Source organism: Archocentrus centrarchus, chromosome 2 (genome assembly GCF_007364275.1).
Source record: "Archocentrus centrarchus isolate MPI-CPG fArcCen1 chromosome 2, fArcCen1, whole genome shotgun sequence".
NCBI classification, from domain to species: domain Eukaryota; kingdom Metazoa; phylum Chordata; class Actinopteri; order Cichliformes; family Cichlidae; genus Archocentrus; species Archocentrus centrarchus.
Genome location: NC_044347.1, coordinates 4,101,281 through 4,245,459, shown reverse-complemented (window position 1 = coordinate 4,245,459; position 144,179 = coordinate 4,101,281). Strand labels below are relative to the sequence as shown.

General features: G+C 44.8%; 3 protein-coding genes and 2 long non-coding RNA genes across 6 annotated transcripts; 1 reads left to right on the top strand and 4 right to left on the bottom strand.

Annotated features, from left to right (window-relative positions):
- Positions 1-23,788: 23,788 nt before the first annotated feature.
- Positions 23,789-56,705, bottom strand: LOC115798296 (NLR family CARD domain-containing protein 3-like). The gene is made up of 11 exons (XM_030755107.1): positions 56,474-56,705; positions 55,727-55,838; positions 55,561-55,622; positions 54,057-54,329; positions 52,580-52,658; positions 52,219-52,417; positions 50,258-52,058; positions 32,616-32,789; positions 26,713-26,886; positions 24,602-24,648; positions 23,789-24,426 (listed from the first exon to the last, which is right to left on the bottom strand). The coding sequence occupies exons 2-11, from the start codon at positions 55,793-55,795 to the stop codon at positions 23,849-23,851; spliced, it is 3,456 nt and encodes a 1,151-aa protein (XP_030610967.1). The 5' UTR covers positions 55,796-55,838; positions 56,474-56,705; the 3' UTR covers positions 23,789-23,848.
- A 9,213-nt stretch (positions 56,706-65,918) lies between these two features.
- On the top strand, positions 65,919-67,617 carry LOC115799360 (uncharacterized). 2 transcript variants are annotated; one of them, XR_004021560.1, is made up of 5 exons: positions 65,919-66,019; positions 66,370-66,516; positions 66,800-66,928; positions 67,033-67,151; positions 67,333-67,617. It is a non-coding gene; the product is annotated as an uncharacterized LOC115799360 (long non-coding RNA). The 2 variants fall into 2 exon arrangements; XR_004021559.1 differs by having other exon boundaries at positions 66,800-67,151.
- Positions 67,618-84,472: 16,855 nt separating this feature from the next.
- On the bottom strand, positions 84,473-89,403 carry LOC115798287 (uncharacterized). The gene is made up of 4 exons (XM_030755095.1): positions 89,058-89,403; positions 85,385-85,486; positions 84,667-84,758; positions 84,473-84,571 (listed from the first exon to the last, which is right to left on the bottom strand). The coding sequence occupies exons 1-4, from the start codon at positions 89,401-89,403 to the stop codon at positions 84,473-84,475; spliced, it is 639 nt and encodes a 212-aa protein (XP_030610955.1).
- A 19,413-nt stretch (positions 89,404-108,816) lies between these two features.
- LOC115799326 (uncharacterized) lies at positions 108,817-125,335 on the bottom strand. The gene is made up of 4 exons (XM_030756432.1): positions 124,990-125,335; positions 111,104-111,199; positions 109,923-110,014; positions 108,817-109,827 (listed from the first exon to the last, which is right to left on the bottom strand). The coding sequence occupies exons 1-4, from the start codon at positions 125,333-125,335 to the stop codon at positions 109,732-109,734; spliced, it is 630 nt and encodes a 209-aa protein (XP_030612292.1). The 3' UTR covers positions 108,817-109,731.
- A 2,474-nt stretch (positions 125,336-127,809) lies between these two features.
- LOC115799352 (uncharacterized) lies at positions 127,810-129,680 on the bottom strand. The gene is made up of 4 exons (XR_004021557.1): positions 129,424-129,680; positions 129,090-129,179; positions 128,755-128,859; positions 127,810-128,114 (listed from the first exon to the last, which is right to left on the bottom strand). It is a non-coding gene; the product is annotated as an uncharacterized LOC115799352 (long non-coding RNA).
- Between the last annotated feature and the right edge of the window lie 14,499 nt (positions 129,681-144,179).

Here is a 144,179-nt window from a genome sequence, read left to right as displayed (position 1 = left end):
AATGTTTCCATTCATGCTTCCCAGATTGCTCCAGATTCCCTGAATCTCCTCATGAACACAGATGATGAATCCACTGATTCTTTGGCATTTTTCCTCTTCAGTGATTGAACTCGTTGCTCTTGCAGTCACTCAGAACCTCCCTGTCATTAAACAGCTGCTCTGAGCTGCTGTTTCTTCTTTTTAAATACTGAATCCTGTCGCTCATGAACCTCATTAGATTTGACAGTTTTTGTTGCACCATCCTAACACTGTTCATTTTTGTTGCAGCCACAAATTCAAAACGAGTTTTTTAATGACCAAATTTCTCACTTTGAATATTTGAAATGTTGTTTTTGAACGAGTTTCAGTTCAATTTGAGCTTTTAATGTAAATCACTGCAACAAAACTGCTAAACACACAAATTGATATTAAATCTTGAAATTGAATCTTATCCTGGGATTTGTGCAGCTTCTGATCTCAGTTTTAGCTCCTCCCCCTTTAAGACCAGCTGTGGGCAGTACTCTGTGCTTCCAGCTGTACTGTCTGTATGTGGGCGTGCTGCACTGAATACTGAACTTTCAGCTCAAAATAATTATTTTACATAGTTTTATTTCATTAATGTAAACTTTCACCTTCAATATGAATATGTGGGATTCATGGATGAGAAATCAATTAAAAAAGCAGAATCAGTCTCATTTTAAAAGTAATCATCTCCACAGAAAGAACCACTAAAGAACCATTTCAAATTACTGCAGTTTAAATGTTGCGGCCTCCGACGCGCATCGCTCGGATCCGCTATGGCGGGGGTAGTTCAATCTTCGGACGCGTGAATTAAGTTTTGCATCGTATTTATTTACACTTGACAAATGCTTTACAATCGTAGCCAAGATCACAGTCAAAAAAGCTGTGTCCTACCACCCCACCAGCTGATTGAAATCTCCCCACACCTGATCCCAGCGCACCTCAAATCAGCTCGCAAAAGGCGGAGCCGTGACAGTCTCTTCTCTTGCCACCATGACATAACAAAATAAACAGGTTCTAACAATACATATTACAACAAATATTTATCAAAGCATAATACAGAAATGGCTCCAACATTCCGGCCCCTAATTGTACCTGACAATTACCACAAAGTTGATGGAGCCCTGAAATGCATAATCAAACCATAGCAATAATCGGTTCTGATTCTTCCTCACATGTCCATAGCTGTGCCAACAAAAAGGCTTCTTTCATCTAAAGTGCAAATAAAAAGGTAATCAGTTAGTCAGTCAGAGTCAAATTAAGTCAGGCCTCCAGTAGCAGGCATAGTTTCGTGATCGGCCTTTCCAATATGTTGGTCTGTGTTCGGATTTTCACTCGTCTGACATGGCCTCTGCTGTCGGCAGTTGTTTCTGTCACTCTTCCCATAGGCCAAGAGTTGCGCGGTGCTGTTTCATCGACAATCAGGACAATGTCACCAGGCTTCAGATTCCTCCTTGCAACATTCCATTTCTGCCTTTCTTGCATCAGTGGAAGATATTCTTTGACCCATCGTTTCCAGAATATATCAGCAAGATACTGCACCTGTCGCCATCTTCGTCTGGAATAACAGTCATTTTTATCAAATACCCCTGGTGGCAGCAGGGGTTTTCCTTTCAGGAGCAGCAGATGGTTCGGGGTGAGGGCCTCTGGATCATGAGCATCAACAGGAACTGAGGTCAGTGGTCTGCTATTAAGGATGCTCTCTACCTCACACAGTACAGTCTGCAGGCTTTCATCGTCCAGTATCTGCATTCTGGTAACAGAGTATAAGACTTTCTTGACGGTTCGGATAAGTCTTTCCCATGCGCCACCATGGTGCGAGCCGAAGGGAGGATAGAAGGACCATTTTATTCCCCTTGTAGACAGGTCTTGCTGGATCTTGTTCTGATTCAGGAGAACGAGTTCTTCTTTTAATTCCGGCTCTGCCCCAACAAAGTTTGTGCCATTGTCCGAGAAGATTTCTTTGCACTGTCCCCTTCTGCACATAAATCTTCGTAGAGCCGAGATACAGGAGTTAGTGTCTAAAGTATAGGCCAGCTCTAAGTGCACTGCTCTGGTGACAAGGCAGGTAAAAAAGACTCCATACCTCTTGAGCATAATCCGACCTCTTTTTACCTTAATTGGGCCAAAATAATCAACCCCAACGTAGGTGAATGGAGGGTTATCAGGCAACGTACGAAAATAAGGCAGAGCGGACATCTTTTGTTCACTAGGGGGAGTATGCCAACGCCTACAGAATATACAGTCTTTTATGGTTTTTCTGGCTGCAGAATTGGCCTTGGGAATCCAGTATCTTTGGCGGAGCTGGGACAGCATTTGATTTCTACCAGCATGGCCTGCTGAAGTGTGGATGTGACGGAGGAGCAGTTTAGTTAGATGGTTCTCCTTGGGAAGAATGGCTGGATGTTTAAGTTCTTCAGGTATGGCCATTCTATTGAGCCTTCCACCTACCCGCAATACACCATCACAAAGGAAGGGTCAAGCTTATACAGCATGCTGCTTCTTTTCACTGATTTCTTTCTCATTTGCAGAGCAGAGATTTCATCAGGGTAATGTTGCCTCTGGACAAACAAGAGAAGAGCCTCTTCCGCGCGCATCAGATCTTCTGCCGAGAGGTGCTGGTAAGTCTCTACCTTAGTCTGAGACTGTTGGCAAGAGTGCGCAACAGCATTTCTTTTCTTACTCATATACCTGAGCAGATCTCTGAATTGCAGAAGTCTTGCTGTGGCTCTTTTAAGATGATTCCATGAGGAAAAGTGTTCAATAAATTTCATAATCGGATGACATTCTTGTATTGCTGTTATGCCAAAGACTGCCACAGCCCTCTTGACTTCTGGATCATTTTCAGAAAGAACAGTCGTTATCTCTAAGTCTTTTGGCCAAGTTTCTTGTGGTTGCTTCAGAAAAGTAGGGCCATGTAGCCACCTTTCCGATTTCAAGAACTTCTCTGCTGTCAGGCCCCACGAGGCATCGTCTGCTGGGTTGAGGGCAGTACTTACATATCGCCACTGGAACTTGTCTGACAAGTCTCTAATAATGGACACCCTGTTCGCCACATATGTCTGAAAGCGGCACTTGTCATTGAAGATATATTTTAGGACAGAGGTGCTGTCAGTCCAGTAGAGTGGTGGCCGAAGAGAGTACTCCAGTTCCTTTTCCAACATTCTGTTGATGCGCACAGCCAGTACCGCTGCTGCCAATTCAAGTCTAGGGATAGTAACATGTTTTAATGGTGCTACCCTCCCTTTGCCTATTACAACGGCAACATGAATGAGACCTCGGATGTTGGTGAGTCTCAGGTAACTCACAGTGCCATAGCCCACTTCACTTGCATCACAGAAATGGTGAAGCTGTGCATCGTAGATCTCTCCAAAGTCCTCTGGGTAGTAACACCTGCTGATGTTCAGAGTCGTCAATTGCTCCAGACCACGCAACCACAACTCCCATCTCATGGCTATGGTGGGTGAAATCTCTGAGTCCCATCCATAACCTCCTCTGCAGAGTTCTTGCATTATTCTCTTTGCTGGAAGGATAGCAGGTGCCAGAAATCCAAGAGGATCATAAACGGAGTTGGCAACCGAGAGTATGCCTCTCCGAGTGTAAGGCCGTGGTTTTGGAGAGACGTTGAAGCAGAATGTGTCAGATTTTGTATTCCACTGAATCCCAAGAGCACGTTCCAGTGACAGTTCACTCTTGTCCAGGTCGACATCTGCAATCTCATTCATGGATCTATCTTCCTTTGGGATTGAGGCTAACACACCTGATCTGTTGCTCACCCATTTCGTTAATCTGAAGCCTCCCGTAGCACATGCCACCCAGAGTTCTCTAACCACACGTATGGCCTGGTTTTCTGAGGCAACTGATTTCAGACAGTCATCGACATAAAAGTTCTTTCTGATTGTGCTTACCACATCTGCAGCCACCTTGCCTTCATTGTCTACAGCAGTTCTTTTCAATGCGTAGTTGGCACAGCTTGGTGAAGAGACAGCTCCAAAGAAATGCACTACCATTCTGTAGACTGCGAGGGGTTGGTCGACATCACCATCAGGCCACCATAGGAAACGCAAGAAATCCACATCATCTTTATGGACTCGAACTTGATGGAACATGCTTTCAACATCTGCCATCATGGCCACTGGTTCCTGTCTGAATCGGAAGATGACGCCCAGGAGTGAATTGGTGAGATCAGGTCCCTGTAGCAATTGCTGGTTCAATGAGGTGCCCTGGAAAGATGCAGCACAGTCAAACACGACACGGATCTTTATCTTTTTCTTATGGTAGACTCCGTGGTGTGGTATATACCAAACCCTACAGATGCAGCCACCTAATGTTGCCGCATCCAGCCAGACGTCGGCCAGCTGAAGTCCAGCTCCCAGCTGGCCGACGTCCGGCTGTCGTCGGGCTGGAACACACCCCTTTCCCTCAATTGTAGACTGTCACCAAAAGGTGGCGCCTTCTTAACAAAAACGTTGAGTTCTGTGATTCAAAAAAGTTTTGGTGAAGTATCAAGTTTTGAAAACCTAAAATAGATGCCTAAAATTTTTGTCAGTATGACCTTTCACACATTTCCATTGCGAATCACCAAAAGATTCCTTTGTTTTACTTCATCTTTTAACTAAATAAGTAAATAAATACAGTAGGTTAAAAAAGAAGCGGTGCTGCGCTGAGCCAACCCGGTCTCACGGCAGTTCGTGCAGTAGTCACGAAATTTAATCTATTGATTCGTGCTCATGAACAAGAATTCCCTCTTTTTTCGTGTTACTCGGCACGACTTCTATTCTGCCTGAAAGGCAGTGGGATAAAGTTCGTGCCTCTGAGCACGGCTTCTAAGCTGCAGTATAGTTTTTTTGTTTTTTTTTTTGCCCCTGTCCCCCCTTTTTCCCCCCTTTTCTTTTGAACTGGAAGCTCAGAAGCTGAATTATGCCTTTAATTGCAATCCTTAACCGCCACTTTTCCTTTTGACATGAATTTCTCCTTGTTTCATTTAATGTGGGGTGCTGCTTATGGTTGTAACGATGACATTTGTGGGGCTTTTTAGGTCTAAATTTATATTTACGTGTTTATGGTTAGTGCTATATTCGGTGTCCAATTTTTTCTGTGAGTTCCGTGGTCTGAAGCCGTTTTTCCTCTGTGTTAAATCCATGAACTAATGATGAATAAATAAATGAACTACAGTACCCATCACCCCATCGGCCGTAACCATGGTCACGCGTATTCCCGTTGCTGTCCAGGTAAATTGCATTAGTTCACCCGCTTCGGATGTTATCAGGTAATTACTGACTTTATTAGCGGTTTTCAGGCCTGTAGATATGGGCCAGCAAGGGCCGTCTGCACCTCGTAGTCAGTCGAGAAGGTAGTTATCGTTCTAACGGAGGATCACTGACAGAGAAGGACTACAGACGAAGGACTACAGAAGCCATGCTCGCTGACTTCCGGCGGATGCTGCAGTGTTCAGGTAAGAGGATTTCAATGGACAGCGTTTATATAGTGATATTATTATGGCAGTGAGTTCAATAAGCACTTGAAATTAGATTAATGTGGTGTAAGATAGCGCTGATATCCCAACTCTGAGATGCATTTGTAGAGATTATTGCGGGTTTTGCCGTCTTTGAGACGCTAGCTTAAAGTTTCTGTGCCAATGTTAGCGGATATCGTAGGAAAGCGTTCACTATTTAAACAATGTTATGACAGAAATATGAGCTTCTGGACTTACTAGTTAAGTAAAATGATTATTTTCAGCCACAGATTCCAAATAAATATCCTGATAAGCTTCAGTGCATCCATATTCAATATCTGTGAGTACAGTGCTTCATTTAATCTGCACTGAACTGACCCAGGGTTATCACAATGTAAAATAAAATGATACTGGTCTAAACACAGTTGCTGGATCAGGTGACCCTGAAGCCTCTCTTAGTTATGCTGCTATAGGCCTAGACTGCTGGGGAGGTTCCCGTGATTTCTTTATATTCACTGTAAACAAACCTTATATTAGCAAGTTTCTTATATTCACTATTTAAACAAAGAGCAGTCTGTTTATACTTCAGACTGCTGGCTTACTTGTGGTTCCTATGATACTTAAGAGTAGAATGGGATGCAGAGCCTTCAGCTCTTCTGTGGAAAGAGCCTTGAGGTGACTGTTGTGATTTGGCGCTATACACATAAAACTGAAAGTCTGGCTGCCTTTAATCCTCTGTGACAAACCTGAGGATCCATGAAACCTGCCAGCACCTGAGAATGAGCTGAAACTTACAGTGAAACTTGCAGTGTATTACAGTGTATTACTTACAGTGTATTAGCTTCCAGACTCTGGGAATCCTGTCAGTGAGCAGGGACTCATTCACTGTCCTCAGCTTTAAACAAACCCAGTCTCCATCTCAGGTTTTGACTCAGCCTGCTTTGGAGTCACTAATCTAGAAGCATCAGGCTACTTACTTTCAACACCATAATTTTGTTACTGATTCATTAATATGTTTTACATTGTTGTTTATCAGTGGAGGGAGCAGATTTGAGAACAGCAATAAGAACCACTAAATCTTTTTTTTTTTTTGTGGAAGAGGAGGTTCATCTTTAATACTTCAGGCTATATCAGCTACCAGTTTGTAAACCTGTTTAGTGCTGCAGCAACAATCAAACATTACCGCTTCATACATCATTGTAGTTTGTGTCTTTGCTCTTTCAGAACTGAATTGGAAATCCAAAGGTGCTGGAAAGCTTCTTCTCCAACCCTCAAAGCCAAACTTCACCCATGAGAGCTGACAGCATGCAATCATTTTGAGAAGTGACACTCTCATAAATAAAGGTGAGCAATGATACTTAATGTGTACTTTTTGATTATCATGTTTAAAGGTTTGTCATTGCTCACAGTGGCCTTGTATTCATTAGGCATTTCCAGAATAGTATCCAGCAGTTTCTTGTGAGCTGAGCTGAATCATTTTTCTTTTAATACATGTTTAACATTCACTTGAGTATTACTTGTTATACATAACTGTGGCTCTGAAACAAAGGCTCTCCTGAAGGAGAAGAAGAGAACCTTTAGATCAGGAAATAAGGAGGAGCTGAGAGCTGTGCAGAAGGATCTCAGAAGGAAAATCAGGGATGGAAAAAACACCTACAGAAAGAAGATGGAGGACCAGCTACTGCAGAGCAACACCAGTGGAGTTTGGAGAAGCTTGAACTCAAGTTCAGGCCACAAACCAAGCCCTAAGGTTGTAGGAGACTGTTGTAGGAGGTTGGAGGAGTGGGTGAACAACTTGGACCACTAGAACAACCAGCATTTTCACACTACTCCTTTTTCTACCAAGCACCTCCAAATGGCAGTTTACATCTCATTAGGCCACCTTTTGTTATGTACACGGGGCCAGTAGATCGGAATGTGTGTGGGATGGGTGTGGGGGAGGGGATGGGTTACCAATGATGACCCAGGGTCGCCAGGTGTATAAAAAGCCAGGTCACAACACATATTTCACCTTTAATAAGAACATATTTGTAATTGTGATCTCAGATTTGGAAGAGATGTTTTGTGTTCTCCGTGCTTCAGGTTCACAGCAGATGGAAGGAAACTCAAACAGCCACTAATGTAGCCGTTGTGCTGACTGTAGACTGAGGGATCTCTTCAAATTGTTGTATTCCTCCTCTTCCTCGTCACCCACTGCTTCAGATCTTGCTGTCACCATCAGACTGCAGCAGTTATGTTATTTAGCCATGAAACATGTCGTCACCCTCCCTTGATTATATAACCTTGTTCAGCCTGTTTAGGAATGCACTGAGATCAATAACCTAATTTCCAACGCAGATCTGGAGAAACAGCAAAACCCAACGGGACCCTACACAGCCACAGATGCTGCTCCAGAGCTAGAAGTTCTAAACCATAAACACCAACCTGGGAAACTTGCTAAGTGTGACAGGTCCAACATAACCCCAGATACAGCCCAGCCACAGGGTGAACCAAATCTTTCAGATAATGACAACAGAGAACCAAACGCACCTCCCTCCTAAACTCACCAGCCTGCACCAACCTGACATTTCTCCTCCCTGAGTTAAATAGATGAATGGAAGTTAAGTGGTTACAAACATAAAAACCACAGGTCCACAGACAGGAGCAGTGAGCTGAAATCAACACAAAGCTACCTGAGAGGCTGTATTGAACTACTATATATAATTTAATCATTTGTCCTGACTGGTTTCACCTCAGATGTTCTTTCTCCTTTTGGTAGATTTCTCCCACCTCTGTTTTGATGCCAAGAAGAAGAAGAAGAAGAAGAAGAAGAAGAAGAAGAAGAAGAAGAAGAAGAAGCTGCTTCAGAGAAGTGTGCTTCATGGTCTCAGTACACAGGCTGCCAGTCACACTCACACAGCAACATGTGTTTTCACTGCCACAATCAAAACATTGAACAAAATCTATGTATTGTTGTTTGGAAATGTGTCACATTACTACATGCTAAGGTGTGTTATTAAAGAAAAAAATGAGTTCTATTTTTCTGGTTTGATGATATCCCAAGCTTTTGTTTCAAAACATTTATTTTCCACTGGACAAAATATTTACTGTTACACATTTATTTCTCATAGGGATTTTTTTTTCTTTCCATATTTCAGTCTCTGGTTCTTGAGAGTCATGGCTCTGTCTGGTCTCTGACAGAGATTCTTAAAAATATTATTGGAAAGTACCTATTAATTTTACTTTCAAACAGCTTTATGTGAATGTTATCTTTTCATTTATAATTTTTAATATATTGATCACAGTGTAGTGTACAGTAGAGGCATCCAAAAATGATGAGACTGGGCTGCTTGTCTGTGATTTGGAAGGTTTGTGTCTGTCTGTGACTCTGCAGAGGTTAAAGCTGTGATCCAGTCTCAGTCTCTGACTGAAGGTTGCTGAGACTCTGATTAGATACACAATGTAAAGTTCATAATTCTCTAAACAAATAAAATTGTAATGACAAACATGAACATCTGTACTTATTTCAGAGACACGAATGTTTACAAACATAATATTTATTTTAAGGATTGTACTTCATAAAGCGCACTGATGTTAGAGTGTGTGTTCATATTTAAATCATTTTGTAGGCTGAAATTGTAACGGTGGACCTGAGATGGTCCAGAGAAAGTAAACACATGTTAATTGGAGTAATATCAACAACAGACTGAGACAGACAGCTGTGAAATGCGCACACAATGACGTCACGTCATTCACTGCTAGCTACATCGTATCATTCATGATCATCTATGTAAACAATGTTTAAAGAAGCCGCCACAGCTCTGCAGCTGTAACTGTTTCAAATCATATATTTTTGCTCGTTTGAACTCTGAGGATGTTTTTAAAACGGTCTTAAAAGGCTGTTTCTATGGCGGTTGTCATGGACGCCTCAGTAGCTTCTTAGGCTAACCTGGCGCGTCCGGTTCCTGCTGCTAGCTGTCTGCCGCAGGAAGGCTGCGTCCCATTTCAAGGAGCCGCCGCTCCGCCGTAACTGTGGCTCAAACACCACTTTATCCTTTAAGAAAAGGCCTTTTATAGCCACTGATGACACACACACACTAATGCACGTCACTGTCACAGTGTGACTTCACGAAAACCTCTAAAGTATTGTTTATAAAATGGAAATTGAACCGGGCATTGATCTGATGATGGAGACTGGGGGCTCTGCAGCTGACGTTTCACAATCCTGATTGACTCGCTGTACATTCATATAATTAATCAGAGCAGAGTTTAGACTGCACAGTGCGCTGCGCTCACTGTTACTGTGTCAGCTGCTGCCTTCATATATGTTACTGCTGAGGTTTGATGAAGCAGGTGGAGGAGAGTCAAAGAATGCTTTGTTAGATTCAGCAAAGGTAATATGGATGACATTTAGTCTGAATTACTAACCCTAACCCTAGCTCAGCATACAATAACGACTGCCGGTATTATTAGTTTGAGAAGGAGTCATTTTGGTCGCAGTTTTGATTATAAAATAAAAGCGAAAATATAAACAAACAAAAAGCTTAACATTGTGAAGACTTGGAAGAACAATGTGACACTGATGAGAGGATTAGGCTTCCCAGGTCATTCCCAGGCCAAACCAGCTGGTGATCAGAATTATTTTATTTATTTTTTTACCCAGTGTCGCTGGCGGTGCAGCGCTCACAGCCTGTCCGAGGTCACGGGCTGAACTTCAAGCCCAGCCCGTCCCTCCAGACAATACTCACCGCTCCACTATAATGACCGCTTTACTCTCATCTTTCTATTGTTTTTAATGGACAGTTCCGCTTACAATTACAGTTCAATGATGTGAGGATCCTTGGTACAGTATACAGCGGACTGTAAATGAATGCGCTTCCACTATTACTGCTCCTCCTGGTGGATAAACAAGACATTACCACCATTTTCCCCAAATGCTGCTTAGGGGCGTTCCCACCAGTGGCCGGAATTCCTACGTCATTAGCGGGGGATCACGTTTAGGCCGAGGTTCGGCCACGAATCGGCCAAGGTCGCGTCACGGATCGGCCGGCCATTTTCGGTGGCTGCATCTGTACCATCATTTCTAGTCAGTTCGTCATCTGGAACCTTCTCAGCATAGCCTTTCTCAAGCATGGCATTCATAAATGTTGTATAGTCTGAACGAAAAGCCGCATTCCTTTTAAGCTTCCTTTGTAATGACATAGCTCTTAGCTCTGCAACAGCCATGTTGTTTGGCATGGTCAAGTTTTCTTCACAAAAAGGCAAATGCATAAAATAATGGTCATCTTTCTTCTCAGCTGAATCGTCTGCAATCTTTAAGAATTTCTTGTCCTCAAAAGACAGCTCAGCCTCCTCCTCATAAGTTCTCTCTTGGAAGTCCATGTTGTACTGATGCACCGACAGTTCCTCCAACTTTGTCACAGAGGTTCTGTGTGCAAGGACACATGGTCGGCCATGTTCATCAGTGTGGAAGCCTCCATTCAATGGACCATTGATGACCCATCCCAAACGAGTCTTGACAGCATAAGGCCCATCCCCTTGGCTGTGAATGATCCTCCATGGCTCCAGTGCTTTTGGGGCGTTGACACCAATAAGCAGACCAACATCTGCTTTAATAGTGGGAAGTTCAATGTCTTTCAGGTAAGGCCACTTTTGCACATCTTAGTCTGTAACAATATTTCTGTGATTAACAGGGATACTAACCTGTGTGAAAACTTCAGGTAAACACAGGAACTCTGATCCATCGATGCTGCTCACTTCTAATCCATTAACACAGTAGGTTTTCACTGCTCTCTCTTGCCCTATGGTTTGAAGCCGGATTTCTATTCGTCTGCTGTCAACATGAAGATCCTCCATTAGCTTCTCTGTGCAAAAACAAGCAGTGCTTCCTGAATCAAGAAAAGCGTAAGTATATATGACTTTGTCACCTTTAATGGATTTAACCTTCACAGGTACCACAGAAAGTTTACATTCGGATGTGCCGGCCCCAGTATGCTTCGAAGACATAGAAATAGCAATAGGGCTGCTGCTGACGGCAGTATGTACATCGGATTGCCCCCCCTGGCCATTTTTCCTGCGCTGCTGTGCAGAAGACTGTAGAACTAATGCCTCCTGCTGATGAATGTGCAGAATTGTAGGGTGCTTTTTCTGACATGCCAGACAAGACAGACATTTTTTACATGCCTTACTCATGTGACCTTTAAGAAGGCATGCATAGCACAAACCATTTTCTTTTAAGAACTGAACCTTTTCTGTATGTTGCTTAGATGCCATCTGGTAGCAGGATTCCATGATGTGATCTCCTTTGCAGAAAAGGCAGGGCTTCATGAAGGCCACCCTTGCGAAGTTACTTGGCTCATTTTCTGCATGTTTCTCCAGTGCTCTTACCTTCTCATCACTCTGTTGAGCAGGGGCTCTCATAGGAATGACCGTAGTTGCAAAGCCTTTCCTTTCCACAGATCGCCGTGGCTGGTCAGTCAGTTTTATGGTTTTGGTAGAGGACGATTGGATTGAACCAAACACAGGATCCAACAAGATCTTTGCATGTCTCTCAATAAATTCTACAACATTACGAAATTTTGCTCTTTGCTGTGTGTTTTCATATATGTCACATGCTCTGACCCGCCATCGTTCCTGTAACTTATATGGAAGTTTCGACAGGATGAGTTTTAAGTTAGATGGGGTGTCGAGCTCAATCATATCTGGAAGATCTCTGGCAACATTAAGACAACTTCTTAAATACATAGCATAGCTGTGGAGTTCTCTTCCATTATCTGCTTTTATGACATTCCAGCCCAAAGCTCTATTCATGTAGGCAGTTGTGAGACGATATGGATCACCAAAGTGAGAGCTAAGAAGACGTTTAGCCTCTACATATCCACAGTCTGCATCCATATGTAGACAGCTTCGAACGAGTTCCCTAGCTTCTCCCACAGTATATTGTTCGAGAAAGTAAAGTCTGTCTAGATTACTATCAGTCTTTTTTTCTATACAGTGTTCAAAGGCCTGTATAAAGGGACGATAGCTCAAGAGGTCGCCATTGAAAACAGGTACGTCTCTTGTAGGGAGAGAAGCTTGCTTTTGTTGCTGTAGAATTAAGTCAGCAATATCATTTTGTGCTTGTGGAGTTGGTGATGTAGGCAGTGAGCCTAGGTGGTGAATAGGTCGATCTGTCCTATGATCTCTCATTGCAGGCTGCTCAACATCAGAAGTTGCAGCTGATGCGGGTATTTGGAGACTAGGTCTCATAGTAGGCTGTTGAATATTAATAGAGGGTCTTTGTATAACTGTTTTTGTTTGTTGTTTAGGTCCGTCAGCCATAATTCTCTGGAGAGGGGTTTTAGGAATAGCACCAAGACGTGTGTAATCAACAGGAGATTCCTCAGCATAATGTTCAAGATAATCGTTCATCTTGTCACCTGTCTGTAACATAAGATCGTCAGTTGATTGAAATTGAGCATTTGAATCATAAGCTTCCAACACTTTTAATTTTGCCTCGGCTGTGGAAATTCTAGTTTGAATTTCTATCATCTCCATTCTCTTTTCAAGCTTTGCTTTCTCCATTTCCAGCTCATGTTTTTGTTGCAGACCTGCGGCCTTGGCTGCAAGGGCTGCTTTCTCTGCTTCAGCTTGTGCACGTAATGAGGAAATAGAAGAGGCCTTAGACCTCCTAGATCCAGCTGTAGACACGCTATCACCTGGGTTGATATCTAATTGTGGATCATTCTCCTTAGGTTTAATTTGTTCATCTTCTACATATTCAAGGGATATTAGTTTATCAGTTCCAGGATCGGACTGTGATTTAGGTGCTTCTGATTTTGCTTTTATCCATTTTTCCACTGTATCAACATAGTTTTCAAATTCATTCATTTTAGGTTTATACCATTCACTATGATCTTTCCCCTTTTGTTCTTCTATCATATTAAGTTGAGTAGACATGTGCGCTTCTGCAAATTCATTCATTGTGGTGGCCACATATATGCACATTTCACACCAGAATGCCCCAAGCTCTTATTGTGAAGAGAGAGACAGGAATAGATCTGGAAAAGGCGGGAGAGAGAGGCCTGGGATAAAAGGGCTTGACTCCTCCTTTTGGGGGAGATATATTTGGAGTTCTAGTTGTGTGTGTTTTACCGAATAAAGCTGAGACTACATACCTGCTCGTGTCTCCTTCCACCGACTCCTACATTGGTGACCCCGACTAAAGAACATGTCTGCTGACGACAGCTCAACGGCCGCGGCCGCTGTTTCCTCACCAGCCGCCGCCGTTTCTCCCGCTATTTTTGCGGCCACGGTCAAGCTCCCGGAGTTCTGGCAGCACGATCCAGAGCCTTGGTTCCAGCATGTGGAGGCCCAGTTTCACCTCCGCGGGATCACCTCAGACGACACCAAGTATTACCATGTCGTCGCGGCGCTGGACTCTGCTTCTACCCGCCGGCTGATGGGACTGCTCCGGGACCCGCCGCCTGCTAACAAGTATGGAGCGCTGAAGGAGAATCTGCTGCGGATTTATCAGCTTTCAGACGAAGAGCGGGCTGATCGCCTGTTATCCCTGAATGGCTTGGGAGATGGTAAACCCTCCGAGCTGATGGAGCACATGCTGGCTCTGCTCGGCCCGGGCGACGCTTCGTTTCTCTTTACGCATCTGTTCCTGCGCCAGCTCCCCCCTCCCGTGCGCACCGCGCTAGCCAGCTCCGCTCTGATACGGGCCAAGGATTACCGCGGGCTAGCTGAAGAGGCGGACAAGATTTTGCTGGCATCCAGGCATTCCGGTGTGCATGCACTTTTACCGAGTGCGGCTCTACAAGGGGCGGAGACGAGAGAAGCTGGTGCTGTGGCCGCCGTTGCAGAGCGCCGGAGGAAGGAGAGCGTGCTCTGCTTCTATCATCGCCGGTTCGGAGTGAAGGCGAAGCGCTGCATTCCGCCGTGTACCTTCCAGCACCAGGGAAACAAGAGGGCCGGTGCTCACTAGCAGCTGTGTGCGCTGGCAGCTCGGACAAGCTGCTCTTCATTGAGGACACTGCTTCGGGACGCCGTCTGCTTGTGGACTCGGGTGCTCAGCGTAGCATCATGCCGGCTTCAGCTGCGGACGCCTTGGGACAATGTCACGGACCCCTGCTGGACGCGGCGAACGGTACCCCCATTCGCACATATGGAATGAGGTTGGTGACTGTGTGTTTCAAGGGACGTCAGTTTAACTGGGACTTTGTGATAGTGTCTGTGTCAGTACCTATACTCGGCGCTGATTTCTTGTGTGCTTTCAGGTTGTTGGTCGATGTAGCTAATAGGTGCTTGATAGATGCTGTGTCTTTTGATACCTACCCCTGTACACTTGGTAGTCCTGGCCCCCTGCCCCTCGCTAACATGCTTGCCACAGGTGATGAGTACCAGCGTTTGCTTGCCGAGTTTCCCACCCTCACGGTTCCCACCTTCTCTGCAGCCGTAGCTAAACATGGTGTGGAGCATTACATTACCACTGTGGGTCCGCCGGTTTTTGCGCGTGCACGCCGTCTCGATGCCGCGAAGTTAGCGATAGCCAGGGAGGAGTTTGCAAACATGGAGCGCCTTGGTATTGTGCGCCGCTCAAACAGCCCGTGGGCGTCCCCGTTGCACATGGTCCCTAAAGCTGACGGTGGGTGGCGCCCTTGTGGGGATTTTAGGCGCCTTAATAATGCGACGACTAATGACAGGTACCCGGTTCCCCACATTCAAGATTTTTCGGTTCATCTTGCGGGGGCAACTATTTTTTCAAAGGTGGATTTGGTGAGGGGATACCATCAGGTTCCTGTCCATCCGCGTGATGTGCCCAAGACCGCGGTTATCACTCCTTTTGGCCTTTTCGAGTTTTTGCGAATGCCCTTCGGTCTGAAGGGCGCGGCACAGACGTTTCAGCGCCTCATGGACTCCGTTTTGCGTGGTATGCCATTTTTGTTCGTCTATCTGGATGACATACTGGTTGCCAGCCCTTCCGCCGCGGAGCATTCAGTGCACCTCCGCCAGTTGTTTGAGCGTCTCAGTGAGCACGGTTTGATTGTGAATCCAGCTAAATGCCAGTTCGGTCTGCCGGCCATAGAGTTTTTGGGACACCTCGTTTCGCCCCAAGGGGCGTTTCCCCTGCCCGCTAAGGTGGAGGCAGTTTCTGCTTTTCCGCGCCCTTCCTCAGTGAAGCCCCTGCAGGAGTTTTTGGGGATGGTGAACTTTTATAACCGTTTCATCCCCCGGGCTGCTCACCTCATGCACCCTCTGTACAGTGCACTTCAGGGCAAGAAGGGCAACCAAGAGATAGAGTGGACACCTGAGCGGGTGCAGGCATTTGACAGTGCCAAAGCTGCTCTTGCCAACGCTGCCCTGCTGGCCCACCCGTCTCCCGAGGCGCCTGTTGCCCTTACTACCGATGCCTCCGATTTTGCAGTCGGGGCCGTGTGCGAACAATGGGTGGGCGGTGCTTGGCAGCCCCTCGCCTTTTTTAGCAGGAAGCTTCGGGATGCGGAGAGAAAGTACAGTACGTTTGAAAGGGAGCTCCTTGCCCTTTTTCTCGCGACGCGTCATTTCCGGTTCCTGCTTGAGGGCCGTGACTTTACCGCTTTTGTAGACCACAAACCTCTCACATTTGCCATGGCAAAGGTTTCAGAACCATGGACTGCACGGCAGCAACGGCAGCTTTCTGCTATTTCAGAGTTTACCACTGACATTCAGCACGTCGCCGGCAAGTGTAATCGGGTGGCTGACTGTCTGTCCAGGGCGCAGGTTAGTTCTGTGCATTTGGGAGTGGACTACTCTGCCATGGCTGCCGACCAACTTACGGATACGGAGATTCAGGCTTTTAAGAGGGCCGAGTCCAGTTTTCGTTTGGAAGATGTCTCATTTCAGGATAGTGGCGTAACCCTACTTTGCGACGTCTCATTGGGCAGGCCTCGCCCCTTGGTTCCTGCTTGCTGGCGTCGGCGGGTTTTTGAGGCAGTTCATTCTCTTTCGCACCCAGGAGTTAAAGCCTCAGTTAAGTTGGTAGGGGCCAAGTTTGTGTGGCCCGGCCTCCGGAAAGAGGTCAGGGCGTGGGCTTCCTCATGTGTTGCTTGTAAGCGCCAAAGTGCAACGACACACCAAATCCCCTCTGGAGCACTTTCCCATACCCCAGAGAAGGTTCGAACATGTCCATGTAGACCTGGTAGGTCCATTTCCCCCTTCCCGGGGTTTCACCCATCTCCTGACAATGGTGGACAGGACGACTCGGTGGCCTGAAGCAGTTCCTTTGGCGTCAACCACCTCAGCAGATGTTGCTCGTGCGTTCGTCTCCTCCTGGGTATCTCGGTTTGGCGTACAGCTTGACTTGACATCTGACAGGGGTCCTCAGTTCACGTCTGAGCTGTGGACTGCTGTGGCGGAGAACCTTGGCGTCAGACTCCATCGCACTACCGCGTACCACCCGCAGGCCAATGGCCTTTGCGAGAGGTTCCACCGTACCATGAAGGCTGCCTTACGGGCTGCGCTGGTGGACAGCAGCTGGGTTGACCGCCTTCCTTGGGTCCTGCTGGGCCTGCGTGCGACACCTAAGGAGGACCTGCAGTCTTCTTCAGCCGAGCTGGTCCTGGGCCAGCCTTTGAGGGTTCCAGGGGAATTCCTTCCTGGTGCATCTGCTTCGGGGGCCGACAAAAGGAGCGGGCCGGTTTTCCCGGGGAATGATAGGTTTTTGGCCCCAGTAGCGGCGCATCACTGCCTTCCACAGTCATATGTGCCAAAGGACCTGATGTCTGCCAAGTACGTTTTTATCCGCCATGACGCGCACCGTTCTCCACTTCGACCTCCTTATGATGGTCCATTCCGTGTGCTAGAGGTGGGACCTAAGGATTTTTTGGTTGAGCTGGGAGGTCGTCAGGAGCGGGTTTCGGTGGATCGCCTTAAGCCTGCTCACATGTTTCCGGATGGTCCTATTGAGTTGGCCCAACCTCCGCGCCACGGTCGTCCTCCCGTTTCTATGCCTCACTCGGAGGACCTGCCCCCAGCTGCTGTTTTTTCCCCTGCCAGGGGGCAGTCTCGCCGTGGTCGGGGCTATGCCCCTCCCTCGTTTTCACCACCTGTGGTCGCCAAGCACAGCCGTAGCGGCCGCCTTGTTAAACCCCCTAGGAGATACTCTTGAGGTGGTATTTTATTTTTGCTATGTTGTGTTGAAAATGGTTGCTGTTTTTATTATTGTATTGTTTGCCATTCTGTGTGTTCAGGGGGGGCCTGTGTGGTGGCCACATATATGCACATTTCACACCAGAATGCCCCAAGCTCTTATTGTGAAGAGAGAGACGGGAATAGATCTGGAAAAGGCGGGAGAGAGAGGCCTGGGATAAAAGGGCTTGACTCCTCCTTTTGGGGGAGATATATTTGGAGTTCTAGTTGTGTGTGTTTTACCGAATAAAGCTGAGACTACATACCTGCTCGTGTCTCCTTCCACCGACTCCTACATCATAGCATTTTTTAAAGAACCAACACTCTCCTTTATTTTCTCCACACTTGAACAGCAATCAAAAAGAACCCGTGTTTCATTCATCCGCCTCGTACAAACAGCCAGCTTTCCTTTCCGTGTTGCCTTTAAAGCCCCAAGATCGTTATCCATTATTTCAGTCGTTGTTAATCGTGGAAGCTTGGGTGTATACTTTAATCATCAAACACTTGTTTATTCACTATCATCACCACAGTCTATTTCCAAGTCCATTTATGCTCGCTCATCATAATGTGTGGTTCGTACTTTTACCGAAGGAGCGAATGTTTCCGTAACATCAGGAAATAACGTCAGGAAATAAACATCTACTCACGGACCAGAACGCTGTAGGATGCATCTATAATCCATTCAGTGAGGTGCGTATATTGACGATCCGTGGCTGGCCCCATTCATACTGGTTTCCTGGAATTAATTCCAATCCCTCAGATCCAGCTCGTATTCCCGTCGATGCAGGAGTACATGGAGAAGCTTTTTTAACTAATCTTGCAGCCTCCGACGCGCATCGCTCGGATCCGCTATGGCGGGGGTAGTTCAATCTTCGGACGCGTGAATTAAGTTTTGCATCGTATTTATTTACACTTGACAAATGCTTTACAATCGTAGCCAAGATCACGGTCAAAAAAGCTGTGTCCTACCACCCCACCAGCTGATTGAAATCTCCCCACACCTGATCCCAGCGCACCTCAAATCAGCTCGCAAAAGGCGGAGCCGTGACAGTCTCTTCTCTTGCCACCATGACATAACAAAATAAACAGGTTCTAACAATACATATGACAACAAATATTTATCAAAGCATAATACAGAAATGGCTCCAACATTAAATGAGTTTTAATCATTCTGGGAGCTGAAATTTATTCTTGTTTCATGAGGCAGTCGTCCACACAGCAGGGGGCGCTGCTGACCCACTGATGGTCCTGTTAAGATTTCTGTGTTTAAGTTTGCATCCAAACATATTTTACTCAGCAAACAGCTTCATTCATGAGCTGATGTTCTGCTCTGTCACATGATCTAGTTTGGATTTCATGCTGTGGAGACGTGCTGGTGTTAGCAGAAGAGCAGAGAGAGCACAGAGGTTCAGACAGAGTGACAGACTCACAGATTCCCACTAACACAGCGTTCAGGACCAGAGAGCTGAAGACCACACCATCACTCTGCAGCACATTCCTGCTGGATTGTTGGTCTGTGTTGGAGTGACATGTGGAAACAAAAGAGACAGATTAACAGAGAAGCTAAAATAATCTGAGATTACAGCTGAGACTTCTTGAGCTGATTAGTTGAAGTTTGTGAAGTTTAGACCATTTTTATTAAACTGGTTCCTCTGAGGACTCACAGTGTGTGTGATTGTTGGACTGTTTCTCACAGGTACACAACTTATGGTAAGAAGCTGTCTTGATTTTCTGTGTCTCTCAGATGCTGATCAAATGAACAAAATGCACCTTGTTGGAAGAACACAGAGAGCTCAGCCCAGAGAGAGGCAACCAGATTAAACATGAACCAATCAGAGGCTGTTGGAGGAAGCAAACATCTTTCTAAGCCAACCTTTTCAGGATTAGGGTTAGGTTATATTTTAGCCACCTGTTATTAGAAACTACATGATGATGTGTTCCAGATGCAGTCTCAGACCTGCATGTTCATCTTTCACTTCTTCTGTTTTCAGCTTTTCTTTTTGGCCATGATTATTGGAAATCAGCTGGATATTAACTGAACTATCACATTATCCCTCAGCAGGTCACCAGAGGAAGGTAACAAGTTGCAGTAAACTCATTGGTGCTCTGAGTCTGTGACAGTGAGGAGGAAGCAGTGTCTGTGGGCTTTTGTAATGTTGCAGGAAAATGTTTGGTGGAGTCTTTGGTTTCCAGCAAAGCCCCAAAGCAGAAGCTGCCATTAACCACGAGGCCACTGCCACACAACTCAGAGCAGAGCCCACTGAGACCATCCACACCACAGCCAGGGAGCTGTTTAAGATTCACTCCTCCAACACCAACACAGCTAACTCACTAACTAACTAACTAACCAACCAACTAACTAACTAACCGACTAACTAACTCACTAACTAACTAACTAACTAACTAACTAACTAACTAACTAACTCAGTAACTAACTAACTAACTAACTCAGTACCTAACTAACTAACCGACTAACTGACTAACTAACTAACCAACTAACTAACTAACTCACTCACTAACTAACTAACTAACTAACTAACTAACTAACTAACCGACTGACTAACTAACTAACTGACTAACTAACTCAGTGTATGTATAAAGAATGTATTAATAATGGCTTCTACAATGAAGCAGGGTATCATCTCTCTTATCCGCAAACCTGACAAGGACCCATTAATAATTGAGAATTGGCGCCCTATAACTCTTTTAATAATTGATTATAGGAGTCTAGCTTTAACATACGCTAACAGACTAAAGACAGGCCTAGATACCATAATTGCTGAAACCCAGACAGGCTTTATGAAAAATCGTCATATTAGCAATAACATTAGATTTATTCTAGATTTAATTGATTATGCCAGTGAGATAAACTCTGATGCACTTATCTTATTTCTGGACTTTTATAAAGCCTTTGACACAATTGAGCATAAATGGAGCCTATCCCAGCTGTCATAGGGCGAGAGGCAGGGTACACCCTGAAAAGATCGCCAGCCTGTCGCAGGGCCAACACAGAGAGACAAACAACCTTTCACGCTCTCATTCACACCTATGGGCAATTTAGAGTAGCTAATTAACCAATAACATTAGATAAAGCAGCAACAGGGAATTTTATAGAATTAAAGCAACAGGCAAGTGCACACAGTGCAAAATTACATAAGGATTGAAAGATATAATATCATAAGAGGTGGACTAGAAAAAACATTATGAACAGAACAATTTAACTCCAAGGAATATTTACACAGCCAAACAAGTATGAAATTTATAGACTGTAAACATAACAGAGGTTAAAAAACCCCAAAAACATTAGATTAATGATTTCCTGAAATTGAAACAAATATACTAAATATGATACAGCTCAGACTTACTTTACACTCTTTATTTATGAAAAAATGTAGAGCAGTGCACTGAAGGGAAGAAATTCCTTATTTTTGTATTATTTTATTGTATTGTTCGACTTGAAAAACCGAATAAGTACGAAACTGTTTACAGTATTTGTTGTGGTGTGTTCATTTTGTTGTATTGTGGTTTGTCAGCCCTCTACCTCAGGAGATGTTAAGTTGTGTTGAGTGATATCTGTTTAAGAAAAAACAGGATTGCACTGAAAGGAAGAAAATTCCTTATTTTTTATTGTTTTTCCTAAGAATAATTCTATTTGAAAAGAAACAAAGAAAGAAGGAACTAGAAAAGATGTCTAGTGAGGGGAGAATTTTTATTTTATTTTTGTATTGTGGTTTCTCCTTTTCTACCTCAAAGATTTATTTTCCTAATGTTAAGGCAAACTTTGTTTTGTTACTGTTCCATTGTTCCTAAACAAAAATGTTGATTTTGATAGTAAACTATTTTGTTGTCACGTACAGCGTTTGGCGAAATTCTATCCTAGGTCTTTTGGAGCCTTTGGATCGATGAAGCTTAAATATGAAAAAGTATCGGTATCGGTATCGAGATCGGCGATACTGGGCCTGCATTTACTTGGTATCGGATCGATACCAAAATTCCCAGTATCGCCCACCTCTAGTCTCTTTGTGGTCAGCATCAGAAATATGAAACATATTGACCCTTTTAGCCGTTTGAATGTTGCAGAAGTCGTCACGAGCTCGCAGCACCTCAGCCGGACTCCTGCTGACTGCTCTAAAATCTGCAGCTTTGAATCCCTTTGAGAAGCTTTACAGGGGCAGAGCTGAAGGAGAAAGACTCAAACATGAAGAAAGAGAAACTCACAGCACAGTTATTGAATGATGGAGACATTTGTTTCTGAGCTTGGTGGAGGAGGGCTCTCTGAATGTGGCTCTTCTTCATATTAGTATTTGGATGCAGCAGTGAGACAGCAGAGTGAGCAATAAGACAGACGTGCAGCCACACAAAGTTACTATTTGATTCATTCAGGCAAAGACGGAAGCTCACCTCTGCACCGTGTGTGCTCACATGATACAGGAGCTCACTGTGACATCATCACAGGTGAAACAGGAAGTGGGCCCCCTCGTGCACAGTAACAGGTTGTGATTTGTAGCTGTGTGACCTTAAATGTGATTTGTAATGGATGCTGTTTGGTTTTTCTAACAGAGCTCGATGACTGCAGCTGATCTGACGTCTCCTCTCTGAAAGCTGCAGCACAGCTGAAGCAAAACAGCCAATCAGAGAAGAAGCCACAGGTAACAGGAAGCTTTCACGTCTCTGAGTTCTTCCAAATGATTTGTGCAGCTCAAATATCCTGTGTTCCTAACATCCATCCAGCTGAAGTGACAAACAGGAAAACGAAGCTCATTTTATCCACAGTTTGACTTGAACTTAGTTTGTAAACCAACTATAGAGTTTTAGTTAGTTCCACTTTTTTCCTTTGCTCATTTTGATTGATTTCAGTGAAGCAAAATGTTTTGGACTCTTTGTTAGTTGCTTGGTTTTGGTTCACTAGAATAACCTGCAGAGAGCTCCAACAGTCAGAGTGGCCTCATCTCTGTTCACTCCAATGGAGCTTTGTGTGTGAAATATCAGCTAAATCTAATCTAGAAATAATTGTGTGTGTGAGCTCAGGAGGATTGAGCCTGAAGACTCTGCAGTGAGACAGCACCCTGACCCTGAGACTCCCCCTGACAGCTTCAAGCTTCTGATTTGGAAGAAAGCCAACATGACGCTTCCCAGTGCTCTGACCTTTGGAAGGAAAAGAAAAGGTCAAAGGTGGAGCCTGAATAGGATTCATTTGCATATTTGCTGCTGTTTGAATCCATAGCTGAGACTGTTGTTTGTAAATGAAGCCAAACATTTGTCTCCTCCTGGTGTCGCTGGGATAACTGTACATGTACTCTGATCTGTGAGTGAGTGCAGCACAGCACACAGCAGCAGAGACTGGATACAAGGAGAAGAGCACAAAGGACACACAAACACTGGGAGACACGCTGTTCATTTGATGAGTTTATTAGAGATTTCCATCATGGAGTCATTGTGGGAACGAACTGCAGGGAAAAGAGCAAAGATCCAGAAATCCCATCCAGAGTTTCTCTGTGACAAACACAAACATGTTAAAGACACAAATATACATTAATAGTCTTTAGTGACTGTTCATCCACATCAGTGTTTGTGTTGAAGACATCAGTGTTGGTCTCAGTGTGGTTAACAGCAGTCAGCAGTCCAATTAGAAAAAGCTCATTTCAAACACTTCATGCAGTTCATCTTCTCACCAGCAGAGGGCCACAAATCACCATCAATGAAGACTTCAAGGAGATGTTAGTGACATCAGAGCTGCACATCAACATCTGATCAATATGGAAGTTCATGTTTCTGTCATTGGATCAGTTCAAAAGCACAAAGCATGCAAATGTGCTCTTATTGTGAAAAGGTGCTCCTGCTGAGAGCTTCCTTCCTGTCCTGCTTCCAAAAATGAGTCCAACAGTAAGAGCATGTGGAGGGGTTGGAAAAATGGCATTAAGAAAGAGAAATCAAAGATTTGGATGGATTTGAATGAGCTCAGACTTGTTGAAAATGCAGAGGAGCTGGTTGTGAAGTGAGCGTCAGAGAAACACAACATCCTGATATTCATTGTGAAGCTTTGAGTGGAAAAAGACAGAAAAACAACATGTGGATCCTGGAATAATGGCAGCTTCCATCTTTAAAGGACTGAAGAGGAAGAAGTTTACAAGGAATCATTGAGAACAGTTTCAAACATCAACTGATTGAATCCATGAATGTGAAAACGTGTTTGTGAGTGAAAGAGACAGACATGTACAGACTGAACTATCTGTTCAACAGTCAGAGCTCTTTACACTCAGCTCAGCACAGAGAGGCTGAGGAACCAAAAAACAAGATACTAAACCCAAACCCAGGATAAAGAGGTTCAGTGAATGTGGTGTTGAAGGTGTGGAGTTGGATCAGAGTGTCAGAGGAGACTCTGTAGAAGGACAGAGTGCCAGCAGGACAGTCCACATACACTGCTACTCTGTTAGAGCCAGAGGAGGAGGAGGAGGAGGAGGAGGAGGAGGAGGAGGAGGAGGAGGAGGAGATGGATGTTACTTTCTTATTGTGAATGACAGACTGAGGACGACCATCATAGCAGCTCAGACTCCAGGACTGATCATTGCCTCCAAACCCACAGTCTTTACTGTCTCCTTTCCTTCTGATTCTTCTGTAACTCACTGATATATAAACGTGTCCAGTCCACTCGACCTCCCAGTAACAGCGACCAGTCAGACCATCTCTACACAGCAGCTGAGGATACCAACCATCAAACCTGTCTGGATGATCAGGATATGACTGAACCTCCTTCATCACATATGTCACCTTCCTGTTGTTGTCAGACAGTTGTAGCTTTGTGTTCACGGTGTTTGTGTCGATTGTGAGTTGACAGGAATCTGATGGAGAGAACAAACACAATCCAGCTGCAGTTATTGATCCATCATCTGTTCATTGATTGACACTTTGATGATGACTCCTGACATCAGAGATGTGAATGAGTGATGTGACAGTTTGAAGATGGTTGAATGTGTGCTGCTTTGTTTTCATCAATCACATTAAAAACACACTTACACTTCCTCAGACCTGGGCTCAGCCATCGCACTCCAGCAGGCTCCGCCCTGAAAGGAGGAGGGGGGTCAGAGGTTATTTCCTGTCTTCCTCTGAGTGTCTGCGTCTCTGTTTTCTACATGTTTTTGTTCTGGCTCGGCCGCACGGCTAATTTCCCTTTAGGGCAGATGAAAGTGAAACTGCGAGCACCACGAGGGATGACCGCATCATTGAACTGTTCTCAGATCAGCATCAAAACCCTGCAGCTGCAGGTCTGACCCGGCTACAGGCAGAGGCGGTGATGGCCAGTGGGAGCCTGTTTGAACACTTTGGACTTCATTCTTTGAAGCTTTCAGTCTGGATGTTGTGTGATGAGAAAGAAAGCATTCAAATGCAGCACTGGGCTCATCAAACTTCTTCTCCATCATTAAGTAGAGGAAAAGAAGTGACAGAGTCACAGCTGTGCTTCAGAGGCACACACACACTTGAAGATGTCTGACCTTTGAATATGACAAGTATAGGAAAATGATCCACGGATCAAGGAGATCAGATCCTGTGGATTAGTCTGCAGCACCATCAGATTGTTTTCCTGTTTTTGTCTCAAAGTGTCCTTTATACAGTCAGAAAGGCACAAAAGTCAAGAGGATTTAACCCAACAGCTGAAATGATGTTAGAACAGAGGATGTCCATGTGTTGGGCTCTTTGTCTTTCAGCAGTGCTTCACAGGATCTTCCAGTTACACATTGTTTTCACACTGGAACAACATTTGAATCTTCATTTGAACATCAATTCAAAATGACTCATTGAAGGGAATTTGCAGCTTTTGTCTTCCAGCTGAGAACTTAGAAGATCTGCAAACTGCACAAGGTTGTTAAAAGACTTGAAGCTGGAAATGAGCTCAAAATGGAAAACTGGCTCTGAAATCTGAGACTACATCACGCAGAATAATCACACCAAGAAGAACAACTTCCTGTGTGGAGCTCAGGGGCGGAGCTCAGAGGTGGGGCTCAGGGGCGGAGCTCAGGTATGTGGATCAAATGCATCCTATCAAATATAGGAAAGAACTTTAAGAACGGCTTTGTTATCCAGGGAAACTCCAAAAGCTTTTAAGCTCCGCCCCCAATGTTTCAGAGCCTATCAGCGGCCCTGGTCAGAAGCTTCCAGAAACAGGTAAGGGTACCAGAGCGGGCCTATCCAGGCTGTGGGTCAGGACCCCTCCCACCGTTCCTTCACAGTCCCAAGTGTGTAATCCTTAATCCAAGAACAAGCGACAGCAGCAACAGCATCCAGGAAGAATTCCAAAAACCCACCAATCCTGACACGGACACACCGTCCAATCAGCTCGTCTCTCACCGACCAAACGCTCTCTCAGCGTCTGCACCTGTGCTTTGCTCCCACCTGTCTCTGGTTTGCAGGTAGCTCCCAGTGGATATCCTGTCCTCTTTTCCTGTGCCTGCTTTGGATTTCTCTTTGATGGACTTTGTGTTTCCTCATTTTGGACTTTTGCATTTGGCCCAATAAACGCTCCTTTTTCTCACTTCCTTCCTGCCTCTGGATCTCCTCTCTAAATGCACTGATTTATTGCATTGTTGTCTCTTCCATTATTTTATAGTGTGTGTTGGCTTTTCAAAGTACACTGTGACCTTTGTCTCTGAAAGAAATGCAGAAATGCATTTGTGCAGGGCTGCTGCCTTTAAATGAAAACATCTCCCTGTAGCTGTCAGCTTCTACCACAGCTCTGATTAGAAAACTGTGATCAGTTTGTTCTTCTTTGGATCAAGCTAGGCTAACAGTTTCCTGCTTCCAGTGTTTGTAGGAAGCTCGGATCAATATGTCCTCGGCCTCTCTGTGCACACATTCATCTGATCTGAATCAGGCTCAGAGGGAAAAATGAGTTTTCCCAAAATCCTGCACTGTTAAATATCCTGAGATATCTACAACTTGTTCCTGGAGAAGTTCTCCTTGGAGACCCCCTACATTAATATCCCTTATTGTTCACTTCCAAGAGTGTTTTTGTTGTGAGCAAAGGAAAAATGTTCCTGCATGTCACATGTGCATGAAACAAACAGGAAGTGAGTGAAGGACACAGGAAATGCTTCCAGCTCTTCCTCCTCTATCAGACATCCTCTCCATACCTGAGAGTGTCCAGTCTCCAGCGTGGGTCCTTCAGTGCGGCCGACAGCAGCTTCATTCCTGAGTCTCCTGGATGATTGTAGCTCAGGTCCAGCTCTCTCAGATGGGAGGGGTTGGAGCTCAGAGCTGAGGCCAGAGAAGTACAGCCTTCCTCTGTGATCAGACAGCCTGACAGACTGCAGACACACAAAACAACAATCCATCTGTGAGCAATCATTTCCTGTTTGTCACATACAATAACATCTATCCATTTCCATGCATTCAATTTAATGTAGCTTTATTTATAAGTGACAATTGTCAACAGACAACAGCATCATCTCAGGTTGTGTAACAGTGTAAGGTAACAGAATCAGAATCAGAATCAGAATCAGAAGGTTTTTATTGCCATATGGGTGAACAGGTTCACAGCATTAGGAAATTGCTGCGGTACTTCGTGCTTACAGAAAAAAAAACAAAAAAAAAAAACAAAAAAACCAAAAAAAACAAATAAGTATAAAAACTATAAGACAATATACAAGTATACAAATTGCAAATATACAGAGATATTAGAGCTTACAAAATATACAGTGCAGAGACTAATTAAAAGATAAAAGAATGTAAACTATATGCCACTAATATGTACATCAGTGCAATCAGACAGGTGCATAGACATAGGGTCATCAGTGTTTGTGGAGGGTGGTGGTAACAGTCTTAGGGTTATTGTTCATGAGTCCAACAGCAGAGGGGAAGAAACTGTTCTTATGGCGGGAGGTTCTGGTCCGTATGGACCGTAGCCTCCTGCCTGAGGGGAGAGGGTCAAAAAGTCTGTGCCCAGGGTGAGAGTGGTCGGCTGTGATCCGACCTGCACGCCCCAGTGTCCTGGAGGAGTACAGGTCCTGGAGAGATGGGAGGTTACAGCCAATCACCTTCTCAGCAGAGTGCACAACGCGCTGTAGTCTCTGTTTGTCCCTAGTGGTGGCTCCAGCGTACCACACAGTGATGGAGGAGGTGAGGATGGACTCAATGATGGCAGTATAGAACTGCACCATGGTCCTTGCTGGCAAGTTGAATTTCTTCAACTGCCGCAGGAAGTACATCCTCTGCTGGGCCTTTTTGACGACAGAGGTGATGGTGGGCTCCCACTTGAGGTCCTGGGTGATGGTAGTTCCCAGGAAGCGAAAAGAGTCCACTGTGGTGATGGGGGTGTCAGTCAGGATGATAGAGGGTAGAGGGGCTGTGTGCTTCCTAAAGTCCACTATAATCTCCACTGTCTTCTGGGCATTCAGTACCAGGTTATTGTGGCTGCACCAGGACACCAGACGTTTGACCTCCATCCTGTAGGCCGACTCGTCCCCGTCTGAGATGAGTCCGATGAGAGTCATGTCGTCTGCAAACTTAATAAGCTTGACAGACTGGTGGTCAGAGGTGCAGCAGTTGGTATACAGGGAGAAGAGCAGAGGAGAGAGGACACAGCCCTGAGGAGTGCCAGTGCTGATGGTCCGGGAGTCCGAGACATTCTTCCCCAGCCTCACGTGCTGCTTCCTGTTCATCAGGAAGTCAATGATCCACCTGCAGATGGGATCTGGCACGTTCATCTGGGACAGCTTGTCTTGGAGGAGATCAGGGATGATGGTGTTGAAGGCAGAGCTGAAGTCCACAAACAGGATCCTGGCGTAGGTTCCCTGGGAGTCCAGATGCTGTAGGATGAAGTGCAGAGTCAGGTTGATGGCGTCGTCCACAGACCTGTTGGCTCTGTAGGCAAACTGCAGGGGGTCCAGAAGGGGGGCTGTGAGGGACTTGAGGTGGGACAGCACCAGACGCTCAAATGACTTCATGACCACAGAAGTCAGTGCCACAGGTCTGTAGTCATTTAGTCCAGTGATCCTTGGCTTCTTGGGGACAGGAACAATGGTAGCGGTTTTAAAGCAGACAGGCACGTGGCAAGCCTCCAGTGAGGAGTTGAAGATGTTTGTGAACAATGGGGCAAGCTCGTTAGCACAGTGTCTCAGTGTGGCAGGTGAGACACCATCTGGACCTGGAGCTTTGCGAGCTTTGACACTCCTGAACTGCTTTAGCACCTGGTCCTCCTGAATACAAAAGACTGTGGGGGTGGGGGATGAGGGGGACTCTGGGGTGGGAGTCCTTGATGATGTGGGCTTCTCTGAGGTGTGGGGAGTGGGGGAGGTTGGGGGGTGAATATTTGTGTTGGCTGTATTGTAGTTGGGACTGGTGGAGGTGTGAAGGCTGCTGAACTGACCATCAAAACGACAATAGAACTCGTTCAGTCTATTTGCAGTTTGTAGGTCGTCTGTGGAGTGGGGGGTTTTAGGCTTGTAGTTGGTAATCTGCCTAAAACCTTTCCATACAGAGGCCGCGTCGTTCTCTGAGATCTGCTGCTGTATATTCTCAGAGTGATGTGATCTAGCAGTGGCCACTTCCTTGCTAAACCTGTACTTGGCCTCTTTGTAGCAGTCTTTGTCCCCACTTTTAAAAGCCTCCCTCTTCTCTATCCACAGCTGCTTCAGTTTGGGAGTAAACCAGGGTTTGTCACTGTTATAACTCACCCTGGTGCGTGATGGCACAATGCTGTCCTCGCAGAAGTGGATATACGAGGTTACAGTGTCCGTGTAGTCATCCAGACTGTCACAGGCAGCCCTCATTGAGTCCCAGTCTGTAGTTTCGAAGCATGTGCGGAGCTCCTCCACAGCCTCACGGGTCCACTGCTTTGTTGTCCTCACCACAGGTTTTGAGAGCTTCAGCCTCTGTCTGTACGCGGGGATCAGGTGGATCATGTCGTGGTCAGAGAGGCCGAGTGCAGCGCGGGGCACTGCGTGATAAGCCCCGCTTATCGTGCTGTAGCAGTGGTCTAGTGTCTTCTCCTCTCTGGTCGGACATGTGATATATTGTTTGTATTTGGGAAGTTCCTGTCTCAGGCTGGCTTTATTAAAGTCCCCAAGTACGATGATAAGAGAGTCCGGGTATGTCCGCTCCATGCACAGAATCTGCTCTGTGAGCGCGCACTGGGCCTCGTGCACGTCCGCGTCCGGCGGGATGTAAACAGCAGCCAGTATGAATGAAGCGAACTCCCGCGGAGAGTAGAATGGTTTACAGTGAATGAAAAGATATTCCAGTGAGGGAGAGCAGTGCTTAGCAATCACTGTCACATCCGTACACCAGCCACAGTTTATGTAGAAGCAGACTCCTCCACCTGTAGCCTTGCCGGAAAGCGCAGCTTGCCGGTCTGCGCGGAGGAGATGAAATCCCTCCAACTGGAGCGCGCAGTCCGGTATCTCCTCACACAGCCATGACTCCGTAAAGCATAACACACAGGATTTGGAAAAGTCTCTATTCATGCTCCTCATCAGTGTCAGTTCGTCCATTTTGTTCCTAAGTGAACGCACGTTGGAGAGGAAAATCCCAGGTAAGGCTGTGCGTAATCCACGTCTCCTTAGCCTCACAAGCACGCCAGCGCGCTTCCCTCTCTTTCGGCGTCTCACTTTCTGGGCCAGAGTGTGTAATAAATCCGCCGCAGATGCGACAAAAACAGGAAATAAATCCGAAGGTGTTGTGGACCTAATGTTGAAAAGCTCTTCTCTGGTGTAAGAATACCCAGAAGAGTGTCCAGACACAGAAATAACGCACAAAAACAAACAAAACAGAGCGCACCGAAGTACCAGGGCATCCATTCGCGGCGCCATCTTGGTGAAATAACAGCCTCCAATCTTAGAGAGAAAGCCCCAACCATCAGACAATCCACTGTGAGCAGCACTTGGTGATGGTGGGAAGGAAGAACTCCCTCTGACAGAAAGATGCTTCCAATGAAACCAGGCTCCAGGAGGAGCTCGGACCATGACTGGTTTCAGTGTGAGGGCAAAGAGAAGAGAGCAGAGATGAGCTCAGAGAGACAAGAACCAAACACAAACTAAGGAGAGAGAAGAGCAAAGTTAAGGAGCTGCAGTAGTGGCAGATCAAAGCATCAGGAGGGAAAAGAGGGGAGTGCAGAAGAAATGCATCATGGGAAGTCCAGCAGCAGCCTGAGCCTATAGCAGCAGAACTAAGGGAGGGTTCAGGGTCACCTGATCCAGCTCCAACTAGAAGCTTGATCCAACTAGAAGCTTGATCCAAAAGGAAAGTTTGAAGCTGATCTTAAAGCAGAGAGGGGGTCTGTCTCCTGGACTCAAACTGGGAGCTGCTTCCACAGCAAGTTCAACATTTGGAAAAAGCTTTGAAAAAGTGTTTGTGCTGCACAAGAACATCTGGCCTTGGTATCCTGTCATGTCCTGGAGTGTTGAGGAGGAGAGGAGCCAAATCCAGATGCAGAACCAGACTGACTGAACCTTTGATTAGTTTGATGGTTTAAAGTATCAAAAATATTTTGACGGGGAAGGGGTCCTTCCGGTACCGGACAATCACTAGCTCGCTAGCAGTATGTCCGGGAGCTGAAGTAGAGAAAAATATAACAGCTGAATTTCTCAGCACAGCGAGCACAACACACGAACAAGGCAGAGAGCAGTGGAGGCGGAAAAACATGTCAGCAATGATCCATTCAGTGTCACAGTGTCACAGTCACAGTGACAGAGAACTTTTTAGAATCTGACGGATTTTTTCTAACTCCTGATCCCCCACTCCATTCCAGTAGGTGGCAGTAATGAAGCTCTAAGCTGGTTTGGTCAACCGCAGCCCCACAAGAAGAAGAAGACGATGGAGAACTGTAATGCAACTAATGTGAGCGAAACACTATTTAATGGATTGGATTGCATTTTTTTTATTTCTTTCCGATATCGATCTAGTAATTAAGATCAGGATCAGACTGACACAGATACCACATATCGGATCGGTGCATCCCTATCATAAACCCAAACAAGTTATTTGGATGTTTTCTTCCTATCAGTATGAAAGGAAATTGGTTATGTTGTCAAGCCAAAACAGACCTAAATCTCTAAACGTAAATGAACTAATTTTCCTTTAACAAAAAAGTTGACTATAAATAGTCTTTAGATAGGTATTCAGACTCTAATAATCCATCCAAGGCTAAATAAAGGGTCACTTAATAAATAAAAGGTCTCCATGAAAATTAGCTATTTGTGCAATAATATAAATCAGATATTAAACCATCATCAGTGGAACGATCGGAATCCTGACCTGAGAGTTTCCACCATACAATATGGACTCTGCACTGCAGCAGACAGAAGCTTCAGTCCTGAATCCCGCAGGTTGTTGTTGCTCAGGTCAAGCTCTCTCAGACTAGAGGACTGGGAGCTGAGAACTGAGGACAGAGCTTCACAGCTTCTCTCTGAGAGGTTACAGCCACTCAGTCTGAAAAATAGATCACCAATAAAACAAACACTTCTGTTAAAGTGAGACCAGGGTGCAGTGAGGAGATAGTAGATTTAGCAATATTTAATCCTGTTTTTTTTTTTTCCAGAATCCTTGATCTCTTACTAAAATGCAACAAAAGGATGCATTTAACCTTCAATGGGTCCATTGTTTAATTGATTCATTTTGAAAAACAAACTATTATTTGATCTGACCTCAAAGTATTCAATTTACAGGTGAGACTCTGCAGTCTAGCAGACAGAAGCTTCAGTCCTGAATCCCACAGATTGTTGTTGCTCAGGTCCAGCTCTCTCAGATTAGAGGACTGGGAGCTGAGAACTGAGGACAGAGCTTCACAGCTTCTCTCTGAGAGGTTACAGCCACTCAGTCTGAAAAATAGAAGATCACCAATAAAACAAACACTTCTGTTAAAGTGAGACCAGGGTGCAGTGAGGAGATAGTAGATTTAGCAATATTTAATCCTGTTTTTTTTTTTTTTCTTCCCCAGAATCCTTGGTCTCTTACTAAACTACAACTTAAGGATCCATTTAACCTTCAATGGGTCAAATCAATAATTTATTTTAAAAAACAAAATATCATTTGATCTGACCTCAAAATATTCAGTTTATAAGTGAGACTCTGCAGTCCAGCAGACAGAATCTTCAGTCCGGAATCCTGCAGGTTGTTGATACTCAGGTCCAGCTCTCTCAGACTAGAGGACTTGGAGCTGAGGACTGAGGACAGAGCTTCACAGCTTTTTTCTGGGAGGTTACAGATACTCAGTCTGAAAATTAAAACATTAACAATCATACAAACACTGTTGTTAGAGTGTAACCAACACCAATTAGCAATAATTAACCTGTATTAATCTGCATTTTAAAGAATCTTTAATTGTCTTGTGTTGAACTATTAAGACTTGTTAAGATTTGTTTGGATTAAAAACATGGTTAAGAAGCTTTGCCGGTGTGTGGACCCTCTTCTTTTCTCTCTAGAAATAGGGGTGGGACTTTAACGCGTTAATTTCGATTAATTAATTACGGGGAAAATAACAAATTAAAAATTTTAACTAATTTTAATCGCACTTTGCACCGTGGAATGATTTTCAGTGCACGACTTCCAGGCATACAGATTATATTGACGTACAATGTTCAAATTGAGGGGCCGCATCCTTCGATGGACCCGGCCCCAACCCTTTCGCAGCCCACGAAGACCGCAAGTGAGCGGCTAGCCTTCATATCAGCGTCCTGCCCTCACCTCGGCGTAGCTCATGTCGCCTAGCAAACGTGAGTGCGAAGCACAGCTGTGGAAAAGCAGCTGGTTAAACGGAGAACGAACTTTTGCTCCTTTTTGTGGTTTAATTTGAAATCTAATTCAAAATATGCTATTAAAACAAGCATAACAACATCAAGGAATACAGCTGAGTGAATGATTAATTTCCAACTATATTAAGTGAGACATTAATGTTGAATAAAACTATCCAGTTATGATGCTTAACTTTAATTTCAGGAGTTTGCTTATCACAGGAGCGTTTCCACCCTTCGTTGGTCTGTGTAGTAGACTGGTGGGAAAATAAACAACATTTTGAAGTTTAAGCTTATGTAAATTAATTCATTCATCAACCAAACTTAAATTAATATTTCTCATGTTAAATATTTAAATGTGTTTAAAATGCGATTAATTTCGATTAATTAATTACAAAGTTCCTAATTAACTCGATTAATTTTTTTAATTGAGTCCCACCCCTAGTTAGAAATAATGAAAATAATTTGTTATTTCTTAGTATTAATATGGTTGAGTTTTAGCTGCTAAAACTTTTCCTTTGGTTAATTTTGTCAGTTTATAACAAACAGAATATCTATTGGTCTGACCTGAGAGTGTTCAGTTTGCAGTGTGGACTCTCCACTGCAGCAGACAGCTTCTTCACTCCTGACCCCTGCAGGCTGTTGGTACTCAGGTCCAGCTCTCTCAGACTACAGGACTGGGAGCTGAGAACTGACAGCAGTTCTTCACAGCCCTCCTCTGAGAGGTTACAGCTGCTCAGTCTGAAAAATGATATTTGTGATCAGCTGAAAATCAGTTTATATGTTGGACCTCAACAAAAACCACAACAAAAAAACAAGTGTGTGTCCACTACAATTCATGAGAAACAACTTAAAAGTTAAGGCTGGAAAAATAAAGCATTTTAAATTTGCTCAGTACAAACACAATTATACCAACATGTTTAAATGGAAAACAGTGAAGAGCTGATAGATTTAGTGACACTAGTTCAGTCCCTGCAGGCACAGGCCTGTTTTAATATCTTTGATTATTGTTGCTTAATGCAGTTCACAGTAATCTTTATGTATCACATACTGGACCCTGGTGTAGTCTCTCATTTTATCCTCTTAACTAAAACAAACTGCTTTAGCTCCTTCCCCTTTAAGGCCACCCTCCGTAAAAGTCTACTTTCTTCTGATTGGCTAGTTTCATGAAGCCTGCTGAAGAGCAGCAGTCATTGTGAGCTCCACCTTCTGATTTAGGAATCCTGAAAAACTGTAAAGCTACCAAAAAACCTGATTTCTGTCTCATGATTGGGAATCAAATCTTCTCAGATCCATCTGTACATTTTAGAGCCTGATTCTGGAATATGACAGTGGAAACAGGAACATCCACAGCAACAAAGATTACAGCAGGACGTCTCTGTTTGGGAAGTATTCCCCTCATTACCTGCTTAATGTGAGGAACACTGGACTTAAACACTAGCTGCATAAAACAGTGTTCCTGTTAAAGGTGTCTGTGAAGGAGATGAGCTGAAATGCCGACTCAGGAAATCCCAAAGATAAAGCTGGGAGTCAAACGTAATTCTGTGGGAACTCTGGTTATGGCAGCCTTACAGTCAGACATGCTTTCTGACAACTAACAGGAACCTTAGTGGAGCCAGTTTGTCCTCCATGCTGGATGCAATTAGAGCAGCCATAGCAGAGATTACAGAGGAAATAAGGGACTGCACTGAAGGTGGGATACAAGCCAGAGCTTGGATTAGCAACATCAGAAGAAGATGTAGTTACAGTCTGCTGACTGAAGTGTTTGCATTAGAAACAAGAACTAAACTCCTGGACTTGGAGGTTGTTTCTGTGAACAACCTGAGGTCAGTAAAGCTGCCAGAGGGCCTGAAGGATCAGACCTTTGTTCTTATTTTGGTCAAATGGATGCTGGAGGTGCTGAATTATTCTGGACAGAGGGCACCAGTTCAGGTCAAGAGAGACAATAATTAGGGATGCGTCGATCCGATATTCAGTATCAGTATTGGTCCGATACTGGCCTAAATTACTGGATCGGATATCGGAAAGAAATTTAAAAAATGTAATCCGATACATTAAATAACGTTTCGCTCACATTAGCTGCATTACAGGGCTCGGTCGTCTTCTTCTTCTTGTGGGTTTGCGGTTGACCAAACCAGCTTAGAGCTGCATTACCACCACCTACTGGAATGGAGTGGGGGATCAGGAGTTAGAAAACAACCCCCTCAGATCCTCCGTCGCTGTGACGGATTCCCTTGGACACTGAGTGGATCATCGCTGACATGTTTTTCCACCTCCACCGCTCTCTGCCTTGTTTGCGTGTTGTGCTCTGTGTGCTGAGAATCAGCTGTTATTTTTTTCTCTACTTCAGCTCCCGGACATACTGCTAGCGAGCGCACCTATTAGCACTAGTGACCATCTGGTACCGGAAGAACCTGTTATGGGGTAAACTGTGCCACCCTGTGGTGGCTTGGGGGTATTTTGGAAAAGACGTACCTAAGAAAGTACAGCCCCGTTGTTGTATGGGTTTTTGCCGTGTTGCAGCGTTCATTAAAACAGCTATGCCAATGCTCACTTTCTGGTTCTCTGTGCTTAGCATTACACACGCAACATGGTGTCAGAAGTGAAATAGTTAGAGGACTACTCAATATCACAAGTTTTTTTTCTTTGCATTTTTCCTGGACCGAGTCTGTCTCACCAAGCTTAAATAAAGGCTACAGCTAACGCGAGGATGGCTGCGGGTGCAAATGCGATTCCACTGCCGGCTGAGATGAAACTCTCCGGAGACATTGCGGCTAACTGGGATACGTTTAAGGAGGACTTCGAGGATTACTTGCTAGCGACCGGATTGAACAGGAAGCCAGCAGACGTACAAGCAGCAACACTGAGACGAGTAATGGGCAGCGAGTGCAGGCACATCTATAAGCACAATCTGCACCTAACTGCGGAACAAGAGAATGATGTGACAGCCATTCTGACAGCCTTGGGAAGGTATTTCAAGCCAGCAAAAAAATGTTATATTTGAGGGTTTTGTCTTTGGAAGCCTGAAGCAAGAGGATGGAGAATTGATAGACACATTTGTGACTAGGATGAGAGAGAGGGCTTCTACCTGTGAATACGGTGAGCTAAAAGAGGAGCTCATAAGGGACAGACTAGTTCTTGGAATCATAGATGAGGGCACACGCCGCCGACTTTTAAGTGAGAAAGACCTTACCCTTGCCTCAGCTATTGATATGTGCCGGGCTGCGGAGCTCACAGATGCACGTATGAAAGCGCTAACCCATAAATCGGATGACTCGATTAATGCGGCGGACACCAGGCAGCCTGTGCGCAACATGCACGGGCTCAACAAATCATGGGGGAAAGCGAGTGGAAGCAACTGTAAATATTGCGGACACCAGCACAAGCCAGGGAGGGACGCATGCCCTGCAGCTGGAAAGACCTGCCGCCACTGTGGAACACCTAATCACTTCGCAAGCGTGTGCCTGAGGAAAAGGGCCGGACAGCCTCACTTAAATGTTGTGGACACAGCTGGAGACACAGCACAGGACAATGAAGCAGAAGCATACTTATATATGACCACAGCAGCTTCAACAGACATACAGCAAGGAAAGAAGTGGTTTGTGAATCTGAAAGTGAACAGTGTAAAGCAAAAGTGCCAGTTGGACTCTGGAGCTACATGCAATGTTATGAGCCTCAAAGACAAGATGAGAGTGGCGCCAAAAGGGAAATTGGTCCCGAGCCACACCAGGCTGAAACTTTACTCAGGTGAGGTCATGACATCACCCGGACTGTTCAGGACACATTGCACAATAAAGGGATACACATACCCGTTAGACTTTGAGGTCGTAGAGACCAACCAATACCCATTGTTGTCTGGTTCAACATGTGAACGCCTTGGCCTAATGCACTTCACTATACCTGAGGAGCTTCACAAGGTGGAATGCATTGTGCCAGGATCACTCACTAAGCAGCAGCTCATTGGCAGATACAAGGAAGTTTTCACCTCACCCATCGAGTCACTGCCCGGTGAGGTCCATTTTGACTTAAATGAGTCCATCACACCGGTGCAGTGCCCGCCACGCAATGTCCCAATAGCTCTCAAAACAGCTGTGAAAGCAGAATTGGACAGACACGAGAGGGAGGGCCACCTGACCTCAGTGACAGAGCCTACTGATTGGATTAGTAATATGGTGATCATTAAGAAACCTGATAAGATTTGTATCTGTATTGACCCAAAGCCACCGAACAAAGCACTGAAGAGATCTCATTATATCATGCCCACTCTAGACGATGTCCTCTACAAGCTGCCCAAAGCCCGCATATTCTCGTTAGTGGACGCACGTGATGCCTTCCTCCAATGTAAGCTCGACAGTGAAAGCAGCTTTCTCACCACATTCTGGACTCCATGGGGCTGCAAACGGTGGCTTAAACTCCCTTTTGGTGTTTCAGTGGCCCCGGAAGTCTATCAGAGGAAACAACATGAGCTACTGGCAGCCCTGGATGGGGTGGAGCCGATTGCTGATGACATCTTGGTTGTTGGCTGTGGCAACTCAGATGAAGAGGCCATCAGGGATCACGACATGAAACTCCTTGCACTCATGGAGCGGTGCAAGGAAGTCCGCCTCAGGCTTATGTAACCGGTGGCTTCTACAGCTCTCTGCGTTGTGTGCATCAATGATCAGATCAGGCCACCGACGTGATTTGGAGGCGATCTCCTTTTATTTCTGACCAAATAGTAAACAAAACATCACAGTCTGGTTGGTGACGATCGCTTTAACCCCTTAACTGGCAAGGGCCCGGTGACGGGCCGTTTGTAGTCCCTTTTATATGGCAGGCTAGACCCTCCCATTTTTATTGACACGTCATTCGGCCAATCATGTAACTGGCTGCACCAAATCACCTGACAAAGCTACGTGACGCCCTCTGAGTATTATTGGCTCTGGGAAACCCATTTCTTAACATGATTGGCCGAATGAGGTGTCAGTCAAAATGGGCGGGTCTAGCCTGCCATATAAATGCACTTCATTCGGCCCGCGGACCAGACGCAGCCGATTAATAGGCTATGAAATGGGTTGTTCAGAGCCAATAGTGACCAGAAGGCGTTATGTAGTTTTTGTCAGGTGATTTTTTTGCTGCCAGTTAAGGGGTTAAGCCCCGCTCCCGCCGAATGCCACAGGAAGAAGGGGGAGAGTGAGCGCGAGACTGCTCCTTATAAAGGAGTTGTCCCAGAAAACTAAACGTAGGGGTACAGAAAACAATAACAAAAGAAAGGTTCCGCACACCAACCGGAGCTACACAAACACGTCAGGTAAATTCAATAAAATAATCTTTGTGAAATTCTACATAAATAAATATGAACATAACTGGCAGAGACAACTGTAAACTATAAACACTATTAACAAAGAACTGGCATTGTTACATTCACCCCCCTAGAATTACACAAAATTATGGGTTGTACAACACACTACACTCAGTAATACACATAAAAACACAATCTTCAAGCAGAGAAAATCAACATCAAAAGTTTCCTATTAAAAGGATAGGAGAACTAAAGGCTTGCTTGGCGCCCAGCAAAAACCTATAGTACTCCAAAAATAACGTGCGGTGCCTCATACACCGCGCATCCTCATGCCAGACAAAAGAGGGTAAATGAGATAAAGATGTACAAATAGCAGTACATCACTAATGCAATACATGAAAAGTTATGTAATATGCCATGAAACAAAAACAAAATTGCTAGACATGCAACTTTAGGCTTTACACATGAAGAACAGTAGGAGAACTTGGCTCCACCCCCAGGACAGACTCAAGTTGTGTCATGGACTCGATTAAGCGGCAAACGGGTCGAATAACCCTGCCAAAACTCGAGGTGAGTCGGTCTACTGCATCAAGTCCCCGAGGAGGACCATGGTAGACATGCAACGGTTGCTGCAGGGGGGCAGGGGCAACAGGTGACTGATCCACAGTAGCAGCAGGACCAACTGGAGCTGGGGCGACCACAGCGGAAGAAGGAGATGGACTTTTCAAACCAAGCGGTTCATCTAAAGATGACTGTTCGCTGACCCAAGCAGCAGTTCGGCCACCATCCCAGTCGTTAACCCCAGAGAGAGAACCAGCAAAGGAAGGTTCAGCTGTTGCTGCAGCAGTGTTCAATCCAGACATCTCAGTCACATTCCAGTCAGATGGACAGGCACTGCTCACACTACAGGCAGGCAAGGGCACACCTGCTTCATCACCGTCTGGAACTCCACTGAGGGGTAAGAAATTGACCTGTAGTAGCAGATTGCGATGGACTACCCGTTCGTGCCCATCCTGATCCCTGATCCGATAGATGTGCAAAGCAGGCTTCGAAGCCACCACAGTGTAGACAACCGGCTCCCACTTGTCAGAAAGCTTCCGTTTCCCTCGGGCAGCTTTGTTCGCCAGCAGCACCTTATCACCAAGTGACAGAGGCAGACCTTTGACCCTTTTGTTGTACTGGTCACGTTGATGTTTTTGCTCAGCTGTGCAGTTCTTTTGAGCCAGAGTCATTGCCCAGTGCAGGTCTCCCAAAAGAGACTTAACATAAACATTATAGTCACACACAGTCTCATCACGGAGTACATTCTTGAACATTAGGTCAACTGGCAGTCTAGGAACTCTCCCAAACATCAGATAGAAAGGTGCAAATCCAGTGGTCTCGTGAATGGTGCAGTTATAAACAAAAGTCATTGTGTGGATCATCTGTGGCCATTTCTGTTTAGAGCGAGGGGGCAGTGCTCTCAACATGTTGCCCAGGGTTCGGTTAAACCTTTCTGTATTGCCGTTCCCCATAGGGTGGTATGGCGAGGTATGCGACTTATCAACCCCTGACAACTTCAAGAGCTCGGCAATAAGCTCGCTTTCAAAGCTCGCTCCCTGGTCAGAGTGCAAGCGCTGGGGAAAGCCATAAATGCAAAAAACATTGTCCCACAGCTTCTTGGCAACCCCTTTTGCGGTCTGGTCTCGACAGGGAAAGGCATGAGCCAACTTGGTAAAATGGTCCGTGACAACCAGAACATCCACCGACCTGTTGTTGCTGTCCTCCGCAGACCAAAAGTCCACACACACAAGTTCCAAGGGAGCAGAGGTCTTGATGTTTTCTAGTGGGGCTCTGGCAGAAGGTTCAGGAGTTTTACTGAGAACGCATCTTTGACAGGTCTTCACATGATCTCGCACATCTTTCTCCATACCAGACCAGAAGAAGCGCTGACGAGCCAGAGAGAGTGTGCGAGGCTGACCCTGGTGACCAGCATGATCATGAACACCCGATAACACATCAGCCTTCAAAGACTCAGGCACAACAAACTGAAACCTCTTGTGTTTGGTTAAAGGGTCCTTTGTGACCCGGTAGAGAATCCCACCCATGAGTGTCAACCTGTCCCACTGCTTCAGGACCTTCAGGGTTGGCTGACTCTCATTACAACGTTCCCGTCTGGAGGGTCTGCGCTTTCTCTCAACATAATGAGCAACCCTCGAGATTACTGGATCCTTCTGTTGTTGTGCCTGAAGATCAGTGAGAGGCAAAAAAGGCCACATATCCTGACCAGCAGGTTCCAAGGAGGTGAGGTGGTCAGCAAGGGAGGCTGCTCGTTGTCTCGAAGCTGCGTCCCACTCTTCAAATGAGGAGAGAAGGGAGGAGACATCATCCTCAGACAGTGAGCCATGAACTGCAGCAGAAGTAGAGGGGCCCCCCATTGACTGTGGCTGGCAAGTAAAGCGGAAAGTGTCCTGTACTTGTTCGTCACTGACATCATGAGCCTGTCCCAGCAGCTCAGAGTAAGGGACACACAACAGCTGGTCCCGCAGAGGCTTCACAAAGGGGTCCCTGCTGAGAGCATCTGCCACCACATTCAGACGTCCGGGAATGTGTTTAATCTCAAAGCAGTAAGGGGCCAGTTTGGCGACCCAACGCTGCTCACAAGCATCAAGTTTAGGTTTTGTTAGGATGTATGTCAAAGGGTTATTATCAGACCACACAGTGAACCTGTGACCCTTGAGCCAGTGGCTGAATTTGTCACAGACAGCCCACTTAAGGGCTAGGAACTCTAGCCTGTGAGCAGGATAATTTGCTTGGCTTCGGGAGAGAGACTTGCTGGCAAAAGCAATTGGCCTTGCTCTCTCCTCGCCAGCAGGCACTTGGGACAGAACAGCACCCAGACCATCCAGGGAAGCATCGGTGGAAAGGATGAAAGGCCTGTCAAAGTCTGGGTGTGCCAGCACCACACTGTTGAGGAGGGCACTTTTAAGACCCTCAAATGCCTCCTCACAGGCAGGTGTCCAGTCCTGAGGAGACAGTTCCCGGAAGGTACCCGCTCTCCGCCGTCCGGGGGAGCCCTTAACCTTCCTCTTCTGCCCAGCAGTCAGAGCATAAAGCGGCCTTGCAATCGAAGAACAGCCAGGAATGAAATGCTGATAATACAGCACCATCCCAAGGAAAGATTTGACCTTCTTCTGAGATGGCGTGAGCCCATCAGAGTCCATGAGGTCCTCCTTCCTGAAAGCTGAGATGACCTTAACTTTGCCCTGGTCGACTGAGACACCACTGCTATCCACTACATGGCCAAGAAATGTCACAGACCTGCGAAGAAAGTGACACTTCTTTTGTGACAGCTTTAGATTGTTTGCTCTGAGTCGTGAAAAAACCATGTCCAGACGTTTCAAAGCCTCCTCTTCAGAAGGGGCAAAGACGAGCAGATCATCAAGGTAGCAGAGGAGACTGGAAAAGTTCAAGTCACCAAACACACTGATCATCATCCTCATAAAGGATGCAGGACTGTTGCACAGACCCTGGGGGAGCCTGTTGTATTCATACAGGCCCAAAGGTGTTGTGAAGGCCTTGTACCGTCTGTCAGACTCATGGAGGGGGATGTTGTAGAATCCCGATGTGAGATCCATAGTGCTGAAGAAGGCGTTCCCACCAAGGGCAGCAAGGCAATCAGCCTGATGGGGCAATGGGTGGGCATCCCTGACAGTTTTGGCATTGAGCCAGCGAAAGTCAGTGCAGATCCTCAAGTCACCTGACTTCTTCCAGACAAGGACCAATGGCGAAGCATATTCACTGACTGACTTACTGATGATGCCTTTCATTTCCATCTCCGATAAAACCTCTCTCAGCTTGTGATAGTGCGCTGGAGGGACCCGACGATAGGGAAGCTGGAAGGGGCGGTCATCGGTGAGGTGAATGCGATGGACAAAACCCTTGGCCTCTCCACAATCCAACTTGCCTTTAGAAAAGACATCCTGGTAGGTAAGTATCAGATCAGCCAGCCGCTGTGTCCACTCCTCTGACACCTCACACGCCTCCAGGTCAATATCTGCCAAACCACATTCCTTCAGCCGTTGGGATGGGTTTGACGTCCGATCTGGGATAGATTCAGCAGTCCAATTGGTCTGTGGTCTACTGACACCCTGAGAGATGGGCAAGTCCTCAACAGCAAGACATGGAAAGACATCTGCCACCTTTGCATTGCGACGCAGCGTCACAGGAGTCTTTGTCGGGTTCAAGATTTTCATTGGTACCCAGCGATCACCCCACATGGGTGTCACCACCCGTCCAACAATTATGTCTCTAGGGGCTGAACAGGAGGAGGTGGGCTCCACTATGACAGTGCTCCCAAGTGATAGATGGGCATTGTTGGGCAACTTCCCCCACACAAGATATTCCTGTTGAGGTGCAAGAGTGATGGACTGTCTTAGCTTAACTGTCCCAACCTTGTCAAGCATGTCAGACCCAGACCAATGGGTTGTGCAACAAAGCAATTCGAGAAATTGCTCACAGTCAGGATTAGAGGTGCTGGAGCCTACAAGCTCCCAGTACTTTACATCAGACCTCATCTTTTGGATCAAGGGTCTGATGACATTGCTTCCAATGATCAGCTCATCTCTCTGCCCTGGAACAAGAAACATAGGGACAGAGAACTTGGAGCCATGGATCTCAATGTCGAGATCATAAATACATTTGGGCTTTGTTACAAGGCCACCACAGCCAACAAGGACCACCTTCTCAGGCACAGGTTGAGGAACAGTGAGAACACCTGCTGCTCTTAGTTTGGACTCCCCTTCTTCACTTAGCGTGCATGACATGCTTCCTGAATCAAGCATCCCTCTCAGAGTACACTGACCATTGACTGTCACTGAAGCATAAAACAGGTCACTTGCTTCAGCTACTCTGTGTGAGCCCACAACAATCACTTCCGTGTCATCTGGGAGAGAGCTACAACAGTTCACATAGACTGACTGCAAATCATGTTCTTTGTTGAGGGTGTCTCCGGCATCGCCCATGTTACCCCTCTCATCACACAGGCAGGCTAGTTTAAATCAGCACTGGAGGGAGGAAGAGTGGGAGTGGCACCATAACGGGTGGAACGTGAACACTGAGCCCTAATATGACCAGGACTGAAGCAGTTATGGCATAACCTATAAAGCCTGCAGTGTGCATGTGTCGAGTGATCCTTCGAACCACAGACTCTGCAAGGCTCAGGGCACCGTTTGTTACCAGAACAGGCAGGCTGACGTCCGATAGGCTGGTGGTTGCTTGGTCTTGCACCGGCAGTGAGAGAAGCATTGCACAGAGAAAGAACCCTGTCAAACATAGTTACAACTTGTGTAAGGCCATTGTCAGCAGCAGTTGGAGTTACTGCAACAGGAGGCACATCAAGAACAGCAGGGGGCACAGACAAGCGAGCAGATTGATTTTGGCCCGCCACAATATCATCAGAGTCAGGCTGACTGCAGACCACAGTGACTGCAGGTGGAAAGTTACAAGGAGTCCTTGGCTGGTTCGCTACTAGGGCAGCCTGAGAATCACAAGGGTGAAGAGAATCAGCCATAGTGTTCTGGCTCAAAGCTGACAACCCCACTGAGGTCTGAGGCTGTGAAACAGTCTTCCTCTTGTTCCTTGTGTGATTGTCGAGACGTTCCTGAACCTCAGCTGCGGTCCACTGCTCAGGTGACTTTAGCTGGAAAGTCAAGGCAAGAGTGGGGTCAGGACAGTGATTAATGAACATCATGACCACTTCAGCACTCGGGTCCTCCACAAATTTGCCTCGCCTCCGAAGACATTCATCAGCAGCATCGATGGATTTGTTAAGACGAATCCAGTAATCAAGAGCACTTTCATGTGCCCGGGGAGTGGTTCCATAAAAGTCTTTCATAGGCAGATTAGAGTATGCCAGCTCACTGAAGTTCCCCTTTAATATCTCAAACACAGCTGTGGGTAGATCAGACGTACACAGCTCAGGACGACTGCGGAGAGATACTTTAACCACATCTCTAGCTCTGCCTGTCAGTCTCGACATTATCAAGTCATACATTTCAGCATGACTGTCACACTTAACCCTCTTCAGGTAAGTTTTCATCATGTCTTCCCATTCATGAACAGAAAATGTGTCTGTGTGATCACCCCTGAAATAAGGTGGAGCTCTGGCATCAGACTGTACAACAACCTTTAGCTGTGATGTATCACTGGTAGACTGACACAGAGTAGGCTGAGGCTGGACAGCACTTGGTTGATGTATAGCACTAAGGCTTGCTGATATACTATCCCCTATTTGTTTAGCAAAATCACTAAACAGACTACCGAGAGCCTCAACAGGAACCACCTGTGTGGGCTCACAATTTGGCTGGGCAATGGGTGTGGAGCTAGCAGTGGGGACCAAAGGTGAGTTGACAAAAGACTGATCAGATGCATATTTGGGGACACCAGGGGACACAGACCCACCCCTACCAAAACACTGTGAAGGCATCTGTTTGCCCCTTCCCACCCCTAAGGTGACACCACGCCCACAACCCACCACAGACTGAAACTTAAAGGGGTCTACACCTGACATGAATAAAAATTATCAATGGCAAAGGAGAGAAAAAAAAATTAAATTAAAAAAAAATTTTTTTAAAAAGGATGATCAAAACACACAATCAAATATGCAGCAGAATGTAAATAAACACACACAAACCCTCAAAAAAATTCAAAGCAATAAACAGAAATAAAAATTTTTTTACTTTTCTATGTAGAAGTCCAATATATACTCTTCATTCAAAATACACATCCCTTATTCATGTTTATCACGTCTATTTCAAAACAGAAAAAGAGGGTTGGATTGTCGGGAACGTCCTCTTAACGTGCGGCAGGGCACGAGCAGTTCGATATAACAAACACACACAAATGAAATGAGGGAGAATGTGTGCGAGTCTCTCTTTATGGTGACGACACACCTTGCGTGCACGGCGACCGGAGGGCGCGCGTGCGGGCTGCGCCGCCCAGCAGGAGAGGAGACGAGGGTGACTGCAGCTACACCCGGGAGGTCAGACGAGCGCTGACCGGCGATGCAACGGGTCTCACGGCACCAAGTGTAACCGGTGGCTTCTACAGCTCTCTGCGTTGTGTGCATCAATGATCAGATCAGGCCACCGACGTGATTTGGAGGCGATCTCCTTTTATTTCTGACCAAATAGTAAACAAAACATCACAGTCTGGTTGGTGACGATCGCTTTAAGCCCCGCTCCCGCTGAATGCCACAGGAAGAAGGGGGAGAGTGAGCGCGAGACTGCTCCTTATAAAGGAGTTGTCCCAGAAAACTAAACGTAGGGGTACAGAAAACAATAACAAAAGAAAGGTTCCGCACACCAACCGGAGCTACACAAACACGTCAGGTAAATTCAATAAAATAATCTTTGTGAAATTCTACATAAATAAATATGAACATAACTGGCAGAGACAACTGTAAACTATAAACACTATTAACAAAGAACTGGCATTGTTACACTTAGCCTAAAGAAGCTACAGTTTAAAGTCAAAGAGGTACACTTCCATGGCCGTGTGCTGTCAGCTGAAGGCCTTAGACCAGACCCTGAGAAGGTTAGGGCAGTGCAAGCTATGCCAGCCCCAGCCGACGTGAAAGCCGTGCAGAGATTCATAGGTTTTGTCACATACCTTTCCAAATTCCTGCCACGCCTTTCTGAGGTATGTGAACCACTGCGCAGGCTACTGGACAAGGAAGTGCCATGGCACTGGCTCCCAAAACATGATGCTGCGATCACAGAAATTAAGCGCCTGGTGTCAGCTGCACCAGTCTTGAAATATTATGACGTCAGCAAGCCAGTCACAGTGCAAAGTGATGCAAGCCAGAACGGCCTAGGATGCTGCCTCCTGCAAGATGGACAACCGGTGGCATTTGCTTCAAGGGCACTCACTGCAGCAGAGCAGAACTACGCTCAAATTGAAAAAGAATGCCTGAGCATAGTTTTCGCCTGTCAGCGCTTCCATTACTACCTCTACGGCAGAAGTGACGTCACTGCAGAAACTGACCACAAACCCCTCGTCGCCATCTTTAGCAAGCCCCTCCTCAGTGCTCCTAAACGACTGCAAAGCATGCTGCTCACTCTTCAGGGCTACTGCCTGAACGTGGTCTACAAACCTGGCCCAGAGATGTACTTAAGTGATACACTGAGCAGAGCCACGACACCCCCTCTCAGTTCGGACCAGCCCTTCATACAGCAGTCGGTTTGCTCATTAGCTCAACATGCAGAGTTGGAAGCTGAACAGGTAAACCAAGCTGACTACCTCAATGTTACAAGTCAGCGCTTAACCCAAATCAGACAATACACAGAGACGGATGAACACCTTCAGGCCCTAATATCAGCAGTACTGGAGGGCTGGCCAGACCAGAGAGGTGACACACAGATCGCCATCAGAGAATATTGGGCCTTCAGGGATGAGATTAGTGTGCAGAATGGGGTCCTCTTTAAAAGTGACAGGGTCATCATTCCCAAGAAGCTGCATCCTGAAATGCTCCGCCGTATCCATTGGAGCCATGTGGGAGCAGAGGCCTGCTACAGGCAGGCTCGGCAGACACTCTTCTCGCCCAATATGCAGGGAGAAATTAAGGATTTTGTGGGACAATGTGCCACATGCAATGAGTATGCACATGACCAACAAAAAGAGACTATGATGTCGCATCCCCTTCCTAAGCGGCCGTGGCAAATCTTAAGCATGGATTTGTTTAATTATGCAGGGAAGGATTTTCTGCTGATGATAGACCACTACTCAGACTTCTGGGAAATAGAACACCTTACTGACTTATCTGCTGAAACAACAATCAGAAAGTGCAAGGCCCAATTTGCCAGGTATGGGCAGCCTGATCGAGTAATCACAGACTGTGGCTCACAGTTCGATTGTGCTCTTTTCAGACAGTTTGCTCGGGACTGGGGATTTGAACACATTACCTCATCCCCACGCCACCCAAAGGCCAATGGTAAGGCCGAATAAGCGGTGAAGATAGCTAAGAACATCTGGAAACGGGCTTCACGAGCAGGTGAGGACCCATGGAGAGCTATCCTGCTTTGGAGAAACACTCCCACAGTGGGCATGGATAGTAGTCCTGCACAGCGGCTCATGGCACGCAGGCTTAAGACACCTCTCCCAGTGACTGACGCCCTCCTGAAACCACGTGTTGTATCAGGTGTAGCAGAAAAAATAAAGTACAAAAGACAGGTTGCTAAACACTACTATGACAAAACTGCAAGCGACCTCCCAGAGCTACAGGTTGGGCAGAGTGTCAGGATGAAGCCACTTCCCGGTGACAGGACCGGGAGATGGCGCCGTGGCACATGCCTCCAGCAGGTGGCACCACGTTCATACCTTGTGGAAATAGAAGGTGCTATGTACCGCCGCAACCGAGTAGATTTGCGGCCAGCAGAACCTGTTCCGCCTGAGGTCAGTGCGCGGCCCAAAAACTCGGCCGCTCACGGCATGTCCAGCAAGGGCAGCTCATCCATTCAGGAGGATCCACGGGAGCTCATCAGCAGGACGGTGAGTCCCTCTACAACTCGCCAGCCCCCCACGGATCATGCAAGACGGACCCTAGCACGGACTCCAGTACAGCCTGTGCGCCACACAAGGAGTGGCAGGCTCACCAAGCCCCCAGAAAGACTGAGCTTGTGAAATCAAACATAGACACATTACAAAAAAAAAAAAAAAAAAAAAAAAAAAAAAACAGTAAGTGATATATGTTGTCACTGCTTCAATGTTAATATCTCAGATATGTCCTGATGTTGAGATAATGACCAGTTAGGGGTCATATTGGACATGAGAAAGGGGAACAGTAACAGATAAGCATGCATCTTTTACTAGTTATGTTAGAAGTAATCGCAGTAATATTGTGTTTAATGAAAGTGTTAAAAGGGGAGATGTTATGGGGTAAACTGTGCCACCCTGTGGTGGCTTGGGGGTATTTTGGAAAAGACGTACCTAAGAAAGTACAGCCCCGTTGTTGTATGGGTTTTTGCCGTGTTGCAGCGTTCATTAAAACAGCTATGCCAATGCTCACTTTCTGGTTCTCTGTGCCTAGCATTACACACGCAACAGAACCCCTTCCCCGTCAAAATATTTTTGATACTTTAATCCCTGATTTGTGACTAAATATAGAAACGTATTTAGGAGAATGTAAATATAAAGCATTACAAGATTGCGCTCACGCAGCCCCTAGTTTTTCACGTGAACACTGATGATGCAACAGCAGCAGTCAGCTGATTTACGTGCAGTCTGTCTGCACAAGCAGAAAGAGGCGGAGCCGGCGCGCTCAGATGGAGCAGAAGGAAATGTTTTTCTAGTGTCCAAAAGGAGCCTTTTCGTCCCTGTAACCTCCATTAAACCTTTACTGGGAAACAGCTGGAGATACTTCACCACCTGATCAGTAAGTGAAGAAAAGAGAACTTTGTAGCTGCTCCATCCACCCTGTTTGTTTCACACAGGGAAAAACTGCAGTACGGAAGTTAAAATGTGCAGATGAACTGTTAATATGAAAAAAAGTATTTCTTATCCAGTTACTTGGGTAATCAATATAAATAGAATACACAATTGCTAAAATAATCGATAGTTGCAGCCCTAATGTAATTTGCAACATGCCATAAGCATCACCTTCTCACACAGAAGCAACAGGATTCAGGTGATAGATATTGTTGTAAGTAAGTAAAGTTTATTTATATAGCATTTTTCACAGACAGAAAAGCGCTGTACAATAATTAAAACACAATATCACCCCCCCACCCCCAGAAAACACTATGTTAAAAACATAACATTACCATATTAAAAGAAAAAGAATAAAAATAAAGTCAGAAACCAGAAAGTCTGGTTAAACAGAAAAGTTTTCAGCTATTTTTTAAATGATGCCACAGAGTCAGCTAAATGGAGCTGGAGTGGTAAATAGTTCCAGAGCTTTGGTGCCACTGCCTAAAAAGCTCTGCCCGCCCTGGTCCTTAGTCTTGTATGTGGGACAACTAAAAGACTTTGATTTTGTTGTGTGAGAGACTGTTGACTTCTTTTTTTTTTTCCTTTTTTTTTTTAAATGTTTTTTAATGCCTGGATCAATTTTAAATATCGGATTTATATCTGTATCGGCCGATATCCAAATGTAAAATATCGGTATCGGTATCGGACATAAAAAAGTGGTATCGTGGCATCCCTAACAATAATGCTCCACCAAGAACTCTGGTTATGAAAGTAGGTGGAGAAAGACACTGTTTAAAAATTAATGATTTGATTTGACAACAGGAAGCTACAAGCAACATAAAGAATAAGATTGAGTTCTGCAGCAGCTGCAGAGCCTGGGTACATGACACAGTTACTGAGAACTGAAGGGAGAACAGTACAGAAAGAACATTGCCTGGATACTTTGGGATGAACAGAACATGCCACAGATTTTTCTTTTTATGGGTTTTTGTTTTTGAGAGATTAATGATGGGAGTTAATGACCTATGGGTCTGGATGGTACTTTGATAAGAGTTAGACACACAAATGTCTCAGAAACACTTTCTGCTGCTTTGGGACATTAAAAGTATCATAAGCCTGATTATAGCTGATGATCATTGAATTCATATTCTTAAGTTTTTAAAAGAACCGCACCCATCACACTGTTTATGATATAAATAAAGGGATGATCACATATTTACTCACAGAGCTTTGTTGGACACTTTGACCACTGGCAGCAGCCTCAGCAGAGCCTCCTCTGAAGCAGAGTATTTCTTCAGGTCAAACACATCCAGATCTTCTTCTGATGACAGTAAGATGAAGACCAGAGCTGACCACTGAGCAGGAGACAGTTTATCTGTGGAGAGACTTCCTGATCTCAGGGACTGTTGGATCTCCTCCACTAGAGAACGATCATTCAGTTCATTCAGACAGTGGAACAGGTTGATGCTTTTCTCTGCAGACAGATTCTCATTGAGCTTCTTCTTGATGTACTGGACTGTTTCCTGATTGGCCACTGAACTACTTCCTGTCTGTGTCAGAAGACCTCGTAGAAGAGTCTGATTGGTCTGCAGTGAAAGACCCAGGAGGAAGCGGAGGAACAAGTCCAGGTGTCCATTTGGACTCTGCAAGGCCTTGTTCACAGCACTCTGATGGAGAGCTTGTAGCTTTGGTTTGCTAAGAAATTGAAACCACTTGGAGGTTGTGTGTTGTTCTTCCAACAGACTGACTGAAGATCTGATGAAGGTCAGATGGACATGAAGAGCAGCCAGAAACTCCTGAACACTCAGATGGATGAAGCAGAACACCTTGTCCTGGTACAGCCCTCTCTCCTCTTTAAAGATCTGTGTGAACACTCCTGAGTACACTGAGGCTGCTCTGATATCGATACCACACTCTGTCAGGTCTGATTCATAGAAGATCAGGTTTCCTTTCTGCAGCTGATCAAAAGCCAGTTTTCCCAGAGACTCAATCATCTTCCTGCTCTCTGGACTCCAGTGTGGAACTGTCTCAGCTCCTCCATCATACTTGACCTTCTTCACTTTGGCCTGAACCACCAGGAAGTGGATGTACATCTCAGTCAGGGTCTTGGGCAGCTCTCCTCTCTCTGTGGTTTTCACCACATCCTCCAGAACTGTAGCAGTGATCCAGCAGAAGACTGGGATGTGGCACATGATGTGGAGGCTTCGTGATGTCTTGATGTGGGAGATGATCCTGCTGGCCTGCTCCTCATCTCTGAACCTGTTCCTGAAGTACTCCGCCTTCTGTGGGTCAGTGAACCCTCTGACCTCTGTCACCCTGCCAACACACTGAGCAGGGATCTGATTGGCTGCTGCAGGTCGTGTGGTTATCCAGAGGTGAGCAGAGGGAAGCAGGTTCCCCCTGATGAGGTTTGTCAGCAGCACATCCACTGAGGTGGACTCTGTAACATCAGTCAGGATCTCAGTGTTGTGGAAGTCCAGAGGAAGTCGACACTCATCCAGACCATCAAAGATGAACACAACCTGGAAGTCTTCAAAGCTGCAGATTCCTGCTTCTTTGGTTTCAGTGAAGAAGTGATGAACAAGTTCCACCAAGCTGAACCTTTTCTCTTTCAGCACATTCAGCTCTCTGAAAGTGAATGGAAACATGAACTGGATGTCCTGGTTGGCTTTGTCTTCAGCCCAGTCCAGAGTGAACATCTGTGTTAGGACTGTTTTCCCAATGCCAGCCCCTCCCTTTGTCAGCACTGTTCTGATTGGTTCATTTCTTCCAGGTGAGCCTTTAAAGATGTCTTCTTGTCTGATTGGTGTTTCTGGTCTGTCTGGATTCCTGGATGCTGTTTCAATCTGTCTGACCTCATGTTCATCATTGACCTCTGCAGCCCCTCCCTCTGTGATGTAGAGCTCTGTGTAGATCTGATTCAGCAGGGTTGGGTTTCCTGCTTTAGCGATCCCCTCAAACACACACTGGAACTTCTTCTTCAGAGCAGATTTAAGTTCACGTCGACAAACTGCAGCAAACATTTCTGAATGAATAAAGAACATCGGTTAATGTTTTACCAAATAGATGTGACTATTTCATCTCCATAAAGAATGCCTGTTTGAATCCATGCTGTTTAATCTCTTTAAACTTCAGTAAATGTCTCATTCATCCAGCAGCTTCAATCTTTAGAGAAATCCTCTTACTGCTCTGCAGACGCTCAGCCAGCTCCTCCTGCTTCATTCTCCTCAGGAAGTCCACTGTGATCTTCACTAATGCCTCTCTGCTGCTCTTCCTCTGCTCTTCATCCTCCCTCTCTAAGCATTCTGAGTAATCTGGACTCAGGATCTTCTGGATCTTCTTCAGCTCGTCCTTCACAAAAGTGATGATGTTGTCCTCCAGCAGCTGGAACAGAATACTTTATGAATGAGCCAATCAGACTGAAATCATGGAGCCAAACATCAGATCCATGTTGGACACACTGACAATCCACTGGTCTCCAAAGAGCAGCATGGAAATGACTGTGAGCAGAATACATGTAACAGTAGTTGTTGTACATGTACAGACCTGAAATATGGAGTCCAGCTGTGTTTGATGCTGCTGGGCAGACTGACCACTGGGACCCTCTGAGCTCTCCTGGTCCACTCTGTGGAGGAACCATCAAGAGTAAAGATGCAGTCAGTGATATTTGGACAGAAACAGTGACTCAGTGACTCCCTGTAGCTGTAAATGTTCTTCATCCAGCTGATCCCACTGAGAACCAACAGCTCAGCTTAGTGTGCTGCTCTGAGTCTCAGAGCTCTGCTGAGCATCAACAACTTCTGAGCCAAAAGCTTCAAAATCTCATGTTGGAAACCTGATGTTTTACAGACAGAACCTCGAGCACTTGATGGAATACCTTTGACATAAAGATGAATTCCAATCAGGATCATTGGGAACAAAAGCCCAGTTATGCATGAGAAAGGGGTGGCTGTAGCTCAGGAGGTAGAGCTGGTCACCTACCAATCGGAAGTTTGGTGGTTCAATTCCTGCTGCTCCAGACTGCATGCCAAATGGTAAATGGTAAATGGACTAGTTCTTATATAGCGCTTTTCTACTCAATCAGAGCACTCAAAGCGGTTATACAACCTGTATCCTTGGGCAAGATACTGAAGCGCTGGAGTATGAATGTGTGTGAATGTTACACAATAAAAGCGTTTAGATTCATATGGAAGTGCTTATATGAATGGATGAATGCAAACGTGAAGAACCACACAACATGCAGGCTGCACAGTTACAGACTCACACAGACAGCAGTGAGCATGAGCTACATTAGCTGTTGGCTAGCCTCACTCAGAGGTCATCATGTCCTCCCACATGCTCCCTCTGACAGATGATTGACATGTCTGCCCTCCTCCTCTACAACCTTCACAGTTTCCTGCTCTGCTTCCTCCTGAGACTCAGTTCACATCCAGCTGCTCTGAGTTGCTGCTATAACTGAGACTTCATTGCTGCATTAATGATGGTGAGCCTTTCTGGAACAGCAAACAGGCCCAACCACCTCCACCATGTTTCACAAAGAGAGAAACTCTGGATTCTTTCTGCTCAGTTCATCCTCACTTCCTGTCATGTGACTCGTCCACATGACATTTAGCTGTAGGCGGTGTTTTTGGAGTGCAGCCCTGCCATGAACACCACTGCTGCTCAGTGTTCTCCTGATGGTGGTCTCAGTAACACTCCCCAATATGATCCAGGCCTTTAGCTGCTGAGACGTTACCCTGGGTCCCTGTGTGACCCCCCCAGACTCTTTAACAGCTCACTCTCAAAGATGGCACACAAAGACATGAGAATGAGAGACAGAGCAGCTCTGATCTTTCAATAAAAACAGGCTCCCACAGATATGAGCATCGCTCTGCTCAAACACTAATGACTGAGTCTAAGATTGTTTCCTTCTTTGGTTTCTTTCAATCAAACTTCAGGACTTGTGGAACAATCTGAGGATGTTTCAGCTCATATTTATCAGGAACAGAGAAACATGTGAAGGAGCTCATCACAGTTCTCTTACTCTGTTGGTCCATCACTGAAGTATGGAGGTTCATGTTTGGACTGGTCACTCCTCATGGACGGACAGCTGGATCCTGCAGGCTCTGCTCTGTCCTCCTCTTCCTCCTGAGTCAGTCTGAGAGGGAAACCACAAACACTCAGTGAGTTCACATTAACAGCAGGAACTGAGTTACAGTCTCTTTGTCCACTGAGCTGATCTCTGAGCTGGAAACTAGAAACCAGGTCACCATGATCCACATCAGGGATCAGAGAAACCTGACTCCACCTGCTGACTCTGACATTTCAGAGCTCACAATAACAAACACAAAGAGCAGGAAATCTTCTCAGGATATTAGAAACCCTCTGAGTGTGATGCAGTCAGCTCAGTGCAAACTCCAACCTCACTGTCAAACTATCCTCAAGCTCTTTGATGGACACTCACACACTTTAGGATCACATGATGCTCCCACATGACCTGTGTCTGCGTGGAACATGTGACCTGCTGCAGCTGTGATTGGCTGACCGTCCTCCAATCACATCAGAGCGTGTGGAAGAAGAAGAAGAAGAGCAACAAGAACATTTCCTGCACAGATTCATGTTGGTGAAATGATGAACAGGCATCAGTGCGGCCACCTGCATCCTTCTTTAGTGTTGTAGCCTCAGCAGGTAAACTCACAGGTGCTTTGTGTGCCAACAACAACAGAACAGCAGACTGCTGTGTGCTGTTAGAGAACAACAACAAAGAAATGATTTTACAGAGCAAATATTCAGCTCAGTCTTTACTTCCTGTTTGTTGGGAATGCCTCCTGAAGTCCAGCACAGCCGTCCCTGATTTCATATGAATCCTTTGAAATCATCATCACAGTTTATTGGAGGAAAACTGGCACCAAAAACTCCTCGTAGCTTCATAAATGAACAGGCAGGTACGAAGCTGAACTCTCAATCACATTCATTCATTCATATTCACTCACGCTGCTGTTTACACACATTTAAACCAGATTCACATCTGTTTCTACTATTGTAATGTTCACATTGGAAGGTTAATGTCTCCATTTAATGAGCGGCTCAATCTCACATGTTTCTGTTCTCAGATCTGTGGATTTTCTGCACCATTAATATTTGTGATGTGAAGTGTTTCCTTACCAAGCAAAGCCCCTCAGAGGCGTCTCACACACTTCCTGTTAGAGTCCAACACTTCCTGCATAGAGTGTTTGGACTCTGAGCCTTAAACTGACTGATGTCTGCTGAGACTGACAGGTGGTGGGACCGCCCACCTGGAACAGGTTTCACTTCCTGTTTGCTGAAGTGGATTTTCAGCTCTTTAGAAACCAAAGGCTTGTTTTTCAGAGACAGTTTCAATGGGATTGAAGGAACGACGTGTTTGCACTGCAGTTTCTATCCAACAACATCAAGCAGTTAAATCAAAGAGTTCATGTTACTGACAGCTCACCTCTCTGCAGCAGACGCACGCTGACCTTTAAAATCAATGAAACGACCTGCAGACCCGTCACTCTTTAAGGACACACAGCTGGGTCCAGGTCCAGGTCCAGGTCCGGGTCCGGGTCCGGGTCCAGGTCCAGGTGGGTTGCTGTGAATAATGATGCAGCAGTGATGTGAGTGCTGAGCTGTGACATGGAGAAGAGTCATGGACAGTTAGAGATGGTCATCTCACCTCTGAGCTTTGGTCTGGCTCTCATGTTCCCCACACAGAGTGGTTTTAGAGGGAGGGACTCCCTCCTCTCTGTCCTCACACTGATCCATGCTGCTGAATTCACACCAGCTCACACACACTTTCTACCTTCACCTGCAGAGGAAACACACATCATTGATGCTCACATCAACTGACAGCTGCAGAGCTCCTGTCTGATGTGTTGGACTAACATCCACTCCATGTGAGACACAGCTTTCATCAGTTCACTACAAAAAGTGTCCCAGAGAGCCGATTTCAGCCTCCAAATGTCTCCATTCCTGGAGTCCTACAAACCAACAGGTCCAACATGACTGTAGAAATGGCAGAGAGCAGCTTTATTTCAGGAACAAAGCCCAGGACCAAGCTGCTGCTGACAGAGGCTTCACACTCTGACTGCTAGCTACGCTAACCAAGGTCAAAGGTCAAAGGAAACTAAAGCAATCCTGTGATGCTGCTGGGAGTTCTGGTACAGACTAGCAGCATTTAGTGATTTAGCTCCAGATTGAATCCTTATTATCTGCTCCACTCAGCGCTGTTTCCCTCTGACAGCAACAACATTCAGCAACACTTTATTATGAACAGGCATCAGCGCGGTCACCTATACTGTCCTTCAGGCTCTCAGCAGCTACACCGGAAGCTGTTTTTCTCTTCAAAGCCACAGAAATGTCCTTTAAAGAGCAAATATTCAGCGGATGTATTTGTCGGCACACACACTCTTTCACCGTCACCAGATAATCCGGTACACCGACCTCAGGCTCACGGCCTCGGTGCTCCAGCTGTGAGTCCGTTACCGTGAACTATGGAGCTGCACACAGCTGATGTTAGCCAGGAAAACACTCCAGACTGCTTCCATTACCTTCACATGGAGCTTCACACGGAGACGATCAGCTGCAGCAGGAGAAACAGGAAGTTCAGCAAAGTGAAAGTAAACTCAGAGAGGCGTTTAAAGACACCTTCACAATCAGGAGCAGCAGAAACTCTTTGTGCTGCGTTCAGGTGCAACTCGGAAACGCCCTTATCTCTCCTCAAGCAGCTGGAAGCTTGTCCAAAGGTGATTATTTTTGGATTTGATTCTTAAAGGTTTGTGTTGCAGCAGGAAATGAAGCTGCTGACAGCCACAACATGATGTCCATGATGACAGTGGAACCATATACCAGTGTGAGGGACCAGCAGCTACTTTTACTGCAGCACTTTAGAATAGAATAGAATATAACTTTATTGTCATTATACATACAGCAAAATTAATCATTATACAACAAATTATATAACGACATTCCATCGTAATATAACAAAATTCCGTTCAGAACAACGATCCAGAGAAGAACAGACAGACTAACATGGGGAGATGGGTGTCTGCAGCCGCTGCCATTTTCACTGGCGCCGCCACTACAATCGGTCCCCAGAAAAAGGAAACAAACACACATCATGGGGTAGTTAGGTTAAAAAAAGTCATCTGGTACGGTGCTGAAGATGAGCACCGTACCAGGGTCCAAAAAAACCACCTTAGCAAAGCATATTTGCACATTTAAAGCCAGGATAGCAATATGCTGGGTAATAGAATAGAATAGAATGCCTTTATTGTCATTATACAGGATGTACAATGAGATTGGAGGGCCACTCCTGTTCAGTGCCATGTAACAGAAAATCAAACTCTCTAAATGAAAATAAAAATATTATAAAAATATTATAATCTAGTATAATCAATATAATCAATATGATCAAGAGATATGGGAAAAAGACGTGTAAAATATACAAAAAATAGAATGTATAAAAATATATACATACATACCTACATTGGTGCATCTGTACATTGTAAGAAAGTAAATGCGTGTATACATATAATAATGAAGATGATGAATATTGCACTTGGTGAATGAATATTGCACTAGTGAATGAATACTGGATATTACACAATATAGGAATGTTAGATATTGTTCAGTATGAATGATATAATATTGCACAGAGATGTGGGTGTTGCACAGTTACAGTGGGTGAGTGTGTGAGTTCAGGGTGGTGATTGCTCTGGCGAAGAAACTGTTCCTGAGTCTGTTTGTTCTGGCTTTGATGCACCTGTAGCACCTGCCAGAGGGCAGCAGGTCAAACAGGTCAAAGCCAGGGTGTGAGCTGTCCTTGATGATGTTCCTGGCTCTGCTGATGCAGCGGGAGGTGTAGATGTCCATCAGGGAGGGGAGAGGGCAGCCAACGATTCTTTGTGCTGTCTTGACTACCCTCTGAAGCCTGACACTGTCTGCCTCAGTGCAGCTGCCGTACCATACTGTGATACAGTACGTCAGCAGGCTCTCAATGGATGAGCGGTAGAAGGTCAGCAGCAGGTTTGAGTTCAAGTTGTTCTTCCTGAGGACCCTCAGGAAGTGAAGTCACTGCTGAGCCTTCTTGATAACAGCTGTGATGTTATCTGACCAAGAGAGATCAGCAGAGATGAGGACACCGAGAAACCTGAAGGTGTGGACCCTCTCCACACGCTCGTCGTTGATGTAGAGGGGAGCTGGGTCAGTCCTGTGCTTCCTGAAGTCGATGATGATCTCTTTGGTTTTCATGGTGTTCAGTACCAGGTTGTTCTCTGAACACCAGGCTGTCAACTTCAGGACCTCCTCTCTGTAAGCTTTCTCATCTCCCTTTGAGATGAGTTCGACCACTGTGGTGTCGTCAGCAAATTTGACGATGAGGTTGTTATTGTGGGCCGGACTGCAGTCATGGGTGTAGAGACAGTACAGGAGGGGGCTCAGCACACAGCCCTGTGGGGAGCCAGTGCTCAGTGTGCGGGTGGAGGAGAGATGGGGGCCAAGTCTCACAGTCTGGGGCCGGTTGGTTAAGAAGTCCTTGATCCAGGAACATGTGAGAGGGGGGAGGCCCAGGGTGTGCAGTTTGGTGGTGAGAATGTCCGGGATGATTGTGTTGAACGCTGAGCTGTAATCCACAAAGAGCATGCGAGCGTAGCTCTGCTGCTGCTCCAAGTGGCTCAACACAGAGTGGAGAGCTACAGCGATGGCGTCCTCTGTGGATCTGTTTGCACGATATGCAAACTGATGGGTGTCGAAAGTGGGGGGCAGATGGTCTTTGATGTGCTGGAGAACCAGCCTCTCAAAGCACTTCATGATTACCGGTGTGAGGGCCACAGGGCGGTAATCATTTAGGCTGGTGACAGATGACCTTTTGGGCACGGGGATGATTGTGGCTGTTTTTAGGCAGGGGGGGATGACTGCTTGGGCCAGGGAGCAGTTGAAAATCCTGGTGAGAATCAGGGTGAGCTGGTGGGCACACGCTCTGATCACCTTGCCAGGTACTCCGTCTGGTCCGGCAGCCTTCCTGGGGTTCACTGCCAGGAGCACGCGCCGTACCTCATGCTCCTGGACAGTGAGTGGGGTGCAGCCTGGTGGGGGGGGGGGGGGGGGGGGGGGCAGGACTGGAGCAGATGGGTGGTCCTGAGGTGTCTCAAAGCCAGCAAAGAAACAGTTAAGTTCCTCTGCTAGTGACACACTCAGGTCTCCTGCAGTCACATCACAGCCTCTGAAGTTTGTGATGTTCTGAATGCCCTGCCACACCTCCCGTGTGTTATTGCTGGACAGATGGGACTCTATTTTCCTCCTGTAGTCCGTTTTGGCTTTTTTAATTCCTCTTTTCAGGTCAGCTCGAGCAGCCCTGTACAGAGCTCTGTCGCCTGACCTGAAGGCAGCATCATGGGTTTTGAGGAGTGAACGGACCTGGCTGTTCATCCAGGGTTTCTGGTTAGGGAAAACCCGGATGTTTTTGCTAACAGTCACACAACAGTCAACTTAATGTAGTCCAGTACCGTCCCTGTGAATGTTTCTAGGTCCTCGTGTTCGAATAAGTCCCAGTCTGTGTATGCAAAGCAGTCCTGTAGGTCGGAGAGTGCGTTTTCAGGCCAGGTTGTAATGGTTTTTACAGTAGGCCTGGCTCTCCGTCTGAGGGGGGTGTATGCTGGGGTGAGCAGCAGGGAAAGATGGTCGGACTGGCCGAGGTGGGGGAGGGGTTTGGCTCTGTAAGCGTGCTTAATGTTGGAGTAAACATGGTCAAGAGTGTTCTCCCCTCTTGTGGAACATTTGACATGTTGGTGGAATTTCGGGAGTACAGTCTTTAAGTTGGCCTTGTTAAAGTCTCCCGCGATAATAAGAACACCGTCGGGGTGGACCCGCTGCTGTTCGTTAATGGCGTTCAGCAGGAGAGAGAGTGCCATGCTAACGTTAGCATCGGGAGCTATATACACAGCTGTGACGATCACTACTGTTAGCTCTCTGGGTAGAAAAAAAGGCCGACATCTTACAGACATGTACTCGAGGTCTGGGGAACAATGTTTGTCTATGATTGTTCCGTTGTTACACCAGTCCTCATGCACGTAAATACAGAGACCCCCTCCCCTGCTCTTACCGGAGTCCTTGGTCCGATCTCCGCGTAGCAGAGTGCGGCCTGCTAGCTGCACGCTAGCATCAGGAATGTGGGGGTTTAGCCAGGTCTCGGTGATAATCATTACACAGCAGTCACGAACATAGCGATTTACAGCCAGCTCTAACTCTAGGTTGTCCGTTTTATTTACCATGGACCTGGCGTTGGAGAGATACAGGCTCGGCAGAGGAGGCCTGGGTGGTTGGCATTTCAGCTTCAGCATAAAGCCGGACCTGCAGCCCCGCTTCTGCTTCCTCTCCCTCCGCCGTCGGCGGCGCCTTCCAGACCCGATAACAATCCACGGAGCCCCCGGCGGTCTCGCTATAGCGTCTGGGATGTTATGAGTGTAGTGAAAATCACTCGATACTGATATCTTGTGCCGGTAGCCAATGTCCACAAGATCCTGGCGTGTGTAGCAGTTGTTTGCAGAGACAAATGCACCAAAACTAACAAATATGAAATACAAAAAGTACAAAAAAGAGCACCGAAAGGAAGAGCCGTGAGCCACTGCGTCTGTGCGCGCCGCCATCTTGAAGGGCACCTCTGTTGTACCTCCTGCCCCTGTAAGGGCAGGGGCAGGAGGGGATGCAGACGGAGACGAGAGGGTGGGGGCATTGTGGAGCCAGATGCCAGCTCCTAGCCAAAACAGTTCGCTGATAGTGATGGAAGTTCATCAGCGGCCGTGGTACACCAGATCCAGCTTCACAAATCACAGAGAGGGCTGAAGGGAAGAGCGACCATCACACATTGTCCTGGAGAGATTTGATTACCAGCCCAAGGCCGCTATGGAGCTGACTTCCTGATAATGCAGATGTTGTTTTGGAACAGGCTGCTTGTTTTTTTTCCAACAGCCTTCAGTTCACTGGGGAACCCATTCAGTAAATCCAATAATCCAAATTCATTAGTTACTGTCCTCACCATGCAGAACCAAACCTTATCTCCAGATCTAAACCCTCTCGCCTGCGAGCACGTTCTCAGCTGGACTACCCGTCCGCTTTACGGCTCAGGTCCATCAGGCTTTGAGTCTGAGTCTGTACGGCCCTGCACAGCCCATCCACCTGGGTCTGCAGCCTCGGCAGATGTCGAACTGCTGCCCAGATTTTCTTACACCTAGGCCTCAAATTGATTTACTGATTTCCCAGTAAATCAGGTATCCTCCGAGCCCAAACAGAAGAGATCCCGTTAGCAAGTACCCAAATATGTAAACGTGTTCCGCGTCCTCAACCTCCAGAGCTGAGAGGCACACAGGTCTCCACAAGCTCCAAGAATCGATGACGTAGCCGACCGGGTCTGTTCCACTCGGACACGCAGGCTCCAATTCCCCGATCTCATAGTGGAGAAAATTCGATCAGTGGTTTTTAAGGCCCAGTTTGCCAGATCCATGTTGCTTCTTAATCTTATTCTTATTCGGACAGTGTGTAAGAGACGCTCTCACAACAAGCAGGAGAGATGGGGGAGGGCAGGGAGGCAGGAGAGAGAATGTGATCGTCCCCGTCAGAGAGCAGGAGGGAAAATGCTTTTAATGCTTTTGGACAGGAAGCTGCTTTATCTAATCTGATTTTGTTGACCATGAGCTGCTGTTAGACTCCGTGATGCTGGTTTAATGATGGGCCCATAGGGCAGTTTGGGACTTACTGTTCCTCTTTCAAATAGACCACACTGTGTCTTAGAGATGGTTTAAATGGTTTAAGCCCAGTTTCATTAACATTTTAAAAAGTGTCCCCAAAGGCTCACCTTTTAGACCTTGTTTAATTTTCTATTTGCACTGATAATATAGGGACAAATATACCAACAGCTAAAAGCACCTGTCAGTGATGCTGTCCTCTCAGCTGATCTACTCTGAGTCAGGCTGTTGAGGATTCCTGGGTATTTGTCTGGATCGTTCCTTTGGAGAGCAGACTGAGCATTTAGTGACAAAAGCTTGTGATCACAGTGGGTTTATGGTATTGAAATAAGGCCTATCTTAGTATTCATTCTTAAATGTTCATGGTAGCATTATTTATATGCACACTGCCTCCTCTGTATTTTGTTGTCTAGACACTGTATATCACAGTTCTTTATATTTCATATCCAATTTGTTTGTCCTTCACTGTGTACTGTACAGTCTAGTTTCTTGTCTTTCGTTAAGCTTAAGGAAATAACAGCGCTGGTATATTTTTATGCACAGAGCCATACAGGGTAAGCTATTAACATATTTTATCTTTCCATCACAGTGATGACTCACACCTGTAAAATTAGATGTCAGGCAGAACAATAGTGCTGCTGCAGTTTACCACTGAAAAACAGACCATTTCAGGCACTGACAGCCTTCCACCACCTAACCACACAGCAGCTTTTATGCACATCTTCCCATAACGCAGCTCAAAGGTGGTCTAAAAAAAAACCATGACGTCCGTCACAAGAAAATCTCCCCATGCTTTCTGCTATGAGGACTTTGGGACTCACTTTATATGCAGATGACAGTGCTGTTTAACTTTATAAATTTTAGGAAAAATTTAAATAAATTGTCTACTGTACACAATTTTCAAAAAGACAGCATGTGCATAAAAATAAACAAATAAATAAAAATAAACATTTATAGTATTTCTAGTAGAGCAATCAAAGTTTTAAGTATCCCAGGAATTTATACACACAGTCAAACTTTACTTTTCAGTGACACCAGTGATGCTGTGATGGGCCTTGGATAAAACAAACAAATAACCCAAAAAACTCCAAAAATGTAATTCCTGGGAAAGTGACATCACTTCCTGTTGTTGCAGTTAGTGGCTCCATGAAAACGACGTGATAGTTCCTGCTGACAGTTATGATGAGGCAGGAGGAGCCGTGAGCAGCTGAGTGGAGTGATAACCCTTAGCAAAAAGTAGTATACTTAAGTTCATTTTATGAAGTATACTTAAGTATAAGTACAAGTATAGCAAGTATACTATAGACCATGTACTTTAAGTGTACTAGAAAGTATACCAATTTAATACTTTTTCGGACTAAATTGGAACATTTCAAGTTTATGAAAGTATACTTTAAAGTTCATTTTAAGTTTGCAAAAGTATACAACAAGTACACTCATCTATATACTATCAATGTACTTGGTATATCCCTCTCATATGCTTAAAGTATACCACAAGTACACTTATCGATATACTGCCATTGTACTAGTTATATACTTTGAGTCCCTATTTTTATTGTATACTTTAAGTATACTGTTATAAATGTTGGTTATTTCACTAGCTTATTTGTTATACTTTAAGTTTGCTTGGCACATTACTTGTAGCTTACTATTTATATACTGGAAATATACTCCTTAAAGTATTCTTAAAGTTTATGAAAGTGTGATGCATTTACAAAATCACAAGACAGAATGTTGAAAACAAGTTTTATATATTTTCAAAGATTTCAAACATTTCAAAAACAAAGACCTATGAAATCAAGTTCTACCTTACTGGAGAAAATGAAAGGAAAAAGTGCACATTTGCATGTAAAAATGTGAGCATAATGGTCTCGCCAAGATTAAGTCCTTATTTGTAAAAAGTGGTAAAGCAAAACTTGTGCATATGCTTGTAAAAATGTAAACATAGCATCTTCAACTGAGAACTAAAGTCCTTCCTTGTCAAAAAAGGTAAAAGAAAAGCGCACCTTTGGAACCAAAAATAAAAAAGACAGAAACAAAATCTGTACTTTTATGACTTCTTTTCATCTACTTTTTGGCGTAGCTTATGTTGTTGCATTTCATTCTTATGATTCGTCTCACATCTTGCATGGTGGGTGTCAGGAGATTTCACCTGGGCATGGTCTGTGAGTGAAAAAACACATACAGAACAAACCATTACCTCAGTGTTATTCTTATTCACTGTCCACAATTAACACATGTCATGGCAGGGAGGATGGTTTATCAGGTACATTTCTGAACTTAAATGCAATCAGCAAAAACTGTTATAAAGGGATTGCACACACATCACACGCCAGTCAGACTGAATAAGGCAGAGTGCAACTGAGTGGCAAAACAATGGACAGCGTGCTGGCAGCGACATCACGTGTAAATCCTCTGTAATTTACGACAACTGAAAAGCCTCGATTGTTTACCATCATATAGAAGCATTAGTATGTATTGTTTTTATTTTATTTTATTTGTAGTACTGATAGTGTGAGTGAGTGTCTGATTATAACTATCTCTTCCTATTATTCCAGTTTTGCCTTAAATTAAATGCACTCACCAAATATAGCATCAAGCTTGGTGTTGTGGTTTTGATTCCACATCTTTGTGGGCCCCGACTGCCTCCGGGTCAAACTTGAGTTGGACAGCGTGTCTACCATAGATGAACACCGCAAGATCCCCAATGTACAATGCTGAACTTGCAGTTCGCAGAGACTTCAGCTTTAGTCTTGGGACTTTTACATCACAACCTGGCATATAGAGGCACCTGCAAAACATTTGACTATTACTCACCAAATAATGATGAAACAATTATATAAAATTTCTTTGTAAATCTATTCATTTATCAGTGCAGTGAATATGCATTGGCCTATAATCTATAGACTAACTCCATAACATGAGAAATTTGGGGGGCATCATCATAGCATTTCCAAATCAATCATTATTTGTATACATCCAGCACAAAGTTGATTAATATGCTTCTTTTTAAATTATGTGTATAGTCACAAGGTGTAGAGGGAAATTGTATAGCAAACATTTCCCCACATGGATAAACACATACCCTATCAATGCATTTTGAGGTATTTACCATATTATGAGGGTCAGACAACACTTGAGGAGAGGCGGGTGGTCAAACTTGTTGGTCTGGTGTGGGTGTTGACCAGGTGGAAGCAGGAGTTGAGATCTGAACAGTGATTTTTTTCTAAGATCTCTTTCAGCATTGTCACTACTGCTGGAAGCTCTGTAAAGGGAATGAAAACAAGGCAACAAAAGCTTTGTGTCATTACTGTGTTTTGAGACCATTTTAAAACATTAAATTAGTCATTTTTGTTATGAAGACCGTGACTGGAAGTGGTGCTGATTAGGCAGAAACAGGAAGCAGGAGGAGACTGAATTAGCCAAAACCTATAAATGTCAGGTTGAAGCCAGGTGTGGACCTTTTTCCACACTTGGCAGATCCCAGCTCTCCCTGCCAGCAATTGTTTGTCTGTGTGATTTGTGAGTCTCTTTTTTCAGATTTCAATGCTTCAGTATGGGAGTATAAGAAAATTTCACTTTATTGTGTTATTAAGTTTAGTTCATTATACCTGACCTGCACACCCACGGTGTTTGACTTCAGGAATCAGTATAGGCACATATTCAGTCGTTAAAAGCTGTTGTTTTTGTTTGACTATGAGTGACAGACTTGTAAGCTAATGTCCGAATGCAAGTTTGTGTGAGTTGTCTTTTACAGTGATTGTTACGCAGCCAATGTAACCAGAAGTAAGTGAGCCGTAGTAAAAATGTTTATATGCAAGGAGTCTATTAAAACTGTTATGTTTTAATGTTTGATGTGTAAGATCTGAACACAGCTAGCAGCTAGCTGCTTACAATGCAGGTGAGATTTCTTTTCAATGAAGTTGGCATAATAGGGAATGTTGAATCTGGTTTTAATTTCAAAGACAATTGATACCCATGCATTATGTACAGTCTCATGCGGAGGCAACTTCCCAAAATATGTTGGGATGATCTTAAATGCACTCAGTATACCCAAAGGGAATGAAAGGACCTGAGTAATAATTTACATTTATGTTTGAACACCCCACCTTTTCAGGATAGGGCAGAACTACAGGACAACTCACAAGATCACATTAGTCAGCCCACTGCTTCCCATAGAGAAGTTACAGATGATGTCAACAGTAGGAGCTCTTCCACACCTAGGCTTTTGGATTCTGCCCTTCAACAGGTAAATATGCAAAAGCACAGTTTCAGTCTAAGTGGAATTGTTGTGTTGCCAGTATACATTCCCCCATGTATCTGGGTAATCTTCATATCCTGCTTGATTAAAGTTTAAGAATCTTTCCTAAATTGTGCTTTCAGCTCCCCAACTAGGTACATTATCATAAGCACCTGTCATATGCCACATCACTGACTTATTTTTCTCCCATGACACAATAAGCAGTTGAGGTGGAAAGCACTGAAGTTGTCAGAAAATTAAAGTTTACACTTACTCTGTTTATGATTTGATGATTAGACTTGACATAAAGGGAGTTAATTCATTCAGTTGTTCATTGTCTTTCTCTTGTTAAACTGTAGAATATCAGTCATGATGACATCAACACAGATGGTCACATGACTTACACTTCGACCAGTGGAGAGGAAGAACTCAATTCTAGCAGTGAAGATGAATTTGATAGTGAGAGCTCTTCCACGGACAGCCTGTTGGATATGGACATTCAAGAGGTACATTGGGGTAGGGTGGGGGAATACACTAGGCCAAGTTTGTTAGCATAGTAATATGCTTCAGAGGGCCTTCAGTGACACTCTCACGGAAGTGTCAACAGTGCACACATTTTCCAATACATTTAGTTAGAGGTTTGCTGTAATGGTTGGGCACATTCATACCACACTTATGTGCATTTTGAGCTATCCTCTAGCTGAACCAAAGTGTAGACAAATGACCACATTGCTAACAAAAAAGCAAAAGTTACATTTTTTTTATTCTCTTTTCTTTGTTCACATGTAGAATGATAATATAGATAACCACACTGACACAGAAGACCACTGGAGTAACACTTCCAGCAGTGAAAATGAAGACGATGAACTCGACACTGAGAAACCAACCACAAGCCAGTTGGATGTGGACGTCTCAGAGGTGAATGCACCATTCTATGGGTTAGTTTATATACGCTTCCTTTAATCTTTTAATTAATTACTTCAAGTTATCTTTTTCCCTTGTCAACTTGTAAAATGATGAAGCTCTGCCACATTCTGAAGAGGACTTGATTGGTGCTGCCATTGATGAAGCTGAAAACCATGCTGATGACGAAAACGTGATGGAGGGGAGTACAAGAGGAAATGAACCTGAATTTCCAGTGGTATGTAGACAGTGGTTCAATAACACATTGTTAGTAGTTACTATTCGCACATTACATACAATTGGAACATTTGGAGACAGTACTACATAATAATAATGATGATAATACACACTGTATGTGTTAACTGTTACTCGTTCTAATTTATACATGCTTTTTCTATCTTTTTTTCCTATATCCATAGGGCATTGAAGACCACACAGATGGTGACAAGCCCCTATATCCTGGTGCACCTGTTTCAAAGGGAGAAAGTTTATTGATGCTGATGTCCTATGTGCTGCATAACAACTTAACAGGCAAAGCACTTACTCATTTACTGAAACTGTTCAATCTAATGTTTCCAGGTTTGATTCCACCCTCACATTCAATTCAGTCTTTTGTTGAAGAACTTTACTGTAGTAAAAGGAAAACAGAAAATTGTGAAATGCTAAATGGAAATGTCAGAGGTTTTGGTCACCCCCCGGTGCAAACAAGTATAAAAATGTCATAGGCTTGCCATTGTGGAAATCTAAGCAACTGCTTTTGGTCTTAGAACTGTTTTTTGGTAAATGGACTTGTGTATCACAGTCAAAACTATGACAGACTAAAGAAGAGACACAATAGTGCTGCATGCTTGAAAGATGGTACATTTTGTTTAATTACTGACTTAGTTATTTTTAAACAAACATGTTCACATCAAATCCCTGCTTTTTGTTCATGTGGCAAACTATGTTGTGTTTTAGTTGAGGTACTTATTAAATCAGTTATACTTATTAAATATGTAAAGATTCACACATCAGTGTACAAAGTACTTTCGTACATGTTGTGAAAAAAGCTGAAACTGTTAATGCTGTCTGGCCTGACATGATCAAAACAAAATGTGTTCTTGTTGAAACAGCTGATGCTATGTACATAACACCATTGCCAAACCCTTATGAAAGGGACTCGCTTGATCAATAAAGTCAAGTCAAAGGTTTTCTGTTTTTGTGTATGATTTTTAAGGTACATAAAGATAATGCAATTGAGCACACATACTATATACTGTAAAGTTTTAAACTCCAGCATTATATTATCAATATATAAATTAAATGTTAAGCATGAGTCAATGACTTGACCTTATTATGCACTTGGAGCAAGATATAGTAAGTATTAGTACTTTGTGGCAGAAAGATGTAAAAAGTATACTAAAGTATAAGTCCAAGTTTTAGTATTAAAGTATAAGTGTAAGTCTTAGTATTAATGTACTTAGTCTTAGACTTTTGTTTATACTTTTCAGTATAAGCCAAGTATACTTCATTATACTATTCTTAAGTATATAAAATATAGTTTATAAAAAGTGACCTTCAAGTATACTTTCTCAGGTTTAGTAAAAAATAAGTATACTCATAGTACACTTGAATAAACTTCTTTTTGCTAAGGGAAAGCACCTGGATCTATGCTTTTTGCTTGAGTTCTGCAAACCATTATTGGAAGTGGACTCTTTGACATCTTAGTGGTTTCATATGCAAAAAGAATTATTGGTCTAAATTGGTCTTAAATAACTCGCTGCCCATACTGTCACATTCTGCTTCCACCAGTCTCTCTCTGCCCTTTATGATGGTTTCAGATCCTTTGTGTATCTAATAAAGTTCCCTTTGACTGATTTCCTCTCACTTCCTTTTGTGAAGAGTTTCTATTCTGAACTCAATCAGTTCTTCAGGGGAAATTCCTCAAGAAAACACCAACACACTAAATAAGCCTGAACGGGCTGTTTTTTATCCACCTTATTCTTCAAACTCAAAATCACTGAAGACACAACAACAGCCTCAGACTCATCTTTATGAACAACGGGTTTAATATGAGCATGTAGTAATGGTACCTCTGGGTATCCACTGACCAGTGAGACCAGTGAGACCAGTGTTTTAGCAGGTAAAACAGTTCAAGGTAAAAATACAGACAGAAAACTGGATTGTAACTGCAAGACAACCCCCCCTCCAAAAAAAAAAAAACCTTAAAAATCACTGACCACCTTTCATAAAAATTAATCAGCACACACAGTCAGGGCGTCACTGAAAGTCCTGAAACACTGACCTGAGTTCTGTAAAATCATCACATGACAGCCGGTGGGTTCCAGGCTGACTTTAAATGGACACAAACACACAGATTGATCATAAAAACAACCTCATGAAAATAGACACAAACCCACCACAGTGGAGAACAAAAGGACCTGAGACATTTGTTGTTATTTTGTATGTGTTGTGATAATTAATTTGCGGTTGCTGCTGCAGAAACAGAAACCAGAGCTCAGCAAACTGAAACCATCAAACCCACAACCAGACATGACACAGTCAGCTCCACACACACCAGGAGGAGGAAGACAATGTTCAGAGAAACTGCAAAACAACACAGAGAGCAACATGTCAGACTCCACAGGCTCAGTCAGCAGGTTCAATGTTAAACACCAGTGTGAACCTCAGTTATTGATGAATTATGTGAACACCTTTGAAATGTTTGTGCTTTATTTTAACATAATGCACACTTTAAATGCTAAAACCTGTCACAGCTCAGCTCGATTATGTATTACTGAAATTAATCTGGTTTCATTAAAAGTTCATCAATTTCTGGATTTTCTCCATGCAGAACTCGATGGTTGTTGGTCCAAAAACTGAAAGCTGACAGGATCAGCAGGTCCTCAGTGATCAGTCTGACCTCCACCCACCAGAATTCAGCAGGTATCATCCACCTGTCCAGGTGTGCCCATCAGGTTCGATGCAGGGTGGATCCAGGAAGCTGAACCTTATAGTAAATGCAGCCTTTAGGAGGAGCAGGTGGAGGGGGGAGCTGTTTCTTCTGAAACACAACACGAGTACTGAGTACAGACAAAGTACGACTGCAGGAGAACAACGAGCTGCAGCTGCAGGGTCACCTGGAGCTCTCTGAGTTACCTGTGGAGCCTCCAGGCTGGTCCCAGCTGGAGGGAGGTTTGCCTGATACCTGCTGATTCTCCTCTTCAGAGACACTGAGACACAACTCAGACCTGCCAACACACCATCAGGGAGTCACTGCAGCTTCACACTCAAATCAGCACTGATCACAAACAGCACATTTCTCCTCTGTGTGTGATCACCAGCAGAGACACCTTTCAAGATGAGACACAACACCTGGAGACCAGCAGCACAGGTGCAGAGGAGGATACTCCACACAGCGCAGCCTCTGTGATAAATAAGCATGTCTAATTCTCCATGAAATGCTGCTGCAACTCTGTTTTATCAGCTTCTAACATTTATAAGTGCTGCATTTGTGCTGGTGGCTTTAATTACTGCTGTGTCACATGATCCAGTGGATACATGCATGTAACTGTGATGCTGAGGCTGTGAAGACATGTTGGTGTTAATGGAAGATGAGACAGATCAAAGGTTTACAGGAAGTGATGTACTCACAGATCACCATGAAAACGAGCACAGCGTTCAGGCTCAGAGAGATGAAGGTGAGAGGATCACTCTGCTGGAGTTCACTTTGTTTCTCAGTGGCAATCGTTGGAGTGACATCTGGACAGAGAAAAGTGACAATGATTAATAAAATAAAGATGTGAGGAGACCAGCAAGCAGCTGGAGGTGATGTGTGATCTGAATGTGAAGTAAAGAAAGAGCTGCTGCTTACATCAGACACATTTATCTGTATTTTAACCTCCAGCAGGTCATCACTGTCCGGTTTGCAGTGGGTCAGGACCACCACACCATGGTTAGCATTCACCTTTGTGAAATGACAGCAAGTTAACCCTTCAACAATCCTGGTCTGGATACAGGCCCTAGTACTGTTAAAGGTTCAAACATACTGTAATGAAGTTAGATAAGAGTTGTGTTTCAGGCACTTAGTTTGAACTCTCATGGTTCTTCTACGTAAGTGTTCATGTTTGAGTGCAGCAAAGGCTCCAAATTCTCTGAATAAAAACAAAGTGATAATAACTGAATCCTCACCGTAGTGCGGAGGAAGCAGTGGTCATGGGCTTTTATTTCTCTGTTTTTAATGAAATGTGGTCACTGAGATCAGGAAGTTGTGTCTCAGTCTATGGTTTCCACCAACGTGGACAAACAGAAGCTGACATTAACCACAAAATAAATATATATTTGACACACTGAACTGCAGGACTGTGACACCACGTACCAAAGTAAATGAGCTATGATTAAATTTCAAACACACTGATCCACATCTGCACTACATGTTTCCTTTTTCCATGATCCAGCTTTCCACAGATATGGAAATCTGCAGGGTTGTTCTGGCCCCAGACGTCACTGGAAACATGTGTTCATCAAAGTCACACGTGAGAATCTGTGCATATGTAATTATTCCCCCAACACTGTTTGACTGGGAAATTATAAAACAAACAAACAACAAAACTTTGTCGTTACCTGAGACGAGGTGGAAAGTTTCCACAAACTGAATGCTGCCGTCTCTCTTGATGCCACAGTAGTAAAGCCTGCAGTCCTCTGCTGTCAGGTTCTTAATCATCAGGATGTTTCCCAGGATTGAAAACTTGGTCTCTAAATCAGGAGAGTGGTAGGAAGGGACTGAAGACAAACTGCGTCCGATACCTGCTCTGAACTGACTGTGGATCTCTATGTACCTGTGTGTCTGAACTCCCATTGGAGCAGGTTAGAGTGACCTCTGCCCCCAGCTGCCCTCTGACCTCGGTCACGTTTTCGGCCTCTGCACAGAGCAGAACCTCCAGCAGGATCATCCACAGGAGAACCATGATCGGAGTGGTCTGACAGCAGCTCAGCTCTGATGGCTCTGACAGAGATGTGATCTACACTTCCTGTTTCAGAGGTGAACGTCTGTGCAGCTTCTGATGACAAACCACAAAAACCAAGGAACTCTCACAGGAACTGAAACATCTTTGAGTCTGCAGCAGGAATCTGAGTGTGTTTTCAGGCTGATTGTCAGCTGTTCCTCCTGAATGATGAATTTTCAGTGATTTCACAGTATTGGTTGTACCTGAGCTCACAGAAAGTTCTCCAGTGACACAGAGTGACACAGTCACTGTTTTTAGTTGATATTATTTGAATAAACAGACCAAAGGTCATTTTAATGTTTCTGAACTGATTATGTTTCTCCATCTTGAAGCTGTCACTGCAGAACAATCTACAGACTGGAGTCTGTAACACAGTCTTCTGCACCCAAGTGGTTCAGCAACACACAACCACTGAAGTACAACTACTCTAACTTTTACTGTGAGAACAGGAAAGACAGACAAATACAACTAAACTCATTACATAAAACCAGTGTAATCACAGTTTTTATTTTAAGTCTGTCAGAATGACTGATTTTACTGTTCTGTACTAATACTTCTGTCCTCAGTGTTTCAGTTGTGTTTAGTTTCTGTTCTGGTGTTTGTGGTTCTCCCTCAGTGTGTCAGTCTGCTCTCCTCTTCAGTCATTTCCTGGTGTATTTTGCTCGCTGTGTGTTGTGTGTAGTTTGGCTTCCTCTCTGTCTCATTAGTTTGATTAGGTTCACCTGCTGTTTGCTGTGTTCCTGGTTACCCTCCTCTGAGTATTTAAGCCCTCAGCTTTCTTAAGTTCCTTGTTGTGTCCTCCTTCGTGGTAGTTGTGTCTCCTCGCTCCTTGTTTCAGTCTGTTGGACTCAGGCCTGTTCTGTATGAGGCAGTAAAGCTGAGTCTGCATCTGCCCGCCCCACTACTGTTTCATGAAGCTGCGACTCCTGATGCTGCTGATTGTACTCATGATACTAAAACTGCTTCTGTCACAGGTGTTACTCTATTACTGCTGCTTCAGTGCAGCACAGCAAACTGAACCTTTAAAAACTGTCCTTTTCAAACTTAGTTTGTACAAAATGCACTTCACATGTTCAAATGATGCAGCTTATACTTTATTTTTCAAATACAAACATTAAATGTTGATATAAATGTCATGTTTTCTTCATAACCAGGCAGATGTTTTCTAACAGTTATTATTCATATTCTTTAAATGTTAATACCCCCCATAAAACAAAACAAAAAAACCCCAAAACAATCATGTCCAGCTCCTGATGAAGGATGAAGACTGTTTTCAGTTGTGTGTCTCTGGTTGGGAGCGGATCACCTTCTGCTGAAACAGAACACACATCATTAGTGTGGCAAACTAGTAATACACAGGTAGTAGTGTTAACAGTAGTACACACAGTGATGTTATTTGTCAGTAACAGCAGTGTGATGGTTACCTGCACAGCCTGTGGAACATCATAGATGTGCTGTAAATCTTTGTCCTGCCTGCTGCAGCTTTTCTTCCTCCTCAAGCACAGCAATATGGAAACAAAAGCTGCCAACAGAGCACGAAGTTAGTACACCTTCAAACTCACAGTCTGACAGCGTGTCTCATGATGCATATGTGATACTGATCTTTAGGCTGATTCCCAGCAAAGAGCAAATTAAATGAACTGATCCAGCTATAACGCACTGGCTTCTGTGCATGCAGCAGAAAGCTGCTTCCTAGTTTATATGAGTGGTTAGTCACAGCCTAAACTGGTTAAATCGAGTTAGGTTTGATCAACACTGTTCTGAAAACATACACTATTCATATTCATATATAAGTGTGTGGGTCATGGCCGAGCTCCAGTATTTGGATGACTGTATGAATACAGTGAGACAGTAATGAGGTGTGCTGTAGGTGGGGGTGGGATCTTGATTGCAGTGGTGAGGGTCAGGCTGACACAGGAGCTCAGGCAGGAGCCTCTGTGGGCTTTGATGTTTGCAGACGACACTGTGATCTGCAGCGAGAGCTGGGAGCAGGTGGAGGAGAGCCTGGAGAGGTGGAGGTACGCTTGGAGAAGAGGAATTAAAGAGAGGAGTGAGACAGAATATGTGAGTGAATGAGAGGGAGACAGATGGAAGTGAGAACATGCAGGGAGTAGAGATGGTGAGTACCTGGGGTCAACCATCCACAGTAACAGAGAGCCCACAGAGGTGAAGAAGAGCGAGCAGCTTAAAGCGAAGACTGGTTAGTACATACATCATGTCCATCAGTTTGTTTTCATTGAATTTGGTTTTGTTCTCTTTAACTCTGAGACTCTGATCGTGTCTGCGCTCCTCTGTGATCTCATACATGCTGTGTGAGCTGTGAATGCTGTGATTTGTCTAACAGTGGTTATTTACAGTTTGAACACACTGAACTAAACAGTAACACACTCACTGAATATTAGAAGGATGGAGGCGGTCACTGAGCCACATATGATGATGAGCTGACTCGTGATGCAGTTGTTCTGTGGGATGTTGGTCGGCTCAGTAACATCTGAGAAAAAGCAGCGAAAATGAGCTGAGACACATTAATGAGTCAAATTTTCTTCACTGCTGCAGTTCATCAGGCTTCAATAAAGTTAAACAAGAATCAAATATTAGAAATTTAGAGCAGTGTGCAGACATAACTTCTATAATGAAGGTTTCTCATAATATCCACAGATTCTTCTGACTGATTTTACTTTGTGTCCTCTGACAGATCTTTACTCAGTAAAACAGGCTGATGACTCTACAGACAGAGACTAATGAACTCCGTCCATGAGAAGATCCACGTCTCCAATGAAACAATTATTGTTGCCACTGTTTACAGTCAGTAAATAAAGTGTTGCTTCATGAAGTTGGACTAAATAGTTTCTCTGAACCTTTAAAAGTCACACACACAGCAGATGTTTGGAGCACAGACAGGTCAAAGAAAGCTTAGTGTCAGCGTAGTGACGATTATCACAGCACTGACTGTGAGATGGTAAATTAATCTGGACTGAAGAGACAAGTCAACGATTCTGCTGATCAACACGGCAACAAGTTCCTGGTGTTAGTCAATAAAGATAACTTGCTTCTTTACTCCATCTTTATTCCGCGTAGTCACACACCCGAACAAACAACATTCCCTGTACACCAGGCAGAACCCCCCAAAACATAAACACTCCTCGCATAACAGTGCCCCTAGTGGATGGACATGTAATACAAACAAAGCAAAGGAGTAACAATCTCCCACTTTTCTTAAAAGAAAAAGAAACAAAGATGTATATATTAAAACTCATGACAAAACACAACCATTAAGGATTTTTTTTCTTCTTTCTTTTGTTAGACCAGTTCCAACCTGGTAGAATGCGAAACATCTTGCGAATAAATTTATGGAAGAACCCAATGTCCTTCATAAAGAGCCTTAAGGAGTGAGGTTGTGGATGCTCCCCTCTTTGTTAAACAATCTGAGAGTTGGTCTTTTGTTTGAGACCACAACACTTGAACTTTCTCAGTTTGCACCAGCTCTTTAATCAAACTGATTTCCAGGCGTAACCTTTTCTCTGTAACAAACTTAGTTGACTTAAGAGCATCTACAAGAGAGAAGTTATCGGTCACACAGAATATTGGTGGAGGACAAGCAGTACTACCGTCACTGAGTTCAGAAAAGAGTGTGGAAAGAAAAATGGCATTATCGATCCCCTCAGACATTGGGAGTGTTTCACCTGCCAGTGTGCTTCTGACAACTCTCTTAATTCTCTTTGACTGCCATGAAATGGGAGAGAACCGCCCATTGTCACCCATTAAAACAATGAAGTGCCCACCTTGAGTACCCCCATCTGAAAGATTTCCAAGAGATGCATCAGTGAATGTAACCATCTTTAAGTTACTGTCTTCCCCAAGGTGTTGAAAATTCAATTCAACTGACTTGGCCTTGAGCTTACACACAACTCTGTTTGCTTCTTTAATGGTCTGTACTGTAGCATGCTTGAGACCCGATGCTAAATTACTAGCATCGAACATGACATCAGGCCTGCTCTGTCTTGCCACCCACTGAAGTTGGCCTATCTTTGATCTGAGCTGCTCTGTCTCCTTTACAGTGAGAGGTGAAGCTGACTCTGCTGCTCGTGAGGGTGAGAGGTGTATGGACTGCAGGTGCTGAATGTATGTTTCTTGGTGTATTTGTACCTTCTGACCTTCAGTAACAAGATCTACCCCCACATACGAAAAACTATTGTGTGCTTCACGACCGACATCAAACTTTGATCTCAGGTGGGGTATGACTGACTCTGCAAACATGTGTGATCCACCCCATATAAAATCATCAACATGACAAGCAAGTACACCAGATACATTTTTGTGCTCATCCAGCCAATAGAAAACTGCAGGGTCCACCTTAGACATGATGCCTCCTGCTTCCATCATGATGCTTTTTACCCTGTTATACCAATACAATGAAGCATCAGCTAGACCATACACACATTTTTTTAGTTTCCAAAGCACACCTGTTCTATTGGCCTCTGGGGGAGGTTTGATGAAAATGTCTCTGGACAGTTGCATACCTTGCAAAAAGGCAGATTTAATGTCCATAGAGTGAAGTTCCCATTGTTTTTGACATATAACTGCCACCAGAAGTCTCAGTGACTCTGAGGCACAGGTTGGAGAGTCCTTTTGTAGGTCAGAAGCTTGTAGCTCCTCAAATCCTCGTGCAACAAGTCTTGCTTTTGGTATTATTCCATTTTCAGTCTCTTTGAGAGTGCACACCCAACGGGTGGAGACGCACTTTTGTCCTTTGTCCTCCATTTCTTCAAACACGTGGTTCTGTTTCCAGCTTTTTATTTCATTTTCCTTTGCTTCATCAAACGACATGTCCTTGCTCACAAAAACATTCTCGTGCGTATCCGTATCCTCAGCATCTGCCTGGACGTGAAGATCCTCCAACTGTGACAGATCAGCTGATTCACTGTTGCCAGCCACTTCTGCAGGCTCAAGCAGCACCAAGTTAAACCAGTTCTTGTATTTCCCAGTTGCTTTACCTGCACGCCCCACAACTCTGGCCTTTTGTGAGACCCCCTCTGCATTTCTGAATGTCACAATTTGACCTATCTTTATGATGGTGTTCCCATTGTGCTGTCTCTTGGCCTCTGCATTTTCAGGAGCAGGCAAAGGATAATTCTCAGGATTTTCTGCAATAATGTCTTCTCCTACATTCTCTTCAATGATGTCCACTGTATGTTGTCCTTGATTATGCTCTTCATTGCATGTAGAGTGAGGTGCTTCATTCTCGTGAGTAACTTTTCTCAATCTGAGTTGATGCACTCTGACACAGATGCCTCCGTGTCTAACAAAAACAACTGCACCATCTTGACCAATCACCACTCCTGGTCCTTTCCATTCTGGACAATCCACTCTTTTGTAAAAGACTTTGTCTCCAGCTTGATATCGCTCGTCTACGGGCCGCAGCTGTTTCTTTAGTGCTCTGCGTATCCTTTCTGAACATTCTGCTTCCGTAAAAGCTTTTCTTGCAACATGCAGGGCTGAAATGTGCTTGGCAACCCATTCACTCTTGGTGGTGCCCTCTAGAGCTGGAGCTTTATCTGTTAATACAGAGGGCAGGTTGGGATTCTGGCCGAACACCAGTTGATGTGGGCTGTATCCATGGACACTTTGCATGGAGTTCTTTGCCATCAGGGCCCAGGCCATAGCAGTGCTCCAGTCACATCCAGTACTTGCTTTGACTTTCAGTAGGATCTCCGTCAGAGTTTGATTATGGCGCTCTAACAGTCCATTGCTCCATGGACTGTAAGCAGGTGTTGTCTTAACTTCAATATTAAAGTTCTCGGCCATGTCTCTCACTTCCTCGTTATTAAATTCACCACCATTATCACTGAACAACTTTTGTGGTGGGCCATGCACACTGATCCAATCATGTATAAAACGTTTGACTATTTCAGAAGACCTCTTGGTGGTTAAGACACTACCAGCACTGAAACGGGTGAACTGGTCAATAATGTGTAGGTACCAAACCCCAGGTTCAAGTTCGTGCAGATCTACGGCAACTGTTTCATTGTATGTAGATGCCAATGGTAAGCCGACAGCAGGTTTTGGTTTGATCTTACAATACCTTTGACACACTTCACACTGGTCCACAACCCTTTTCAGCAGGCTACCACATTCTGTGTCTTTGTTGCCAGAATTAGTCAAAAGTCTCTGTATTTTATCAGCAGAGGCGTGTCCAAACTGTTTATGAAGTTTCTCCAGAACTTTCATCTTTTCACTTATGTCCATTTTGTCTGTTGCAGTCAGTATTTTTTCCTCAGTAGTTTCTAATCGCTCATCAAAGTGAATAAGATTTTCACTGTCCACAATGTTCACGCAGTAATGACCTGAACTGGTAAAGTCCAGTTTGACAGGCTGGTTGAACATCACTGCACTGTCCCTATCCATGTCCAAAACAGTCCCTGCCCTTTTTAATGAGGTTTTACTCAGAAGCAGCGGGATGTTAACAGGTACTACTTCAGTTTCTATATTACACTTTGTGTTGCCAATTTTAGCAGGTATTTTTACCTTTTTGATGGAGCAGACGATTTTTCCATCACCAAACTTGAAGGGCCTGTGGCTCTGTGTTTCTGTCTCTTTCATAATCTTCAGACTTTTCTTTTGGAGTATAGTACTGTAGTTGTCCAACCACTCTTGTCCACAAACTGTCCTAGTGCAAGCAGTGCCTATTATTGCAGAGTCAAAACATTCTGTCATGAATATTTCTGCATCTGTTGGTGATTCTTTGGTGTACAGAGTTAAATTGCACTCTTCCACGTCGTTTGTGTCCTCAGCAATTTTAACACTATCAGCTTTGTGCGGGCAGTTTTTAGCCCAGTGAAAAGTACTTTGGCACACTGCACATTTTGACCGTCGTCCGTACTTATCCAGCGGGTTTGTACCGGGCTGCGGAGTTTTCTGATGGGGACTTTGCCGCCAGTACTTGCCCTTTTGCCGCCGTTGCTCCGTTACAAATACAGACTCCTGGCTAATGCCTTCTGCTGCCGCACCTCTTTTCTCTCCAAATATTCTCTTCAATGCAGACTTCATAGAAGCAAATGTTACATCTGAGCATGCCGTTAAAGCCAACTGTCTATCCGTTATATCCAAACACGCGGTATCCAAAAGCTTAAAGGCCAAAACCGCGTCAGGTAGCTCCATGTTGTATTTCTTCATGCGCGAGTAACGCTGCTCAAAATCAATAATATAGTCCGCCATCGACATGTTTACTTCCTTTATGATACGGTCAAAATCCGAGTACACCTCATAGATCCTGTCCTTTTCCTCTTTTAGAAACAAGCCATCTAGTTTAGCAAACAATGTGGTCATTCCCGTGTCTTTATTTAGATCGTCTACCGGAATTTCCATCGCCGTGTCCCGCGCTCTTCCAGACAGCGCCAGGGCGACAGCAAGCGCTTGCTTTTTCTTCTCCAAATCTGTAACTCTCGTCCAAATGTTGACTTCATTCTTCCAGCTTTCGTAAGGCTTCCCTTCTTCAAACGTTGGCGGAACTCTGTAGTTACTAACCATCCTCTGCTACCAATGTTAGTCAATAAAGATAACTTGCTTCTTTACTCCATCTTTATTCCGCGTAGTCACACACCCGAGCAAACAACATTCCTTGTACACCAGGCAGAACCCCCCAAAACATAAACACTCCTCGCATAACAGTGCCCCTAGTGGACGGACATGTAATACAAACAAAGCAAAGGAGTAACACCTGGAATATCCTCGAGCAACTGTTTCCAAACTCACACCAAACATTATTCAAAGCTGCTGGTTCCACATAAACCTACAGGATCATATTTACTGGCTTTATGGTAAACAGGAGACACATCTCACCCTCAGATCACATTTAGATGATTCCAAAATAACTCAGCATCATATTTAATGATTAATATTTAATTTATTGATATTCATTGTACAGAGTAAATGTTGTGAAGAGGCCTGTTTGTGTTTTTAATATGTGGCTAAAAACAATCAAAGTGAGGGCAAAAAATAAACCAGGAAACACACAGCAGGGCGGGAGAAACACCAACGATGATGCAACAGGGAACAGAGAAAAACTTAAATACACATCAGGTAATCAGAGCAGTGGAAACAACAGGTGAAACCAATGAAACTACCAACATAGAGGAAGCAAAACTCAACACAAAGCACAGGGAACACAAGACTGTCAAAATAAAACAGGAAGTAACCCAACATGGGACACGCAGACTTAACACCTAAGAGGACTGGCACACAGAGGGACCTAAACAGGAATCAAGACATGGGGAGGCAGACACACAGAATAAAACTAATAACTATAATAACTATAACCAAAACCAGAATACAAAACCAAAGGAAAACATAAGAAAAATTAAGAAACACAACCAGAAAATACAACAAAAACAGAACTTCACAAACTCAAAGCAGGACCATGACAGCAGGGAACCAAGATCAAAAATACTGGGCCTCGAGAGTGGACAGCTTTTAAAATTATTTTTAAAAAAGGGTGGGACATACAGACCTGTGAAAAATGACCTCATAAGGCTGTTTCCTTTGTGTTTATTTTAGCTCATGATAATGCCTGTGAAGGTCAGACTTTAGAACAAACGTGGTCCCAAATTCATGAAACACTGAAGCAGAATAAGTAAAATATTTCAGATATTAACAAACATGTTGGAATTCTGGGATTCTGATTCTGTCAGTCAAAACTAAATAAAAAATAGTTATTTTTTTGTAAACAGGGGACCTGTTAGAGTCCAGTAAGGTTTTAATATTTAGCACACATAATTATGTTGTCCAAAAACACTCCCACACAAAACACATATGTAAATGATCAACTCAAGACACTAAAATACCAAAGCACACAAGAGAATTTACCTTTTTAACGACTTCATGTTCACAGTAACTCTCATACTTACTTGATGTGACGTGGAAAGTTCCCACAAACTGAATGCTGCCGTCTCTCTTGATGCCACAGTAGTAAAGCCTGCAGTCCTCTGCTGTCAGGTTCTTAATCATCAGGATGTTTCCCTGGATTGAAAACTTGGTCTCAAAATCAGGAGAGTTGTAGGAAGGGACTGAAGACAAACTGCGACCGATAGCTGCTCTGAGCTGACTGTAGATCTCTATGTACCAGTGTGTCTCTGAACTCCCACTGGAGCAGGTTAGAGTGACCTCTGCCCCCAGCTGCCCTCTGACCTCGGTCACGTTTTTGGCCTCTGCACAGAGCAGAACCTCCAGCAGGATCATCCACAGGAGAACCATGATGGAGTGGTCTGACAGCAGCTCCTCTCTGATGGCTCTGACAGTCACTTCCTTCTTCACGTGGTGACTTTGCTCAGCTGGTAAAGAAAGCCACAAACACCTCAGCGCCTCTCAGGAAGTAAGACTCCATTATCACCAGCCAGGTTTGGGTTCAAGATTTTAAATTTGACCTGCTTCCTTCCGCTGCTCAGTCTGTGACCACAGTGCTAACAACAGGTTACTTTAATATTTATGCTTTTGCAACAAAGCAAATTCAAATAGTTGAAATCAATTATAGCAAATCAGTAAACAACCTCCTCATTGAGTGATTCAGCCATCTCTCTCTCCACTCTCTGTATTCATGCACCTGTGAGGACATGCACGTGATCCCTCACAAATCCAGCGTAGTGAGCCCAACTCATCACACAAGATTTTTTTTTTTCCTTTTTCCCTTTTACAAAAAAAAAAAAAACAAGAATAAAAGCACCCCAGTGAGAGCCAGCATCCAAACCTATAAACAAGGACAACGAAAGTAGTAGAAACCAAACCAGGCAGTGTGGTTGAGTCCAAACATCACAACACAGGATGGTGACAAGAACCCAAGTGTCTGCAGCCTGCAGCAAAAACCAAGGAGCAGTGGAAACCCCCGTGCCAGGGCCAGAGGTGGCAAAAGTACTGACATTCTGTACTTAAGTAGAAGTACAAGTACTTGTGTTAAAAAATACTTTGGTAAAAGTCGAAGTACTCATTCAACATCTCTACTTAAGTAAAAGTAAAAAAGTACAGGCTCTGAAATGTACTCAAAATAACAAAGTAAAAGTAGTTCTTTGGAGGACGTTTCTACCTGCTATTTTTGTGTAAAGCTAACTGAACCTCATTATATATTATTGTAATAATATAAAATAATACATGAGAATAGAAACATTATTCCAATCTAAATTTTAATTCTAATGAATGCACTCAGCTTGAATCTGTTCTGTAGGACACAAACTGTGAAAGGGAATTTAAACACAGCTCTGTTCTCTGTGTCCTCCATAGTAGAGGGTGACTGTGCCTCCACCTAAACACCAACATGAGGATACTCAGGGGTTACAGTGGGATTCAGCAGGTGGAGGAACCCTAAGATCAGCTGTAGTGGCTCTGCATGGGGAGAAGACTCACAGCTTTCTGTTGTAGCTGCAGTAAATGATGTTGGTGTGCAGGCTGTGATCAGCTGACCTGCTGCTGCTGCTCTGAGGTTTACTGCTCTGTGTGGATGAAGTGAACTCACAAAGATGTAACCCAGTATTTCACAGCTATCTGAGCTGATCTCCATCCCCTACACTGACAGCATACAGGCTGTAGAAATGTTGGATTCAGTGAATGAATCTCAGCATCAGCAGCTTTTACAAGCCCTTTTACCCTTTTACAATCCCAAGCAGCTTTTACAAGCGATTACCAGATGAGTAAATGACAACATTAAAAACATATGAAGAAGTTACACAACACAGAACGAAAGCAACAGAGCTGCTGGAGATGAATCAGCAGTGTGAGAGGAAAGTCTGGTGTTCTCAGTGACTGTATGAATGGAAAAGAGCCACATTAATAAAGTTCAGCCTATTTGAAGGCAGGAAGAAAAGTCAGCAAATGCAGCTGTGTGAGCTAACAGACTCATGAATATCACTACTGCCATTAGGACAGAAGAATCTGACGAGTTACAGTCGAGCAACATGCAAATTTACCTGCAGCCAAAAAGGTTAATAAAGTTCCAGGAATAAAGTTACATCTGTATTTATTATTAATGCTTAGCTGGGACTTCAGACAGCATTAAACCCTCCTGTCTGCTCACTCAGGTCCACGAGATCTTCCAAGAATGGTGACGCCATTTTCTGGAGACCTGATTGGTCAGTAGGTGGTGATGTCATCATTCCATACCTATTCATTTGTAATCTGGGACCTAACCTACTCCGGACCAGGTTGGTTAAGCAGCATAAGGTACAATGCCAGTTTACCCTGGTGAGAAGTAGACCAGAAAACCCAGAGTTAACCCTGAAGTTACCAAATCTGTCTTTGTGGTGCTTCTGGTGCAGCTGAGCCAGCCAGTGCAGTCATTCTTAATAATGTACCATTTAGTCACTCCTACAGTTCTGATGGGTTCACCCCACACCCCCCATCAAAACAACAACAACAGTAAACAAACAACAACATCATGAGGACAGCCTCCTTCACCTGTACTGCTGTCTTTGTGCATTCAATTTAAAAACACAATTAAAAGCTATGTTATCAAAAAAGTATTGGAGAGAGCAGCAAAGAATGAGCGTGTAAGACACAAAGGTGGCAGAGACCCAGTTTAGTTTTAATAAATCATTTATTCACAGTGAAACAATTAAATCCATAAACCAGGACAAAAGAAAAATAAAAGTATCAAAAACACTAAAATTATATTTAAAAAATTCAAACCGTGATGCTCACGCATACTGATGGGGTCTACATCGTCCTGAACAATACTAAAAAAATACAATAAAAGTCTGCTAATTATCCCAGTAAGAAGACCACTTTAAATATCAGGGGGTGTTCCCACTTGTAAAGCACTCTGGACTGGAGACACTGGTGGTGGTGGTGAAGATAAAGGTGGAGGCAGTGGCACAAAAAGGGGGTATGCACTAAATGCAATGCATGGGGCACCGCACAAGAGGGGGGCGCCAAAACCTGTCTGCATACACCTCAGAAAGTATATAGCTGCACCCCTGGGTGGAGGCTTGGATGGTGCATCGAGTGACTTGGGTGAGGTGGAGATAGGGAGGAGGTGGGTGGCACGACCGAGTCTGCAAGGGAGAGTGAAGGGTAAGATTTAAAGTGTGCAGAGTGGAGACTGATTGGCTTGAAGAAAGAAAGCTGATTGGACCAGAGCGATGATGTCAGCATTGAGTTTGCAGCAATGGGAAAGCAGACAGAGGAGTGGATACAGATCTTAATGAACTTCTGAATAAGCTGCATTATTTTTTTGTCAATTCTCAAAGTCGTCTGCTGCAAACAACAGAAAAGTTTCTCAATTTGAACATTTGATGTCTTTGTATCAGTTTCAGTTTTATTTAAGCCTTTATTAATGTCAGTTACTGCATAATGTTTTTGATTTACAGCTTTGAGTTCTGGTTTGTCCGCCTTAAATCTTAAACCACCTTAAAGCAGCTTTGGCTAAAAGTTGTCACATTCTTGAGTCCATCTCAGAAACAGCAGATTGTGTCTGACAGACATTCCTGTTGGTCCACCAACTGAACCCTGACAGTTTCAGCAAGTCCTCAGTGATCAGTCTGACCTCTGTCCACCAGAATCCAGCAGGTATCATCCACCTGTCCAGGTGTGTCTGTCAGCATTGATGCAGGGTGGAGCGAAGAAGCTGAACTTTGCAGTAAACACTCTCTGTAGCAAGAGCAGCAGGTGGAGGGGGGAGCTGGATCTCCTCGTACTGAAACACAACACGAGTACTGAGTACAGACAAAGTACGACTGCAGGAGAACAACGAGCTGCAGCTGCAGGGTCACCTGGAGCTCTCTGAGTTACCTGTGGAGCCTCCAGGCTGGTCCCAGCTGGAGGGAGGTTTGCCTGATACCTGCTGATTCTCCTCTTCAGAGACACTGATACACAACTCAGACCTGCCAACACACCATCAGGGAGTCACTGCAGTCCAGAGAAAGTTCAGTCTTTAAGCTCTGAGTGGAAGCTGCTGCAGGTCTGAACAAAACAAACTGCACTGAAGGTGAAACACTGAAAGAACTGATCCCTCACACTCAGGATAAATACAGAGGCTACATGTAGACATGAATTCATTCAGACCGTCCAATCAGCTGCTCCTCCCCTAAATGTGATTTTTGGACTCTAGTGGAGCTTTGCATCATTCACAATTTAAACGAATCCTTCTTTAGCTCATCCTGGACATTTATGCAGCTCATCACTTCAGTTTGAGAATAATTTCATATAATATCAGAATAATAATATTCTGGGTTCATGAGCAATTTACTTTTTGTAGATGCCAGCATCCACACAGCAGGAGGAGCAGATTAATGTGACTGAAGGCACAAAAATCTATTTTTTTAAGTAAATAAAAACTAAAATAAAATAAATTCATTAATGAGCTGATGGCCTTAAACACTGCTCTGTCACATGATCCAGTGGTTACATTTAAGCACTCTAAATAGACCGAAATGTTGCAGGAAGTGGAGACGTGCTGTTAGCAGAAGAGCAGAGAGACCACAGAGGTTTAAAAACGTGACAGACTCACAGATCACCACTAACACAAGCACAGCGTTCAGGCTCAGAGAGGTGAAGACCGCAGGATCGCTCTGCAGCACTCCTCTACTAGGGTCAGCGGGTGGAGGGACATCTGTAAACAGAGACACAGATTGACAAAGAAACGAAAGATTTATGAAGAAACTAACAGAGTCTGAGGTTACAGCTGAGGAGTTTGAGCTGATTAGGTGAAGAAAAGTCTGAGAGTGAAGTTTAGATCATTTTATCAGACTGGTTCCTCTGAGGACTCACAGTGTGTGTGATTGTTGGACTCTGTTTCACGTGTTATTGTAAGAAGCTGCGTTCAGTTTCAGTGTCGGCCTCTCAGACGCTGATAAAACTGCTGCTCAGAGAGTTTCCTCACAGACACCTGAAGCCTGTTTCCCTCCAGATGGAGAATCGGAGGAACCCTGAATCCTGAAAATCGTCGTATTTGGAACTTGAGGTCCAGAAATCATGAGTGTTTGCATGCAGCCGTCTGAGGCCTTCACTGAGTCCACACTTCATCTCATGTAAAGTGATTCACAGGCATCGCTGCAGATCGTTGTTGGTCAGTAACAACCTCACACACTTTGGTTGTGTAGTTAAACCTCTAATCTCTAATTGTGGATGCTCAAAGCTGATGCTGCTTTAACTGAGGCCCCGCCCACTTCCCTTCACTGAAGGTCAGCTCATCTGTCGGTGCTACGATGAATGTCACTGACTGGCTGGTCTCTGGTCAGCACACTTAGGTCTGACATTTAATACTGAACCCTTAAAAACCTCACTGTCGACATTTTGGAGCATCCAGCTGTTTTTGGAAGCTGTTCTGTTTTATAAAATATGTTTGATTGATTGAATGAATCTGATGGAGGTAAAACTTCACATTCAGCTCCACTCACAGAACATTACATCAGCTGAAGCTGCCGTTTACCAAAGATTAATCTCACTGGTATTTATTTATATTACCCTGTTAATGTCACATGAGGTTAGGGTCAGGTTCACATCCACCTCTACCAACGTATTTGACGAACCATAATATGAATCATAGCAGAAGAGCTGTGAGGCCAAAACGCATGTGAAAGAAAACACCTACTAGTTTCTGAAACTGCGCTTGCTTTGCATGATATGAAATTACAACCTGCCCCCCCGCACAGAGAGACATTACGTATTCAGTTGTTGACACAATTAATAGCAAACAGTGGGCGACAATCACCTGTATGAAACCAGGTTAACCTTTCACTACCTCATCAAGAAAACAGCCATGAAAAAAAATTATTTACACTTTTCACTCATTTGGCTCCATAATAACAGTGATATTTTTAATCCTGCATTTTACTTAGATTGTTTTTAACATATAGCTCTCTACCAAACAGTAGACCGGGCAGTTAAAGGGTTAAACTAAAACCTATCACACTTTCAGACGATGCTGGAGAAAAAAAGTCCTCTCTAGGTGAACCCACTGCTTTAATGCCCTGCCACAGGCTGGAGACCTGCTCAGGGTGTACCCTGCCTTTTGCCTTGTGGTGAAAATTTCTTAATGCCCAAAGACTCTGAGTGTGTCTCTGTGACAGTGAGGAGGAAACAGTGGCTGTGGCCTTTTTGTAATTTATCTATCTATCCATCCATCCATTTTCTTCCACTTATCCTGTTCAGAGTCGTAGGGGAGCTGAAGAATATCCCAGATTACATTAGGCGAGAGGCAGGGTACACCCTGTACAGGTCACCAGCCCAACACAGAGACACAGACCACCATTCATAACTATGAGAAATTTAGAATCAACAATTAACCTAAACCTAGTAACTGGATGTCTTTGGACTGCAGGAGGAAACTGGAGTACCTGGAGAGAACCCATGTAGACATGGGGAGAACATGCAAACTGTACACAGAGAGAGTGGAATCAAACCCACTCCTTCTAGAGATCATTCTAGCTGTGAGGCAGCAGTGCCAAACCACCACACCACAGTGCTTGTTGCCATTCAGAGCAGGAAAATGTTTTGTGTAGTCTTTGGTTTCCAGCAATGCACCAAAGCAGAAGCTGCCATTAACCACTGCCTTTCATAAATACACACAACTAACTCAGAGCAGAGCCCTCTGAGACCACATCCACACCACAGCCAGGGAGCTGTTTGAGTTTAAACACAACGATGCAGGTCTGCACTAACATGTATCCATGCTTCACCTCTGCACTAACATGTATCCATGCTCCACCTCTGCACTAACATGTACCCATGCTCCACCTCTGCACTAACATGTATCCATGCTCCACCTCTGCACTAACATGTATCCATGCTCCACCTCTGCACTAACATGTACCCATGCTTCACCTCTGCACTAACATGTATCCATGCTTCACCTCTGCACTAACATGTAACCATGCTCCACCTCTGCACTAACATGTACCCATGCTTCACCTCTGCACTAACATGTATCCATGCTTCACCTCTGCACTAACATGTATCCATGCTCCACCTCTGCACTAACATGTACCCATGCTTCACCTCTGCACTAACATGTATCCATGCTTCACCTCTGCACTAACATGTATCCATGCTCCACCTCTGCACTAACATGTATCCATGCTTCTCCTCTGCACTAACATGTATCCATGCTTCACCTCTGCACTAACATGTATCCATGCTTCACCTCTGCACTAACATGTATCCATGCTCCACCTCTGCACTAACATGTATCCATGCTTCACCTCTGCACTAACATGTATCCATGCTTCACCTCTGCACTAACATGTATCCATGCTCCACCTCTGCACTAACATGTATCCATGCTCCACCTCTGCACTAACATGTATCCATGCTCCACCTCTGCACTAACATGTACCCATGCTTCACCTCTGCACTAACATGTATCCATGCTCCACCTCTGCACTAACATGTATCCATGCTCCACCTCTGCACTAACATGTATCCATGCTCCACCTCTGCACTAACATGTATCCATGCTCCACCTCTGCACTAACATGTATCCATGCTCCACCTCTGCACTAACATGTATCCATGCTTCACCTCTGCACTAACATGTATCCATGCTTCACCTCTGCACTAACATGTATCCATGCTCCACCTCTGCACTAACATGTATCCATGCTCCACCTCTGCACTAACATGTACCCATGCTTCACCTCTGCACTAACATGTATCCATGCTCCACCTCTGCACTAACATGTATCCATGCTCCACCTCTGCACTAACATGTATCCATGCTCCACCTCTGCACTAACATGTATCCATGCTCCACCTCTGCACTAACATGTATCCATGCTTCACCTCTGCACTAACATGTATCCATGCTCCACCTCTGCACTAACATGTATCCATGCTTCACCTCTGCACTAACATGTATCCATGCTCCACCTCTGCACTAACATGTATCCATGCTCCACCTCTGCACTAACATGTATCCATGCTTCACCTCTGCACTAACAGGTACCCATGCTCCACCTCTGCACTAACATGTACCCATGCTTCACCTCTGCACTAACATGTACCCATTGGAGAAGTTCCAGGATGCAGAACAAGGGCTCAATGATGTTACACACTTTAATTAACTAAGAATAACATTGTTAGCAATTAGTTATTTATGGGCAGAGAGTGATGGGGTGGGGTGGGGGTGGGGGGCACTCTTTCTTCTGTAGTTTTCAGGATTAAATAAGAAACTTTGTCGTTACCTGAGACGAGGCGGAAAGTTCCCACAAACTGAATGCTGCCGTCTCTCTTGATGCCACAGTAGTAAAGCCTGCAGTCCTCTGCTGTCAGGTTCTTAATCATCAGGCTGTTTCCCAGGATTGAAAACTTGGTCTCAAAATCAGGAGAGTAGTAGGAAGGGACTGAAGACAAACTGCGACCGATAGCTGCTCTGAGCTGACTGTAGATCTCTATGTACCAGTGTGTGTCTGAACTCTGATCAGAGCAGTTTAAATTGACCTCTGCCCCCAGCTGCCCTCTGACCTCGGTCACGTTCTCGGCCTCTGCACAGAGCAGAACCTCCAGCAGGATCATCCACAGGAGAACCATGATCGGAGTGGTCTGACAGCAGCTCAGCTCTGATGGCTCTGACACAGATGTGATCTACACTTCCTGTTTCAGAGGTGATCACGTCGTGTGCAGCGTCTGATGACAAACCACAAATACCAAGTAACTCTCACAGGAAGTGAAGCTCCTTCACCACCAGCCTGAAGCCTGCAGCAGGAATCTGACTCAGTGCTTTTAGACTGATTTTGGAGTCGTTCACTCCTGAATGATCCGTTTTCACTGACAAGTAACAGCAGCTGAACTTTAACATGTGTGAGCTGATGAAGTGGCGCCATCCTGTGTCTCTAACAGGAACTGCAGACAAATATTCCAACAAGTTCAGATTTTATTCCAGTGAAACAAACTTCAGGTGAAAGCACACAGTCAGGGACATGAAGCACATCTAAGCCCCTCAAACACCACAGCACCTCCAGCTTTACCCAGTCAGTACTGCAATACATCCAGTACTGAAGTACAACCTCTAGTGCAAAACCAGGAATCACCTCTCTGCTGGCTTCATTACAAACACAATCACTGAAAGTCACTGCTGTAATTACACCGTACTACTTCATAAGTATCAGAATGACTACTTTTACTACCACAGTCTGTACTAGTACAGATATTACTCAGCGTTAGCAGTAAAAACCCTCTGGTAGTACTACTACAACTCTAACTATACCTTTAATTATTGTCAGTGGTGTTAAAATACTGAACTACCCACAATCCTGCTCATGATGGCTGCTGTTACTGCCTACAACTATTACCAAGTTACTCCTTCATTTGCAGTACCATTATGATCACACATACAATCGGAGTACTTTGTTTACTGTCAGTACTAATACTGCAGACTTTAACCCTTAAACTGGCTCAGACTGTCTGTACACCTGACTGCTGTGTGAGCAGCTCTCATTGGATCAGAGCAGCGCTCACAGTGACATCAGTGTTACTGCAGCAGTGGTTGGTTTACCTCTGCAGAGTCTCTGCGCTCTCATTGGTCAGAGCTGGAGGGTCGTCCACCTGCTCTCTGATGTTTCCTCTTCAGCCACAGAGATAAAAAACCCACAGCTGATAACAGAGCGACTGAATGACCTTCAGACCAACAACCTCACTGAGAGTCTCACCAACACGACTTTAATCTCTGAAAATTACTTTTAATCTAGCATAAAATCTGTGAACAAACCGAGATCAGTGATTGATTCATGAGTTTAAGGTCCAGAGGAATCAGCTCACTTTATCCCAGAGACTGACAGCTTTGGATTCTCTGTTGAGCTTTTCTGTAGCATATATAAGAAAATAATAAACCATGAAATAATAATCTGTCCAGCGATGCTCCTCCAGCTCTGTTACCAATACTGTGGAGCCTAAAAAAGTAGATTTTTAAAATACTGATGACCAAATTCTTCAGCATTAACTCAAAGATGTTCACACTGAACACTCGTTCAGACTCAGATAAAATTTGACCGAGATTACATTAAACTACTTATTTATTTTCATTTTGGACAATTTCTTTATTTCTTTATAATTTTATAATCTTATAATAACTTCATAATCTTTTCTGCATTATTCATACAATAATTCAAAATATTACAAAGGCAACAAATCGAAACTTATGAGCTGAGAAAAATTATCCCTGATTATTTCATTAAAAATGATGTAACAAATGAGAGCATCATGGATACATTACATTTGATCATAACATCACAAATAAACACAGGAATGATTTTCATTCATAATTTTAAGTTTTGCCTGTAATGTGTGTTTTATATGTCTGGTAACTGTTGCAGATCTGATGTTTGTATTATATGTATATTTTTAGATTATTATATTTTTATTTTAGAGAGTTTGACTTCCTACAGCAGGGCACTGAACAGGAGTGGCCCTCCAGTCTCTACATCCTGTATAATGACAATAAAGGGATTCTATTCTATTCTATTCTATTCTATTCTATTCTATTCTATTCTATTCTATTCTCTCAGAACTGTTACCAACTGTGGAACATAATTACCTGTGAAAGTGGAGGGTAAATGTAGCTCTGTAAATAAAGCAGGAAACTCTGAAGTGAATGAGCCTCTGGGTCACAGGCTGCGCTGCTTACAGTCACTCAGTGTAATCAAAGAGTGGAAAATATGAAATATATCTACAGGACCTTTGACTGACCCTGTGAGTCACGTCCTCTCAGGTTACTGTTTCTTTTCAGGATGAACAGGTTTCAGTAACGAGCTGCTGTTTTTGTTTTTATTGGGTTAAATAGATTTGTTTAAAATTTTGATTTATAACCTATTCTGTTCTATTTAGCACGTGTTATTATTAGTGTCTGGATTATGTTCAGATTGGCGGGTGGGACAGAACCTGTGGAAGGGCCCACAGACAGCAGAGCTGAATGTGGCTGTGCAGCAGCAGCTGTTCGATCCAATGATGCTGAGCCCATAAATAAAAGCCTGAGGCAGTGAGAGAGGATGAAGGCAGCTGATGAGGAGCTGCTGCTCTCACTCAGAGGATGGAGATTTCTAATTTACTTTACAGTTGATCACTTCCAGACACTTTCCTGTTTAATGACCACATGGAAACTGTATTTCCTGCTCTGACGCTCTTCATCAGATGATCGTTGCAGTTACCAGAAACATCACAGCTTTTATGACACGTGTGTGAAACGGGGTGAAAAGCACCCACAGAGGTGAAGCCTGCAGTCCTCTGCTGCCACGCGTCTGTTTCCCAGGACTGAAAATTTAGTTTCAAAATCAGGAGAACAGCAGGAAGCATCCATCTGCCCCAGTTTCAAACTGCCATATTTAATGAAATGAGTCAAAATAAAATCAGTTCATCATCTGCTCAACAGCTCCAGTTTGTTCCTGCTGAGAAACTCCTCCATGAGCAGCTTCAGTTTCCCGGTGAACTCTTATTTTACATTTTATTTTCCTCCCAGTCTGCCTCCTGAGTCCAGGCAGTGTTAACTAGTGTTACACTGAGGTATCAGTGCCCTTTATGAACTTGATGGAGTAAGCTCCACACAGCTCCAGTGACCTCTGCTGGTGTTTGACCTGATGGAGTTCATCACCAAATGCACGAAAAGCTGCTGCTCAGGGATTCACCAGCTGCACAGAAGTGTGACGTGAAGGCTCGTGTTGGTTTTGGTCCCTTCTCTGTATCTGATCTTTGGAGCCTCTCAGCTCCTGATGAACTCTGTCAGAGCGCCTCTTTGTTCACAACGTTTCTATTTGAGTTCAACACGTTCTTCAGGGGATTCCTCGACTACGATCGACCTCACCAAAACACACGTCACACACATCAGGTTGTGTTTAATCTGTTTATCTAATATTGATAAACAAGCTGATAAAAATACACCATTGTTATTCTATTAGTTGTTGTTGTTTGTGTATACAGTGATGATAAAGCTGTGGTCACAGCCTGCTGCAGACTTGCAGCCTCTATGACAGCAGAGGTTGTGGCAGGTTGCAGGTCTGTTCAGGTGTGTGTTAACACAGCTGCAGAGAAACACTTTAAAGCACATGTTGCTAATTCAAACAGAAACACACTGACTGTGAGAAGAAAGGAAGGAGGAGCAGTCTGACAGTCACAGCGTTGCTGTTTCAGTGTGTGCAGGTTTCTCTGGACTGCCTGAATCTTTGTCAGGATTTAGACTTCGATGATGGAGGCCACTGATTCTTTGTTGATGTTTTTCCTCCTTTCAAAGAGCAGGAAATCCCCTCCTGTTGTTAAACTCTCTGAGAAACTGGTTTCTGTATCTCATCCTGTCACTCTCTGACCTCAATAGTTTGTTACATCATCATAACCTGTTTTAAACCTCTTGATGTAACTGACTCAAAATGAGAAGTTCTTCAGAAAACAATCATGTTTCTCTCTTTGAACATTTGATGTTTGTATGTAAATCAATGCATTCATGTTTTTCACACAGTAACAAAACTGAGAAACAGACGCACACAAATAAAGATGACATGCTGGAGTCACATATTAGAGGAAAGCCTTTAGAAATGGGGCCGTGAAGCTGGGGAGGAGTTACAGGACTCTTTTGATACGACTCATTAGCAGCTGTCTGAGAACACAGCTGGTGGATTTACAGACTCTGTAATAAGTTAGAGAAGCCAGTGCACTGCCAATGTGTCCACACATACCCAAACCAGAGACCCTGGGTAAATGCTGAGCTAAGCTAAAAGCACAGACCTCTGCCTTTAATGTAGGGAATTTAGACGCTTACAACACCAGATACACCTTCATCATGAAGACCAACAGGGACCACAAGGACAAGCGGAGTCCAGATACCACAGTTTGGACCACAAAAGCTTATGGAGCAGACTGCACTGCTGTACTGACTATAAAAAAGAAAAACATAGTATTCTGCCCACCTCCCACTCCTGCTTCCTTCAAGCCCCCCATCATCATTCCTATCCCGCAGAATCCACTGGTGTCGTGTCTAAATGATTGGGTGGCTGTTTCAGAAGGAACAGAGCTGTGGACAAAACATCTCCGTGGCCTCGTCCACGTGGAAAAATGAAAAATCATCATTATCTTTGGAGATAACATGACCACCGTGGACCTGATCACTGACGACATGATCTGAGGACAGGAGGGCGCTAAATAACTGCGGCCAGGAGAAAAACCTCAACATCAGCAGACCAAGAGAGGAGATAGTGGACTACAGGAAACAACAAGGCGGGGAACACTGATCAGTGGTGTTAAGGATGAATGGATGTGTAGTTTCATGTTGCCCGGTGTGAACACTACTGAGGATCTCTCGTGGGCTCGTCGTGCAGCCATTGTGGTCAGAAAGGCTCCACTTCCTGATGGGCTGCATTAGCGTTGGGTGTGGTGGAGGTGGCAGAGAGCCTTCCTGCCATCGAGGACGTCCACCACCATCAGTGTGTGTAAGGCTCACAGCGTTATCAAGGATCAGCTATCAGCACACCTGCTATTCACAGGAGCTGGGCTGCACAGATCCTAGAACAGTTTTTACTACCGCTTTACTACAACACCTGACCAATCAGAATGCACTGTTTCTGGTCTCACTGTAGTCCAGTTTGTTGCAGACACACTGCTGCTGACTGCAGTACAGTGAGCTGTCAGTGAAGCTGTCAGCAGCACTGCTGCTTACAGGGATCACGTTTTCACAACAATGCTGCACATCAGGCAAAATGTTTATCCATTTTTGGCTTTATTTTATTTCTGTTTATTTTAAACTTTTATTGTTTATTTTCAGGTTTTTTTTTTTAATATTTTGCTAATTTTTGCTACAATCAAACACATTTTATTGTAACGTTGATGCTGTGATAAACTGCACTGACAAATAAAGCTAAACACAAATAAAAACAAACACAAATAAAAACAAACACAAATAAAGATAAACACAAATAAAAATAAACACAAATAAAAATAAACACAAAAAACAAACACAAATAAAAAATAAACACAAATAAAACCAAACACAAATAAAGATAAACACAAATAAAAATAAACACAAATAAAAATAAACACAAATAAAAATAAACACATATTTGTGAGTTCTGGTTTATTCCCGTCAGATTTCAAACCACCTCAGAGCAGGTTTGGCTAAAAGTTGTCAAATGTGAATCCAGCAGGTATCATCCACCTGTCCAGGTGTGTCCGTCATTTTTGAGGCAGTGTCCAGAGAGGTAGCTGAGCGATGTAGTAAACACACTCTGCAGGTGGAGCAGCAGGTGGAGGAGGGAGCCGGATCTCCTTGTCCTGAAACACAACACGAGTACTGAGTACAGACAAAGTACGACTGCAGGAGAACAACGAGCTGCAGCTGCAGGGTCACCTGGAGCTCTCTGAGTTACCTGTGGAGCCTCCAGGCTGGTCCCAGCTGGAGGGAGGTTTGCCTGATACCTGCTGATTCTCCTCTTCAGAGACACTGAGACACAACTCAGACCTGCCAACACACCATCAGGGAGTCACTGCAGCTTCACACTCAAATCAGCACTGATCACAAACAGCACATTTCTCCTCTGTGTGTGATCACCAGCAGAGACACCTTTCAAGATGAGACACAACACCTGGAGACCAGCAGCACAGGTGAAACAGCTGATAGACAGTAAATAAAGTTCAGGTTAGAGGCTCTGACTGGAAGCTGCTGCAGCTCTGAACACAAACTGATACAACAAACTGCTGCAGGAAGTGAGACACTAAAAGATGAGCTCATATCACACTTTAAATAAAAGACCAAAACTGCACATCTGAGACTTTTAGAAAAGTTGAGTCATCTGCTCCTCCTCAAAAATGTGACACCTGATAAAGACATAAAAGTTCCTTCCTCTCTACGCTACATTATTACTTCCTTTAATTCATTGTTATTAATACATATAAAACTTGGGCCTTATTATTCTTAATATAAGAGCTTATCCTGAGCATTCATGCAGCACGTTAGTTCAGTTTTTTAGCTCCTCCCCCTTTAAGACCCTCTAAAAGTGGCAGCACCCGGTGCTGTGAGCTGTAACATCTGTATGTGGGCATGTTGCAAATGCACGCTGCACTTTTGGCTCACAGGAATAAATTTCATACATTTACCTTATTAGTTTAAACTTTCAAATTTAATATGAACATCTGGTGTTGATCCAGGCTCCGTTTCTCAGCACTCGACACCTATTTCAAATCATCACAGCTGAATATCAGCGCTCAGTCATTCTGAGAGCTGCATTTATACCACACGGATTTTATTGTGAGTTCATGAAAGTCTCTCACACACACGCACACACACACACACACACACACACACACACACACACACACACACACACACACACACACACACACACACACACACACACACACACACACACACACACACACACACACACACACACACACACACACACACAGCTGCTGACAGACTGATGGTGCTGATAATCTAGCTATGATTTCTCAGGATGATCAAAGGTGAGATTTAGTGAAATGCTGAAAGTTTTGAGCATCCAAACATGTTTCACTCGACAAAAAGCTTCATTCATGAGGACGAGGCCGTCACCGCCGCTCTGTCACATGATCTAGCGGTTGCTTAATGTGGAGAGATGCTGGTTTTATCAGAAGAGCAGACAGACCATAAAGGTTTAGAGACACACTCACAGGTTACCACTAAAATGAGCGCAGCGTTCAGGGTCAGTAAGCTGAAGACGACAGCACTCTGCAGCACTCCAGCGTCACTCTGCTGATCTGAGACCTGAGGATACGCGTTTGGAGTAACATCTGGAAAGAGAAAAGAGACACAGATTGAAGATTTATGAACACAATCTGAGGCTTTTTGAGACTGACAGCTCTAAAGAGCATTTTATCAGACTGGTTCCTCTGAAGCCTCAAAGAGTGGCCAAGTGCTGTGAATATTTACACACAGCATCATTTTATTTTAACCTCCGAGAAGATTCAGAAGATGTTGTTATAGCAGCAGGATGAGGGTTAGACACAGGTTTCATACACATTTCTTTATAAACCTAGTAAATTAGATGCAGACCCAGACAAACATCTGGTCTCACACTTATCTACGCCCAGTCTTTGTCTTGCACCTCAAACACAGAGTAAAGAGCATTTCTCAGAGCTGCATCAGAGGTGAGAAGAAAACTGCTGTCAGCCACAAAGCTCACTGCCTCACATGAACTGACGCATTTAACTAACAGCTCGGCCCCCTGACACCCTAACCTCCACTAAAGTCAGTCCAAAAAACGTTGTCGTTACCTGAGACGAGGCGGAAAGTTTCCACAAACTGAATGCTGCCGTCTCTCTTGATGCCACAGTAGTAAAGCCTGCAGTCCTCTGCTGTCAGGTTCTTAATCATCAGGCTGTTTCCCACGATTGAAAACTTGGTCTCTAAATCAGGAGAGTAGTAGGAAGGGACTGAAGAGAAACTGCGACCGATAGCTGCTCTGAGCTGACTGTAGATCTCTATGTACCAGTGTGTGTCTGAACTCCCACTGGGGCAGGTTAGAGTGACCTCTGCCCCCAGCTGCCCTCTGACCTCGGTCACGTTCTCGGCCTCTGCACAGAGCAGAACCTCCAGCAGGATCATCCACAGGAGAACCATGATCAGAGTGGTCTGACAGCAGCTCCTCTCTGATGGCTCTGACACAGATGTGATCTGCACTTCCTGTTTCAGAGGTGATCACGTCGTGTGCAGCGTCTGATGACAAACCACAAATACCAAGTAACTCTCACAGGAAGTGAAGCTCCTTCACCTCCAGCCTGAAGCCTGCAGCAGGAATCTGCCTCAGTGCTCTTCACTCATTTTTAGGTCTTTACTCCTGAATGATCAACATTCACTGAGGGTACTGTTGGAGTAAACACACAAACAAGCAACAGCAACTTTAACAGCAACATAGTTGCACATGAGGTACCTTTAATAAAACACCAGCAGAGGAAGTACTGACTCTAATGGCAGAAAAGGATAGTACAGGGTAGTGTATCTTTTGGAAGAAGTAACAACAGCAGTGATATAGATGTACATTCATAATAATTAAGCACCAGGGCTGATGTCATCATCAGATAAACATGTTTGAGCTCATCAGGTGGCTCCATCTTGAGTCTCCACTCTGTTACTGCAGGAAAACTCCAACATTTCTACAGTCAAAGCAGGCCTGTTAAATGATATAACCCTGGTTATTACCACATCTACTACAGCCTTTAGCACATTTAACACCAACGTGCACTACAGTAAAATAATGAATAGTTTAAATTAAAAAAGGGTTTGTGGAAATTCATGCTGCACACATTCAAATAACACCACAACAACCTCTAATCTAACCCCAGGCCCACAGATCAGCAGCCTCCAAAGCTTCACCAAACAGATGCATGTAGCTTAGATTTAAAACAGCCATAGATGATGCATTTCGATGAACATCATTCACTGGTGAAAGGACAGCGTGATGGAGTGATGGTGTGCAGAAAAGGACCCACATGCATTCTTCTGGGCCCAAACCTGATCTACAACAAACAACTTTTATTCAGGTCAAATCAACTGCTGAATCCAAGGAAGCATAAAAAACAGGGAAAACTAAACTGGGAGCACAGATGACCTGATAAAGGGAGACACAGAGAAGTCAAACTAAAAGCAGCACCTGAGACAGTAAGGTGGATCATTCAACACCTGTCACACGGAGTAAGACCTGACAACAGCAGGCAGGAAATAAACTGAAAAGTCAAGGACTTAAATCTGAACTCTAACCATGAGCAGAATTCAAACAGCTTCATTTAAGGCCTGAGAACATGAACATGAACATCAGGAAAGCAACCAGGAATAACTGCTGGAAGCAAAAAAAGAAGACAAACAGACTGTGATGATCTTGAGAAGGTGTATGGATGGAGCAGGTCTCACACAGGTGCAGGTCTAAGACCAGTGAAGTCTTTAAACAGGAGCTGTGCTGCTTCATAGTCTCTGCAGCTTGAAGACCTTTCACCTCTCACCCAAAGGCTTCTTCAGCTCTCAGAACTAGTGAGGTTGCAGTTGGTGGAGGGTGGTCATCTTCTGCAGCGATGCTCCGCCCCCAACTCTGTGGATATGTTTAGAAATCCTCCTTCAACCGCTTTGATGGATCACCTCCACTGTGCCCAAACAGCAAGCCTTCAACTAGAAGCAGGGCTGGTGGTGTGGTTAAACCCCCTGGGTTTGATGGTGTGACCCTGGGGCATGAAGTGAAGGGTTCCTGGTCAAACTCCTGACCTCACTTGCTGCCTTCAGGCTTGGACAGAAAGCTGCTGATTGGTCCCTGAGTCACAGCTCTCATCAACAGTGATGATCCTTCACTTGAAGTTGAGTCTGAGGCCCACACTGAAAACATAGGTGCATAAATATTAATATTCAGGAGAGTATGTCCAGAGTCAGACAGACTCTTCCTCACCTGGACGTCCTGCCCCTCAGCTGTGAAGAGGTGCACAGAGGAACATGAACCAGTGGGAGGGCTTTTGTTGGGTTGAAGGACCTTCTGTTCACCTGCTGTGTGCTAATGTGCTCCATGTTCACGCAGGCTGATAATGTCCATCTGAATATGCTGTTCAGTTAAAGTCTTGGTTTTTGGTCAGGCCAGGGTTATAATAGTTTTGGATTTTACATTATAGTTTAGTTTTAGTTAGTTTTTACTTTTTTTTCTTTAATTCAGTTAGTTTTAATTAGTTTTCAGAGTGGATTTTCTCATTTTTATTAGTTTTTATTTTTGGTTTCATGCTTAGTTTCACTTAGTTTCAGTATTAGTTTTAGTATTTTCATACCTAATCAGGTGCAAGATTCAAGGTGCAAAAGTGACTATTGTGTAATGAAAACTTGACAAAAGATACCGTTTAAAGAAATATATTCAACAACCAACTGTTCACAAGACATGCTAAATGTGTGTAATATTAAGGACACACATGAACATCAACAGGGAGAAACAAAGAAAAACATGAACTCCCAAACTCAATAAATTCTACAATAAACTCCACAATAAACTTCAGCATCAGTGCAGCAGATTAATAACGCCTACATGTGGTGTTAAACAAAAACAAACTCTTTGAAGGAGTCAAAGCTCAAATCCATCTGCATCCTGATGTTCTCACCACCTGAAGCTGCTTCTGTTTTGGAGCTAGCTTGGTTAGATGCTGCTAATTAAACTTGCAGGGTCTTTGCGGCCTCTGTACACAACCTACAGAAGTTGCCGACCTCATGTCCGCATTTATGCTTGTGTAGCTGGATTGTGAGTGTTAATTACCTTGTGGTCGTGTGCAGGTGTTTGTACTCAAAGAACCTCCATACGGGACTCTGCCGCTTTCTCGGCAGACCGCAGCCATTACTTTGCGGACCAGCGCGGTGAGCGCACGCACATGTGCACTCACACAGTTGTCCTGTGGCGCTCCCAGCTTAAACTCGGAGAGCGGAAAAAATGATTTCATATCAATCCACAAGGCTTAAAAAAAAAAAAAAAAAACAAGTAAATGAAAGTCAGCTTATCGATAATTTCAGTTAGTTTTAGTTAGTTTTGTAAACTCACCAGTGGCGGTCCTAGCCTGTTTGGCGCCCTGGGCGAGCATCCCCGCCGGCGCCCCCCGCCCCCCCCCCCCCCACACACACACACACACACACAATAGCGATCGCCGCACTACTACACTTGGGGGGTTAATGAGCGACTGCTGTGTGGTGTATGTAGCTTTCTGCCATGGTCTGACAGACAGGCTTTAACAGAAGGTCCCCCCACCATCACAGGCACACTCAGAATTTCTTTTAAATTTTTATTTGAAAAAACATGGAAGAAACTGAAATATTACACAGCTTCTGCTTACCTTTATCTTTGCTTGTTTCTCCTCTTCTTCTTTTCTCTTTTTCCTAAACTGTGCACCTGATGGCTTTGACCTTTTCCTTTCCATCTGCCACAATTCGCCACCACCACCGCCCATCCCCAGGGTTGTCAGATCTGACTGACAGTTGCCAGCCCAACACAACAAAACCTCCACTGAAACTCATGTTAATAGCACCAGGTGTGATATATATTTAAATATACAAGCTTTGGGTAACTTGTTAAAATTTTGGCTGCTTTTCACCATATTTGGTAGGTTTTTAGGAAGTTTTTATTGTAAAATTATATATCTATATAATTTTATAATTATATAGAAATATCTATATAATATTCCACCCCAATGTGTTCACAAGCTGCCCAATCTGGCAACACTGCGCCATCCACCAACATTTGTCCAAACTGTCTAGATTTGTATTTGTGTTATTTTTTTTATAAGGATTCGGGTTCACACAAATACTGTGATTTAATGACCATATTTACAGTATTATAGATGAAATGGACTTTGTGCTCTATCAGTTGTGTGCATCTAATTTTATTAGACGCACAGATTCATTCTGTGGAACATGGGAGGAAAAAAAAAAAAAAAGAGTCAGTTTTGCATATCTCGCAAAAGTTTTGCGAGATCCTGAGTTACTTTTGCGAGATCTCGCAAAACTTTTCAATATTAGGACATACACTTCGCGTTAATCTTGATATGGCAGTGTCCGTGAGGATGAAAGGTTTGGCGAGAGACTGCCAGCAAAAGTCGCCTTTATTTATAATTCAGCGGTTACTGTTGGCTGTAACCAGGCCCAAACTGTACAGGCATGAATGAATGAACCCGGCTGACAGTCTCACTCTCACGCCATCACTGCTTCACTCGACTCGCACCCCAGGCTGAGAGGAGAAGGGGGCGGGGCAGCGCTGTGTGTGTGACGATCGAGTGAAGCAGTGACAGCGAGACAGAGAATCCCCGCCTGCCCCTTTCCTTCTGTTACAACCTGTCTGACCATTGCAGAAAGCTACATGCAATACACAGCAGGCAGAAGGCGCCCATTACCCCACAAGTGGAGCAGTGCGGTAGGCGCTGCTGCGGCGATCGCAATGCGTTGGGGGGAGGGGGGCGGTCATGCCGCCCTAGATGAAATGCCGCCCTGGGCGGCTGCCCATGTCGCCCATATCAGAAACCGCCACTGAAACTCACAATTCAGTTTTAATTAGTTATCGTTTTTTCCTTTTAATTATAGTTTTTATTTATTTCAGTTAACGACAATGTTTTTTCAATTTCAGTTTTCGTTATTTCGTTCGTTTTCGTTAACTATAATAACCCTGGGTCAGGCTAATATTAGAGACCCACGGCCCCATCAGGGAAACCATCCTAGGTTTCTGAAGTCAGATGCAGTAAAAAGACAACGTTTTGTTGAATAATTATCCACAGGTGTAGTTTGCCTGTGCAGCAGTCTTCATTGTTCTGTGTGTAACTATTCTCAGACATACATATTATGTTATGTATTATTAATCAAGGATCCTCTGAGCCTTTTGGGAGAAGTGGGCTAATTTAAACCTTTAACCCCTCCGAGGTGCAGGGACACACCTCTCTGATGAAGTCTTCTTCTGACTGTTTGGACTCAGGGAACAAACACTGCTCCAGTGTTTGCTGGATCTCCTCCACTGTGTCAGAACAGCAAACCCTTCAAATAGAATCAGATTTTGGGGAATAGAAGACAAAGATGAAGTCATAGACTCCTAAATTTGGGAAGAAGGGCTGGTGGTGGAGCCTGAGGGGAATATGCTATGAATTTTTATGGGCAGTTTTGGATCTCTTTGATTGTATGGTAATGTGTCCCATGTTCACAGCAGAGAGATGGATGTGCATTTGCTGCATAGATCGGTTTAAGTCTTGGTTTTTAGTTAAAAGAAAGTAATGCTGTTTTTAGAGAACCTCATCAGAAAAGCCATCATATATTCCAGTTTAACCTTGTTAATTAAGGAGGGGCTTAAAGGCTGAAGTGCACGAAAACAAGTGACTGGGGAACGAATGTCCAGTAAATGTGCCTTCAGTTAGATAACATACGGCAGTGTGTCTGTGTGACCGCAGCACAGCTGTGCAGCTAAACAAAGCCTCCTTCTGAGCATTTAGCATGATTCACTTTCATGTTGACATCTCTGACCTCTGGGTCAAACAGCAGACATGAGTCCTCTCGCCTCATGACGATGACGACATCAGAAATCTGCTGATTCACACGTGAAAACACAAACCGAAAATCGTTCTTTGGCTTTACGTTTTCAGCCACTTTCACCGATGATAGACTGCATTCAGCCAAGACTGACTGAATACACCATAAAAATGAGGATGAAATGAGCTTAGTGCTTCAAAATGATCTTCATCAGACACTGTCTGTACCTACGCCGCCTTCAGGGCCGAGGGTGAAAGAGGATGTGGTTTTAGAGTGCTTCTTGTTAAGTCACACAGTTCTCTGTCAGATGCTTTTTCTTTTTTTTTTTTGGAAATGTGAACTTCTCTGTGGTTGCAAAGACTTCCCTAAAGCTGCTGAAGCCTCTGCTGAAGTCTGTCAATAACAGATTAAGCAGCAGTGAGTCAGACAGGCTGTGCAAACATCTGTGAAATACTGCTGCACACACACGCTCACACACATGCACGCACCTACCATCAGTTCATTGTAATACAGTAGCTACGTCTCATGTTCCAAGTAAAACACCAACACTGTTGTTGAACTCGATGATGATGTTCATCGCCAGTTAAATCTAAAAGGAATCATGACTCTGAGATAGCATGAGGGCGTGCAAAGTTTACTGAGTTGTTGCTGATTTTTGTTTATCCAGAGATGAAGTTGTTCCTCCCACCGCCTGACCACAGCACAGCCAGCATCAAACACCCCCCTCCTACAGAGCAGCTGCAAGTCAACCTGAGAAACTGCTGCTCAGCACACGATGAACACCTCCTCCTCAAAAGGAACCAGTTGACAGCAGACGTGAGGGTACATGCAGGAACTGAAATAAGGCTCATTAAAAAAGCAAATCAACATCAGTAGTGCAGTACTAAACTTACAGAATCATCCTGGATTGTAATATAATGCTGTGTTTTCCTTCTGCATCCCTCCATAATACACAAATATTCATTGGCCTCAGCACTCTCATGCGCTGGCAGCAATATATGCAGCTGAAAAACTGAAAACAGTCCCATTTCAGAGGACTAAGAAGTCCTCATTAGGCATAAGTTGCAGGTTTTTCTACCAGGAGACTGACGTCCTGTTTGGGGTTTAAGATTTAGGCACTAAAAATGACTCAGTCACGTTCTGGAAATAAAACCTGTTTGCAAACACACCAACAGCACTGCTCATTAACAAATGAGGAGTTCTGAGTGACAGTTTCCTAAAAAATAACATCCTAACTGGGTGAATCAGGGCAGATGCTGAAGAACACCATGAATGCAGTTTGGGCAGAAGAGCACTGACAGGACGCCCAGCTATGAGTTGAGGATATTTTAGACACTATACTGCTAAAAGTATTCACTCACCATCCAAATCACTGAATCCAGGTGTTCCAGTCACTTCCATGTCCACAGCTGTATAAACCAACCATCTAGGCATGCAGACTGCTTCTACCAACATCAGTGAAAGAATGGGTCGCTCTCAGGAGCTCAGTGAACTCCAGCGTGGTACCGTGATAGGATGATACCTGTGCAACAAGTCCAGTTATCGAATGTGGTCACTATTAAATATTCCACAGTCAGCTGTTACTGGAATTAAACCAAAGTGGAGATGACTGGGAATGGCAGCAATTCAGCCATGAAGTGGGAGACCACGTAAAATCACACAGTGGGGTCAGCCTGTGTATATTGCACAGAGGTCACCGACTTTCTGCAGCCAATTGCTACAGACCTCCCCTCCCTTAGTTCCAGTTAAAGGAACTCTTAATACCAAGAAATACCAAGAACATCTGGACAATTTCATGCTCCCAACTTTGTGGGAACAGAGAAATGTGCTGTTTGTGATCAGTGCTGATTTGAGTGTGAAGGTGTAGTGACTCCACTGATGCCACCAGTGTACACAGCAGCTCCATAAAGACATGGATGAGAGAGTCTGGTGTGGAAGAACTGGACCTCATCCCGTTAGAACACCTTAGGGATGAATTAGAGTGGAGAGTTGAAGCTATTATAGCTGCAAAGGGTGGTCTGACATATTAAACCCTATGGATTAGGAATGGGATGTCACTCAAGTTCATATGCATTTAAAGGCAGATGAGCAGCAATATACTGTATTTTGTGTATTTATGTTGCAAATGCTGATGGTATTTGGCAGTTTACATATATTGTTTATACCCATGTTCTCTGTTTCAGTTTCTGTTTCTTTTTTTAATCTATGGTGCAACAACTACTGGAACTGTCTAGAAGTCTAAGAAACCGCCCTGGTTTAAAGATGGCGTCAGGTCTGTGAGTCTAAAACTAGTCACATTTTCAGGAATTTCTGCTTCATGTGTTCAGTTATGCAGAATGAGGAAATCAGAACTAGTGTTTTAGCTGCTCACAGAGAATGTACAAATACATATAAATATAAAAGTGCTGACCCCCAGACAGACCACAAGTGCCTATATATATATATATATATATTTACTCCCTAATTTACTTCCTAATCTCATCGTCTTTTATCTCTCTTTTGGATCCCTTTGAGTATTTAATAAAGTTCTCCATCTGACTGACTTGACTCTCTCACATAAACTCTGCACTGAAAAGTTCATCAAGTTCTTCAGGGGAAATCCCCAGACTACAACCGACATCAAGAAAACACCTCCACACAAAAACACTCTGCACTAGATGTGCTGAACTCACCTGGACAATTTAACCAGATAAACTGGATTTGTGTACATCTGAACTCTACATGGAAGTCTTCACCTCTCTATGATTCATCCTGGCTGAAGCAATGCAAAATATTATTACTTCTATAGTTAAATATGTACAATAATAATAAAAGGTATTTACTATTAGCTGACAATGGTGAGCAGTGGAGGAATTTTTCAAACCATTACTTTGTGAAAAGAAGCAATAAAACACCATAGATACCTCACCACACATAAAACTGCATTATTGGAAAATTGTGCATGAGTATCAAAAGTGAAAAAAACAAGATTTAAAAAAATTATTCTGCAGCAAAATGTTCCCCACCAGCATGACATGGATCAGTCTTACTGCTGCACACGTTCAAGGTTGAGCTCATTTTCAATACTGATTTTATTTTAATGTCCAGGATCATATTCCATAAACCACATGTTTGTGGTGGCTTGAAAATGATCATGTAACATTATTCACATGACTCCTGTTTGAGTAGACTTTGCCTGAGAGCAGGTAAACAAAAAACAGCCTAAAATGTAAATCAGTGTCATCGGTCATCTTTAGTAAAGAAATAACCAACACAGACTCAGAAAGCTTGACCTGCGATCTACTATGTGCACCGAAGACCCTGAAACCTTCACGCATGCTCTTTTGTTAAAAACATGTGAAGCCAACCAATAAAAATGCACCATCATTATTCTGGTCATGGTGGTTTCACGTTGATACACAGCGATGATAAATCTGTGGTTGCAGCTTGCTGCAGAAACAGGAACTTTCTTGCTCCAGCCTCTGACGGGGACGGTCGCATTCTATCTCTCTCCCTGCCCTCCCTATCTTTCCTGCTTGCTGCTTGCTGTGAGAGCGTCTCTTGCACACTGTTCGAATAAGAATAAGATTGAGAGCAATATGGATTTGGCAAACTGGGCCTTCAAGACCATGGATCGAATTTTTTCCACTATGAGATCTGGGAAAGGGGAGCCTGCGTGTCCGAGTGGAACAGACCCGGTTGGATACGTCATCGACTCTTGGAGCTCGTGGAGACCTGTGTGCTTCTCGGCCCTAGAGGTGGAAGACGTGGAAGACGCTTACATATTTGGCTATCTGGTAGCGGTATCTTTTCTGTTTGGGCTTGGAGGATACCTGATTTACCGTGAAATCAAGAAAACCTGGACGGCAGTTCGACATCTGCAGAGGCTGCCGACCCAGGTGGATGGGCTGACCAGAATGGTACAGACTCAGACTCAAAGCCTGATGAACCTGAGCCGTAGACTTGGGGAGTAGCAGGTGAGAGGGGTTCGATCTGGAGATAAGGTACGGTTCTGCTCAGTGAGGACGGTAACTAATGAATTTGGATTATTGGATTTATTGAATGGTTTCCCAGTGAGACTGAAGGCTGTTGAAAAAACAAGCAGCCTGTTCCAAAACAACACCTGCATTATCAGAATTCGGCTCCCTAGCCGGCCTTGGCTGGCAATCATATCTCTCCAGAACTATGTGTGAAGGCCGCTATCCCCCTCAGCCCTCTCTGTGATTTGTGAAGCTGGATCTGGTGTACCAAGGCTGCTGATGAACTTCCATCACTATCAGCAAACTGTTTGCCTGAGAGCTGGCATCTGGGCTCCACAATGCCCCCATCCCTCTCGTCTCCGTCTGCGTCCCCTCCTGACCCTGACCCTACCCACCATACTGCTATCCCGGCTTTATATGTGCAATATGCTTTTTGCTGAGGTGTTTTTGGAACCTCGTAAGGTGTTCTTTATGAACACAGTATGAGATGATTTTTTTGAACCTAACTATCCCAATGTATCTCTTTCTGTCTCTCTGCTAAAGGTAGCGCCGTTGTGAAACGGTTGCATGACCTCAGACATCTGTCCCCCCCCTGTCTGTGTTATGTTTTTGTTTTGGATGGATGTTCTGTTAACTGCAATTTCCCCATTTGTGGGACTAATAAAGGCATTCTTGATTCTTGATTCTTGATTCTTGACCAGAGCTATGCATGCTGCAACAATCCAAACCCACAACCAATGCGTCACAGTCAGCTGTAAACACTCCACAGCAACCCGTGTCAGGGATGTGTGTCGAAACATAAAGATAATCAGGTCCTTGGCAGCTATTAAAGTCAGATAAACACAAGCTCAGATGAACAACAGCACATTTTACATCATGTCATTATTTATCTCACTCAAACTAAGCCAAATTGCTAAAGCAGTGTGTGAACAATTAAGTAGATCCTTCCAAATCAACACTCTTGTTAATTAAAAGTGCTTCAGGAGCACCTCCATTAAAACAGAAGTCTGGAACATGTATGTGTATGATACCACAATCTTCCCATCAGTGAATATCCCAGTAAATTCAGCCCAAGCTGAAACTGTACAATACTCAGAGAACCTGCAAAACACCCAAGAGCTCCAGCTCAGACCCTACAGGCTTTAGTTAGCATGCTAAATGTTCACATTCAGTACAACTGGAAAAAGACCAAACTAGTAAGGTTTGTTTGGATGGGATTCCAGCAGAAAGCTTCTTCTAGTCTAAAAAGAACATGGCAGCATGGCTCAGGTCTGTAAAACTGCATTTGAACAAACCAAAAGACTTCTGGACAGACAAGACCAACGTGGAGATATTTGGCCAGCAGAACAGCACACCTCATACCAACTCTCAGCACAGTGGTGGAGTTGTGATCAATTTTGTCATGTGCTGTTGCTCATCTTAGTTTGCATTTGCCTAATTTTAAAACCTGATAAAGACTACATTATTATTTTTTTACTGTCTTCACATGTAAAATGTTGGAACTGAAGGACGGCTTCCTTTCTTTTGCTTTTTGTTTTTACCACGACTGTAATTCCCCTGAATCCGATGATGTCCTTCATCAGCAGGTCTTTCCCGATTTGCCACCTGGTCATGTTTTCGAATCACCACATAAAGATGAGCAAGGACAGTTCTGGCTGTTCCACACAGAACATATCAGGGGATTTCTTGAGCTCTTTGCGCTTGTTGGTGAGGGGCTGGGCTTAATGTTACATCTGAAAACAGGAAATTGGCATTCTACAGAGGATCAACATTTACACTGTATGACTTGCGGCTGTTTACAGAAAGCGTGATCAAAGTTCTGATTAGTTTTTGATCAAATGTGACCAAGAAACACCCACACAGCCCTGAAGAATCAGAACACTGTGAAACTCTTTTTTTAAAGGGCGTCAAACAGTTTTGTTTTCTCTCCATTGGTGCTGTCATGAGTTTATTGTGTTCACACTAAATGTTACAGAGAAATGCTTCAAACCACTTTCTCCTTCAAACAAACAGAACACTGACTATACAAAGAAACAGAGGGAAGGCAGCATTAATCAAACTGAAAATGTATTACATGTCCTTCAAAGTGCAGTGTCACAGGTCAAATGAATGATGAAACAGATATATAGAAGTATGCCACATATAATGCCACACATTTAGAAGCTGTTTCAAATATGCAACAACAGTCCAACGGGAACAGTCCACAGCTGCTGCACAACTGAGACTACCTTCTGTAGTTTGCAGCTCAGATGCTTCCCACTCTTGCTTGCAACAGTTCAGGGCCTTGTTTGTCATATTTTTGGTGTGCTTGTTGGTGATAGTCTGGACTGTCTTCAGGTCAGGTTAGCAGCTGAAGTCTTGACCTGCTACAGGAACACAAACACTGCTTTGCTGAATTAAGTGAGCCCTTCCCTGAATCTGACATCATCTGGATAGCAGAGAATGTTCCTAAACCTGTAGATATGGTTCAGCATTAATGGGGCCTTCACAGATGTCCAAGTTATCCCTGCCATGTGCAATCACACCCCTACATATGATGAGAGATGCTGCTAATAAAAATTAATAACAACAACCAAACGGCTGAAACATGGCGACAAAACCTGACAAACAGATACAAACAAAGACACATTGACAGGTTTTCACAGCAGCTTTGAGTTCTGGTTTATACACCTTAAATCCTGAACCACCTTCAGGCAGTTTTAGCTGAAAGTTGTCACATTCTTGGGTCCATCTCAGCTCACAAACAGCAGATTGTGTCTGACAGACGTTTTATTAAATGAAAGTCAAGTTTCTGGATTTTCTCCATGCAGAACTCGACGGTTCTGTTGGTCCAACCACTGAAACCCGACAGGAGCAGCAAGTCCTCAGTGATCAGTCTGACCTCTGTCCACCAGCTCTGAATCCAGCAGGTATCATCCACCTGTCCAGGTGTGTCTGTCAGCTTCGACGCAGGGTGGAGCGAGGAAGCTGAACCTTGTAGTAAATGCACTCTGGAGGAGCAGAAGGTCGAGGGGGGAGCTGGATCTCCTCGTACTGAAACACAACACGAGTACTGAGTACAGACAAAGTACGACTGCAGGAGAACAACAAGCTGCAGCTGCAGGGTCACCTGGAGCTCTCTGAGTTACCTGTGGAGTCTCCAGGCTGGTCCCAGCTGGAGGGAGGTTTGCCTGATACCTGCTGATTCTCCTCTTCAGAGACACTGATACACAACTCAGACCTGCCAACACACCATCAGGGAGTCACTGCAGCTTCACACTCAAATCAGCACTGATCACAAACAGCACATTTCTCCTCTGTGTGTGATCACCAGCAGAGACACCTTTCAAGATGAGACACAACACCTGGAGACCAGCAGCACAGGTGCAACAGCTGATAGACAGTAAATAAAGTTCAGGTTAGAAGCTCTGACTGGAAGCTGCTGCAGCTCTGAACACAGCCCAATAGGAAAGCAGCATGAGCATGAATTTACAGCAAAATTTAAAGGAACCAAACTAAGTACTGTACTGCAAGACCTGAGCTGGCAAAACAAATAGAAGAACTGCAGTTTGTCTGTCACACTTGCAATAAAATACAAGAACTTGATATTGATATTTAGATTTCCCCTCGCTGTGTATTTGGGGTCCATTTCAGGCTGATTACAGAAACCTTTTTATCAGATCTCCTCACAGCAATCATTACTGAAATGCAGTGAAGAGATTTAATCGAAGGAGATGATTATAACATTATAATATAAAGCTGAAGTATTATTCAAAGATGGCCTATTCTGCTCAGAAGCACCAAACTGTATTATTGGACTCTGGTAGAGTACCTGAAACCTGAATAGTTCAAAATAACTTCTTTATCACATACTGGACATTAATGCAGTTTATCATTGTTTAGAAGAAGCTGTTTGTTTCAGCTCCTGTGTCTTTAAAGCTCCAGCGCTCTGAAAGCTTGCTTCTTATTGGCCAACTTCTGGAATGCTGCCAGGGGGCAGCACATTGTGCTTTTGAGCTGCAGCATCTGTATTTAGGAGTGCCGGAAACAGCACAGGGCAGAGTCAGCATATGAACATCTGGTGCTGATGTGACGAAAATGGAGAGGGGACTTTAAGTCCATCAGCAGTTAAAAATAGAGTTTAGATTTGCTTATTTGGTGATAAAAGTGGGCAGCTGAAAATTTTCAGATGTCTTTAGTTAAAAAATTACCATGAGCTGGTAGTCTTAATTACTGCTACATTATTTATTGCATAGCTAAATGCACCATGATGAGGGGTGCTGGCATTAGCAGACAGACCACAGAGGTTTAGACAAAGTGACAGACTCACAGATTACCACTAAAACGAGCACAGCGTTCAGGGTCAGAGAGCTGAAGACCACAGGATCGCTCTGCAATACTCCTCTCACAGGGTCAGCGGTTACACCTGGAACAAGAAAAGGACACACTCTGAGAAAGAAATTAAACTGTGTATGATGAAACTTACAAAACACTGTTTTCATGTCTGAGGCTTGAGAATGAAGATGTACTGGTCCATCTGCAAATATACTGAACAACAGAGTTCCTCTGATGCCCCGAAGTGGGGCCGAGTGTTGGGCTGCCTTTTTTAGAAGGGTTTACTGGTTATTGTAAGGAGCTGACTCTTAATTTTAGGGGCTTTTAAATGCTGAAAGTTTTGCAATGATGGAAAACAGTTTTACATTTAAAGGGCACATATCATGCTTCATATCCTTCCTTTTCACATGTAAATCATTCATTGTGGTCTATATAAAGTAGAACTGCAATGCTTTGCTCTGACTTCCTCATTATTGCAGCTCCACAGAACTCTCTGTTACACCGGTTCTGAGAGCAGCTCGTTTTGGTGCGGTCTCTATAAATGTAAATGAGACATTTCAAGCCCCGCCTCCCTCCAGGTCACAGCGCGTTCGACTCCACCCTGTTCGGCCATTTTTGTAGTTTGATAGCAGTGATACGATTATCTACTGGCAGAGAAACAAAGAGGCTCTGATGCCGGGGGCGATGTAAGGAATCGTGTGGGTTAATACACCAACATCTGAACATTTGGACTTGTCTACTTGCAACTTTGGCATAACTAAACTTGGACCACAAAATCACTGCGAGAAAAAAATGCCGTCATGAAATCGGTAAGCTGGAAGTCCATGACCTTGTTTAGCAGTTCCACAGCAAATACTGTGACGAAACAGGGAATAGAGAAAACTGAACAGTCTGAAAATTATGACCCAAAAAGAATATAAAGATATCTACGCAGCACTGGGACAGAATGAGTGTGTAGAAGTGCAGCAAATTTAAATGCAAAGCACACAACAAAATGTATTTAAGGGCTAAAAAAGTGGATTTTCATAGATATGTCCTCTTTAAAATGCTATCCAAAGAATATCATTATTTAGTCAAACAGTGACCTACTCAGAGGTAAGGTTATTGTTCAGCTAGCTTCTACCTTAAGCTCACGATAGAAGAGCTGTAAAACCAAATGTTCTGTCTGAGGCTTCACCCAGTAGATGACACAATCAGTTTCTAAAGTCGAAGCAGAGCTAAATTACAACATAATCCTCAACACATTTCCAGTGTAAGAGCTTACAGGAACCCCAAACAGTTATCTCACCAAATCTGTTTAACTTGCTATGGTTTCACAAAGGTGGTGGTCACCCACTGCTTGGTATTGTTGGTATCCATGGCTGCATTGTGTTGGTCTCTAACCTCACAACAGATTCACAGCAAACCAACTTGGGTTCAGGTCAGTTTGCATCTTGGCCACATGCTAAGCATGTATGGTTTCAGAAGATACTTTCTTTTAATTCACCTGCTTTCAGTCACAACTCACACGGCTATATGTTTCTCATGGATGCGCCAAATAAGGGAGGATTAATTCTTAAAAGGGCAGAAGTGAACCCAATTATAACCTTACCCTAAAAAGGTCACTGGAAACTGGGGGAAGTTCAGAGCTTAACATAAACTCCAGTGGGCCCTGCAACAGGCTGGCGACCTGTTCAGGGTGTACCCTGCCTCTCGCCCTATGACAGCTGGGATTGTCACGGTGAGGGGCTGTGTGTGGAGGGAGAGGACCCAATTGCAGGACATACGCAGACGTAACTTAAACTTGTTTATTTCCAGGAACTCAAATATTACAAAACACCAAAACTCGAAATCTCCACCAGGGCAAAACAAAAGCCTGGGAGAAAGTCAAAACCCAAAACACACAGCTAGGACAGGAACACTGGGGATAACAATGACGACGACGCAACAATGAACAAAGGAAGACTCAGGGCTTAAATACACACAAGGGAATTAGGGCAAGTGGAAACAACAGGGGATGACAGGTGAACCAAATGAGACTAATGACAAAGGGGAAGCAAAACTAAACACAAAGCACAAGGAACACAAGACTCAAAATAAAACAGGAACTGACCTAACCAAAAACATGCTGACTTAACAGACTGACAAAGGGAGTGAACATGACCAACTAAACCAGACCTGGGACAAAGGAGAGACACTAAGAAACAGAACTAAACCAAAGGGAACCTAAATACAAGAGGGTCATGACTTACACACACACACGGGAGTACAGGGAAAAATAGAACATGAAAAACAGAAAACAAAGAAACTAAGATTCAAATACTAAACTATAACCAAAACTAGAAATAGAACAGAACTTCACAAATAGAAACCAAAACACTGGGCCACCGGCCCAGGACCATGACAGTACCCCCCCCTCAAGGGCCGGCTCCAGACGGCCCAAAACACGAAAACAAAAGCCAGACCTGGGCGGGCGGCGGGGGACCAGGACGGAGGGCTCGAGACAAAAACAAAACAAAACCCCAAGGAGCAACAATGTCCAAAAAACAAACCAGGAAAGAAACAGAAGGCGGCAGCACACGGCTGGAAAAAAGTCCAAACAAAAGAAAACACAATTCTGGAGGCCAACCGCACTCCCAGCGGCGGCGGCGGCGACGAGGACGAAGGCAGGCAGGGGGCCGACCGCGCTCCCAGCGGCGGCGGCGACGAGGACGAAGGCAGGCAGGAGGCCGACCGCGCTCCCAGCGGCGGCGGCGACGAGGACGAAGGCAGGCAGGAGGCCGACCGCGCTCCCAGCGGCGGCGGCGACGAGGACGAAGGCAGGCAGGAGGCCGACCGCGCTCCCAGCGGCGGCGGCGACGAGGACGAAGGCAGGCAGGAGGCCGACCGCGCTCCCAGCGGCGGCGGCGACGAGGACGAAGGCAGGCAGGAGGCCGACCGCGCTCCCAGCGGCGGCGGCGACGAGGACGAAGGCAGGCAGGAGGCCGACCGCGCTCCCAGCGGCGGCGGCGACAAGGACGAAGGCAGGCTCAGGACACTCGAAGGGCTCGGGCAGCTCGGACTGAGCGGAGACCCCCGGCGGCTCGGACTGAGCGGAGACCCCCGGCGGCTCGGACTGAGCGAGCCTCCCTGGCTGCATTGCAGGGCACGCAGCCGTCTCCTCCGATGACTGGGGCTGCTTTGCAGATGGATCGGGTGAGTCTGAAGATGGAGGTGAAGGCAGATGAAGTGCAGGTGCAGGGTGAGGCGGAGCAGAGGCCAGAGGTGCAGGCTGAGTGTCTGTTTCCCTGGACAGCTGGAGCTGCTCAGGGGATTGTTCAGGTGAGTCTGATGGTGGTGGTGTGGAGGATAACTGGGAAACTGGCAGTGTGGGATCTAACGGAGACTGAGAAGGCTGAGCTGAGGCTGACTGAGAAGGCTGGGACTGAGCTGAGGAGGTGACTAAGGGGACCTGAGGGACCGAGGGAACCTGAGCTGAGGAGGTGACTAAGGGGACCTGAGGGACCGAGGGAACCTGAGCTGAGGAGGTGACTAAGAGAGCTGAAGGGACCGAAGGCACTAAGGCAGCTAAAGGGACCAAAGGCACTAAGGGAGCTAAAGGGACCGAAGGCACTAAGGGAGCTAAGGGGAGCGAAGCTGAGGAGGCTGAGGGAGCAGAGACTGAGGGGACCGAAGCCGTTGGGACCAAAGGGACTAAACGGACTAAACGGAGTGAAGGAGCTATGGGAACTGAAGCTGGGGAAGGTGAAGGTACAGAAGGAGCAGGGACTGAAGGAGCTAAGGGTGTAAAGGGCTTAGAAGCACTAACAGAAGGTGAGGGACCAGGAGAGGGAGCAACTAAAAGGACCGAAGGGAAAGGAGCTGAGGGGACCGAAGTTGAGGGGACCAAAGGAGCTAAGGGAACTGGAGCTGAAGGCACTAAAGGAACTGAAGGGGATGAAGAGGATGAGGGAACTGAACCAGAGGAAGTTAAAGGGACTTGAGAGGTTGAGGGGACCGGAGAAACTGAAGCTAAGGCTGGGAGAGCCACAGGGGCTGACTGAGTGCGAGGGAGAGCCACAGGGGCTGACTGAGTGCGAGGGAGAGCCACAGGGGCTGACTGAGTGCGAGGGAGAGCCACAGGGGCTGACTGAGTGCGAGGGAGAGCCACAGAGGCTGACTGAGTGCGAGGGAGAGCCACAGAGGCTGACTGAGTCCCTGCTGCTGCAGCTAACGCTGAAAACTGATACAAAGGCTTGGACCTAGCTGCCCCCACCCGAGGAACAGGAACGGGTGCAGAGGTCAGCCCGTCCGTGGCTGCCCCCACCCGCGGAACAGGTACGGGTGCAGAGGTCAGCCCGTCCGTGGCTGCCCCCACCCGCGGAACAGGTACGGGTGCAGAGGTCAGCCCGTCCGTGGCTGCCCCCACCCGCGGAACAGGTACGGGTGCAGGGGAAGCCGGAGCTAAAGGAGCAGGGCGAGCAGAGGGAGCCGGAGCTAAGGGAGCAGGGCGAGCAGAGGGAGCCGGAGCTAAGGGAGCAGGGCGAGCAGAGGGAGCCGAAGGCTCCGATGCAGGGTGAGCAGGGCGAGCAGAGGGAGCCGAAGGCTCCGATGCAGGGTGAGCAGGGCGAGCAGAGGGAGCTGAAGGCTCTGAGGCGGCTGATGCAGGAGCTGAAGGCTCTGATGCAAGGTGAGCGGAGGGAGCTGGGGCTAAAGGAGCTGGGGCTAAGGGAGCTGGAGCTAGGTGAGCGGAGAGAGCCAAGGGAGCTGAGTGAGCAGAGGGAGCCAAGGGAGCTGAGTGAGCAGAGGGAGCCAAGGGAGCTGAGTGAGCAGAGGGAGCCAAGGGAGCTGAGTGAGCAGAGGGAGCCAAGGGAGCTGAGTGAGCAGAGGGAGCCAAGGGAGCTGAGTGAGCAGAGGGAGCTGGAGCTAGGGGAGTGAAAGGGACCTGAACAGGGACTGAGGCTAAAGCAAAGGGAGCAGGAGCTGTGGGTGCTGAAGCTAATGGCTCTAGGTGCAGACGTGGGGCTGCTGCAGGCTGTTGGCGTGGAGGCTCTGAGACGGGCTGCTGTGGAGGCTGGCGGCGAGGGGCTGCTGCAGGCTGCTGTGGAGGCAGACGGCGAGGGACTGCAGCTGGCGGCTGTGAAGGCGTGATCCGCTCGATCCGCTCCGGTGGCGGTGAAAGCGTGGAGCAGGTAAGGTGATGGGTATCCGGAAGAAAGAGAGGTGATGCGGCAACAGCTTGAAGCAGGGAGGACAAATCCACCTCTTTAACAGGGTGGCCAACGCGAAACAGTTCGTATTGCAGATGGTCTCGGAGGGAAATGATTGAGTGAGCCAGGGAAGCTGTGGTAGGGCACTCCTGAAGCCAGGGCGTGGAGGAAATGAATCCACCGCAAAAGGTGAGTTGCATAAGTCTCTCACACTTGTCCGTGGCATTTAAAATCCGCAGAACATAGTCCATTAACTTAGGAACTACTTCCTTCACCTCCCTTAAAATTCCATTAGAGTCAGTTTTAGGAGGGGCATGCAAAACGTCTTTGTCTTTGGCTGACGTAGAGACAAAAAACGTGGGGCCTGAGTCTCCAGCCAGCTTGGAAAACTCACTTCCCTCTGTGGTCAAATTATTGGGAATAGCTGTAGTAAACTCAGTCTTCGAATTAAGCAAAACAGCGGAGTTACTCACAAATTGCCCGGTGCCGCCACACATGGGTGAGTGAGCAGAATTGTCCTGATGCTGCACAGTCTGCGCAGTGACGCCGAGCTGTTGCTGTGCAGTGCTTATCGGTGTGGCAGCCAAAGGCTGCCGTTTCCCTCGTCGAACACCGCGCTTCTTTCTCCAAGAAGCAGGCGGAGGCTGCGACGAGGTGACAGACGGCATAATCCGCGGTGGCGGCGAAGAGACATAGCCACCCAACGTGATCGCCGTCGGAACGGGTGGAGGGGTTGCAGCTGTCGGTGCGATCAGCTGCCGTGGCGAGGCTTGGGCTCGATGCTGAGGTGGAGCATGACGTTGCTGGGCCTTTTGCCAGCTGGCCGGCCCGCCCAGGGCCAGACGAGTGCCGGTAAACTCAGATCGGCGCTCCGGGGTGAGCCAGGGCTTCCACCTGATCTGTTCATTGTGGTAATATTCTATCACCGTATTGCGCTCCTGAAGATCGTAGTCCGCGGGGTCCATCTCGGTTGCGTCGTTCTGTCACGGTGAGGGGCTGTGTGTGGAGGGAGAGGACCCAATTGCAGGACATACGCAGACGTAACTTAAACTTGTTTATTTCCAGGAACTCAAATATTACAAAACACCAAAACTCGAAATCTCCACCAGGGCAAAACAAAAGCCTGGGAGAAAGTCAAAACCCAAAACACACAGCTAGGACAGGAACACTGGGGATAACAATGACGACGACGCAACAATGAACAAAGGAAGACTCAGGGCTTAAATACACACAAGGGAATTAGGGCAAGTGGAAACAACAGGGGATGACAGGTGAACCAAATGAGACTAATGACAAAGGGGAAGCAAAACTAAACACAAAGCACAAGGAACACAAGACTCAAAATAAAACAGGAACTGACCTAACCAAAAACATGCTGACTTAACAGACTGACAAAGGGAGTGAACATGACCAACTAAACCAGACCTGGGACAAAGGAGAGACACTAAGAAACAGAACTAAACCAAAGGGAACCTAAATACAAGAGGGTCATGACTTACACACACACACGGGAGTACAGGGAAAAATAGAACATGAAAAACAGAAAACAAAGAAACTAAGATTCAAATACTAAACTATAACCAAAACTAGAAATAGAACAGAACTTCACAAATAGAAACCAAAACACTGGGCCACCGGCCCAGGACCATGACAGTACCCCCCCCTCAAGGGCCGGCTCCAGACGGCCCAAAACACGAAAACAAAAGCCAGACCTGGGCGGGCGGCGGGGGACCAGGACGGAGGGCTCGAGACAAAAACAAAACAAAACCCCAAGGAGCAACAATGTCCAAAAAACAAACCAGGAAAGAAACAGAAGGCGGCAGCACACGGCTGGAAAAAAGTCCAAACAAAAGAAAAAACAATTCTGGAGGCCAACCGCACTCCCAGCGGCGGCGGCGGCGACGAGGACGAAGGCAGGCAGGGGGCCGACCGCGCTCCCAGCGGCGGCGGCGACGAGGACGAAGGCAGGCAGGAGGCCGACCGCGCTCCCAGCGGCGGCGGCGACGAGGACGAAGGCAGGCAGGAGGCCGACCGCGCTCCCAGCGGCGGCGGCGACGAGGACGAAGGCAGGCAGGAGGCCGACCGCGCTCCCAGCGGCGGCGGCGACGAGGACGAAGGCAGGCAGGAGGCCGACCGCGCTCCCAGCGGCGGCGGCGACGAGGCCGAAGGCAGGCAGGCGGCCGACCGCGCTCCCAGCGGCGGCGGCGACGAGGACGAAGGCAGGCAGGAGGCCGACCGCGCTCCCAGCGGCGGCGGCGACAAGGACGAAGGCAGGCTCAGGACACTCGAAGGGCTCGGGCAGCTCGGACTGAGCGGAGACCCCCGGCGGCTCGGACTGAGCGGAGACCCCCAGCGGCTCGGACTGAGCGAGCCTCCCTGGCTGCATTGCAGGGCACGCAGCCGTCTCCTCCGATGACTGGGGCTGCTTTGCAGATGGATCGGGTGAGTCTGAAGATGGAGGTGAAGGCAGATGAAGTGCAGGTGCAGGGTGAGGCGGAGCAGAGGCCAGAGGTGCAGGCTGAGTGTCTGTTTCCCTGGACAGCTGGAGCTGCTCAGGGGATTGTTCAGGTGAGTCTGATGGTGGTGGTGTGGAGGATAACTGGGAAACTGGCAGTGTGGGATCTAACGGAGACTGAGAAGGCTGAGCTGAGGCTGACTGAGAAGGCTGGGACTGAGCTGAGGAGGTGACTAAGGGGACCTGAGGGACCGAGGGAACCTGAGCTGAGGAGGTGACTAAGAGAGCTGAAGGGACCGAAGGCACTAAGGCAGCTAAAGGGACCAAAGGCACTAAGGGAGCTAAAGGGACCGAAGGCACTAAGGGAGCTAAGGGGAGCGAAGCTGAGGAGGCTGAGGGAGCAGAGACTGAGGGGACCGAAGCCGTTGGGACCAAAGGGACTAAACGGACTAAACGGAGTGAAGGAGCTAGGGGAACTGAAGCTGGGGAAGGTGAAGGTACAGAAGGAGCAGGGACTGAAGGAGCTAAGGGTGTAAAGGGCTTAGAAGCACTAACAGAAGGTGAGGGACCAGGAGAGGGAGCAACTAAAAGGACCGAAGGGAAAGGAGCTGAGGGGACCGAAGTTGAGGGGACCAAAGGAGCTAAGGGAACTGGAGCTGAAGGCACTAAAGGAACTGAAGGGGATGAAGAGGATGAGGGAACTGAACCAGAGGAAGTTAAAGGGACTTGAGAGGTTGAGGGGACCGGAGAAACTGAAGCTAAGGCTGGGAGAGCCACAGGGGCTGACTGAGTGCGAGGGAGAGCCACAGGGGCTGACTGAGTGCGAGGGAGAGCCACAGAGGCTGACTGAGTGCGAGGGAGAGCCACAGAGGCTGACTGAGTCCCTGCTGCTGCAGCTAACGCTGAAAACTGATACAAAGGCTTGGACCTAGCTGCCCCCACCCGAGGAACAGGAACGGGTGCAGAGGTCAGCCCGTCCGTGGCTGCCCCCACCCGCGGAACAGGTACGGGTGCAGAGGTCAGCCCGTCCGTGGCTGCCCCCACCCGCGGAACAGGTACGGGTGCAGAGGTCAGCCCGTCCGTGGCTGCCCCCACCCGCGGAACAGGTACGGGTGCAGGGGAAGCCGGAGCTAAAGGAGCAGGGCGAGCAGAGGGAGCCGGAGCTAAGGGAGCAGGGCGAGCAGAGGGAGCCGGAGCTAAGGGAGCAGGGCGAGCAGAGGGAGCAGAAGGCTCCGATGCAGGGTGAGCAGGGCGAGCAGAGGGAGCCGAAGGCTCCGATGCAGGGTGAGCAGGGCGAGCAGAGGGAGCTGAAGGCTCTGATGCAAGGTGAGCGGAGGGAGCTGGGGCTAAAGGAGCTGGGGCTAAGGGAGCTGGAGCTAGGTGAGCGGAGAGAGCCAAGGGAGCTGAGTTAGCAGAGGGAGCCAAGGGAGCTGAGTGAGCAGAGGGAGCCAAGGGAGCTGAGTGAGCAGAGGGAGCCAAGGGAGCTGAGTGAGCAGAGGGAGCCAAGGGAGCTGAGTGAGCAGAGGGAGCCAAGGGAGCTGAGTGAGCAGAGGGAGCCAAGGGAGCTGAGTGAGCAGAGGGAGCTGGAGCTAGGGGAGTGAAAGGGACCTGAACAGGGACTGAGGCTAAAGCAAAGGGAGCAGGAGCTGTGGGTGCTGAAGCTAATGGCTCTAGGCGCAGACGTGGGGCTGCTGCAGGCTGTTGGCGTGGAGGCTCTGAGACGGGCTGCTGTGGAGGCTGGCGGCGAGGGGCTGCTGCAGGCTGCTGTGGAGGCAGACGGCGAGGGACTGCAGCTGGCGGCTGTGAAGGCGTGATCCGCTCGATCCGCTCCGGTGGCGGTGAAAGCGTGGAGCAGGTAAGGTGATGGGTATCCGGAAGAAAGAGAGGTGATGCGGCAACAGCTTGAAGCAGGGAGGACAAATCCACCTCTTTAACAGGGTGGCCAACGCGAAACAGTTCGTATTGCAGATGGTCTCGGAGGGAAATGATTGAGTGAGCCAGGGAAGCTGTGGTAGGGCACTCCTGAAGCCAGGGCGTGGAGGAAATGAATCCACCGCAAAAGGTGAGTTGCATAAGTCTCTCACACTTGTCCGTGGCATTTAAAATCCGCAGAACATAGTCCATTAACTTAGGAACTACTTCCTTCACCTCCCTTAAAATTCCATTAGAGTCAGTTTTAGGAGGGGCATGCAAAACGTCTTTGTCTTTGGCTGACGTAGAGACAAAAAACGTGGGGCCTGAGTCTCCAGCCAGCTTGGAAAACTCACTTCCCTCTGTGGTCAAATTATTGGGAATAGCTGTAGTAAACTCAGTCTTCGAATTAAGCAAAACAGCGGAGTTACTCACAAATTGCCCGGTGCCGCCACACATGGGTGAGTGAGCAGAATTGTCCTGATGCTGCACAGTCTGCGCAGTGACGCCGAGCTGTTGCTGTGCAGTGCTTATCGGTGTGGCAGCCAAAGGCTGCCGTTTCCCTCGTCGAACACCGCGCTTCTTTCTCCAAGAAGCAGGCGGAGGCTGCGACGAGGTGACAGACGGCATAATCCGCGGTGGCGGCGAAGAGACATAGCCACCCAACGTGATCGCCGTCGGAACGGGTGGAGGGGTTGCAGCTGTCGGTGCGATCAGCTGCCGTGGCGAGGCTTGGGCTCGATGCTGAGGTGGAGCATGACGTTGCTGGGCCTTTTGCCAGCTGGCCGGCCCGCCCAGGGCCAGACGAGTGCCGGTAAACTCAGATCGGCGCTCCGGGGTGAGCCAGGGCTTCCACCTGATCTGTTCATTGTGGTAATATTCTATCACCGTATTGCGCTCCTGAAGATCGTAGTCCGCGGGGTCCATCTCGGTTGCGTCGTTCTGTCACGGTGAGGGGCTGTGTGTGGAGGGAGAGGACCCAATTGCAGGACATACGCAGACGTAACTTAAACTTGTTTATTTCCAGGAACTCAAATATTACAAAACACCAAAACTCGAAATCTCCACCAGGGCAAAACAAAAGCCTGGGAGAAAGTCAAAACCCAAAACACACAGCTAGGACAGGAACACTGGGGATAACAATGACGACGACGCAACAATGAACAAAGGAAGACTCAGGGCTTAAATACACACAAGGGAATTAGGGCAAGTGGAAACAACAGGGGATGACAGGTGAACCAAATGAGACTAATGACAAAGGGGAAGCAAAACTAAACACAAAGCACAAGGAACACAAGACTCAAAATAAAACAGGAACTGACCTAACCAAAAACATGCTGACTTAACAGACTGACAAAGGGAGTGAACATGACCAACTAAACCAGACCTGGGACAAAGGAGAGACACTAAGAAACAGAACTAAACCAAAGGGAACCTAAATACAAGAGGGTCATGACTTACACACACACACGGGAGTACAGGGAAAAATAGAACATGAAAAACAGAAAACAAAGAAACTAAGATTCAAATACTAAACTATAACCAAAACTAGAAATAGAACAGAACTTCACAAATAGAAACCAAAACACTGGGCCACCGGCCCAGGACCATGACAGGGATAGGCTCCAGCCCCCCCGCGACCCTTAACAGGATGTGCGGAAGCGAATGGATGGATGGATGGATAAACTCCAGTGAGCATGGATTTCTTTCTTAGAGATGTACTACGATGACCTTAAAGGAGATAAATGCAAAATCCACTTTTTTAACCCTTAAATACATTTTGGTGTGTACTTGGAGTGTGTAGCAGTGCATGAAATTCAAATGTATTCTGTCACAGTGCAGCGTAGATATCTTTATATTCTTTTAGGTCATATTTTTCAGTCTGTTCAGTTTTCTCTATTCCCTCTTACATCACTGTATTTGCTGTGGAGCTGCTAAACAAGGTCATGGACTTCCAGCTTACCGATTGCATGAATCCACCATCTTTCTTTCTCACAGTGATTTTGTAGTCCAAGTTCAGTTATGCCAAAGTTGCAAGTAGACAAGTCCAAATGTTCAGTTGTTGGGTGTATTAACCCACACGATTCCTTACATCGCCCCGGCATCAGAGCCTCATTGAAGTGCCTGTTTAAATTTTATATTTCTGGGAAATGTACCCACACCAGGGGGGACAGTCCTCCTTCTTTGCGTGAAGCACTTCAAGGACGAGTGTTTCAGCAACCTCCGCCAGTATGAAGAGGGATTTGGTCTGATTGAGGGGTCACTTCCTTCTCTCTACGGAAATGATGGACACAGCAAAGCAGAAAGCTCCAAATAACGCTACAGTGACAACAAACTGTTGTTGACATCTTTAATAAACTTGGGAATAAATAGTTTCTCTGCCGGTAGATAATCTTATCACTTCTATCAAACTACAAAAATGGCTGAATGCTCTGCAACCTGGAGGGGGCGGGGCATGAAATGACTCATTCACATTTAAAGAGACCGCACAAAAACGAGCCGCTCTAAGAAGAGCCTCAGAAAAAGGGTAAAACGCACAGTTACAATGTTGCTTGAAGTTTGGATAAAACCACACAGTAAGGAAGTGTATATGCCCAAAAAAACACACAGTTATGTGTACCGTCTTACATTCAGTCATCGTTTTAACTTTGGGAACTATAGCCAAGAGTAATGGGCTAAATATTAGCACAAAGTTTTTCAGCAAACAAGGTGCTCACTGAGCTGGCCTGATGAGGAAGGCTGTTCGAAGGTTCAGGAGCTACAACCTCACAGCATGGCCCTCTGGTTTTACAACATTAACCAGTTCCAAGACCCAGATCAGATGATCTGAGAGGCCAGTGGCTGGAATGAAGCCAGCCATTTTTGTGACACGGGATGTGAGATTCAGAGTTCACATGCTGGTCAAAAATAATACCAGGGTTCTTCGAAGATGATCAGATATTGCTGATGAAGAGGCCGATCTAACGATCGACCTCAGAGAAACTGTCGGAGTCAAACACAAGAAACTCAGTTGGAGATGACTGAGACTAACTAAGTACCCCACGAATTTAGAAACATTTTTTGAATTCTAGAAATACTGAGTCTGACCCTGTGATGGTCAGGAGGAAGCAGAGGCCATGAGGTTTTTCCATGTTGCCATTGAGAAACAGGAGCTGACTCTACATACAGCCTGTGGTTTTCAACAATGTACAAAACAAGCAGGCAGTAACCATGAGGGGAATTACTTACATGAATTTAGCTAACTGCAGGGGCACTCAGACCACACCCACCACCTCAGCCAGTGAGCTTCAGTTTGAAACAGAATGATCTACATAAAAACTTAATGAGATCGTGACTACAAGACATACCTTCACTAAAGCCACACTAGTGAGACTCAGTGCAGACGTAACTGTTTTTGAAAGGTAGCTTTGGGGACCTAATAGAACATTTTTGGTTTGTTTTTGGTGCGTTTAAGAATCAAAACCAGCTGATTGGCGTGTGGACCCCACTGCAGGACTCAGGAAGCATACCTGAACTTGAGGCTTTAATCCTTAGTTCTTTAGCAGAAGAAACATAAACTTTCTGAAAGGCACAAAAACCCAAACAGAGCCAAAGATAAAGCTTCACATAATCACGAGCGGGTCAGAAGACACAGACAATATCTACACAAAGGATAATGAGAAGGGAGCGGAAACACAGACAAGACAAGCAGGTCTAAACACAATGCAGAAGAGAAAAGGACCAACAAAACAGGAAGTAACAGAACACAGGAGACAAAAACACAGGCTTGATGAGACATGGGAAACGTAATGAAGTCTGAAAACTAAAACAAAGTAAAGAGACACGAACAGAGCTCAGATAACTAGAAATAAGAACACCTGAAAACCTCAGCACCAGATACCAACAGGAAACCAAACAAGGACGTCAGGAGCTGAACACAAAAGCATTGACACTGAAACATGCCAACAATACAAAATTAACACGAGTTCAAAAGTCCGACGCCAAAACGTTGGGTCACAGACTCAGGATCACCACTGAGGGTACACAAATGATCAACACCAATACAGCTTTGAATGATTATCCAGCGGAGGAGGTTGCATCATACTTCTGTAGCTTTGAGGATTGAAGTAAAATTGTGTGTAGTTTCCATATGTATTTATTGTATTGTTTGTATTGCTTCTATTTTCTTTTTTCTCTTTTATTTATTGACAAATTTGTTTAGTTTAGTCATTTTCATCTTGATGGTATAACTTTTGTTTGTTTTTTAGCAAGACAAATGGCTAATTCTGGCACATTTACAGATTGTTTATTAATGTGCAGTGTCCCTACCAAATAAATAAATTCAAATTCAAGAATCTTTGTCGTTACCTGAGACGAGGTGGAAAGTTCCCACAAACTGAATGCTGCCGTCTCTCTTGATGCCACAGTAGTAAAGCCTGCAGTCCTCTGCTGTCAGGTTCTTAATCATCAGGCTGTTTCCCACGATTGAAAACTTGGTCTCAAAATCAGGAGAGTAGTAGGAAGGGACTGAAGACAAACTGCGTCCGATATATGCTCTGAGCTGACTGTAGATCTCTATGTACCAGTGTGTGTCTGAACTCCCACTGGAGCAGGTTAGATTGACCTCTGCCCCCAGCTGCCCTCTGACCTCGGTCACGTTCTCGGCCTCTGCACAGAGCAGAACCTCCAGCAGGATCATCCACAGGAGAACCATGATCAGAGTGGTCTGACAGCAGCTCAGCTCTGATGGCTCTGACAGAGTCGTGATCTGCACTTCCCATTTCAGGCAGTGATCACGTCGTGTGCAGCGTCTGATGACAAACCACAAATACCAAGTAACTCTCACAGGAAGTGAAACTCGTTCACCTCCAGCCTGCAGCAGGAATCTGATTCAGTGCTTTTAGACTGAAATTTTTAATCCTTTTAGTCCTCACACACAAGGTCTGAATAATCAGGCCCCATCTTATCTCAAATTATGTAATATATACAGTAATCCCTTTGTTTGTTTTTTAGCCGGGTGTTACGTTCCAGGACCACCTGTGATAAGTGAAAATCTGCGAAGTAGATACCTTATAGTATCGTATCACCCTAACAGAGCACTTCTCTCTCAGACTGCTGGCTTACTTGTGGTTCCTAGGATACTTAAGAGTAGAATGGGAGGCAGAGCCTTCAGCTTTCAGGCGCCTCTTCTGTGGAACCAGCTCCCAGCTTGGATTCAGGAGACAGACACCCTCTCTATTTTTAAGATTAGGCTTAAAACTTTCCTTTATGATAAAGCTTATAGTTAGGGCTGGATCAGGTGACCCTGAACCCTCCCTTAGTTATGCTGCTATAGGCCTAGGCTGCTGGGGGGTTCCCATAATGCACTGTTTCTTTTCATTCACCTTATTTACTCTGTTTATCCTCCACTCTGCATTTAATCATTAATTATTATTAATCTCTGGCTCTCTTCCACAGCATGTCTCTTGTCCTGTGTCTCTCCCCTGAGCCCCCACCCTTCATGTCTGATGGCTGCCCCTCCCTGAACCTGGCTGAGCTGACTGCTGGTTCTGATTTGGTGCTATATAAATAAAATTGAACTGAATTAATCCTTAAACATTGAGGATATTGGCACGTTTTGGGCCCACACGTTCACACACTTTGTGTTACTGTGATGCAAAGACTGTTCGGTCAGAAAACTTCAAATGGTCTCTCAGAGCTGAGACACTGGACTTCATAACCAGCCTGTTGTAGCTGCGCTGTGTGAGCAGGAGGTCCGATAAAACCTGCTGCATGGAAGGGTTCAGAGGTACCACGCTTGTTTTTCAGTGCTGGGTTGCAGCAACATTTTCAGAGAAGTGAGTCAACACTGTGGTCACACTGATGAAAAGATAATTGGAACATGTTTGTGCAGCGCTGCAGAGTTCTGCAGTTTGTTTCATCATGACAAAAAGCATCAGTAAAGCACACAAATGCAGCTGTACAAATATGTACAGCATAAGGAGGACATTTCATTCCCACTGCTGCCAACAGCTCGCTCATAGTGGGCTCAGGGACTCTATAACGAGCCCTGAGGTGACTGTTGTTGTGATTTGGGGCTGTGTAGATAAAAATTACATTGTTACAGTATTACTAGTTAAAGGCAGGCTACATGTAACTGCACCACAAACACTGCACTCTCTGAGAGTACTGTTACTACAACTGTTACTCCTCCAGTTACAGCAGTGCCGCCATCTTTGTTCTGTTCACACTTCTGTGACTGTGTAACTGTAGATTGATCAGGTATAACTTCTATAATGATCACAGCCTCTCAGTGCTAACACTGCCAGCAGAAGCACTGAGCTGGGTCAGACCATCTCTCCTTAAATTCAGCCTGGATTCAAGTGTTAGCAGGTCTGCTAGCATTAGCAGCAGCTGTTAAACGTAGCAGCAGAAGTAGCAATGATCATAACTACCATTAGGATTTATATAATTTAGCCAGATGTAGCACATAAGTATGTACTGTGTATACTGTAGAGCAGCTCGTGCCATGTGCTCACTCTCTGCTGTCAGTGGTGTGTTTCCCTGCGTGCTGTCAGGGTGTTAAAGCTGCAGTCTGGGTTCATTTGGTGGTTTTCTCTGTGGGTCAATGATGTGTTTGTGCTGTAACACAACCCCAGCATCACTCACACAGCAGCAGGCCGTGTCTGAGACGACACTTTAAGGTAACAGCAACTGGGGAAGTACTGACAGTGGGAAATGTAGTACTTGTGATACACATAGCTGATCAGCTGGCTCCATCGTGTGTCTCCAATCTGCAGAGCTACAAGTTGTACTTCACAGTGACACAACACAGCAGACGCTGGCACATTTTCTATACTGTGATACTGCTACACCATCAACTACACCCTCTGACAGCACAGATACATCAAACCCAACTCTCTTGTACTGCTGGTACTGCAATAAAAACTACAGCTCCAACTGCAACTACCCACAATCCTGATCATTAATGCTATTATTATGGTGCTTAGTACCATTACAAGAACTGCTACAAATATTACAACAGTGTGTGTTGTTAACAGCACGTCCATCAGAAATAGTGAATTCTGACACTTTAAAATGAGAGAAATGAACATCATGACAGGTTTTCAGACTTTTAATCACACTTTAGTCTTTAATGCACAACAGCAAACACTTATATTGATAGAAAGGTCTCAGTCTCCTGGTGAGCTTTGTTGTCTTCCTGTTTGTCTCCTCGTGTGTTCCTGGTCTGTGGTAGATTTTAATTGACCTGTTTTGTTTTAGAATATAATAGAATGACTTTATTGTGATTATACAGAATATATAGTGAGACTGGAGTTTGTCTCAGTTCATAACAAACCTATTCTCTCCACAGAGGACAGAAAAATGCACTTTTAGGTAATTTGGATATTATTCATTTAGAAATGATCAGCTAGTTATGAACTGGTAAACTAATGATGAGGTGATGCTTCTTTACTTCAGTGACATGAAGGGGTGGAGTGGATGGACTCATCCTGAAACAGAGAGCACAAACACTGATGAAGGAGCAGTAGAATAAACAGTGAACCCACAGACACTACACAAACGTGCACACTGCCTCTTAAACCTGCATTATTTCTAATGTCCAGCAGGGGGAGACTTCTGACTGTGTGAAAATCTGAGGAAATCATCCTGCAGCTACCCTGATCTCCAAGCTCAGTAAACACCTTTATGATCAGTTTAAGGTCTCAGTCATGAGTTTCAGGCTTTTGGAAAAACATGTTCAGCTCAGACATGATGTTCCCATTAGAGACAAAAAGATCAGAAATCAGGGGAGGATTTAGAGAGAGGCTAAAATTAAACGATGATCCACAATCATCATCACAGCTGCCACATGCAGGTTTTATTTGATTGAATCTTTATTCATTCATTAACAGTCTTGTAGCTTCAGCATTGTTAATAGTGTCAGCAGTGTTAGCAGCAGCATTTGTAACCAATGGCACAAGTAGTAATAATCACAGGCAGCATTAGCATTAGCATTACTGTCACACAGCCAAATACAGCACACACGTACTGAAAATAACAACAGCTGATGCTGGTTTTATTCATTCTAGCTGGATCAGAGCAGCACTCACACCAACATCAGTGTCAGCAGCTCAGCAGTGATTGGTTTACCTGTGAGCTCTGCAGAGTCTCTGCGCTCTCATTGGTCAGAGCTGGATTGTCGTCCACCTGCTCTCTGATGTTTCCTCTTCAGCCACAGAGATGAAAACCCCACAACTGCCAACAGAGCGACTGAGTCACTTCAGCTTCAAACCAACAACCTCACAGAGGCTCATAAATGTGTGAAAATGAACATCAACAAATTCTATGAACAGACCAGGATCAATGGTTTATTCATCAGTTTGAAACTAATCCAGATCAACTCCAAATGGAACGACTTCTTCCTGTTTCCTTCCTCCAGCTGTCCAACTAGGTTCATTGTTCTAATGTTAAAATAAAACTCTCACCCAGGATGAGGAGGATGGAGACAGTAATGATGAAGGCTGAGCGGTATATGACGAGGAGATGATGCTCTGGCTCAGAGGATGGAGAGATCTCTGGAATAAAGAAGGACTGAACTTAGACAAAGACCAGCTGATTTCTTACTTTAGATGATCACTTCATTAAATCATACTGTGGAGCAGTCAGGTGGTGAGGATAGTGGCAGGCTTCTGGAGTCACTTGTTGGATACTTGTGCATATTTCACACATTAAATGACACCCATTTAATTTTTAGACTAATTACAGTTATTAATTATGAGAAACAGACACTTTTTTTTTAGTAAGAAACTTTGTCGTTACCTGAGACGAGGCGGAAAGCTTCCACAAATTGAATGCTGCCGTCTCTCCTGATGCCACAGTAGTAAAGCCTGCAGTCCTCTGCTGTCAGGTTCTTAATCATCAGGCTGTTTCCCAGGATTGAAAACTTGGTCTCAAAATCAGGAGAGTTGTAGGAAGAGCCTGTCAGAGAAATACTGTGACCGATATATGCTGTGAGCTGACTGTGGATCTCAGCGTACCAGTATGTGTCTGAACTCCCACTGGAGCAGGTTAGAGTGACCTCTGTCTGCAGCTGCCCTCTGGCCTCGGTCATGTTCTCTGCCTCTGCACAGAGCAGAACCTCCAGCAGGATCATCCACAGGAGAACCATGATCAGCTTCAGCATCCAGAACAAGACGCAGTCGTGTGACAGCTCTGCTGAGACTGAGAGAAGTGATAAAAACTTCCTGTTTCAAAAGAAAATTTCAGCTGATTTGATGCCTGATAAAAACCTACAAACACCCAGTAACTCACAGGAAGTCCATCTGCTCTGCACCTCCAGTCTTAACGCTGCAGGCTCCGTTAATATGGCAGCTGCTTAATGATGAATTAAAGTTTTAATGATGGTATTGCAGTTGTAAAGCTACACAGTAAACTGTTGTGTAATGTGTCTGCCATTGGTGGCCACTCACAGAAGTGAGGGCAGGAATAAGCAGCGTCTCGCTCCACCCGTCTCCTCCTCGTGCTCCTGTCTGATCGTCATTCCTGGGCTTCAGTCTCCAGCGGAATAACTGCGTGAAGCCGCTGTCCTGTTACAGTGAATGCTTTTGTGTTGTTGCATTTTAATCTTTTTTCCTTAAAATAAAAATTGTGTTACTTTTAGCACACTGAACCACGCCTCCTGCCTCATTAGTGGATTAACCTGTGAGTGCCTTTTGGTAAAACTTAAAATCCCTGAGTGAAATTCCCAGGGTGCCGTTGTCTGGGAATCATTCACTCACCTCATAAACCAGTTCCAAAAGGAGCTCAAAACATGAACAAATATGAAGTCATTGAAATGAGTACTTAATAAATGTCAGTGGTGTGTATAAAATAAATCTGTGTTTTTGGAAAGAATGAACTGGAATCCTTAAAATCTCCTTCTGTGCCCGTGGACATCAGCAGGATCCACAGTCTCAGCAGTGCCCTCTGCAGGCACAAGGAGGGAGTGACTGTGAGTGTGAGTGCGTGCATGTGTGTGTGTTTCAGTGTGAGTGCTGCTGAAATGAAGTACAAACCGTTCATCGCCTCCGCTGATTTTCTCTAACTCGTTTACATCTTTTAGCGTTTTTAACCTTTTATGATTGAAACTAAAATCGAGGAATCAGGTGGAGGTGGACTCGCTTTATTCAGCAGACATTTAGGAAACGCTTCAGCCGCGTGAAGGTAACTTAGAGCTGTTTGCAAACTTAACACATTTGTTCTTCAGCACAGTCTGAACTCTCTGAGGCAGCTTGCTTAGTGTTCAGGAACAGTTCTCCAGGCTTCCTGAAGGACATTCAAAGCTCTTCTTTGGATGTTTCTGCCTTTTCTTCTGCTCTCTGTCAGGATGATCCCACACTGCTTCAGTAATGTTGAGGTCCGCCCTCTGGGGAGGCCGATCCATGACTGATATTGTTCCATTGTGTGTTTTTACTGCATTGGCAGTGTGTTTGGGATCATTGTCATGCTGGAAAATGAAGCCAATTGGATGGTTTTGTGTGGTGGATCAACATCTGAATGTACTTTTCTTTGTTCATAACAATTTTAACAAGGTCTCCAACACCTGTGGCTGAAGCAGTGTTGGGGATGAATCTGGACTCGTCCCTCTGTCAGACTTGTTGCTGCAGATCTTCAGTCCAGCTCTTGTGGAATGTGGTGCAGCTCAGCCTTTTCTCCCTGTTTCTGGCTCCCTGACAGCCTCACTTCAGCTGAGACATTCCTGATGAGGCTTCAGTGAGCAGCAGATGATCAGCTGAAGGTGCAGATGCAGCTCTCAGGTGCTGTCAGGTCTTTGCTGTTTCTTAAGGACACGACTTTCAGATACTGTTCATCTGCTGCAGATCTTTTGGTGGTTCTGCTCACTGCATTTGGGCTCTGCTTACAATTCACACATTCAGTTCTTTTTATTTCCAGTGAAATATTAATGTTTGAATCCCTCTTGAATAGAATGTGATCCCGGTTCATTCAGAGGAGGCTTCAGCAGATCTTGATCTTTTACTACACCAACCTAATTAACACAAAAGGTTAAAATGGGGTTTCTGGCATTTTAAATGGTTAAAAGTGTGTGTTAAAGTGTGTAAGACATGGCAGCCGGAGTCTGTTCTCTGAAACCTTCGAGCTCTGGTTAAAAAGAAAAAATAAATGCAGTGAAAATGTCAGGGGAAATGATTTGTGTTACTGAGTGAGACGTTTTTCTTCATGTGGTTTCACTCTGACCTGCTCTCATGTGGTTTTTCTCTCCGTCTGCAGACATGGCGGGCTGAGCGGCGTCCTCGAGGCAGACGGTCCCGTCTGAAGCAGAAACCAGAGGAAGGCAGGCCCGCAGCATGGTGAGGTCAAAGTGCAACTTCAAGTTTATTTTTCTCCGAGCTGTCTTCACCTACAGGCTGAGCTTCGGCTGCAGTCGCTCCCTGCAGAACGAAGTGCTCGAACTTTTTAACTTGACGTGAGCTCGTTAGAGAAAGTCAGAATTTAAAGCATAAAAATGGAAACAAAAGTGTGTATTTGGTGTTCATCATAGGCAGAAACAGGAAACATGGAGTATTGTCATGAAATACCAGAGCAAGCACGTTTTCTACTCTAGCTGAGCACTCAAAGTACTTACAGTACACAACATGTTAGCATTCACCCATTAACACCCTCATGCTTCCTTCTACAGCTAAGTGCTTACTATCTAACATTCAGACTCCGACAGTTGCATCAGAGAACAACTTGGGGTTAGGTATCTTGTTCAAGGATACTTTGGTATGCAGACTGAAGCAGTCAGGAATTGAACCACCAACCTTCTGATTAGTAGATGACCTGCTCTATGTGGTTACAGCCACCTCATAACTTAATATGACCCACACACTGGCATGTCTCCACATCCACACTTCCACTAATCATAGCTGATAAGACTCCATCAGTGGACGTGTTTGAACTCTATTCAATGCAACAACCAGGAAAAGAGGTTCCACATCGTTTATCAGTTTCCTGAGTTGAATTCTGGAGGAAACTGATTCACTCCATTAGCAAAATAAAACTGTAAAAAAGAAACGACTGATGGATTTGAGCAATCATTAAAATCTCTTTCTGTGCCCGTGGACTTCAGCATGATCCACAGTCTCAACAGTGCCCTCTGCAGGCACAAGGAGGGAGTGTGTGTGTGTGTGTGTGCGTGTGTGTGTGTGTGTGTTCAGCAGGTTTCCAGTGTGGTGTATCCACTGTGATTATGGATTACTGTGAGAAAGTTAATATGAATTAATAATCATGTGCAGAGCTGTTCCTGTGACACATGGAAGTACCACACTCTGTTTTTGTAGTATTTCAGGTTTCCAGTGTAGTACTTTGGAAACTGCAGGACCGTGTACAATCATTTTACTCACACTGAGCAGCTTTGATCATTGTGATGAAAATATTTGTTGGAAAGAAGTTTTGTTTGTTTTTCTTAAATCACTTCATGAATTCATGAAAACCTTAAATCAGAGTGAACAAACACACCTGCAGTCACACACACACGTCTCAGCTGTGCTTTCATTTGCTGTCTGACTTCTTCACAGTCAGCTGATTACTTTGTAACTGATGACCTGTCATTGGTTGCCTAGGTAACCCTCTATTATTTAGTCCAATGTGTCAGTCATTGCTATTCTCCACTCTCATTGGTCGCTTCAGTCACTTGTGTAGAAGCTGATAAACTTTTCTCTCCTGTCCCACCCACTTCCCATCACCAGCGGTTATTTATTATCAATGATGTGTCATCAGAGATATTATTATCTACGGTCGCTGGCTGTTAGGTCACTTCCTGTGAGGACGCAGCTTAAGGAGAGCAGATATAAACAGCAGCCAATCACCCAGCATCCATCTGATCAGCAGCACACACACCTCAGTGTGTGTGTGTCTGTGTGTGTTTGTGTGTGTGTCTGTGTGTGTGTGTCTGTATGTCTGTGTGTCTGTGTGTGTCTGTGTGTGTGTGTCCATGTGTGTGTCTCCGTGTGTGTGTCTGTGTGTGTGTGTGTGTCTGTGTGTGTGTGTCTGTGTGTCTGTGTGTGTCTGTGTGTGTGTGTCCATGTGTGTGTGTCCGTGTGTGTGTGTGTGTGTGTTTGTGTGTGTGTCTGTGTGTGTGTGTCTGTATGTCTGTGTGTCTGTGTGTGTGTGTGTGTGTGTGTGTGTGCTTAGGCTGCGTTTAACACACCTTCCAGGAGCTGGGGTATAATTAGAGCTCAGTGATTCAGGTTATTCCTGATAACGATCAGGCAAATTAAGTGAGAAGAACCAGAGAAAGAGGAAACGTGGGCGTCTTTAAACACGAGGGAAACCTGCGATTTCACAAACTCTTAGCTGGAACAAAACATTGCTGACCTCAGACTGTTTCCCTGAAAAGTGGTGTATAATTAGCCCATGCAGTCATTTCTTTTCCTACTTTATTTAAAGACTTCTTCATAACAAACATAAGTGTACAGATATTTTCCAACAATGCTGATAATAGGCAGACAGTCAATTCATGTGCAGCAGAGGACAAAAACACATTAATATTAATGTTCTTCAGTTAAATGTGAGACAATTCACAACAACAATAAATTACCACAAAAGCAAAATCTCCATCTTGTGATGGAGGGTAAGGAAGTGTTTCAGTGTCGTTTTGCTGGCTGGGAGTGGATCATCTTACCCTGAAACAGAACACAAGTAGTGAGTACAGGGGAGACGCAGTACTGTGGTGGAACTGTAAGCAGTAGTAGTGATAGTGTTGGTAGTATTAGCAGAGGCCTCAGCAGCTGCAAACACAGAACAGTTATCAGAGATGTTAGGGTGGCTGCAGCTCAGTATATATATCACATATCAAAGTGTATAAATGTCCTTCAGTGTGCAGAATAAAGAGCTGCATGCACATGTCTGAATGGATGAATGCACTGACATCAACTGCCCCCCACTGTTGGTTTGCCCCATTTTGAAGCCTGAAAGTAAAAATTTTCATTTGTTTTTCTTTCTTTTCTTATTGGTCACATCTGAATAAGAGGGTGAAGTGATTTTGTGGCTCCACAGACAGACAACTGATGTCAGCATCCACCCAAGTGGCTGCATCCACCCATAAGAATGCAGTTTTATCTAGTAAGGGATCGTGAGCTGTTGTATTGGAAAAGGTAAGTTAGCTCTCGGGAGCAAAGCCAGTTTTTACATGTTTGTTTGGATATTATAACATGGGAGCCTTTTGGGGACTGATGTGTTTTTGGAGCCAGACTCCAGCAGACCAGTATTAATTTAGCTGACGAAATATTTTCGTCGTAGTTTTCGCCAGCGACGTTTTTTCATGGCGAAAATGAAACGATAACTAAATAAAAACGACCTAAAATAATAAAAACGATGATGAAATTAATTGACACTTTCGTCAACGAATGAAAACGAGACGAAAATGCTTGGCGGGGATGACATCCAACCAGAACTGAGTTAATTTTGTGACGGGGTGGGACAAGTTAGGAAAACATCCAATCAAACGCACAGTTGCACAAATCTGCTCTAAACCCAGGAAAACCAAACTAGCCTGTGATTGGTCGTTCCTTCCGATAGAACTAAGTGATGTAACCAATGTCAGCAGGGAGAAAGAGAAGAGCCGATGTATGGACACATTTGTCCTTTGACGTCGTGACAAACAAAACGATGTGTAAACCATGTGGGGCGACTATCTCGGGTAAAAACACGACAAATCTTAAACGACATCTGCAAACCAGTCACCCAGATCTCCATGCAAAGGTCAGCATTTTAATGTCCTGCAGGTTAAAGTGTTTTTCCCAGTTTGTGTTCAGAGAAAATCTCCACACCGCGGTGGATTAGCCTTTATAATCTTAGTCCTGAACACTGCCCTGTACCTTTCAGAGCGTCCTGCTGTAAAACGCTCGGATTATCTCAGTAAGGTGGTGTTAATGATCAGGTGTGTGGGAAGCAGGTGAAACGCTAATGTTAATATTATTAATAATATTCCATAACTTTGAATAAATGTTTAATTTTGTGTAAGTGTGTATAATGACTAATTCAAGGGAACTGCAGAAAAAGCATTTACATTTTACACCCTTTATATTTTAGACTAAATCGACTGTAGATTTAGTCGACTGTATTCTTACAATAATTTTGTCGACTAAAACTAAAACCATTCAGATGACTAAATTATGACTGAAACTAAATTACATTTTTGACAAAAGACTATGACTAAAACTAAATCAAAATTTGCTGTCAAAATTAACACTGCAGCAGACACCAGAGCAACTGCAGGTTTCATGTTGGTTCAGCCAGTCACTGTTCAGCCTTGGAGGTTGATACCAGTGGTTTGTGAAAGTTTGGAAGCCTCGAGTTTGGTTTTTGTCTATCTTTATGTTTGCGAACAGCGCAGGACACCATACTCACCCACAGGATCGCTCGCTCTGAATCATTGCCTGATTTATCATCCTTTTTTGTAGCTAATGAGGACCACAAATTACAAAAAATATTGTGTTTTACTTAATTACACCTGAAACCAGTGACTCGTTAGGACTTCCGTTCTAGGATAACATCGAGTTTTTACAACTAGAGGAGTTGCTCCCTGCTGGACATTAGAAGGATTGCAGGTTAAAGGCAATTTAGCATTGGTTTCATTTTCCAGACCTGGGGGGCTACATTCAGACTGCAGAATCAGTAACAGCAATACCTGACAGTACAGTCAGCAGCAAAGCAGAAGAAGCAGTAAAGTCATGTAGCAAATTTAGCCTCTTTCAGATTTATATCTTTTTTACATTGCACCAAAGGCTGCATGTTTGTCATTATGACTTTAACATGTTCATACCGGGGGCTGAAGACATTATAGAAGCACATTCAGGTCTGATAGGAGTAATTAGTACTATGAGTACTTGTACAGTTAGTCAGAGCAGTGGTTTGTTTACCCGTGCAGCCTGCAGTGTCGCTGCGTTCTCATAGATGTGAACTGAAGGAGTATTCCTCCTTCTTTTCCTCTTCAAAAACAGGAATGTAACAACAGCACCTGCCAACAGATCACTGAGTGAGTAAAACGTGGTGGAGCTAAGGTTGCGGCATGGGCATGAAGGGCTGCCAGTGGAACCAGGTCACAGAGGATAGAGGAAGAATTACAGATCTGCATTTGTCAATGATAGAGTGAATTATGTTTACAGTTGCACAAAGCAGCGAGCTGCTTCCCAGCAACAAGTCTAAAATTAATCATGACTCACGTGACGTGTTCACAAAATTGTTGATGCACTAATAGAAAGCACAGGTTCTTTTAGCACTGCAGTCAGACTGACAGAGTCACAGCTCTGTCATTTCCTTGTTAACTGGAAGCAGGAAGCTAAAGGTATCAGCTGTCCAACAGATAGACATGAAAATACTGATTCCTTGCCTTTTATGCAGCTGTTTTTTTCGCTAGAAGACATCTTGACCGTTGACTGTCAAAAACATGCCGATAATTTGTTCATGTTTGCTACAGACTGCTAGCTCGCTGATACTGTCACTATATCATTTTGAGTGTGCACGCGCTGGTGGCATCTGCTTCTGGGTAACAAGGAAATAACCTCTTTCTCTGAGGTTCCTGATTGGTAGCGCTAAGCCGAAATTTCGAGTTATTAACATGAAAATTTGACATACGTAACTCAAAATTTTGAGAAAACAACTCAAAATTTCGAGTTGCGGATGGTGGTTTTTTTTTTTTTTTTTTTTTGTGGCAGAAAGATGCTTCCATAGCTCACAGCAGTCGTCTGGTTGTCAAGATATTCTCCTGCCTATTGCACAGTCCTTACCTCGCAGTAAGAAGTGCCTTGAATTGGCTGTTGTCACGATTGGATTGAACTTAACTGAATGTAGGCACAAGTTTTGGACCACACCTCTTAATGTTCTCAGTCCATTTGCCACAGGTGAGTAAAACCAAGCAGAAAGCCATGCATCTGCCTTTGCAAACATCTCTGAAATAATGCTGCATTTGAGGTCAGCTGTAAATGCAAGAAACCACAGCAACTCAGGCACGAACTGAGACCATGTAAAACTACAGAGCGGGGCGTCTGAGGCACTCAATGTGTAAAAGTCACCAACGCTCTGCTCGCTCACTAACTGTGGCGTTCTAACCCTCCTCTGCCCTGAGCTTCATGGCTGAGCAGCTCCAGTAGGTGTAATGTGTAGGTGGTGCAGTACGTTTGTCATGACAGTGAAGGCTCTTCTTTTCCATTATACAGAAACAATCTGTATAATATATGTAAATTATGTTTATTAGAAAAAATCCCAAAGCTTCCAGATTCCTGTGAATTATATGAACACTGCACAGCATAAGATTCTGATAGCACTGATTTGTCTCTGATAAACAGCGTGACCTGGCTAGCACTGGTTTACACTATCTGCAGTTCAGAGCATGAAATCTCCTAAGCTCGTCCACAGTAACACACTCACCCAGCACGAGAGCGACGGCAGCAGCAGCTGAGGTGATGATGATGATGAGTTGAGTGAACCCACAGTGGTTTTGTGGGTTGTTGGTGTGCAGCGTCACATCTGGAACAACAACAGAGGAACAAAGATGGGCTGATAAGCTGCTACATCTGCAATTCACCTTTCAGCCTTTCAAAGTGCTGCAGTAAAACTCACTGTTGATCACTTTTCAGTCTAACTTCAAACACATTTCAAATACTGTACATACTGTACTGCAAAGTAGTGACAGCTAGGAAAACTACTCTTCCAGTATCCAATGATACCAACACGTTTTCTTAGAACTATAAACTATAATGAAAGGAAAACAGATGTGTTTATGGGTCAGTCTTTAGTTGAGAGACTAAGCTCATTATTATTTATTTATCACTGCTGATGTCTGATTGATGTTGCTGCTCACGGGGTTTAAACATGAGGCAGGTCTCACCCCCAGCACATGGATGCTTCTAAAATTAGCAGCCCATTATAGTGCAGTGGGCGTTTTTGAGTGGGTGAAGTGTTTTAATCTAAACCACCAAGATTTAACAACTATTTCTGGTCCCTAAATGTAACCAGAGGGAGTGAAACTGAAACACAGAAACCCTAAACCAGACACAGCTGATAAACTTATTACTTTATATGGACTTAGTACAGCTGAGCATCAACACCTTGAGCTTTACACATATTTAACCTATACTGGAGCTTTGAAGACAGCAGGCTGATAAAAGTGCAGATCATTTGCTTTTGTGTTCATGTTAGCACTTACTGATGCCTGTAAAGGACAAACTCTGGCATGCAGCAATAATCCAACCTAATAAACTCGTACTGTCACACACACACACACACAACATGGTGTGGTTACAAATTTCTTCAACATTCAAGAGATAGACAAAAATGTTCTAACTGTAGGTTTGAGATGTGGTTCGCTGATACAATGAGATCTCCATCCCTCCCTCCCTCCCTCCCTCTGGTACTTACCTGAGACGAGGTGGAAAGTTTCCACAAACTGAATGCTGCCGTCTCTCTTGATGCCACAGTAGTAAAGCCTGCAGTCCTCTGCTGTCAGGTTCTTAATCATCAGGCTGTTTCCCAGGATTGAAAACTTGGTCTCAAAATCAGGAGAGTAGTAGGAAGGGACTGAAGACAAACTGCGTCCGATAGCTGCTCTGAGCTGACTGTAGATCTCTATGTACCAGTGTGTGTCTGAACTCCCACCGGAGCAGTTTAAAGTGACCTCTGCCCCCAGCTGCCCTCTGACTTTGGTCACGTTCTTCGCCTCTGCACAGAGCAGAACCTCCAGCAGGATCATCCACAGGAGAACCATGATCGGCTTCAGCATCCAGAAAAAGACGGAGCGGTCTGAGAGCGGCTCAGCTCTGATGGCTCTGACAGATACGTGATCTGCACTTCCTTCTTCACATGATGACTTTGGTTGATGTCGCATCATAAATTAAAAAAAGAAAAAACAAAACAAAACCACAAACACCTCACAATGTCACAGGAAGTGCAGTGTTTTTCCACCTCCAGCCAGCAGTGTGCAGTTTCAGTTGATACTTTACATTTTATCAGATTCTAACACCTTCACGCTGCCTGCCCCCACAGCTCAGTTTGTGACAGTGGTAATAATAACAAAAGTATTTCATTTACTTATGAATGTGCATGAAATGAAGCAGAGCTGCTGCTGCCTCTGTCCTACACTCGTTAATGGTTCATAAATAATTAGTATATGGTGTCATTTGGACTAAGCCAGACGTGTAGTGCAGAGAGAAATCATTTCTATAGTGACCAAAATATTCACCATTAGCTCACGATGACCATGAAGGTATTCAGATATATTCCCCAGCAGCAGCTATGAAAATACTGCAGTGCAGCCAACATCCCTGCATTCCTTACAAGTGTGTGAGTATTGTCTGGATTTCAATGATTAATATATGAAGGGGAATAAGAAAGCAAAGTGGTGTAATTAGTAAAACCACTGCTGAACTGCATCTACCAAGTTTCATATGTGCTAATGTGAAAATGAAAGTGTTGAACGTGATGAAGACTTTCTAAAAACGCTAAAGGAGCTAAAACTGCTTCAAGTTACATCCTAACTCCCAGTGTTCACACATCTTAATGATGGCAATTAGCAACACACATGTTCATAAAATAAATAAAGTGTCGTTTGCACATTTACTTGCTACCCTAACAGGAGGAGCACCCAGAGTATCCTGAATGCAAACCTATGAAAACACTAAAGATGGCAGCTGTGCCTCTAAAGAGCCAAACCACAGCTGGAGGAGGGAAAAATGAGCCAATGATGTTGTTGCAGCGACTCAGTGCAGGTTCAGGGCAGCTGGAGCTCCTCGTCAGCACAGTGAAGATGGAGCTGAGATTACACTCCACATTTCCTGTATCCATAAAGTGAATTAGCATGGCTGAATGAAAAGTTCAGCCAGCCTTCTCATCCAGCTCTTCTGGGACACACAGACATTCCCATACCAGTCAGGAGACATGGTGTCTCCAGCTTGCACTGGATCTGCCATCATCTAACAGGTATCCTCGAAACCACCTCAGCAGCTTGTTTTGATGTGAAGGAGTAACAGGTGTACAGTGTGAGCTCATCCTGAATGAACAAGCTCTTCATCCTCTGCAGCACTCTCCTGGATTTGTTTGCTCCAATCAGGTGGAAGTCTGAAGCTAGGGTTAGACAATCAGGCCATAAAAGTCTCCAATGTCACTCTGACTCAGGCACCTCCATCATACTAAGATACCAGAACCATGAAGGGAAACAGTTTAGCTCAGCATCACTGATACTGAGGGTCCTCTTTAGAAGTCTGCAGTTCAAATCTTGCCCCATTTTTGATAAGATTGTTTCTGCTCTCAAAGAGTTCCTGCTTACAGCCACTGCCAGCATGAAAATTCTTTCATAAATGTAATTATTTACATAGCTAGTATGTGTGTGTGTGTGTGTGTGTGTGTGTGTGTGTGTGTGTGTGTGTGTGTGTGTGTAGGGGAGTGATCTATCTCTTCAAGGGCAGTAAAATGCATCTCAGTAAAACCCGATAACCGGACACTTAAACCGGACACCTCTGCTCTCAGAGCCACCAGAATCACTAGAGTGGTGATAAGAAAAGAAGCCTGGATGTTTGTAATATAATTAAAATATATGGGAAAACTGTGGACACAAGACTCATAAAGTTTTTTATATATATTTATTCACTCATAGTATGATTTTTGACTATTTTATAGCCAAAATTACAACTGAAGTCCAGCAGGGGCTCCCTCTTTTGTCTCCAAGCTGTTACTGCAGAAAAAACTCAAACATTACTACAACTTGAACTGTTTCTACTACACTACCACTAATACTACAAAATCCAACTCTATCCCATAATATTAGCACTTATATAAAACAGCTGCTACGGCTACCGACTAGCCATAATACTAGTCATTGCTGTCAGTACTACATCTTATACTATGGTCTATACTGCATCTGTTATTAGGTTACCATTATATTATTGTCATTGTTACAAATACTAATACTCTCCATATTGTTTAAACTGGACTGACAGTGACAGCTGCTGTTCTTCCTGTGTTGAACGCCCTCTTAATAAATATTGAATATAGAATCTTTAAAACAAGGGAGATCATTTACATGCAAATGTGTTTCAATGCTATCTGTCACCACTGAATGTACCGTGCTGTACTGCTTTACTCTTTACTCAGAAAGGTTTAAATCAAAACTAAGCAGCTGTCTCTATAACTGGTCCCACAGAAGCCAACAAATACATGGAAATGCAATGTATGTGTTATTTATTTAGAAACTGTAAGTCAGTTAAAAATAATAGCAAATGAATGTAATAATGATGCTTCTTCAACATCACTTCTGTGATATTCTTGTAGGGTTGGAGTAGATCTCCTAGTCCTGAAACACAGAGCACAAATACTCAGTACACTGTGATAGTAATACTACTGTGGATGGTACTGTCAGCAGCAGTAGAAAAGTAGCATAGGTGGTATTTAAAACTCACATAAGTATAGAAGAGATCTATCTATCTATCTATCTATCTATCTATCTATCTATCTATCTATCTATCTATCTATCTATCTATCTATCTATCTATCTATCTATCTATCTATCTATCTATCTATCTATCTATCTATCTATCTATCTATCTATCTATCTATCTATCTATCTATCTATCTATCTATCATTTAGTCTTAGACTTAGCTTAATTACAGGTGTTAGTATTTGTGGTGGTACCATTAGCAGCAGTAGTTAGCAGCACAAATAGCAATAATCATAATTAGTATTAGCATTAATGGCAGCCAAACAATACGTTTACAGTCACCATTCACTTCATACACCTGATCAACTTCAGGTTATTGCAAACATTTAATCAAGTCACCGTCACATGGCAGTGACTCGGGGCAGTTTGGCATGTAGACATGGTCAAGACAACCTAGTGAAGTGCAACCTGAGCATTAAAATGGGAAAGAAAGGTGACCTGAGTGACTTTAAACATGCTGTGGTTTCTGGTGCCAGACTATCTTCTGGAAGTTTCCTGCACAACAACAAGGTTTACAGATAATGGTTTAAAACAGAGACAGCACCCAGTGAGCGTTAGTTCTCTGGGATAAAATGCCTTATTGATGTCAGAGGTCAAAGGAGAATGGTCAGACTGCTTTAAGCTGATAAGAAGCCAGCAGTAACTCAACCAAGGTAGGCAGACAAGCATCTCTGAATGCACAACACATCAAACCAGTCAGAGATGTTCTACAGCAGGAGAAGACAACACCGGGTACTGTGCCTGTGCATGGATCCATCCTGCCTTCTGTCTATGGTGCAGGTTGTTGGTGGTGTAATGGCATGCTTCTGGCCTTTTAGCACCAGCTGAAATGCCACGGCTACCTGAATTTTGTTGCTGACCGTGTCCATGATCCCAGAGCGGCCATATTCTGGTGGCCCCTTCCAGCAGGATAAAGCACCGTGTCACGAAGCTCAAATTATCCATTCAATTCACTGTAATCAGATGCTGTCCACAGTCACCAGATCTCAAGCCAGCAGAGCACAGAGCTTCTGATTATGGATGTGCAGCCCACATATCTGCAACCATGTGATGCTTTTATATCAATATGGACCAAAATCTCCAGGGAATATTTCCAGCACCTTGTTGAATCTATGCCACAAAGATTTTATGGAGTTCTGAAGGCAAAATGGGTCCAACCTCGTACTAACAAGGTGCATCAAATGAAGTGATTGGTGAGTGTTTGTAGACATGGAAAGTAGATATCAGGAACTAATGTCAATAGTTCCAGTTGGAGCAGATTAGCACTTACACTAATGTCAGTTTTAGCAATGAGAGCAGTGGTTTGTTTACCTGGGCGATCTGCAGAAGCTCTGCGTTCTCATTGGTCAGGGGTTCATCCACCTGGCTCCTGTGACTTTTCGTCTTCACCCACAGAGATGTAAATTCCACAACTGCCAACAGAGCGACTGAATTACTTCACTTTTAAACCTTTAAACAACATCACCGAGATTGTCTTAAGCTCATGATTTTTAATCTCTGAACATCAACCAAGTCTACAAATAAAACCAGCATCAATGCTTCATTAGTTTTACTTAGGTTGAGGCAGAAAGTAACCACTCAACCACTACTTCCTGTGTTCTTCCTCCACCTGTCTAGCAAGTTTCATTAAATTCAGCTTGGTTGTTTCTGACTGGCTTACCTACAGAGAAATTAGCTCAATGCTTCAAATATTTAATTTAATTTAATTTAATTCCATTGTATTCTATTCTATTCTATTTATTTAGCACCAAATCACAACAAACGGTCACCTCAAGGTGCTTCATATTGTAAGGTAAAGAGAGCCAGAGATAAATAACTCATGATTAAATGCAGTTAATTGCTGATTATTCAAGACCTTGTATGTGAGGAGAAGGATTTTAAATTCTATTCTAGATTTAACAGGGAGCCAATGAAAAGAAGCCAATATGGGAGAAATCTGCTCTCTCTTTCTAGTCCCTGTCAGTACTCTAGCTGCAGCATTTTGGATCAGCTGAAGGCTTTTCAGGGAGCTTTTAGGACAGCCTGATAATAATGAATTACAATAGTCCAGCCTAGAAGTAATAGGACATATCCTGGTCAAAAATGACTTCTCACAGTGTTACTGGA

Excerpts from the sequence above, each read along its gene's own strand:
- LOC115798296 (XM_030755107.1), bottom strand. The coding sequence starts at position 55,795 with ATGGATCAGTGTGAGGACAGAGAGGAGGGAGTCCCTCCCTCTAAAACC. Across the intron at positions 55,623-55,726 it reads CTCTGTGTGGGGAACATGAG|CAACCCACCTGGACCTGGAC; the intron begins AGCCAGACCAAA and ends CATTATTCACAG. Across the intron at positions 54,330-55,560 it reads ACCTGGACCTGGACCCAGCT|AGTCAGCAGGTGGAGTCAGG; the intron begins GTGTGTCCTTAA and ends CTGAAATGTCAG.
- LOC115799326 (XM_030756432.1), bottom strand. The coding sequence starts at position 125,335 with ATGGTTCTCCTGTGGATGATCCTGCTGGAGGTTCTGCTCTGTGCAGAG. Across the intron at positions 111,200-124,989 it reads AACTTTCCACCTCGTCTCAG|GTGTAACCGCTGACCCTGTG; the intron begins GTAACGACAAAG and ends TTCTTGTTCCAG. Across the intron at positions 109,828-109,922 it reads CCAGCCTGGAGACTCCACAG|TACGAGGAGATCCAGCTCCC; the intron begins GTAACTCAGAGA and ends GTTGTGTTTCAG.
- LOC115798287 (XM_030755095.1), bottom strand. The coding sequence starts at position 89,403 with ATGGTTCTCCTGTGGATGATCCTGCTGGAGGTTCTGCTCTGTGCAGAG. Across the intron at positions 85,487-89,057 it reads AACTTTCCGCCTCGTCTCAG|ATGTCCCTCCACCCGCTGAC; the intron begins GTAACGACAAAG and ends CTCTGTTTACAG. Across the intron at positions 84,572-84,666 it reads CCAGCCTGGAGGCTCCACAG|TACGAGGAGATCCAGCTCCC; the intron begins GTAACTCAGAGA and ends GTTGTGTTTCAG.